Consider the following 108,263-nt stretch of genomic DNA (forward strand, 5'->3'; position numbering starts at 1 on the left):
TTCGTTGTTCCGAAGGTTCGTTAATCCGAAAACGAAATAAGGTTCGTTTTTCCGAAGGTTCGTTAATCCGAAAACGAAATAAGGTTCGTTAATCCGAAAACAAAATAAGGTTCGTTAATCCGAAAAATGAAAACCGGGAAAGCAGAGGCAGAGGCAAGGGGGGGGGGGGCGGGGGACACTGTTGCCGCTCAATTGTTATGAGGATGGGAAGGCAAGGGCGGCCGAACGAATTTTCGTTCGGGGGTAAAGCCAAAAAATGAAACTCATAGGTCAAAATGGGCACTTTGATGATATAATCACCTTAAGATTATCATCTGCTTGAAGTCATTGTGTGTTTGATAGTGATTAAGTTGAGAAAAACTTTTTTGAAGTGACTTCTTATTATGGCAAAATGTATATTTAGGCTTTATTTTTCGGGAGAGAGTATAATGAGCGAGCGGCTTGGTAAAAAAAGAATTTAAAGGTGAAGTTGTAAAACTCGTTTAGGGGTCAATTATTCTTAAAATGCCATTATTACGAGGTGTTGCGAGCGTAAATCACAAGCTAAAACTTAAGGGTATTTCAATAAAAAATGAAAATAAGTTTTTAAAAATCCGAGCAGATTTCTGCTGTCATTAAAAAGATGTGCATCTAACTAAAGAATTAACACGAGCGCAAAACGCGAGCTTAAACATACTGACCAGAAAAGGAACCTGTTAAAGAAAGCATTTAGTGACCTCTTTAGGATACATATTTCTCCAATCGAATAATTGAGAGTGCGAAGCGCAAGCTGAAAATTTAACTTGTATACTTTAAAAAGAGTATTTTATTTCGAAACATGAAAAACAGCATATTTATTTTTGAAAAAGGAACTTTCCCATTTTGGAAAAATATGAATTTCCCTGTTTTTTATTTCATTTTTGGGGTGCAAGTGCCCCCTGCCTCCCTTCCAGCGGATCCAACTTTTGTCAAATAGGGGGGGGGGCAAATTTTTTTTTCAGCCATATTTTCCTCGATCGGCAGCTTAAAGTTGATTTTTGTTTGTTTCTTTGAAAGGGTAGTCCTAACAGTCAATAATTAGCTTTATACTTATAAAATAAAGTAAATATGCGATAACATGATAAACCCTTTTTAAATAATGCGAGCGCGAGCTTTATATATTTTTTAATATGATGGGCAATATGTTTGTGATCTTCAAAACGAGATGCCTATGTAACTAGATAATAACTTCTAGCAAGAAGCGCGAACAGAAATTTAAAATATAAGCTCTGACCTGATCTGAAGGGGACATTTTAAGAACTTTTTGCAGTTAGCCATGAAGACGATGCGTGTTTTTAAACCAGTGGCGGCGGAACGTATTTTCCTTTTTTTTTGTTTGGGGGGGGGGGGGGCATAGCCAAAAAAGGGGCCAAGAGAGGCATTTTGGTGCAAACGGATATTTTCGCCATAAGATTATCATCTGTGTAAAGAGGTGTGTTTTGTAGTAATAAGTTGAGCAAAATTTTTTGAGTGATCTCTGATTGATAAGTTATATATTTACGTTTCATTTCTGCGAGCGTAGCGAGCAAGCGGTTTGGGGAAAAAATCAAATCTGAAGATGTAAAATTCACCTTTTTGGTCAATTACTGTTAAAAGGGCATCCTTGTGAGATGTTGCGAGCGGATCACGTACTCAAACTTTTGGAAATTTCATGTAGGCCGAAAATGATAATAATGATAATAATGATATGGATATCCAGGGAAGCCACTTCAGTTCTGAAAACTGTTCTCCCAGCTATTATTATTATCCCGGCTTTAGCTGGGCTGCCTCGGCGCCCAAAGGAAGGCATCAACGAATTTCTACCGGGTACCCATTCACCTCACCTGGGTTGAGTGCAGCACAATGTGAATAATTTCTTGCCGAAGGAAATAATGCCATGACTTGGATTCGAACCTACGACCCTCTGCCTTAAAGTCAGAACACTGGGCCAAAACGCCCCACATAAAAAAAAAGTAAACGTTCCGATTTTATTTCGTAAACATGAAAAAAGGATGTGAATTCAACTAAAGAATCAAACGCGAGCGCAAAGCGCGAGCTGAAATTTTTCATATACTGACCAGGAGAGGAACCTTTTGCATTTGGTGACTCATGAATGGGATATGTGCTAGGCCTACATATCTCACCAATCGATTAATGCAAGCGCGAAGCTCGAGCTGAAAATTTGTGATATTCTATCCATGAAACTGGACATTCTAGGAATTTTATTTCACCAGGATCAGAATGACTACCTTAATGAGCAATAATTAGTGCGAGCGCAAAACGCGAACCAAAAATGTGTGAGATACCAACCTTAAAAGTGGACATTCTATGCATGTTTTGTTACCAAGAACTGGACGAATACCTTATACCAAATAAAAAACTGATGAGGAGCGAGCTTCTTTTTTTTTTTTTTTTGAAATTTCATGATGGCCAATTTCTAGTCAATTTAAACAGATTATTGTGCTCACGATTCGATTTTTGTAGCTTTCAGCGAGATACGCGATTACGCATTCTTTTCATGATTACAAAAGTACTGAATACGGAAAAATGTTTAGCTTGCGCTACGAGCTCCCATTATTTGATTAGAGAGATTTGTATCCCATTCCTGAACTCCAAGTAATAATCTTTGAAATATCCACTTTTCTGGTCAGTCGGCCACTCTGCCTATATATATATATATATATATATATATATATATATATATATATATATATTCAAATATTTAGAACGCCTTGCATTCGCATTAATTGTTTTGTTTAGATGCTCACCCTATTCATGATTACAAAAGGAGTTTAAGTTGCTAGAGCTAAATCGCCCATGCTCCAAAATCTTGCTCGCTTCACTCAGGGATGGCGGAACCGGGGACAGGGGGGGGGGGGTGGTGGATACTTGCCCCCAAAAAATCCCGTCGGAAAAAAGTGACATTTTTCAAAATGGAATACCCTTTTGTTCTCGCGCTTATTAGCACTTGCATCAATTTTTTTTTTTTACAAGAATGCTTAGAATGTCCAGTTTTCAGGTTGGAAAATCGGAAAAATTTGGCTCACGTTTCTCGCTCGCATCAAGTATTGTTTATTGAGGAACTCATTCTATTCCTGGTTACAAAAAAATGTATAAAATGTCAAGTTTTCAGGTTGGAATATCACATTAAATATCACATATCATTATTAAAAATGACATCCCCTCCAATACAAATCCTATTATCTGGAGGTTACTCGCACGCGACCAACACACTTAATCCCCTGCATCTGCATCCTTAAACCATTTGCTAAAGGCAGCAATTGCTCAGATAAAATTAGCCTATGCTTGATCCGGGCGCCTATTCTTAATGAAATACATGCTTTTGGCCACAACACACGCATGTATCATCGATCGTTATTACTATCATTGCATAATATCGTGTTATCTTGTAATGACAACACCGTGTTTGTTACCAAAATGAATAATTTTCATTTTCGGAAATACGAACCTTATTTAATTTTCGGATTAACGAACCTTATTTCGTTTTCGGATTAACGAACCTTCGGAATTACGAACCTTATTTCGTTTTCGGATTAACGAACCTTCGGAATTACGAACCTTATTTCGTTTTCGGATTGACGAACCTTATTTCGTTTTCGGATTGACGAACCTTCGGAATTACGAACCTTATTTCGTTTTCGGATTGACGAACCTTCGGAATTACGAACCTTATTTCGTTTTCGGATTAACGAACCTTCGGAATTACGAACCTTCGGAAATACGAACCTTCGGAATTACGAAGCTTCGGAATTACGAATGTATGCGCTTTTTTCTGTAATGATATCGCTGAACAATAAAGGAAATTAATGGATCAATAAGGAAGGGTGGTCATCCAACAACAAAAAAATTTAATTATGATATTTGATATAGCAACCAGCCGTTTGGATCCACTGGTTGTTATATCAAACATTATGGTTCCATGACATTTGCTCCGGTGATAATTACTCTGCTCTAAATGTCACACACTAATCGAATAACCAACTTCTACCCTGGGTTTAACACTATACCCTACCCTAAACCCCAAACCTAGCATAAAACCCCAATGCAACCCTAACCCTACATCTCAGGAGGTGTTGCAAGAAACATTTCCAATCAATCGCAAATAAATTATGATATTTGCGATTGATTTTACAATTTTACAATTGATAGATCAATTTTAACTCTCGCAGATCAGATTACACTCCTTGTTTCAAGGAGCAGATTAGCAATCAGTCGCAAATTTGCAATTTATTGCAAGACAAATATGCTTCATTTAGGGACTAAACATAGACATGCAATTGATCGCAAGTTTCTTGCAATGCCCCATTATATAGACGAAATTAAGCCCGGAGCATTCGTCACAGGAGCAAATGTTGTGTCACCAACATGAATGCGTGTGGGTGAGTGTGTGTGTTTTTAAGAAAAGATTTATTGTTATTTTTATGATGATTATTATTATTCCATTTGGCCAAAGGCTTACAATTACAATAATATTTAGCGCCCTCTACTTGAAATAATTTATTTTTCTATATAAAAAAACACTGAGCAATTGTCTTAAAAGGTCGTGCTCAGCCCTTTCCGTAGGTACGAAGAGGTATCCTATCAAGAATCGAAAATATATTCCCATACTTTAAGGGTGCTCGATCAAAAGAGATTTTCATGTAAAATTTTCCAACAAAACGCATTTTCACTTTAAATCATGCGCACTTCATAAGTCTTTCAGAACATACTCATTCATACAAAATAGTTATATATTGAAATGGTGGCATGTATTTGTGGGGATTTATCAAAACAATGAAAACTTAAAATAATCATTAATGATTTAATATATGCAAAGAAAATAATCATGTAAGTTTCAATGAAAGCAGGATGCGTAGAAACAAGAATAAACGCAACATTTTTTGTATTGGTGAGTTAGTATTACGAGATGAATGTGGAAATAAGGAGGAAGGAAATCCGTTTTAACATCGAGGGATTTATATCTGTGATTATTTCACAACGTTTCTAATATTTCCCTACTAGAAGTTATGAAAGGGTCTCACAAAGATGGCTGGTGAAGCAGTATCGGACAGCCCGCTAAACTTCCGGCCTCTTTTCCTACTGTTTTTTTTTTTCATTTTCATTGATTTTAATGGATGTCAATATCAATGGATGCGACATTACGAATCCCTGTTATCTTTTCATTCATTTCAATTATTGATAAAGAGACTTCATTGACGCTATGTTCTGACTGCCATGGTAACAGGGCTCAGCAGCCAATCACAATCTAGGTTTCCATGGTTGCCATGATGGCAAAGTTACCATAGTTGCAATTCTTTATGAAATGGGCTCAGACTTGGTCTGTTAACTATATATTATGTAGGCGTTTTGAGATTACACTTCGTATATAGCCTACTTTCAAGGTTTAATTAAAATAAAATGTTTTTTTTAATGAAATGAAAAACATTGATCTCCAAACTAATTTTTCATGAAACAAAACTGCATGAGTGGAAAGGAATATATTTGATAAAGCGGTAGGGTATGGCAATCCAATCCATTTGCCACCTAATTAATAAATTGTGATCACTGTCGTATTTGTTTGATTGTGTAACAAACCGACCGTGAATAAATCATTATTTATGAACACGTACTGCAGTGGGTCTTCTCATTATACTCAGAGCTTCACCGTTAATTCTTGTAGATATAAAAGGACAAGTCCGCCCCCAACAAAAAGTTGATTTGAATAAAAAGAGAAAAATCCAACAAGCAGAACACTGACAATTTCATGAAAATCGGATGTTTAAATAAGAAAGTTAAGACATTTTAAAGTTTCGCTTATTTCATAAAACATGCAGTTATATGCACATCCTGGTCTGTATGCAAATTAGAAGACTGATGACATCATCCACTCACTGTTTCTTTTGTATTTTATTATGTGAAATGTGAAATTTATACAATTCTCTCCATATTGACATGACAAAGATTAATTTATTCCTTCCTGAATATGTGGAATTGCCATGTTTTAACATTTTGTAGTTCAGTCAAGTTGGTCATTATTGTCAAAGCTATAAAAATTGAAATGTGGTATAATTCAAATAACAACAAAAAATAGTGAGTGATGGACATCATCGACTCTCTCATTTACATATCGTTAAGTTTAAAATGTTACAACATTCTTATCAATAGTGAGTGAGGGATAATTATCATCGACTCTCTCATTTGCATATAACTGAGTTGTGCATAAAATAACTGTTTTTTGGAAAAAATAAGCGAAACTTTAAAATGTCGTCACTTTCTTATTTTACATCCGATTTTGATGGAATTTTCAGTGTTGTGTTTTTTTTTCTCTATTTATTCAAATAAAAAAATTTTCTGGCGTGGACTTGACCTTTAACTGATGTGAAATAAATAGACAGTTTTAATAGGGGTTCTAGGTTCAGTAATAAAAAAAAACCATTTAACCCTTATCTAATTGGGGAGGGGGTCAATTTGACCCCCTCCCCTCGATAAATTTCGTCACTACGCCGTCGCGCGAAATTTTCTTACCGCGCCGTTCGTTGACTTTTACTTACAACGACTTTGGTAATTTCATTTCTTCTGTTATTTTTTGACGAAATACTGAATAATTTCATAATTCATTAATTCCCATACCATATTAACCCTGATAAATAAAGAAAGAAATTTATTTTCATAATCATTTTGATAACGCGTATAGAATCCATTCCAACTTTGAATTCTAGGGGCACTAAAGAAAGCTTTTATGATATATCATCATTAATATCTAGATTCCAGTTACTCCTAATAATTATGTTTAATACAATAATATTGCGTTTGTGTCTCTGTATACCTCATTACTACGTGGAAAAAGCATGATTGGCTGCTAAATTTTGAAAACAACCAAACAACAAGTTAAGAAATTAATTGATGAGGCTGAGATGATTAAATTCCTACATATAATTATGCTGAATACAACTAGATATAGATCTATTACGATTGCAATAACAAATGGCTGGTTTCGAAATTGCTGAAAATGATGGCGGGATATTGATGTTGCTGAAAGCTGTTGATGCTGTGTTTGTTCTTTCTTTTGTTTTTGTTTTATGCAGCCAACAGTCACATTATGAATTTCATAGAAATTTTTATTTTCATGCTTTGATAAGCGAAAAACAGGTTAGTGTTCACTTTAATGTCGTGACGTAATATCACACGACTAGAACGCTATATTAGTTCTTGAGTAGCTTCAATTCATAATTAGTAGAGATAAATTATGGACGTAATACCAGCAAGGACAATAAACCACTATGCACCTATTTTTGTCTTGATATAAATATGGAGCTTATAGTACACAAGCAGTCAATGCACCTTCTAATCACCGTATATGTTCGCACGTAAACGCTGCTAATTTAGATCATTAAATTGATCAGAAACAATGGGTGAAGGTAATCGGCAAGAAATTGATTTTTCATTTAATGGCGTCAGCGATGTTAATTTGGTTGGACCCTCTTTTCTTCGTGATCTTGGAATACCTCCCCCGGAATACCCAACATGTATTTTATTTTTACTCATCATAGATAGTGCATTATAATTTTAAGCATAAAAAAATCTATGTGGACTATTTATTTAGTTTATGGGTGGCTTTTAGTACTGATTAAATTGGCAAAAATGAATAAATCTCTATATCTTTTAATCTATTTACTTTTTCTTTTAATAATTCATTAATAACTTTCGTATTGATAAGACCCGCCCGTCCGTGCACGGCACAAAATCAGATTTATGAAATAACCACGATAACCGTGCATCGTTCATTCAGATCAGTGGGAGGTCAAACCTCCAACTTCCCTGTTCAGATCACCCGGGATTGGTGTATTTCGGTTCCATGATATTTGCTCCGGTGACAATTGCTCCGCTCTAAATTCCACAAACTAATTAAATGGCCGACTTCAACCCTGGGTTTAACACTAAATCCTACCCTAAACCTAACATAAAACCCTATCGCAATCCCAACCCTAACCCTACATCCATAGACGAAATTAGGAGCAATTTATTGTCTCAGGAGCGAATGTCGTCACCTGTATTTCAGGCTACTACATGCTTGGTTGAAGGAAGCTACAGGTCTGATAATCTATAAAAAGGAATGTGATTTCCCTTTGCAATTTATATACATTTTTTTTCTTGCAGATGTTTAAACTTCTTTTTTTTGCGGGGCTCTTTGTTTTAATCGATTTATCCGAAAATCATTTAGTTATGCAAACTTATGCCTAGCATTATACACCAAATATTGGGATCTTGACGCTCTTTGCAAGATTATGTTGATTGTATACTTTTACAAACTAATCTTGTCTCAAGTCAATTTAGTTTCCCAGCCGTATTTAGTTGTCAAAACATCACAAGCGATCTAGCAGCTTGTCCATGTGACATAAATTCCATGAAAATATTTTCTAAGAAAATTGAATTGAATTACCAGTGCACTGAACATAATATAATCAGACATTTCATTTTATACTCACATTGTTTTTTTACGAGAAAACATTTTATTTAGTCATCATGAACAATGAGAAATGAGGATTTATGGAATTGATATAACATGACAAGCTGCTCATCTATGACGTCACAAAACATTGAAAAGTTATAACTCTCTAAGGATTTTCGTCAATTTTTCACCAAAGTTTCTTCTCTAATTAATCTGCCTTTATTGAAACCAATAATATTTCGGGTGATTTGATGTGGCAGGGGGGGGGGTGGAGGCGTTACACGACCTAAGGATAATGACGCATGGTGTTTTCCTTAATGAAATGAAAGGAATGTATCATAATGCTATAACCACACCAATCACTTTCAAGACTTCCTCTAATTTTCATTCTTTTGTTCTCCCCTATTAATCTTGCTTTTATAACTTGAACATTATTATATAGGCCGATATTTTATTTTCTTACCAATGTATATTATTCAAAACCAACCAGGGGCTTACCACAATAACCTGGACTCTCAAATACAAATACGAAAATGCCCCAAAGTTTATATTTTACACCCCCAAATTGGCATGCTTCGTCGCCTTTGCAAAGGATGACTGCAAGCAATGCGAAGAACGCTGAATATAACCGTATAATTATCGGAATGCCAAAAAATGTCCTGTTTCAATATCAAAAGTTCACGCAATCAGATCTATACAAAAGCTTTCTTTATGATTACGTTTACGGACAATGCAACAAATCTATATGAAGTATAACGCTTGGAAATAGTTCAAAAAGTCTCAGAAATATTTTAGCAGGCTTGGATAATAACGTAGTGGTAGCTCGTAGTATAAGTAATAGTTTATGAGAATTTAAGAAACCGATGAGACTTTAAGAAAAAATAGGCCTACACGAAATTTTAAGAAAAAAACTTTTGTTTTCCTTCCACCGTTTTTTTTTCTTCATTTTTTAAAATCTATCTTCCCTATGAAATCGGGCTGATAAAAGAATAATTTAATAATTACACCTTTTTCGGAATCTTTTTTCTCATTCAACGCTTTTACTAATCGGATGAGCAAAACAGGAAAGAATAGGAAGAAGGTCCTGGAAAAAAATGGCTAAAAAGGCGTGGATTGGAGGTAACGTGGCAACGCATAAGTGAATATGAAAGCACTTTACAAAGAAAACATATAAAAGAAAAAAAATCACCACAGAGGGCGGTCTTCAATTTCAAATTACAAGAATGCGAAAACGATAAACCGAAATTTGAAAGATGTAAATTTCCATTTTGGGGAATATTAACACGAAAAACTTGAAAACGAAATCAGAATGGATAGTAATTCGATTTTCAACATGTCGACCTATCACAATGCAAAGAAAATGATTTTAAAAAATAGGAAAGGCGTATAAAAAAATCCTTCGTTTTAATTCTCATCCCAAAGACACATCAGTTTTTCGAAAAGTAAATTGGTTAGGTAAATTGTCACGTGGTCTACATCAACTTTAAGTGATTTCTATTTGGTCTCATGACACATGGTATAATCCTACTTCGTCTACTAAACATTTGCTATATCATTGCCATTAACCATTTCCCTCAAAAGTTCCAGGTAGGCAATACCCATTTGGTCTAACAACACTTTGTCTCAGATGAATTCTTTATGAACTAAAATTTTCATTTAGCACAGTGCAAAATAACAAAGGTAGACCAGGTGGAAATCTGGACATTAGACCAAGTGACCAAATGATGTATGACCAAAATTTAAATAGACCAAATGGTAGACCAAGTGGGTTTAGCCATTATAGTTTAAACCGTTCTGAGAATAAGACCATTATGCTAGTACAACAGTATTTCCTTTTTTTTAACAATTAAATTTTTGTCTACACTCTTTTCGTTTTCCGAATTTGAAACAGAAAAAACGAATGATCTGATACTTCACAATCATTTGCAAGTTGTTTCTCAATAACCATCATGATATTGAACAGATGTCTTTTTTTTTGCCGAGATGAAAATGGTAAAAGAAATGATTGTAAAATGAAAGTGCAATATAGAAATAAAAAAACGGTTAGCCCGTAAAATCCAAACGTCAGATACGAGCTATATCGACACGACTACCATACTATTTAAGAAAACAAATACAATCGGGCTGTAAAAAGGCATTTCAAAATGAAGACAAAATCAATAAACTTATGTGCTTTCAATGAATATTACCTATAATGGATTAATTGATAATTATAGGTTGTGGGTAAATTTCAAAACGTTCTTCAAAAACTCTCTCGAACAATTTTCCAAAATATTACTTGAAATGTGTTAATTGATAATTAATAATAGATTATGGGTAATTTTTTTTTAACGTTTTTCAAAAACTCTCCCTAACCTATATCTTTCTCGGAAAACGGGGAGGTGGGGACAGATGCCGGAAATTCCAGAATAAGACTAATTGTAATTGATAATCTTTTACTACCAATATATTAATGTGCTTTTTAGATCTTTCTATTAATACTACCATTGAAACATAGATATGGAATTAAGCTGTGTTGATATCACGATCTATTTGAGGATGGATTTCCGGGAGTGACTGATACGCTCCGCCCCCTAGTGAATATGCATGAGGCTATCATGCTTGAGTAAACATAGTTGGACCACGTCTATAAATTCTCGGTTCATTCACAAGAATTTCATTCCCGACTCGAAAACCAGATCGAGACAATAAACTAATAGCTTGAGAAGTTACTGAACTGGGTAGCTGTCATCATTCTGTGCAATATAGTTTCATTACCTAACAATAGAGCGTGACAAACGAGTATATTTCAGAAATTGGCTGAACTAGCTTCATTTTTGTGCAAAATTATTATTCGAGGTTTTAATATAGTTAATCAAAGAAGTGAAATTTCGTGCAATATAAAGAATGGCTTCACGTCAGAATGAAAGAATTGCATTCTCCAGCCAGGATCATAGTGGGAAGGCAAGGATCCATCACATTACTTTCATGCTCCGTGGTAAGTAGCCTACTAATATACATTCAAATCATGTTTTTATTTCAATATTTCTCAGCATTTTTTCCTTTTGACTGAGCTGGAGTACTGGTTTTAAAAAAAATAAACTCTTTAATACTCTACCTGCTAAAAACACAATTTACATTAAAATGCAAAATGTAACTGTTCTGATAGGAATCTATTAAGAGAACCGTAGGCCATATTGAACGAAGGTTTTAACGCTGCTACATAAATATTGAATCATTCTCTTTGATTTGTAAAAAAATGACAAAGTACATTATTTTCTGTTTTTAAAATTCATGTTGATAATAATTTTTTTTAAACTTTTGAATTAATTGAATACAGTATGGATAACGGAGTCGGAAAAAATAAAAGTTACGATCTTCTAAACAACAATGTAAGATAAGAAGGAAATACATTAAGATTTTTATTCCATGTATTTTTAAAGTTGTTTAAGAGTATGATCCGTTAAGCCTTATAGTATCCTAACCCCATAAAAAGTTTAAATGAAATCAGTAGAATAGGAAGGTCCAAATGTATTTTTTATTCAGTATTTCAGTGATTAAAAAAAAATCATGATAAAGTCTCACCACACTAAACTGTAGACATATTCGATGTTCACCGATTTAGAAGCGCGCTTCTTTTATCTATTATATAGTCAGGGATTACAATTTGCTTACTTTGTCTTCAAGATAGTATATTGTATAATATTATTATGTAGGCCTGCTGTGTGATTAAATTTGAGCGAAATGGCGCACTTTAAAAATTCACTTTTATAATTGCTTATCCACTCAATATGAGTTTTGTAAGCATGGAGAATTTAAAGTAAATTATGTTAATTTGGATAACCTTATTTCAAAATTGATTAAAGCAATTTAGCAGAGTAGAGGCGAGTAAAACAAGATATTATCAGTGAAATAGGGAATGGAAATGACAGATTTTGATGTGTCTTTATCAGTTTAAAATGGACGAAGAAACAGGAATGTCTTTTTCTTTTTTATAATAGGCCTTATCCTAACCAATCATTAAAAAAATGATATTGCTCTCTTTTCGAAGTACCGCGAAGAAGGACCCCCCCCCCCACACACACAAATTTTTGCCTATAACGTGAGGCCTTATATATACCCAAGAGCTCATTCGAGCAGCTATAATTTTATTTTCAATTTTCTTTTTCAATTCTTTCATTAAGTTTGTAGAATAACCATCAAATATTTCGTGACATTATACATTATTGATGTCATACCTGAACGTTTAAACCATCAGCCGACGTATACGCTATCCCTTCTCTTAATTGTATTTCTTAATTATCACGAATATTGCTTGTTATTAACAATACATTAATGATTCTTCATATAGAGAATTCGAATTATTGATACCTTGTGTAGTTAACAAATTCAATACTTTAAGTACATGTATTAGAATTAAATTTTAAAGGATAAAAAAATCCCGCTAGTCAAACGCTCAGTATAAAACGCCGGGGTGTGACAACGCTTTTTACGATAAGGACACGTACCGCACACCGTATCCGATTTTTTAAAAATAAAACGCAGTAAAATTTGATGCGAATATTGAGACATTGAACATCTTACTGTTCAAAGGTCAAGTCCACCCCAAATTGATTTGAATCAATAGAGAAAAATCTAAAAAGCATGAAGCTGAAAATTTCATCAAAATCGGGTGAAAAAAAAAGAACGTTGTGACATCTTAAAGTTTCGCTAATTTTTCACAAAACATTTATAAATCATTATGCACAACTCTGTGACATGCAAATGAGAGAGTCGATGATGTCCATCACTCACTATTTTTTTTTTTTATTATACAATATTTCAATTTTCACCAATTTACATTATGGACCAACTTAACTGAACCATAAAATATTAAGAATGGTAATACCACATGTTCTGATCTAGAGAGGAATAAATCTTTGTTTCAAAGGACAACGAGGAAATAATTAGAACATTTCATATAATAAATTACAAAAGAAATAGTGAGTGATGTCATAAGTCTCATTTGCATACTGATTACTGACCAGCAGTAACTGTTTTGTAAAATTAAGCGAAAATTAAAAATGTCACAACTTTCTTATATTTTACATCCGATTTCGATGAAATTGTCAGTGTTATACTTGTTGGATTTTTTTCATATTCAAATCAACTTTTTGTTGGGAGTGGACTTGTCCTTTAAAGTTCTAAATCATCGTCATGATCGTACAAAATATACTAATGTTCAAATTTGTGATTATGCTATTATTCTTATGAGAATTAAAGCGAAATAATTATCTCGTCGAAAAGACGTCTTAACAATCGTACGATTGGCTACGATTTGAAACTAATTTGGCCTTAACTCCAAAAAATAAAGACTTTAACATAGATCCTAACCCTCGCCGTAAACCTAGCACTTTATAAAAACTCGATTATAACCCTAACCCTATATCTTAGGAGAAATAAAGAGCGGAGCAATGTCGCAGGAGCAATATCGTGCTCAGTTTGAACCTACATCGTTCCTCTATTCTCTCTTTCGTTCTCTTTACAGACTTGCTCGTCGTGGTGGTCGTCGTCGTGATGGCGTTTACGTCATCTCCTGTTGAATCCGCATCACTAAGGCGAAGAGTTCGATCAATTGACGAATCCACGGGAAGCGAGATTGTCAATTTTATAAAAAGTGCTTTGAACTTATTACACGGCAGTAATGGTCGTCTCCGTGAAGATTTCGTAAGTGTGCATAAAATATAACAGTATAATCCATAACGTAATGATAATATTTATGGACGGAAATAAGACAAATGTACAGACATTCATAGAAGTTTGAATGTTTTATGTATCATATCAAAATTATCAACAATAACAGAAAGATATAAATATTAGGAATTTCGTCATAACCAATCAGAATAGCTTCTAAAGAGAAGCATAGAATGTAATAAAAATTGTGTAAATTTGTTGCCCCCCAAAAAAAACAACAACATTGAAATGAGTATCATACAATGAAACCAGAGTTTTGGAGATCACTAACGTGTGTGATTCATACCAGCTCAGTGAAATAATATTTGCTTATTGGAGGGAAAGATTTGGTATTTCTCCGATCTATCATTTCGAAAAAAAAAATCCTCCTACAATGCTCCATAGCAACGATGCTAGTTCCATATTATCAAACACAACATACCGGAAATGATACAGAAAACTTTCATCAGTTGGGGATGATAAATTCAATAGTTGATTATTTGGGGCGAGCTTTCGTCCACTCCTGTGGACTTTCTCAAGCCAATCAGTCACAAAGTTTGCTGCTTAATCTATACACGTTTCTTGATGACTCGACCGGAGATCAAGACCCGGGAAGGGGGGGGGGTACTCGACCTAAAAAGTGGTAGGGGTGTGCCGCGGGCGAGACAAAAAACGGGGGCCTTGGAGCGGGCTTATTGTAAAGAGGAGGGTTCCCGGAACGGGCTTCGGAACTACAAATGTTTGTGAAAACGGGGGTCCTTGGAACGGATCGCCAGCGTGAGTGCGTATGCATCCCTATGGAACGGACATGCGTGCATGATGCAGCTAGCCCGGCGGCACGGCCCCGGGTGCGCTCGCGCAGAGGCGATGGTCGGACAGCGCTCTGCGGCCGCTTTTCACCAAAATTGCTGCTCATTGTAGCAGATCAATGCGACTGGAACGGCGTAAAGAAAAATATGCGAAGCTTTGGAGCGGATTTCTTTCTTCCTTTTTCTCGATAAGAAGAAAATGCTATGCTTTGGAGCGGCTTTCTTTGTTCTTTTTCTCAATAAGACAAAAATGCTATGCCTTGGAACGGAAATTTGAGAATAAAAATGGGGATCCCCTCCGCGGCACATACCCAGTATGCATTATATACTGAGTGCCCCCCCCCCCGGGATCCAGAGAACCATATTCTGAAGTCGGGTTCGATTTAAAATCTGGTTTAAAGTTGTGATTTAACTATGGATAGCCAATAGTGACATAAATCTTTAGACGTAGAGGTTCAATGTATCAACCAATTTGATTTTCAAATCATTCTTAACTGTCTAGGAAAGATTAATAAGATAGTCGTCTTCAGTATTAAATAATTAGGGAAGAGCATAGAAACTATAAGTATCATGCAATTTAAACAAATTTTGACATATTTTGGCTTCCCATAATTTAAGCACGAAGTTAGACCATGGTCCAAGTTAAACCCGACATCAGAATATAGGCCAGTCTCTATTCAGTATTGGCACTTCTATACTGGAATAATCATTTTCAATCCACAGTGAGTGGACAAAAGCTTGCGCCAATGATAAAGGTTGGTTGAAGCTTCAAAATTACATCCTGGGGAGCATTTCATCAATATTTTCATCCGACAAGTTGTCAGATCTGACATCTTTCCATGATTTTGATTGGCTGAGAGGCACGGTTCCTATGGTAACTGTCGGATAAAATGGGACTTGTCGGATAAAACGTCCGACAAGTCCTTTAATGAAACGCCCCCCCCCCCCTGGATTCTATTTTGTAAAGCTGTTGGTGTGTTTCGTAATTGTTGGAAAAGCTGTTAATCACTTTATGATCAACTGACGTTTCTTCTTGACGTGCTACAAAGATTCATTGATCGTTTTTTTTTTAATCGGTTCTAATCTAAAGAGTGACGAACCATAGACCCATTGTACAGTGTGGATCTTTGTTTTCTGCGTTGATCAATATGATTAATTAATAACGATATTCGATCGTAAAAAGATAGACGTAACTTTTACCGACCAGCTTTATGAAACGATACCTGATCACCTTCCAATGTTGACGTAACTTTTTTATGTCGTTGACGAACCACCGTTCTTATGAATGGATGCTGCCATGATGAAGTATCTGTTCAATTCCATTAATGATAATGACAATAACTTTTGTACTTCATTGCCATTGATAACGATATTTGTGATAAATGCAGGAATGGCACAAAAATTCAGCGTTATACAGTGCGCCCCCCCCCCCCCAATAAAAAAGAAACCGAGATTTGGCGATGATTTATCATAACTTAAATGTAATCATAAACACAATGAGCTATTGTTGTAAAGCTTAGAATCTCCTCTTTCATCTGGTATAATCATAATAAAACATTTCATATTTACGCATGAGGGAGTAAAAACAATTTGAAGGATACCAAAAAGTCATTAGGAGGGGTATCTGAATTTAAAACAGAAAATCACATGACTCAAATAGATAGAAAATGGTCAAGAAATAAAGTTCAGTTCTTTGGAAATAACGTTTGTATTGCCGTAATTTCATTGTTTAAACAAACGTGTTTTCACCACTTTCCCATCGAAGCTATTGCATGGTTGACTTAATTCATGGCTGATAATCAGCAAAACGGAGTGTCGAGTGAGTTTGAACGCTAGCCTGTGAAACATCTTCATTTTATGAAATTATTGAAATTCAATCTTTAGTTCAAATAAACAGAACTTTGTTATTTCTTGACCATTTTCTGTGACTGAGGTATCAAATTAAAGAGCAGATATTGAATATTATCAAAAGGCAATTTTCTTTTTGAAACCCAGATAGTGCCCTCCAAGCGACTTTTTTGTATCCTTTCTTCAAATTGCATTTGCTCACTCATGCGCGAATGAGAAATCTTTTACGTTGTACCAGATGAAAGAGGGGACTCTAAGCTTTACAATGATAGGTCATTTTATCTATTGTATTTGTGATTAAGTTATGATAAATCATCGCCAAATCTCGGTTTCGTGTTTTGTGGGACGCACTGTACAAATTACCTTTAACAATAGTCTAACAATAAATTACAACATAATAAGTCATGAACGGGATGTCGTGGGTTCGATCCCCGCCCGAGTCATATACCAGACTCTTGAAAAAATGGGGTTTCTTTCTTTCCTGCAGGCGCTTGGTATTCTAGAATCTAGAATGGCTACCTGGAAAATTAACAATACTTATTACTATTTTATTAGAACAAGAAATTCTTTGTTTCTTTTACAGTACAATGCACGCTTTCCCAACAACAGCACTGTACCTGAGGTGAATATGTCTTGGCCAACTCCTATAGATATTGCTCGTATCGACGCTAGTAATGCTGCAGTAAGTATTCTACTCATTTACATTACAAACACACTTCATGATTGCGCAATTTGCTCAGTAGACTAACTAAGAACCAACCAGAATTGCTCTTTTGAATTAATAATTAATTATTAACCTCTGTGTCACAGGGCCCGGGACAACACCAGTTGATGTTTCATATCATATTTTCATGGTTAATATTCTAATCTTTCAAAACTTTTATGGTGTGGTCACTTTAATACCGGGTTGGTGTTGTTTTTGCAGTGTAATTTCAAGATCACCCCTTACTATGTTGATATAAAATAACAGATTTGCTTAAATCAAGCTCAGTGCTTGACATTTCATTAAAAGTTTAAAATAGAAACTTCCTCCTCCTCTTCTTCACCTCCTCCTCCTCTTCTTCTTTCTACCCCTTCAGTGCTCTTTATATGGTTCTCATTCTTATGTATTTGTTTAATATTCTCATTACTTCCTAAAATAAGTTTTTAATTCCCTCTATTTTTTTATAACAGGAGGCGAAAAAAAACCTTCCCCATTTTCATAGAAGTATTAGCTTATTTGAGGCATTGCTTCATGAGATGCAACAAATCGAAATGGAAGAGAAAAAAAGAATGGACAACGCACAATTCATAGCTTTCAATAATAGGTTTAACGAAGTCAATGATGTCATGTCCAACCTCAGACTGGCTTTAAAAAACAGTGTAAGTTAAAATATTGATTGAGAATTATATGATTAGAGATGTTAATGATGAGGGCCACCTGTGAGAACAGTTCGTAAGAACTTAAGTGGCTTCCCTCATAAATAATACATTATTAATATTATTCCTATTATTCTTGTTATTGTTACCATTATTATTGCTATTATCATTATTATTATTATTGATATCTGAACAATAATTTTTAGCAATATTACTGGTTTTCTGTAATTTCAGAGGACTATATTTCTGAAATCAAAGAGGAATTTTAAATATCTTATATTTTTTGGACCTTAGAAAAATAGATAGAACTGTATTCTAAACTGGTATCCTTCGATAAAACCATAACTCTCCTATAAAATAAACAAACCCTTATATATTGTTTGAATATAATAGTCTTAGTACCTCTATAGATAAGTACAATCTTTTATTTATTTTTTTCGAATATATTTTCTTGCTTATTTTCAGATGGATGACCTCGGTTTGACCGCTCTAGATTATCATCCTACGAATCAACCGTTTATAAATAAAACTCACATCGAATACTCACCTGTCATGTTACATGTTCTGGACAAGATTGGAACAGAACTTCAAAATTTAGATAGAATAATCAAAATAATACGCAAGTAGTCTCTATAAGCGCTCAAGCAGTAATGTAATATCATTACATTGGCACATAGATCTGAGTTGAACAGCTCAAATCTTGCAGTTCTTGAAATTTCTTTCATTTTCAAAGATTTTTCCACTTTTTTTATTCTCCGGTCGGTAATGATCCCTATATGTTTATGTATGGTGATATTCACCACTCTATTAATAATCTATCAGAATCTGAGTTTGAATCTATAGAACTGATTGTTTTAACCACTGACATAAATATATTACTGACATAAATATATTAACAACTTGTTTGCGCTATATAAATGCATATTATTATTACTATTAATAAATACATTTCATAGATTAAATACTGGGTGTTCTGAGGAAAGAATTGAATTTATGTACATAAAAATGCATGTACATCAATTTTTTTCCATCATTGCTAAATTATTTTAAACGCATGTTTTTTCTTCATGAAATTATGAAGTCTATATTCAAACATTAATAATCAAATTCGATTATTTGTCATGTTATAAATATTTGAAACAATATCCAACAAGGTTGATAACACCTCTCACAAAAATATTGAGGTTACCTAATTTTGTACAATCTTTTAGAACTAATTACATTCAAATGGGTGATATGCATCGGAATAATAAGTTACATTTGATATAAAACACATGGCTGATGATGATAATGGAATAAAATTCAAAGATAATGAGTGGAATTATGATAGCGTGTTAAACATGGCTGGATTCACTTTGACATGCCCATTGTCACTTATTCAATTTAATGAACTATGGAATGCCCTTCGTCACTAATTCAATGAATTCTTTATGGAATGCCCATTTTCATTTGATTTAAACATATCATTTCTGCTGTCCTCTTCTTTATAATTAGTTGAACCTGCCGTGTTAAAACCGCAAAATCATTATTTTCAGTTAGTTCAATGTTTTTAATCTAATAATTGCGATCAAGCCATTTTTAATGCTATCTAAGAGAAAAACAGACAAAACAATATAAGTGAATCAGTCTTGTTGGATTTTGTTGACATGTTTTCCATTGTGTGGATATTTAACAGTAACTTTTATAACAGTACTGCAGCTTTTACTCTATATGTATTCTTTATTTTGTATTAATTCAAATACTTGTGGTATACGCTCTATTTATTTGAGTTCTGTATAAATTGTAAACTTCTGTAGAGCTACGTAACTGTGGAAAAAATCAGTACAAATTACTTTGTTTCGGGATGTCAATGTATTTCACTTGGAAGCATATTTATGTTATGAGATCAAACAGTATTTTACTATTTTATTTATCAAATTATTTATTGAAATCTAAGAACCACCTTGATATATGAATGTATATAACATAGTATACTATTTAAAATTTTGTGTGAATAACTGTCTCTATCTCCTATCAGAATTGGCAATTAAATGATTTAATGCGAACAATCAATTATATATATATTTATGAAAGTCATTTAATATCAATCATTTTTTTTGTTCACTTCATGCATTTTGATTCATATCAGAGGCGGTGCTGTTTTGATAAGATTACCTGGAAGTAATGTCATCTTTTATCTCAATTGAATAATTATTAGAGTTACATAGCCTTCATCACGAATTTCCATTCTCTTCTTTCCTCCCTTTCCTGCCTTCCCCCCTTTTATTCGAAAAATGGTAGGGGCAGCAGTCCCTCATCCCCACAGAGCCGAAAAATGTATAAATTTCCTTTAATTCAATGTGGACCAACATATTTTATTATCAAGTAATCATTGTATCAATGAGTTATTGACTTTTTAATATGTAGTTGATTCCAATTTATTAAGAGGATATTTCTTTTCATAATGATTTTCACCCTAACAATTCAGAAATTTGAAGTACACAAAATCAATTTGATAAATGTATGTATTACTTTGATCAATGCAATTTACACAATCCAATTAGTTGCTCTCATACATGTTATTCATCATTCATCATGCGACTTATGTATCTCTAAATAATGTGAATAACACATTTTTTTCCATATATATTTAAGTTTTAATTAAATAAATCATCAGGCATCATAATATTTATTATTTATAGAGCGCATTACTGATGACATGAAAGACATATATATAGTGCCAAAGATTATGTTATATTATGATATACTAGAATAATATTTGGTTGAAATATTTGTCTTACAAGAATCTATAAATACATTCATATTTTGAATGTTCTTAAATATATATAATTTTTGAAAATTGACAATTTATAGAGGTGTTTTACCGGGGAACGTTACGCAATATATATGCCTACTGCACGCAATCAAGACACACTGCCTAATACTATGTATCAATAATAGCCAGGATTGCGTAAAACACTGAATCGGCCGTAAGTCAGAAAAACAATACATCATGAAGTATGCAATACACCATAAATGATTGTCAGTAGGGATATTCATGAATGAATTTGAGAGAATTTGATATCTACCTTCATGAATTCCCATTTATCACCCTCTGAACAAGTCATAAGCGTCTCATTATTGTAATTACGAATCAAACATGGTCAAAATACCTTGGTACAGGAACTTAAATGTATGATTTGTCATCTTTTATACTCTTCATAAATCCTCTAGTTCAGTTTCTTTAATGTGAGATTATCACTGTACATCTATTTGCCTCATAACCTGACTTAAAGAATATTTAATTTATACAGTATCATTATTGTATTTGTCTTCCTCTTCAAGGACACGTAACAACAGAATAATTTATCAGTCGTACCTCAACGACCTATGAAACTAGAATCAGTAATGACTGCTGTTATGTTTAACATTAACAAAAATATTTGATAAGCTTTCTTGCATTGAGTTCCGTTTTGATATAATTGAGTTTGAATGTTTTAATATTGTAGGATTATGATTTATTTCAGCAATATATCAATGGAATTGATTCAATGTTTTGATTGTATGCTTTTCTTTTCAATCTGATATGAAAAGAAAATTAGTGTCAATTCTGGGTGAGAGGAGATTACATTTTGTTATATTACATTGGAATATATTGCATACATTTACAAGTATATCATGTTTACATCATATTGGAAGGTTCGGAATGTGATACAAAAATGTGCCTCAAGTTATTGTCAATATTGTACGAATCAAAGATGAGTGCGATATTGACTCGAAGGAGTATATGTAATAACATCTTACATCATTGTAATTATACCTTGAATATTTATACAACTTTTAATAAGATTTTTAAGATTCTATTGTTGTTTTATATATGCATGCTGGGATTGAAATTCTATTAAGAGAAGGGAAAATTTATCAAACTTATTTGCTGCCTCGCCTGATGTATGTACAAGCTGATTCAAATTTATATATTTATTTATTGCAGAAATATTGCTTTGCCATCTATATGACTACATACATGTATTGAATTTTACAATAAATGCTTGGTTTTCATGGGAATAATGAAGTTTAATTTGTTGATATTTGATTTGTGTGTGTTATTTATTCATTTACCTGTAATTTTTCTGAATGTATTTTCTCCCTGTACATATGTCATTAAAGGCCGGGGGAAGTTTGCAGTGAATTAAAGTTGGTTTTGATAAAATCAATATAAAAATGGAAGAAAATTTCATTGAAGGTTTGGTGAAAGTTCAATAAAAAAGGATAAATCATAATTTTTTCTTTTATGTGACATCATATGAGAGGGGCTCCCAAATATGTTACATAAGTAATTGCCATAAATTGACTTTTTTTTTTTCATGCTGATTGAATTTATCTTTACCTGTTAAGAAGCATGCCCCGAATATGAGTCTGATTATGCTAATTTTTTTCAATCAATAATAAAAATATCATTGCAATGATTAATTTCTGGAGTACATCATCCACCTACTCCATCATATTTTCTTTATTAGTAAATATCAGAAATGTCAAGACCTATAACACAAGACTATACTGAAATTAAAATTTCTTAATAGAATTTCAAATTTAATTTAACCTCTTAATACTCCTGTACATGTATAAACAATACTTTATATCACACTGCATCCATAGTACAATAGAGCAATACAACTAACCCCAATTACATTTATCTCAGATTCAATGCTCATTTTTGCAACTGAGAATCTGATTTACAGGCTTAAAGGGGAATCCTACCCAAATAAGAACTTGTTTTTAGAGGAAAAGGAAAAATCAGACAAGTTGATTGAAGGTACTTTGAGCGATATCAGACAAAGAATAAGAAAGCTATGAAGTTTAAAAGTTGTAAATATTGGTTATCACTTTACCCATGGAGACTTCGAATTTGCCATATACATGTGATGTCATAGTGATAGTGATGTAAGGCAAGGAAGACTCTGCCATGTACTCCAACATATAAAATGGCTAAAATTTCATTTTTCTTTCAAAAGTTTTACTTCAAATTATATTTTTCTTTCATGAGGATATAAAACAATATACTACCTGGGTTGTATTTAGATTACTGCTCCAGGGAAATAGGTACTTACGAGAAAACCACCAATCCATGAAAATTACATGTAAGTACATGGCCTATGGTAAAGATGTCCTTGCCCCTTGTCATAATTTACTACCCAGTTGCCAATTTGAAATCTACATAGTCTTATAGGTATCTCAATTTTAAAGCAGCCATAACTTTATTGCTAATCCTATTTCTTTCAAACTTTCCCCATCCTGATTTACTTATTTTTTATCCTTTCCAACACAACATTTTATGACCATGGGTGGATTCCTCTTAACTGAGCAAGAAATTTGCTGACAAACCGAATCTCTAGACTCTACCATTATAGATTTGTATCAATTGGATATCCACAGTCAAATAACAACTTTAGACTGACTTGAATAAAACCAGTGTTCATAATACTAGGGTTAGAGTTTAGATGTGTAAATAGTAAGCCTGTGTGAGTGTTTTGAATACGTCAAAAGATAAATGAAAATAATAACAATAATAATAATAGGCATTTATATAGTGCCATCTATCTAGAAAAATATTATTCTGAGGCGCGTTGTTATTATTATTACCCAAGCTTTAGCTTGAGCTGCATTTCAGCGCTCATGCATTCAAGGAATTAATTAATACCCATTCACCTCACCTGGGTTGTGTGCAGTACATTGTGGATAAATTTCTTGCTGAAGGAAATTACGCCATGGCTAGGATACTTGCAGTACTTGCAGTAAACACTAATTTCATGAGAATGTCTGGCTTGTCTGCACAACCAAGGTTAATTGTCAATATGTCATCATAAATCTAGTTCTGGTAAAGTTACATAAATCAAAGTTCGCGAAATCATGAAATCTCGGTTAAAAAGAAGCAAGTGGAACGCCTCTGGCAGTCTCATCTGCATTACGCGATTCGATATAGCAGCAGTGCTGACTTTGAAACCAGCTATTGAATAATTATTCACAAAAGAAAACATTCATATGATATTAGAATACTATGTCCATTGACCCAAAATGACCTTTGACCATGATCACGTGATCTAAGATGTGTGTAAAACAATAATTTATACTTGATTACCCTAATGTCTAAGTTTCATGAACTAGATCCATAACCTTTCGAAGTTATGATGCCAATTCAACAAATACCCCCCAACATGACCAAAGTTCATTGACCCTAAACGACCTTTGACCTTGGTCATGTGACTTAAAACATGCAAAGGATGTTCAGTGATACTTTATTACTCTTAACATGGAGAAGGTTTACGGTTCACCATGTGTAATATGAATTCTTTCTTATTCTTTTCTTGATAGTGAGTGATGTCTTGAAAAGGACTGTAAACCAGATGAGATGAGCTGAATATGGCCCAAGTAGCAATGATTTGAGTAGTAGCAGGTTGAAGTGAAGAGAGGTTTCTCGACGTTTCGGGCAGGTTGACTGTCCGTCTTCAGGAGTGAAGGATGCTAAATGAGTGTGGGATACTTATGGCGAGAATGCGGACGTCGGAGGAATCGGTGGCGGGCCGGGTCGGCGGCGGGTGTTCAGTGGTGGCGCTGTGACTTCTGGGAGTTGTGTGGGCGTGAGTGCGGACGTCAGAGGGATTGGTGACGGGCTGGGTCGTGTGAACTTCCTTGGTGTATGTTGGGTAGGCGTGGGCGGAGATTATAGCGGCATCGTTGTTTCGGCGGTGCGGCGATCTCAGGTGTGGATGATGCGGCAGCTTGAGTTGTGAGTGGTATGGTGGGCTTGGTCGTCGGCGGAGCCGCGGGTGTAGTTGTCGGCGGTAGTGTGGCATGTGTAAATGAAGGATTGGTGCCTAGGTGAAGGATTGGGTGCGGTTCCAGATGTTGTTAGGTGCAGTCCAATGTGTCATGTCATTGTATCTCAATGGCTTCTCTGACTCTTCTGGTATACCAATGCTTGATGTTGTTGATGAGTATGCTGTCTGCCCAGTCAATGCAGTGACCTTCTTGCTGTGCGTGCTTGACAATGGCTGACCTGTCCCAGTCTTTGGCAGGACTTGTGTTCCTTAAGCCTTGTGACGAAGTTGCGGCCTGTTTCCCCGATGTAGACTTAACCGCAGTCACATGGTATTTTGTAGACGCCTGGTTGCTTGTTGGGAGGGTTCTTGTCCTTGTGTAAGTGCAGGATTGAGTGGAGCTTCTTGGAGGATCGTTGTCTGACTTTGATGTTTGCTTGAGTGAGGATGCGGCGTAGTTGGTGCGATGTCTTGCTTAGGTATGGGAGGACGATTGTGCCAGGTTGGTTGTCGGTGGATTGGTCGCTGGTGGTTGTGCTGGTGCCTTGGCGGTTGAGTGGAGACCTTGGTCGTGGGGTACTGGTTGATGAGAGGTGAGTGCATTGGAGATGTGGGTGAGTTCCTGCTAGAGGTGGTCCTTGTCACTGAGTTGGTGGGCGAGGCAGATGAGGGAGTTGGGTACTGATTGCCAGATGGATGGGTGGTGGAAGGAGCAGTAGTAGAAATATCGGTCTGTGTCAGTTGGTTTTCAGTAGACTTGGTGCCAGAGGAACCCTGATGTGGTCTTCATGATGAGGATGTGCAGTTGGGTTTCCATAGTGAATTTAATGTCTGGGTGCTGCTTGTTGATGTGGTGGAGGAAGAGTTCCTTGGTGTAGTGGGGCCAGATGACGAAGGTGTAGTCCACATATCTTAGCCAGATTGAAGGTTGCATGTCGGCAGTCTCGAGTGTTTGGTGTTCGAATTGCTCCATGAAGATGTTACGGTGGAAATTCAACAAATACCCCTAATATGCCCAAAGTTCATTGACCCTAAATGACCTTTGACCTTGGTCACGTGACCTGAAACTCGGGCAGGATGTTTAGTAATACTTCATTACCCTTATATGTAAGTTTCATGAACTAGGTCCCTATACTTACGAAGTTATGATGACATTTCAAAAACTTAACCTTAGGTTAAGATTTGATATTGACGCCGCCGCCGGAAAAGCGGCGCCTAATAGTCTCGCCCTGCTATGCAGGCGAGACAAAAACAATCACACTGAAAAATCAACACACATAGGCAAACGTGGGCCAGTGTATTATAATTGCTTGGTTAAAGGGCCCGACATCTGGGTGGAATTCCATGCTTAATTTGCTAATATCCCAACAATGACACAATTCCTTCCAGAATTCTTTTGGATGTAACTTTCCATTTATACATATGGGGACGTTGAGATCTGGTGGCTATGACTCTCGTCTTTCAGAGGGCCGTAGTTCGATTCCTAGTCATGGTGTGTTTTCCTTCAGCAAGAAATTTACCCACATTGTGATGCACTCAACTCGGTGAGGTGAATTGGTAACCGGTAGGAAGAAATTCCTTGAATGCTTGAGCGCCTTTAGGTAGCCTAGTTCAAGCCGGGGTAATAATAATAGCAGGGCCTGCTGGGAGAACAGTTTTCGAAACTTAAGTGGCTACCATGTGTAAATATATCGTTATTATTATTACTATTGTTACAGACACTTGGTTATTTTACTGGACTCTGTACAAAATCATTTTGAAATCGTCACTACAACTTGCAGTTAACTTTAATCTGGATAAAATGTTAAATTCAGAAAACTCTTATTCATGGTTCAGCTAGTTATCCATCTACTCTTGGGCGAGGAGAGGCAAATATGGGATCAATACCTCCCAAACGGTTCTATACCCATTGTGCGTAAACATAATGTTGACATCAGTCATGCATCATACTCAAATTGTTACGTGAATCATGACTTCCCCAAAATGAATTAATTTCCCTTGAAAGTCATACACTGAATGTTATTGTTCTTTAGGGTTGTAAGACCTGTAGGCTCAATTATATGCAGTAAAAAAAATGAAATGTCACTTCCCAAACTCTTGTCCCCCTCCCCTCCCATCCCTATTTTGCCTACTGGAATGGGGGTGGGGGGAAGAGGGATCCCAGAACAAAGCCAGGGGAAATGAACAATTCGCAAGTGAAATGGTTAATGAAACGATAGAATTGATCTACCATCCATATGATTTGAGGTAGTATTGTACTTGAATCAAGTTATTTACAAGTCATTCCAAATTTCCCTGTACATGCGAGGTCACCTCAAGGTCATGAAGGAGTCTCTTTATCAGAGAGCAGGTCATCCAAACAATTCCTGGCTGATAAAAGCTCTGCATCCAGCCAATCAGGTCTCTTTAACATTCCCACATTCAATTCCTTTAATCTTGTGAGGGCGCCCTTTAACATCCCTACAACATCTCGGAGTTGGGCTTCAGCGTCTGAGCAGTGACGTTTAGATTGAGGCTACAAAAATAAAGGGAAACATAAGTACATACAATATAAAAAATAGAGACAATTATATCAGAATAGAGGAGACATCGCACAGTTGATTATTAGGATAAATTAAATTTCATTTACATCATATGAAAATAAAAAATGAGAAAATTGTAAAATTTTGTAGTTAATTAAAGCAGTTTTTCTTGTTCTTGACTTCATTTAAGGAGAGTGATTTGTGACAATTTTTGTTTGTACTATTTTCATATGATTTACAATAAATGAAATAGATTTAATCCCAATCAACTTGATATCAATAGAGTTAATGAAACCTTGAAAATCTTAACCCTCATAGAGCCATGTCACTTGGACCATCTAACAGGGTGTACGGGAGGGGTTAAGGGAGAGATCTCAAGATCTTGGCCACCAATTGACCGTGCATCGCAAACATTTGCACAGGGGTAGTGTGCAATGATATCTACCTGGATGTATGGTTATTTTATTTTGGAAATATTAAGATTTTTTACATGAATTACTTATGGAAATTTATGTGTAAAATAAAGAATTTGCTCTATTTAACTAAATACAGACCCAAAACCGCTAATTTTCTATTGACAGACACTTTGTAGGATTTCGATCAAATGCATTTTTAAACATTCTGCATCGCAACTTTTTTCTTATGTATTTCATTGTTTTTTTAAATTTCTATGTATTTCTTTGTTTTTCAATTTTTTTTGTTCTGTATTGTTTTTTTATTGCTTACTTAATTCTGATCATAAACAAGGCATAATTAATTGATTTCAATCAGTTAAAGAAGAAATAATGATAAATCTAAGAAATTTGGCTAGAAACACAATTTGCATTGGATTTTTATGTGAATTCACATTTTTGAGCAATTTTTGATCTGACATGCACAGTACACATGTTGCGTAATTTCTGAACCGCGTACCCGAACGTTGGAAATTTGGTCTAAAATGTAGCGCGAGATTTGAAAATAAAAAAGTCAGCAAGCGGCACAGTCAAAAGAATTTGGGCTGTAGATTTCTCATGAAAAATGTCGAGGGGGGGGGGGTGGATTCCACTCACTCACCCTGGGCGATGTGAAATGGAGTTCACAACACATTCTGCATGAACTATTCTTTGTTCTCTCTTAATCAGATCCAAGTTTTTACCATACTTGTAATAAAAATTTTCCCAATTTTCCCTGTAATTAAGCTAGGTTGGAAAAAAGAGGATTTTTATTTGAAAAAGGATGCTAAAATTGATCAATATATTTTTAGCCCGTGGTTATTTGCTTTAAGATTCCTTAACTGCATAACTATGTGAAAGATAAAAAACAAAAAACCCGGAAATGTCATGTTGACACTAAAATATACACAAATATGTATGTTTAAAATTATCCCTTCTCATTCCCTGTCTCATGTAAACACAAGGAGGGTGAATTGAAATCCATAAATAATTATTTATCGCCCCATTTTTTTTAATATACTTATTATCCTTCTGAAGTATGATCCATAGATAAGCCGAAGTTTTGATTTGATAAGGATAATTCTTTACGATCAAACAGTGTAAGATAAGTTTTTGGCATATATATAAATTTTATCAAAAATTTATCTGTAGAAAAAGGGACAAAAATGAGCTTTATAAAAAACAAACAAATAGGGAGTAAAGTCCATTTTTTCTCCAAAAGGGAGGTTTTTCTATCTGTTTGTCTCTCTTTCCCTCCATACCAAAGACACCTAGAGGTTGATAACTTCCTCACAGCAATATCAAAGTGACACCTCTACGTGTTATGAACAAACATTGAAACCTCAAGTTGAAGACACTGAATTACAATGAGCTCTCCCTTTATATTATAGGGGAGGGAGGGGGGAAGGGGAGGTAGGGGGCAGTTTGTAAAAAAAATGTGCAAATTAGGAAGTCTAGTTTCGAAACACAAATCATTTTTGGCTGTATTCTGCTGTTAAAGTGTCTTGAATGATGATGTTGAATATAATGTTGATTAAAGTGTAATGGTGTGGTGGTGGTGATGACAATGATGATGATGATGATGATGACAATGGTGATGATAATGATGATGGTGGTAGTGGTGGTGGTGGTGATGATGATGATGATGATGGTGATGATGGTGATGAAGATGATGATTATGATGATATGATAAAGAAGAAGATGGTGGTAGTGGTGGTGATGATGATGTAATGATGATGGTGGTGGTGGTGATGATGATGATGTAATGATGATGGTGGTGGTGATGATGATGAAAATGATGTAATGGTGATGATAATGATGACGGTGCTGGTGGTGATGATGTATTGGTGATGATAATTGTGATGGTGGAAGTATATAATGATGATTGTGATAAGAACTTTTTGATTACTATGATGACGCATAAGCAATACTACTTCACTAGCAATACATTAACTTGGCAATAAGAAAGCTCCCCCCCCCCCCCGACAAAAAAAAAGAGAGGGGAAAACACTACGCAAGTACCATTAATTACTATAATGGAAATGACTTGATTATACACATAAATTTGGGGGGCAAACAACAAACATGCAAATATCTGTGATGGCTTTCAGCAAATTGCCAAATTAAATGAGTTATAGTTTTGCTTTTAGAACTTATTAACATATGTATGTCATACATAAAGCCTGGCAAAATGCAATTATGTCCCATAAAAGGCCACATTCATAAGGAAATGTATACACTATCTGTGATACTAACTAAGCATGTAAAATAATTCAAATACCTAGAAATCATTGTGCCTGTTTTCAAAATAGATCAATTCATGGATGAAATTGATGTAATCCAATCAACTTTGAAATGAACATTAAAGGCCTGTTTCTACAACAACAACAACAAAAACAATAATAATAATAATAAGTTTCAGGACCTTCAATGTTAGGGAATGAACAAGATCTTAATAAGTGAGTATTTTTAATAAAACTATCCGCCTGAATCAAGAATCTACAAGCATGGGACATCTCGGACTGAAGTGTTATTAGAGACTAAAATGACATTTGATTTTATCTGTATTTTGTTCCCTTCAATAATTCTTGATTTACTCTTTAGAGTGGGTTGATTTAGATTACTGTAATTCATATATGGTTCTCTTTAATGATTTAATTTACTCTTTAGAGTGGGTTTGGATGGTGCTTTATGATTCACAATTATATTTTATCATTATTTCTTTTCACATTTAATAGTACACTGAAAGTATTACATAACACAGTAACACTAGGGGTGAAGGGGAAATCATTGAGTCTCATTTTTATTAGCTATGCATATGTTGATACAGCATTTTCTTAATACGACTGCTATGGTCTTTAACATGCCAGTCATACTGACATTCTATTTCTATCATATTGCAAAACTTAAAAAAAAAAAAGGATGTGAAACTTCAGAGTTTTCCCTGTTAAGGGTATTCTTAAAGGGGAAAATACAAATTGCCAAAAAATGAAATAGAATCAGACATTCACCTTTTATGGTCATAAAAAACAAGGAAATTCACTTAGAATAATCCATTAGGAAATGATAATTAATAGCTTATCATAAAGTCAATGAGTAGTTTTGACTGTCAAAATTGAAAGTTTTGATTTATTTCCTAGACAAGGAAATAGAGAATGAAATTGTAGATTTCTGATATTCATAAAAATGGAGTTTTAGCATCAGATGCCAACATATCAATGAAGTAATACATGTGCTTGTTTATAGGTGTAGTTCCAGGTACTCCATGATTTCACATTTTATTTTTTGTATATATTTTTTTACTAAAATGATCTTAATTTCTCAACTAAACACTGACTTTTACTTGTAACAACAATCAGAACTTAAATGGCATCCCGCAAAATGAACAGCCAGGTATTTGTATATGAACTTTTAAATGATAGATTAATGTAGAAAATGAGCAATAGCTTGATAATTATAGTAATAGTAACGACATGGTCCAAATATACAATGCAGTTACTACTGTATATGCTTATACTCCATCGCGCTTGATACGTGGTATCGTTACCACGGCTGTAACTGTGCTGCCATTATAGGCGCTAGAGTGTTCAAGGAATAAATCTTACCGAGTACCAATTCACCTCACCTGGGTCGAGTGCAGCACAATGTAGATCAATTTCTTAATGAAGGGAAACATGCCATGGCTGGGATTTGAAACCATGACCCTCTGTTTTAGCGTTAAGAGAATAATCCACTGGGCCATAATGCTCCATGGCAAAATAAAAAATAAAACTTTTTGTTCTACAGGTCTCTTTCCCAGCAATGAATTTTGTTTGAGAGCTAGAGTTAATGCACATGCCCACATGTGCTTATCGGTGTCTGGTATTTTTGGCTTACTCAGTTTTCATTTGATTTTCATTTCGTCATTTCTTAAAGGAGAATGAAACTCTTGGAGCAATTTAGCTTTTGTGAAAGCAGAAAAATCAAGGAATAAGATCAACAAAAGTTTGAGTAAAATAGGACTAGCAATAGAAGAGTTATTAGCATTTGAATGTCGAGATCACTAATGCTATGGAGATCCTCCCATTGGCAATGCGACCAAGATCTATGATGTCACAGATGAACAACTCTCCCCTTTTGGACACTGAAAATATACCCCAAAACATCTCTTTTTGCTCATTCTAATCATATGACAAACGATTCATCTATGATATAATGTTGTGAAACCTCTGTACTTGTCCTCTCATAAAGAGAACACCTCACCTTGTGATAGACTCTATAAAAGTGAGAATATAAGTGAAATAAGTACTAAAGTAATGAGGGAGTTGTACGTGTGTGACATCACAGATCTTGGTCGCATTGCCAATGGGAGGATCTACATGGCATTAGTGATCTCAATATTCAAATGCTCATAACTTTCTTATTATTCATTCAATCTTCCTCAAACTTTCAACAATATGTTTCTTTGATTTTTCTCTTTGATATGGATTCAGCTGGTTTCAAGGGTTTCATTCTCCTTTAAGTTTATGAGTAAGGTAGTGGAAGTTTGATTGTTTGGTACTGTATACATACTTTATGGAATTGCCCCTTTGTGAATTTCAGAATTAAATACCCAGCAGCTTAAACTCAATTTCTTTAGTTCATAAACAAAAATTACCTTATTATTTCAAGAAAACAAGTATTTCTCCTTCATAGAAGCGATTCTGGTAAATCACTGATGGTCTACAACCACTTCATTTACTTTCCTTTTGGTCTCATCCCACTTGGTCTAGTCCTTTTTCCTTTACTTCTTATTTTGTCTAATTATTTAGCCAGTTAACCGTTTTGCCTAATTTCCAGTTAGGTTAGACCCATTTGTTCACTTCACTTGGTCTAACAACATTCAGTCTACATGGTTAGATGAACTATTCATGAAACCAAATATTTATTTGAAAAAGTAGAAAAATAATAAGTATACAAAGTGAAAATGGAACCAACTGGGCATTAGACCAAATGAGAATTAGATGAAGTGGGCATTAGACCAAGAAAATTGTAGACCAAATAGGATTTTTTATACTTAGACATTTCTTGTCTACATTATAGACTTTAGACCTGTATAAATTTTCTGTAGTTTCGAAATCATTGCAAATTTAATTTAAATATCATTTTGTATGTTTATCTTTTTATACACCCTACTTAATTAAACGGGCTATGTTTCTCGCTCTTCAGTTTTGACCCTTAGTTTAAATCAGAATTATATCTGGTGGATATTACTGCTCTTCTTCCCCTCTTTTCTTTATCAGGAGAGCAGAGACCCAATCAACTTTTGAGTCTCACCTGAAGACCTTTCTGTTCCCCACTCCAACATCATCGCAAGAATAACTCAATTGTAGCATTACTAGAACAGTACTTGAACTGAATGATGATCCTAAGCACTGTTTGAAGACATTGAAATTTGTGAGATATTTCCTATTTTTGAGCAAGCGCCGTGAGCGCCCAGCTAAGGCGGATACCGGCGCTTTCCAAGAACCCATCATTTTCTGTCCTTCTTATCTCTACCCATCCCTACTTATCTACATTATCTCCTACTTTGTTCAATCTTCTTTTCTCCTTTCTCTATACTCTAGTCATCTTTTCCCAGCTTAATCTGCCAGGTTACCCAATGGGTGATTTCAAGTTCAGTGTTGACCTTTTGGTGTTGGTGTTAGGTCAATTTTTACACGATTATATCACCAAAACATAAAATGAAGATGGTCCCAATAAGTCACTCACTAGTTGTTGAGATGTCAATAATGTGATCTGGATCAGTTTTACAAACTCTGAATAAGTTTTGGAGCTAGGGGAAGCAATCCAAATTTCAACACCAACACCAAGTCCAAGGCCAATACCGGACTTGAAATCACCCAATGTGTTTGTTATTTTATTTGTAAATAGTACATTTATAATGTTTGATTGCTATATCATAATATTATTGTATTGTTATATTTTGTAAATCCAATACAATTCAGCCTAATTGGCTGCGATGTGTGGATATTTCAATAAAACCATATACCGTAAGTAACGGTGTATTAACCGCACCCGTGTATAAACCGCACCCCCAACTTTGGACTAAAAAAAAAAAAAAAAAAAAAAAAAAAAAAAAAAAATCCTCACATTTACATGCATGTTTGAGGTACGAAAAAACAAAAACTAAGTTAAAGTTTTCAAAGAATTCAAAGAGATTACCAGTATGCAAAAATCTGCTGTTCTTGATCAATTCATCTACAAATGTTAGCAAGAAAGAAAGGTCCCGCCAATATTGGCAATTTACACACTCACTCACCTCACAGTCACAGTGTACACACACACAGCACTGCCTTTCTTGTACATGTACATTTCAAACTTCGATACGGTACCACTACCAGTACATCTTATCAAATTGTGATGTGTCTTTCACATTTCTTGCATCAAAACCTCACAATCACTTTCAGAATTTGTCTAGCATTCAATGTCTTAGCATGAATTTTGGATACGGGATTACAGGAAGGTTCAAGAAACAAAGAAATTGGTATTTTTTCCAGTTGTTTGACGGCTTCGTGCCGTCTCTCTCGTGCGTGGTGCACGGTGTACATGGTATCTTATGAAAAGCAAACGGGAAAGAAAAAAATAAGCTGGCGCGAAACGGGACTTTGAGGGGTTAAATTAAATGAATAGCGCCAGCTTAAGTCGTACTAAAACCACAATACAACGCAAGCTAGCTCTTGGCTCTCGCTCAGCTGTGACAAATTATTACTGAGAATGCTTGGCGTCTCTTTGAACTTAGCCAGGGAACTTCACTGCTTTGAATCGAGAATAAAGTCGAAATTAGTGTCATGAAGGTGGATGCATTTGTTACGACAGTATTTGATCATAAGATCGTAATAATCGCTACCCATTACCCGCGGCTCATACCCCTCTAAACGACATTGCACTGGGCGGCTACGCCCGGCCACTCGATGTGTTGTGAACTGGCAGACTTCTTACATGTTCGGGAGGGGTTACGCGGGCGGGCTCAGACCCGTCACCGTGTATAAACCGCACCCCCGACTTTTGCTTATATCCCGCCGAGAAAAAGGTGCGGTTAATACACCGTTACTTACGGTAACCATAAAATCCAACACCACATCGATAGTAGACCAAATAGGTTTTGCCATGGTGGTCAACGACTTTCTGAATAGTAGATGTAATCAGTGTACGCTCATGTGACATCACACTATCTGAGAAGTGGACCAAATTGATAGTAGACCAAATAGGTTTAGCCCATGTGATATCAAGACTATCTGAGATTTAGACCAAGTTGATAATAAACCATACAGGTATAACCCATGTGGTATACAACTATCCTAGAAGTCCAACTGTTTGTAGACCAAATGGGTAAAGGCCATGTTCAGGGGCGGATCCAGGATTTTCCAAAAAGGGGGGGGGGGGGGACATTTTCCTGAGGAAATAATAATAGAGCTAGACCAACTCCATATAGGGACAATGGTTATTGCCTGGACATATTGTATTAGACTATCTTAAAACTAAACCAACTGCATATAGGGACAATGGTTATAGCTTAGACATGTTGTATTAGACTATCTTAGAACTAGACCAACTGCATATAGGGACAATGGTTATAGCCTGGACATGTTGTATTAGACTATCTTAGAACTAGACCAACTGCATATAGGGACAACGGTTATAGCCTGGACATGTTGTGTTAGACTATCTTAGAACTAGGCCAAGTAAAGTAGCAATTCTTACCTCCTCTGTTCTATTTGAGCTGTTCTCTGCCATGTTTGCACTCTCTCCTCTCACGCTCATCTCAGAATCTGATGATAAACTCTGCATGGACATTCTTTCAGCCACATCTTGCAGTCTTAATCTTTCACCTTGAAGAAAACTGACCTCTGACCTTTTCGACAGAAGGTCGGCATGTGCTGGAATCTACAATGAACAAAATCATTCATTATTAGATATCATTATTTATGTCAGTTAGTATTTTTCCTCTTACAAAGGGTTTCTGATCCTCTCCCCATGATGACACTCCCTCTTTCAACATTTTTCACATTCTGGCCAATCTTACTTTCTTATTTTTCACCATATTATGGGCAAATAAATATTGTTGTGACTTTACATTGTAACACGTCATCTTCTTCAAGTTGCTTCGGTCTGTTTAGGCCAATTTTATCAAGAACTCTAAAAATATATATCATCAGACAGTTTTCACAAAGCTGCCGGTATGATAAACATAACTTTAATCATGACTGGTGACCTGTTTTTTGGGCCACATGAGATTCTCAATTATTTCATTCCAATCAACTAAATTTGTAAAAAACTATCTTCATAGATCAAAATTCAAGTTTTAAAATAAGCATCTAAAGGCAAATTATATATCGATTGTCAAAATTTGATTTGGATTACAGGAAATTACCCGGGTATGTTACAAAAAAAAAAAAAAAAAAAAAAAAAATTGGGGATAATTATATAATTATTTCACCTTTCACCTCTTGGCTATGACTCTCGTCTTTCAATATGCGAGATATGGGTTCAATTCCATAGCATATTTCCCTTCAGCAAGAAATTTACCTACATCGTGCTGCACTCAACCCAAATGAGGTGAATGGATACCCGGTAGGAAGAAATTCCTTGACGCTTCAGCGCCTATAATGGCAGCTCAGCTACAGCCAGGGTAATAATAGCAGCGCTTTGTATCCTCAGGCAAAAAGTGCTAAATAAATCCAGCTATTCTCACCTGATTGAGGTAATCTACAACATTCTTCTGGACATCATCCGCTCTGATGCATTCTGGGACTAATGATTCGTGAGTAGTTTCCTGAAAGCATAAAAGAACAAACCTTATAAATTAATCCATTTGTTTCATAATAAACAGTTAGGCCGCCAATGTTCATTATCATACAGGAGCCTTCCTGGGTCTAACTCACTTCCCTAGGACATATAAAATAACACAGGCCACATGTTAGAATTTAGTAATCAAAGAAATGTTTTTTTATGAAATGAAAATCCTAAGTGCAGGGAAGGATTTAATGATAGATCTATAAAAGAGACCCCAGCAGACTGTAGCATTTAAATGAGATTTGTAATCAATTTGAAAGACTAACATTAACTAATAAGAGCTTTGACCATATAAGTTAGTCCTGAAATGAACTGTTCTTTTTGCTGCTGTTAACAGTAAAAGAACCGTTATTCTTGACGTTTCAAGCACACAGGCTTTGCTCTTGGTCAGGTTTATATTTTTGGTGATTGCACTTTGGTTTTTTAAACAAATTAAATTTTTTTTATCTGATTTAAGAAAGAAAAATCTTATTCAAATTTTTGAAAATTTGATTTTTTTTAATCTAAGAAAAAAAAAAAGCCAACCCTACTCTTAGACTACATTGTTTTATCACACTTAGTTTTGTATCGCACTCATCTGATATGAAATATTTTTGTTTAACTTACCTCTGCAAATGAACTGAACGCTTCTAAAGCATGTTGACGGACGATGAAGTTGGAATCTGACAAAACTTTGCCAAATAGGATAGGAATGTGCTCAAGGATTTGTGATTGCTGGCAAACATAAAAAAAAAAGGGAAAAGATAAATAAAATCAGGTCTATTTGGGCAAAATTCCGATAATAGTGACAACATTTTGCTTAAGCCTTATAGCACTTATCAAAATGACCTATCCTAGCAATTTACAGATATATCGCTGGTGACATGACATTTGCTCCTGCGACAATTGCTTTGGGCTTTATTTCATCTAAGATGTATGGTTAGGATTGCAATAAGGTGTTATGTGAGGTGAAGTTAGGTTTAGGGTAGGGTATATTGTCACATCCAGGGTTGAAGTTAGCCATTTGATTAATTTGTAGAATTTATAGCAGAGCAATTGTCGCTAGAGCAAATACCAATACGCTGGTCAGCGGATTATGACTTGCCTTTTTCAATTGCAAACACTATCTCTACTCACTGGAAAGTATACTAGCAACAAGTACTGACTATTATAAAATTGCTAAGAAATAAGTTTAAAACAAGATTTATACTGATACTAACTTATGGATCATCCATATAACTAATACTGGACGTAAAGACGTAATGCATGTACGCATAAATGATCAGGAGAGCAATTGTACGGTTTGAATTGTTTGAGCAGCAAAAATTATGATAAATCAACAACTGATATCATCAACTTGTTTAGTTCGACATCACACTTGAATGCCAGTAAGGAAATATTTCATATCTAACTGTTATTCAAAATATGGTCCACTGATCTTGTTGATGAGACAATATCAGAGCAACATTTTGCACATATAGGGTGTACTCAGTAGCTATTTCTTTATTTCTTAATTTTTACTATTGTTGCATTATCAACAGAAACAGTGCAATGTCGTACTTTAAAACATCACTGCAAATATTAAATATACAGATATGAAAGTTACCAATATATGGAATAAAATATTTAAAGGGAATCAGTTCTGTAAACTACCTAGAGCTTCACATCAAACTTAATGAAGCAGTAAAGAAAAATATATCTTCCTTATTCATAAGTTTATGTTCACTTTAACTTATTGCATGCTCTAAAAATTATGAAGGATGATAAATTCCCTTCCTTTTGTTAAAGTCTTTTACCTCTGGACAGGTGGGTATAGTTCTCTTGGCTAATCTACGAAGAAAGTTAATGCAAGATAACTGCAAGGTCAAAGGTGAACCTGACTCGATTGAGGAACTTGCCGTCTTCAGCACCTGCACCAAAGAAGAAAATATTGGATATTGTGATAGGATAATGAATATTTATATCACCTCATGATGAATACATGTTTGAATTCCCCCTCCCCCCCCAAAAAAAAAACTCTCCTAGGGCTCTGTTTTATAAGATTTGGTATAAAAACAAATTTGCAATAACAATTTAAAGCTACTGAAATCCTTTGATTTGATTGGCTGATTGTAAACAATGTTACATAAAGTGTGCACTTGTTATTAAAGCATGTTTTTATGAAACAGGTCCCTATGCCGGCAAATTGCACCCATTTTATCATATTCCTCTGTTTTCATAACAAAATTATTTTTAGAACGTTTCACCAATGATTAAAACAATTTGTTCAGATAAATGAGGTTGCAAATTGAACTCCTGGGCCCCCATTTCATAAAAGTCGCTATGATAGCAACTCTTGCTGGAATGTCAACTACCAAAACAACAGTGAAAATTCTGCTTCCTAGTTGGTACTTCCAAAGAAAGTTGACATTCCAGCAAGAGTTGCCATCATAGCAACTGTTTATAAAATGGGGGCAAGAAAGTGTGGTCTATGTTAGCCTTGGGTTACATATACCACTGCTGTAAGAATACCACCAGATGAAATTATTTTAGAGTTGTAAATAAATAGTACTAACCTGTAGAATGTGTCCAGATGTTACATGCTCCAGGGTATGAGCTGATATATCTACAATGCAACCTAATACAGTAGGAGACAGCTTGTCCAATGAAAGACTAGAACACATACATACAAGAGCTTTACCCAGAGGTTTTGTAAGGTCGGCTGTGATTCGCTGGTTGATGTCATTTTGCCCAAACAACTGCTGCACTTGTAAGAGATGTTTTATCTAGAAGAGAAAAGATAATATGATTTGTTAATTTTGGACGTGCAATGATTTTCAATCCAAGGATAATCTTTTTCCAAAATTTGAAAAAGGGAGAAAGATGATTTTTGTTTCGAGTGAGGAATAGTTCCTAGTTACTCTTCTTCATAAATGGTGCCAGGTATGTCCCTGGAAAATTTTGATAGTTGCCAGGCCTCGGGCCTGTTTCAAAAAGACTTACAATTATGGCAACTTTGATATTGTAACTACCAAGGAAACCTAGACTGTGATTGGCTGCTGAGCCCTGTTACTTATAACACAATGGCAAAGTTGAACAGTTGTAACTCTTGTATGAAAAAGGTCACTGGAATAGATCAGAAAACACCAAACTAAAACAACATTGAGCCAAACAATATTTTTTTATAACAAGAACTTGTGTAAAGAGCCTCTAAAGAAGCCTCCTTATCCTGAATAAAATTACCAAACTAAGATTGAATTTGAAAAAAGACAATCCCCAAATCTTCACTAACAATATTTTGTGCTGAGCTAACGTCTCTTGTCTGCTTAGACTCTGTCCAGTCACTTAGCACCTTTGTACAGCTCTTGATGATTCCTTCACATACTGAATCTCTACATGAGTCTGGTAAAGAGGCTAGTGGAAACCCAGACCACAGGTCTGGATGCCTTTCTACAGGATAGGAAGAAAGGAGCTCCAGCTGCAGAAAAATTTACAAAATAAGAATTGACTTTAATTACCTATTCTTCGAGGCTAATAAGATATTGCCAAATCGAACAGCATAAGCTCTTGACATAATAAAACAGTCCTTAGATCCTTCAATTCCCAGAATGCAACATTTTGATCATATAGTCTTCGAACAAGTCCAAATTTGGTGGGAATCAGTACATGGGAACTAAGATACATGTATGTATGATTGGCCTGGATCTAAATGTTATCAGTCAGGCCATTATACATTTGACTTCAATGGGGCTTAGTATGTATTCATGAGGTCATACCCGAGGCCCCCATGGACCGATTTCCATCAAATTTGGGTTGTGGGTGATGCTGGTGTATGGTATGAAAATGTTGAAATGCAAAAAAAAAAAATTGTGATGTAATCACTTTGGTGCTCTATATGCATCAAGATTATCATAAACCAAATGGAATTCAGTCTCACTTAAAACTTCCTCTCTTTACAACTCCAGGGGTATTCAATTTTGATGAAAGAGTTTTACATGGTTGTTTAAAACGATTACAACTCACCTGATGATCTGGTGCCAGGAGTGGGATCAGTCTACCAAGGAGGAGTGTCAAGTGGATGGACGCCTTGCTCTGATTGGTCGGCAGTGAGGTCAAGAGGTCGCACATTGACCGAACATGATGCAAGCACAAATTTGCAGAACCATATCTAATAGAGGGACAAATCATATTGTGTGCTATTTTATACTAGTTCTTACACATATGACAGGCCAACTCTGGTGAAAAATAAGTTGTTTGTAAGAAGGAAACCTGCAGTGTTGTTGAAATAACATAAGAGCCAATGTTGACAGCATATATAATGAGATTCAGTCTTGACTCTCTGAGTCCAGTTTAATGTCTAATTCAATATTATACATTTAGGTGTGGCTTCACTCAAGCACGATAGTGCAATTCAATAGCTCAACTTAAACATGTAAGATTACAATGTATGCAGTAACTAACCAGGTGGTGACCTGAATATCTCAACTGTTCATGCACAACATTACTTTGAATACATTATAGTTGCATCAATGATTGTATACACAACAAAACCGCCAACACAAATGACAGATCAGACATTGTTTGTGGAGAGATGGTCAATAAAAAAAGTTCATCATACATTCATGAAATAATTCAAATCTGCAAGTCAAAAATGATATCAGGTGATCCCCTTCCGCTAATCCATTTTTCAATGTACCACAAATTAGTAATAAGCTAAATTTAATTGATTTATGATATTACCTTGCCATGAAGCACCAGACATCAACTGCAACAGTAACAGAAGACCAGTCGCTACCCAGGACATTCTCCAGAAGGCATCTTTCCACATTTAGGAAGAGTCTCGCAGGTAAGGACGCAACGAAACCACAGAGATGGGTCACAATGAATTCATACAGACAGACATCAGTTGGAGGTTTACCATTACACATGATCCCTGGTAGAGTAACGGGTTTACGCAGCTCAACGTAACCTGAAAGTTGAAATACATGTAGAGTTGGTAAAGGTAAGACAGGTTTCTCATTTAGCATGCTGAATGATTCTTTTACTCCCAAAAGCTAATGATAGGGACTACTGATGAACACAGGCAAGGAGTTAAATTATCTTATTACCAATATTCCATCCGACAGCTACATTTTTTAATACATAACCCTAAACAAGCATACAGATCAATGAACAGTATTATCTATGGAAGGTTTTGCTCTCTAAGAAACTTAGAGGATCAGACCATTTACTGAAAATGCTTGATTTTATTATTTGAGATACCAGGGCCCTGTAACACAAAGGTTAGCGATTAATTGCTAAATGAAATGGCCTATCAAGATCATCTTTGCATGCTCATTTTGCTCAACAGACTAACGTGGAACCATCTTTCAAATCAGCGATTAATCGCTATTCTTTGTGTTACGGGGCCCAGGATTAACAGCCCATTAATGATATACCTACAATTCTTAATAGCTGTGAATATCCCTGAAACAAGATCTTCTCTCGGTTCATCCTCAGGCATAAATACTGGATCTAGCCAGAGGATGCGAGCATCATCCGTTGCCGTGGGCAACAGCTTCAGGATGGTGATCAGGGTGAGTAAAGTGGCAAGACTTTGGTCAGGTTTACGTTCTGCATTTGAAGTTAAATAATATTAATAATGGTGATAATTGAATCTATTAATATAGCACAAATGCACTTAAGAGAGCAATGGAGGAGTGTCATGTGTGTAATACCTTCAGTTCTTTACAACTGTTCAACAGAAATTTTGTAAAACTCATCAATCAAAAACGGATGTTAAACGTGTCTGATAAGCTGAGCAAGCGCAGTTGGAATACTGTAAAATTTAAAGTGTGATGCTTTGAGACTGTCTGAAATGTCATATCCACTTTAATAGTGGAATATTAACTGTCAGTCAATGCTCTACTCAATAAACTCATTTTGCCTTTTCAGTTTTTTTTTTTTATCAATTAAGCAATATGTCATGACGGAATGAATTCAAACATTGTACATGTCTACAAGATAGTCACAAAAGAAGCAGAAATACAAATCATAAAAACATGATTTATTTCTAATTTTGCTTGTTTATTAGATGTGTAGTTCTATTCTGTTTTGTAAAACATTTATCAATTCATCTGTCAAGTTGCCATCAGATGTTTTACTACATATTAAATGGACATTATAATGAATCATAACATAGAGATTACCTTGATTGACAGCAAGAAGTGAGTCACAGAACCTCCTACTGGTGATAAAGAGTTGAATCAGAGGTTCAATGCCCACAAGGACTGATCTCTGAAGATCATTGAGAGCCTTTTCCGATATGTCTTTGGCTTGGAGACTCGGCGGGGTCACACTAAAAGAACAAGAAAAAATATTAATAAAGATAAATAATCTTCTTTCCATAATAAGAAATTGGCAAATTACTTCATAAAACTTTTGTCATCATTATTGATAGTCTGAGAAAACAGGATTTTACCTGTAATTTTTACAACAGCATTTTCCTTATTTTTTTAGCCAATATAAAACACTCTCCAGGAATTGGCACCAAAAATTATTATGATTTCCTTTCAATTCCAATCCCTTTTGGCAGTCAAGAGTAAAATGATACATAGCTGTATATAAAATCACAGTGAACCAGTATGACTAGAGTCCATTTTCATATTGAAACTTGCCATTATGGTAACTACCATGGTAACAGGGCTCAGTAGCCAATCACAATTAAGGTTTCCAAATTAATTAAAATAATTGAATGGCAAAGTTACAATAGATGAAAATCTCTATAAAATTGGCACCTGGACTATAATGGTCCATTCTCTTCTATCAATATTATCTGTTTTCTTTGGATTATCCATATGTTACAAGCCATCATTTGAGAAGTCTAGTGAGAAAAAATGACTATCACACAGGGGCGGATCCAGGATTTTCCAAAGGGGGGGGGGGGCACATTTTCCGAGGAATAATTTGAGGGGGAGCATACTTCTATTTTAACGGCATTTTTACATTACATATGTTAATTGTCTCTCAAAGGGGGGGGGGGGGGGCACGGGCCGGCTTTGCCCCCCCCCTGGATCCGCCAGTGCTATCACATACCTTTGTAAGACCAGCAGGACCTGGACTACTTGTGGACCACATTCCTCCACACACTCCTCAGGAAATTCCTTGATCAAGTGATGAAGCATCTTGAAGCAGAGACTGCAAACCTTCAGAGTCCTGGCGAAAGCCTTCTCATCCGTCCCTTGGGAGCCCTGGACCTCCAGACCAGAGGGCCGAGGGGCGAGGTCCAGGGCGTGGCAGTAATGGGATTCCACCTCATTACATAGGGTCTGGACCAATGGCGGTGTCTGTAAGGAGATCATTCACAAAGACAAGGAAGCTTGTAAACACCATGCCAGAAGGTTTGAAAAGACATAATATCAGAGGAGTTCATGACTACAAAGTCTAAAGCCGATCATCACAGAACTGCCAAGATCTCTCAACCAGGAGCAGTGTGTAACTTATCATCCGCTATCATTTGATAAAGCATATATTTTCATTTACATGTGTCCATCATTTGCTATTGGAGCAATTAAATATATTCCGTATTAATGGTTGGAATATGGGAGCAACATGAATCCTGAACAACTTGGAAGGACAGTGTCATTTCTCAGGCATGCTAGATAAATTGATGCCAACTTGACCAGTTGGTCTTTGCACAAAGTCTATAGAAATAAAAGCATTCTGCTGTGAATAAGTTAAAATGGTAATAATGGTATTGTTTAAGGGGATAAATCTGCGAGAGCTTAAAAGATTTAGCATTTTCTCTTCCTGCCAGATGTGATGAAAAGGACATTATAATAGTGATGCTCATTCGATAATCTCTGTAAAAAATTGAACCTAATCAAAATGAAATTGTGTGCAAGGTGCAGAAGGTGCTTACAATGTGTGCCTGCCTAAACTGCTTTGCTGCCCTCAATCTTCCCATATTACTGACAATGGTTCTATGGTGATTTTTCAAAAGAAGAAAAAACTTACTGCAAGGTCGGAATGAGGAAGAGGATAGATTATCTTACCTGAAATGATTGTTGGATTGAATCCTTGTGTTTGATGACAAGCTTGACTAGAAACCTCCAGGTACTCACTAGGAGCGTGGTGTCCATGCCGCTAATGATCCTACACAGATCATGGAAACCATCACAGACTAGAGAGAAAAAATGAGAACGAGTATTGATGAATTCTGACACTTTCCCCGAGAACGTATAACCCAATGAAAAAAATGTAAATCTAAACTCTTGGTGATACACTAATGATAATATCTGGATAGCACTTTTTGTTCAGTGCTCAGTGAATTCAATTAATTGATCCTGCTGGGTACCCATTCTCCTCACCTGGGTCAAGTGCAGCACAATGAGGATAATTTCTTGCTGAAGGAAAACATGCCATGGCATGGCTAATAATAAACTTTTTACACTAATAATATCTGTAATTGGTATGAAATAATATACAAAAATTCTATTAATTGCAAATATCTGGAATGTTACAAATTAACATCAAAAGCAAACCCACACCTACATTTGATTAACCTGTTAGTCTCTCTCTGTCTGTTTATCAGACTCTCTCTCTCTCTTTCTTCTAAAACCTTACCATTTGATAGACTTTCAGTGCTGCTATCTGTTGAATCAGAGACAGCTTCAAGTAGCATCATCAAGGCTTTCTGAAGACTGTAAGCTCTCTTGAAGAGGGTGGAGAGTTGTTCGGAAACAGCCGGGAAGTGATCTCCATAAACCGTGTGACTATCCTACAAAATAAAATTGAAATAGCACAATTTCAGTAGAGTTTGGCTTGTATGTTTATCAAGTTATTGTTTGGAAGTGAGAGTTGGGGCTTTGGATTGTTATCTTCATTATCTGGGTTGAATGAAATTGAGTACATCCAAAATATCAAATACAGGCAACACTTGTTGAACAAAGTTGGTTCAGAAATGGCTAAAATATGTATATTTCAATAACCGAGTCTTGATGTGGGTCTTGTACAAATTTACTTGTGTAAAGGACCAATGAGACTTCCATTCCTACTAAAGGTTCAATTGCGGGAGGCAGCCCACAATAATCTCTGGAGTGTTACGTAGCTTCTGACAATTGATTTGTAAAATTTGAATTATTTTACTAAAAAGTCACCCAATTACATATTTTCATGGAATTTAGACAATATTGGACAACTTACATTGGTTTTAGGTCAATCATCCCATGGCTAATATTTTTCAACTTCTTATCAATGCCTTAAAAAAATTCAAGAAAAAGGATCCAGATTCTGACAGGTAATGAAAAGCAACCAAAAACATCAACACAGACCCAAACACGTCTGATCAAAGAATAAAAAGCTTTTACCTTGCAATGACTGAATGACCTTTGTATAACTGATAGAACATTACAGGGCAATGATTCTATGGTTGTCATGGAAACCATATCTCCTTTAGAAGGCATCAACTGCTGAACCACCATCTCAAGAATACTGATCACCTCTACCAACAACTGCGAGACAGAAAGGATGAAATATTAATTAACAAACTTATTATGACTTTATAATAATATAAATAATAATCATAATAATAATAATAAATAATATAATTTGTTTTTATGTGGAAATAAATATTTACAAATAATTTTTATATAGAAAAATTGCATAAAGATGACTTTAATTCCACTGAAAACTGAAACAAAAATCTTTTTCAAACACAATTTCCAAGATAATGTCCGATGGTTAATTGAATGCACAAAATAAAACTTATGATTTTCTGAGAAAAAGGCACTTTATGGAATTCATACAATGTCTAAGCTACTCACATGATGTCATAAAATCTCAATATCTTAAACTCCGTAAGTATCTTGTCATTCTTTGATAGATTTCACCAAACCTTCATGAACCTATTTCTTTCAGTTTTTTTTTAATTAAAACCAACTGGATTTCGCTTAAGCTTCCCCTTTGAATAATAGAATGGTGAAAAAGTTGATTAACCAACCTGTAAACTGTGGAGCAGGGAATGGCTGAGATCCTGTGATGAATCTGATTCCTGTAGAGCTGTAATTATTGAGCTACATATACTGCTGAACAATACTCTTGTCTGCAATTAGAAGAGAGAAACTACAATATCAGCTGGAGGTGCTTTTAATAGTATTCTGAATTCATATGCCTGATTAATAATCACTGAGTAATATGATAAAAGATATCCAAGGACTAAGAGATTCACTAATAATCAAAACATTATGAAGGCACTTTAAAACATCCCTTGTCCACCTATTATTTTTTTCAGTGTCTTCCACGGGTCAGGTGAGCTCCTGATTAAATGCTTTTCAGATCATCTGTTAAGAGCTAGTCCTTGTTATATTTATTTGTATTACAGCCAGGTGTATCAGTTGGTGTACTGTTGAAATTACAAGGGGGAGGGGGGAATTTCATCATGATTTTTTGTGCGTCAACTAGTCAGACCTGATAACTTTCCTTTATTTTGATTGGTTCTAAAAAGCAATGTAACTATGGTAACTGTTCGTTAAGAATGTGACACATCTTATCATAAAATGCTCCCCAGCAGCATTTTCATTTAGTACTATTAAAAAAAGGTGAAGACAAATCACCCCGCAAACAATTACATGCCATATACATTTACAATTTACCCCCCCAAAAAGTAATGATTCATGATATCAATGCTTACCATATTGTTTGTCATGATTTTAATAATTTACAATTCATGTCGCATGATGTATGAGTTTGTCTATGAAACTCTGAACAATTTGTTCTTGTACTGACAGAAACAGGTTTCTTTAAATTGCCTTTGTCACTTCATATTCCACTGATTTTCCTGAGATTTATTACTGGGCACTGTTGCACCTCAGTGAAGAGGCCTTTGGACTCCATCTCGTTAATGACAGCATTCACAAGCCAAAGGAAACTAAATAGTCCTCTGATCAGGTTTTTTTTAAATTCATTATATTTATCTTCTTTAACTTTTTGTTATTCTTATTTTTTATTCTATTTTATTATTATAAACTTATTCATTTTTTAAGGGCTTCTTTTGATCTCACCAGGCCAGTTTTAATTGGACCTTTTTAGCCCTTTTGGCTTTTTTTTTTGTTTTTCAAGGTGTTTGGGTGCACATCAGGGGCAGTTTGCTTCAAGCCCCCTTATAAGTTTTCCCTTCTCCATATCACTTAGATCTACGAGAATTCATAAAATTCAAATGTAAATGAACTGATTTATTTACCTGTGACATGACAGGTGCTGAGAATTCTCTCTCCCTTTCATCTTCACCAAGGACTGGTAACAGCGAGACGACCATTGTCTTTAAGATGCTCACTTTCTTTGTCTCTGAAGCTCCGTTGCAATACTGAGCTTAGAAATAATGTTAAGGTCATTGATCACTTCCTCTCTCTTTATACTGTAAAAACTGTAAGACTTTATCAATCTCCAACTCCCCTTTCTATCTCAGTATCAATTTTCTTCTTTTCCTGTCATTCCATTTTGCAGTCAAACCAGACCCCGCCCACATGGAAATGTAATGATGATCGTATCATATCATCACGAAATGTAGTCAGTTGATGAGCAGGGCTAATAAACTCATGCACATTTAAGGGAATCGCAAGCTGTGGGAAAAGCGCATGAAATAACTCTTTTTTGTTATATTTATAGAAAGTGAAGAATTAACACTAGACTATATTATCCTTAAAAATTGTTTCAAGAACTTTCATAATGGACAAAAATTCATAAAGAAAAAAATCATAAAACAGGTGGGACAACTCGGCCGTTTTAGAGGCGAGGCCGAGTATTCCCCAGGTCCGAGTTTTTCCCTCCCCGACCACAGACAGACTGTCAGACATTCATCTCACTCATTTGTCGGACTTGATTTTCATGATCTAACGTTGGAACCGTCTCTTTTTTTTTTGCAGGAAGTCAAGACAAAATCACAGTCAGAATGAAGCTAAAATTAGCATGATCAGAAACAAACTTTCTTTTTAATAATTTTTCTTAGCATGCTTGTTGTTACAAATGTAAGGTCGATCAAGGCCATTTCTTTACAATGCCAATAATGCATCGATCTAGACTAAAATAAAAGTAACAACAAGTTATGTTTTTATAATTTTATCAATTAGAAAAAATCAAAACACTTGTCTGTTGTCATTGGACTTGCAGTACTTGGTTACTTAGTTTCAGTTTCAATTCAATATTTCGAATGCAAAAAAAGGATATTATCAGCAATGGCAGTGTTTCATTGAGTTTCAGTCTACAAGTTTCCTGGCTCCACGATGAAATGTCATCAATACCAGTACTTGATTCCTGTGACATTGTATCAAAATCAAAACGAACAAGGTGAAACGAAATCAGACAGGAATTGAGCCAACGTACAGGTGGTGGAACGGTGATGAAATGCTGTCAACCGGGCTGGCTCGGCGTAGATCTACACCCCACCAGTCTGCATCATCAGGATTGGTGCAATGCTGGCTGCAGTCAAATTCCCCGCGAGCGACGTACATGCATATGCATGCACGAAGCTCGAAGGCGCTGGGCCGATAAAAAGTGGGCTACGATTTCCGGGTTATATTAGATTGTACCAAAACCTCATAAGGGGTCATTAAATTTATTAAGGTTATAATCTCAAATGAATCATATTTTTTTAATAATAGTGACTCAAAATTATACTTAAATATATTATTTGATTATTATGATGTAATTCAAATGACATTTTACTCCAATTTAATATTGGTTCGATTCTATCTTAATCGAAATTCCCCTTCATTAAATGGTCTCGTCTGTTTCGCGCCAAAAATATTCCGCGCGACTTCAATTTGACTGAACAGATGTAAACAATTCACATGTGTGTACTGCATTGCTGCAAGAAAGATCACGCAGTTGTGATTGAGATTAGAACAGGCTGTTGCAAAATTTGCACGGATTAGAGACTGAGATGTTAGCTTATTTTGTCTGAATTTGATCGTCACATCAGTGTTCACTCATAAGAAAGCAAGATGCCTTCAAAAACTTTATGCGATCGAGTCATCCCACATTCCGTGAGAGACAGGTGAGTTGCAATGGTGATGGCAATTAATCAATGAATGATATGCAATGGTCGATGGTCATGGCAATGAAATGCCAATGCAAAATGGAAATAGGGAAATGAAGTCGGTGAATGTGCTTATGCAAGCAATGTAATTGAGTGAGATTGAGAGTGTCTGTGGTGACTAGTTTGTGATTTTTGTCAAGTGTACCATTGCAGAAAGATAAATGTAAAAACATTAAAAAAAATAAATGAAGTACAAGTCCCAGATCTAACAAAGTTAGACCCCCTAGGCCCTATTCATTTTTAATTTAGTTTACTTTAGTTTAATACTAGTTTAGACTTTAGTTTACTCCATCGATGTTGTACTTTGTTGTAGGACTAAGCCTGTTCATCGATCAAAGTAGAATGTCTTTTGCTGCTCTCCTGCAGACAAAATTAGATGCACTACTTATGTTGGCAGGGAGGGGTGGCAGGGGTATCGTAGACAGCAAAAAATTCCATGAAAAACACGAGAATAAAAAATCAATCAAAATCATAGGCAATCTCCCAATGCTTATCCAGTCTATTCTTAAATGCAATCACTGAACAAGCAGTATCTAGTAACTACTTCTTCTGGGAGACTGTTCCACACATCTATCTAATTTTATTGCATTGGTTGAAAATAAAGTCTTCAAGTTCAAGACGAGTTGTGTTAGACTTTTGATTGAAGTTTGTATGATCAAATTCATCTGATTCATACTCTATAATATGTCATAATAAGTTGAGTGGAAAAAAAATCATACATCCACAACATTCTATTTCATTATCAATTTAATTAGTGCCTAGGGGTGGGCATCGATTGATTCATCTCATCAGCATGCAGCACTGCTTGCAGTAAACTAAAAAAAAAATATTAAAAAATCTTAAACTTAAAGACGTCAAGGCCATTATCGTGGAGTAACAGACAAAGAACAGAGTTTTACTGTCAATCAAAACTGTGATTTTGCTGAAATCACCGAGCCATAGTTTAGTCTGGCTGACCAAATTATCTGCTGAAAAATTTCATGAAAAAAATCCAACAACATTTCTTGTGTGTAAACTTTGTTTTCACTTTTAGGGTCCAAGAGCTTGAAGGAGATCTAAATGATGGCCTCATTACAGAAAAGGTGAGAAAAATCAACAGCCAAAAAACTTAAAAGGGGAAAAAAGGATTTTTCCACAACATGTCAAGAATAGCCCCTATTGGTATAATATCACTAAATTGTTAAACGAGGTTACTGGATTCATTACAAAGTGTTATTTTGCTGGAATTTGTCAGGAAAACAAACTTATTCAGAAATTGTTTTTTATCCTGATCATATGTACCACATTTACCTCAAGAGGAGATCTCTCGCTGGCTGATTATGATTTAAAGACAGCAAATTACAGAGTGTGTTCATATCATGATGCATCTTATATTCTTTGTCTGTGTAGCATGGACAGTAGCGTACGCAAGATTTTTTAAAACAGGGATCAAGCTGAATGAAATGTTGACAACCCCCCCTCCCCCCCAAAAAAGGTCTTCAGCAGAAATTGGAGGTCGTTTCGTACGGTAATGTTTTTAGGGGGGGGTTGAACACCTGTAACCCCCCCCCCCCCTGCATACGCCACTGGGCGTGGAAGTTGATGTGGCCAAATTAAAGTCAATGAATTCAACTTCAAGGCAAAGATACTTAGTCAATTCTGCAACTTCATTTGCAATGTATATACAATTACATGAAGAGGTGCTGATGCCAATATATAAAAATAAATAAAAAAGAACTACATGTATTTCAAATTGTCAATTTCTGGTGGATTTCTCTGTAATTTTAAGAAGATAAAGTTGTTTTTACTTATCTTTTTTTATATTTCTTTTTTTAGGGTTATATCAAGAAGAAGAGCAAGATACTGTTTGAGCATATGTCATCAGACATACAGACCACGTAAGTAGTTTTTAAGGGGGGGGGGGCAATGTATTTTAAAATTTGTATGTTTTAGTCTGCTTTATATGTATTCATCCATAACTAATTTATTCATAATGATATTGTCTAGGAAGTTGCGGTGTTTCTTTTTTTTCAAAGTTAGATACATTTTATAGCACATGTATATACTGTTTTGATATTTTGTAAGTTATGTATGTATATTGTTCTATGTTAATAACCACATGAAGTGGGGAATGAGGCATATTGTCACAGTTATTCATTTAACTATTTCTGCCCCTGGCTTTCCAGTGGTTAATTTTCATTGTGTATTGTTAATCAATTCTTTGTTCATTGAAATCATTTTGCCAAATGAGTGAATAAATAAATTAATAAATGACAATAATAATAGAAATAATAAAATGTCTCTTATTCAATTAAATCAAATAAGATGGAATATAGATATTGTATTTCGTCAACATAATGGAAAATATCTCACTTGACTTTTCATGTTTTAGTTCTCATAAACTCCCCTGCTTACAGAAATGAAGTAGGCCATGAGGTAATCTCTAACATGAGTTTTAATGAGTAAACATGATGATTTAGAGGGCAAATTGCTCAAATCTGTGAGTAATCAAATATTTTATGGAAAAAAATGTGCCCTAAAATTATAACATTTTGCTTTATTTCTTGTAGGCTGAAAGGTCTAGAAGATGAACTGAAGGACGAAGAGTTGACAGAGGTAATAAATAAATCTTTCCAAGTCCGGATCTCATTGTTATTATAATTTGTTTGACGTCACCTGTGCCTGGGAGGCAAAAATCAAACCTGCGACTTACCAACTGAGCTAACTTACTCTTTATTGTGTAACAAAGGGAATGATAGTGAATAATGATAGCCATGGCATAATTTCCTTCGGCAAGAAAGTTATCCACATTGTGCTGCACTCAACCCAGGTGAGGTGAATGGGTACCTGGCAGGAATTTATTCCTTGAAATGCATGTGCGCTGTAATCTTAGTAATTACGGCTGCCAAGCTACAGCTGGGGTAGTAATATCCAAGTCCTTTGGAAGCGCATAGAGACATTAGTCATAATCGTGATATGCGCTATACAAAAACTGTTTATTATTATTATTAGTGTCGCCACATTGTGTATGTTTTGAATCACGAATACAAGGGGAAATCAGGGTGCGACATAAGCGCTTGCCCGATTGCCCGGGGCAAGTAAAAGTTAGAGTCGGGCAAGTGTTTTGAAGCAAAGACAAAAATTGCCCGAAACGGGCAAGCAAAATTCTCCTATGGAAATTATATTTTAGAAAGATTCCCCATATTTCACCATCAAAATATAGAAAAGAAAGAGACAAAAAAAAGCAATATCATTAATTTCTTCTTTCAATAAAGTTTATAATTCGAATTGCAAAATTTGCGCCATTTTCTGCAATAAACACACAGCACAGAGACGTACACACACTCCTAGCTAGCTAGCGCCTAGTCCACGCAGCCGATGCATGTAGTTAAGTTTCTACGGAGTACGGTGCTGCACGAACGAAGTTTGCTCTGGAAAAAATCTCCCACAGAAATGTCAAAATTCACATTTCTTACCAATGAAAATTCTTGTAATGTCCATATTTCCTAAAAATTGGGGTAGCTCTATCATTTGTAAGCAGTAAAAGGAGAAAATTTTCACTTCTGTTATGCTTCAAAAAGATCGGGTTTCGAATGATCGTCTGTATCGCACACACTGAAATACATTGTTTGACAGTCCCACATATGCATTTGTGTGTATGTTGATAAACGTGGTTTCTTTCGTTACTATTTTTTTAGCCAAGGAAATTGATAAATTTTCTTCTTTATTTATGAGTGGATAGTTTGAGCTTTCTTCCTCTCTATTTTCTTTCTTTCTGCCTATCTTTCCTTCTTTTGAATCTGTCTTTATTTCTTTAAATTTCCTTCCTTCTTTTGTTCAGTTTTTTCTGTTACTAGCTGTCTTTCTTTTTGTCATTCTTTTCTTTCTATCTTTTTTTCTTTCTTCCTTCCATCCAACCTTTGTTTACCTCTTTCTTTAATCCTTCCTTCTTTAATCCTTCCTTCTTTTTCCCCTTCCTTTCATTCTTTCTTACTGTCTTCTTTCCGTCCATCCATTCTTTTCCTTTTCTTCCTGTCTTTTTTTCTTCCTTACTTTGTTCATCCCTTTCATTCTTTCTTTTTTTTCTTTTTGTCTTTCATTCTTTCTTTCTCCTTCCTTTCTTTCCTTCTTTCTGTTTTTCTTTATTTCTGTCTTTCGTTCTTTTGATCTTTCTTTTTTCCATCGATCTTTTCTTTTCTTCCTTATTTTTTCTTTCTGCCTTCCTTCATCTCTTTCCTTCATTCCTTCCTTCATTTCTTTCTGTCTTTCGTTGTATCTTTTCTTTTTTTCTTTTTTTTTCCTTGCTTCCATCTATCCTTATACCTTTTCTTTCTTTCTATCTTCCTTCTTTCCTTTCTCTCATTTTCTTTCTTTCTCTTTTCCTTCCTTCCATCAATCCTTTACCTTTTCTTTTTCTCTTTTCTTTCTTCCTTTCTTTCTTTTTCTTTTCTTATTCGTTCCTTTCTTTCCTTCCTTTCTCTTCCCCTCAGTTTTTTTTTCTTTCCTTCCTTCTTTCTTTCTGATTTTCTTTTTTTTTGTCTTTTGATCTTTCTTTTTTTTTTCCATCCATCCTTTCTTTTCTTCCTTATTTTTTCTTTCTGCCTTCCTTCATCTCCTTCCTTCATTCCTTCCTTCATTTTTTTCTGTCATTCGTTGTATCTTTCTTTTTTTTTTTCCCTTCCTTCCATCTATCCTTATACCTTTTCTTTCTTCCTTTCGTCCTTCTTTCCTTTCGTTTTCTTTCTTTCCCTTTTCCTTCCTTACTGTTTACCTTTTTTCTTTCTTGTTTATTTTTCCTTTTATTCATTCCTTTCTTTCCTTCCTTTTTCTTCCTCTCATTTTTTTTATATTTTTTTATCTTTCTTTCTTTTTTCTTTCCATCCTCCTTTCTTCCTTTCTTTCTTTCTTTCTTTCCATCTTTCTCTTCCCCGCAGCCATTTTCTCTCTCTTTCTTTCTTTATTTCTTTTTTTTTCTTTCTTCCTTCCTTTATTTCTTCGTCCTTTCTGTCTTTCTTACTTTTTTTCTTTCATTCTCTCCCCCTCTCTTAATTTTTTTTCTCTGGTTATTTTCAGTGATTTCCCCTTTTTTTTTATCGTGTGTCCTAGTCCCCTCCAAAATATATGGAAAATATATGAGATTAGGAAATTAATTAAAGAGCATATTTATCATTTATTTTGTCATGATGTTCAAGATAAAAAAAAGAAAAGAAATACAACTACAAGGTACATCAGTAGTCATGTTGAAAAATGTATTTTTAAAGCCGTTAATGGTATGGGATGTAAAACTATAAGGCTATAACTTGTTTTCAAGCAATAATACTTTGTTTTGAAGGATTTTTTCGGGCAAGTGAAGTCTATATTCAGGCAAGTATTTTCCAACTATTTGAAAATTTACTTGCCCGACTGGGCAAGTGCTTCAAAAAAATTATGTAGCACCCTGGAAATTATGTACAGGATGTAAAGGGCTTTATACTTTATTCACTTGATATTTCTCTTTGTAAATTTTTTCTTTGATATGATCTATGATGTGTAAAATTAAGGAAACTTAGGATCTCTTAAGTTGTATATTTTTGTATATCTTTGGTCTCTTAATTTCAGAAAGGGTATTTCAACAAAGTGAAGTCTATCTTGGCCAAGTTTCTTGAAAGCTGCAGCCCCAGCACCAATGGAGATGTGAAAGAAACCGATTCCAAAGAGAAAACTAATGGGGAGGCTCCGCCCACAGTGGAAAATGGCTCCAACTCCACCCCTTGTAATGGCTCCATCAAAACCAATGGCCATTCAAATGGCAACCATGTTGAGTCTTCTGTTCAGGAGGAAAATGGGGGGAAGAGCCAATCGGAGGAGGACATGGAGACTGACACGACCACTTCCGAAAAACCAAAGAAGAAGAAGAAGGGAAGTCCGAGCAGAGATGGAGGGAAAGGGAGAAAAAGGAAAGTTCTGGGAGACAGCGAAGATGAAGACAAGAAGGGTAGAGGAGAAAAGGGATCGGAGAAAGAGGAGGAGGAGGTGGAGGGAGGAGATGGAGAGAAGACAACACCGGATGCAAAGACGCCTAGATCAAGCAAGAGGAAGAGGTCTCCTAAGGTGGATGCCAAGCAGCCCAGCATCATGTCAATGTTTACTAAAAAGTAAGAATCAGCAATAATGTCTAAAGTTTGCATATCTAAGCAATAGCTTCCATAACATATTTATCAAAATATCTTAAGTTCATCTTAAACAAGCTATGCCTTTTAGTAATACAAATTATTAAATATTACTGTATAGATAGCTTATCATCTATAGTTATGACTTCTATAACCTGTTATCAAATTATCATTAGTTCATCAAACGAGCTATGTCTTTTAGTAGGTCCATGTAGGTACATACCTATCCTTTTTTGTTCAGAATGTGCTTTTGTTCAATTTAGTTTTATATTGAAAAAAAAATAATTAAAAAGTTCGACTATGTGTGTTTACAAAATAGAAAACAATATAAGCTCAATATGATACATTTCTTTGAATTCAGACCAGTAAAGAAGGAAGAAGAGAAGATAGAAGGGTCTTCATCAGTGGAAGGTGATGAGAAACAAACTAAGATGGAGAATGGAGATGATGGAAAGAAGGAAGAGGAGGAGGAGCCAAGTGGACCTGGAGGAAAGAGGATCAAAAAGGAGGAGGAGAAGGAGGATGAGGTGGAAGAGAAAGCTGAAGAGGATCCAATGTCACCAACGTAAGTTTACAGAAATATTTTTTCCCATTATTTTTACATAAGAAATGCATTTGCAATTAAGATAGTGATGTCTTGAATGTGGGCTTAAAAAAAAACATGTTGACAGAATAGTATTCATTCTCAGCTTGATGTGTCATCGACTTTAATGATTCTCTGTATTGATATTCAAGTTTTAAAGTGTTGTACTTGTCATAAAAATGGTTGTCAAATCTATAACTGAAATTGTTTGATTTTCATTTCAAATAATAAGTATTTTCTTACAAGTAAATGTATATATTTTTTTCTTTCATGAAGGAGGGATCTCCGAGAGAAGTCCAATAAAGAGACCAATATAACCACACAAGAAACCAAGGTAATCAAATTTTATTAAAGGGAAATCAAAGCTTAATGGCAAATTATTTTTTATCCTAAAAAAACCCTGATTCCTTTGGGCCACTTTAATAGTGGAGGGAGAAAAAATTAAATCTTCCCTCCGATCTTGCTGTATCATGTTAGTCACCAATGGTGTAATCTACAAACATTTATTTTGTCCATAAGTAGAATTTGTCAGCAGCAATATGAAGTAATGAATGACAACTTTTGATAACTCAATTGTAGCAGTACTAGGACAGTACTTGAACTGAATGATGATCCTAAGCACTGTTTGAAGACATTGAAATTTGTGAGATATTTCCTATTTTTGAGCAAGCGCCATGAGCGCCCAGCTGAGGCGGATACCTGCGCTATACAAGAACCCATCATCATCATCAACTTGATATGATTTTAATCACTAAAAACAAGAAAGATATTTTGGTTGGAAAAAATAGGTCAATAGTAAACGAGATGTGTGTTACTGATATTGATCAGTATTTCACCCAAGACTTGCTTACCAAGTTAAAGGCAGAGTAAATCGAGACCAAGATTTGAAATTCTGAGTCACTCCTTTAGAAATTCAACTTTCAATTTGTGATCAATTTACGACTGGGAAGAATATTGATCATTTATAGTTATTTTTTACAAAATGATTTCGGAAAGTATAGTTGTGCATTGCATTGTTTTCTCTGTTTCCATAGCAACCCCCTCTACGTTGTAAGGAATGTCGGCAGCCGTTAGATGATCCCGATCTGAAACTCTTCCCTGGAGATCCTGATGATGCTGTAAGTCATCCTTCTATAACTTCTTTCAATCTTTCATACCCATTATGTTGTCAGCTCCTACTTGGAGTAAAGCTGCCTGGTTCCGAATTTCGGTCTGCACTTTCATTTTCTTGGGACTTTTTCATAAAACTTATTATAATAACAAATTTGCATTAAAAGTTTAAATCCCCTGAAATCCTTCAATATGATTGGATGATAGTAAATTTGTAAATAGAAATTTAGCATTTGTTATACAAATCTTAGTGAAACAAGACCCTAGTCTTGTTCTGCTCCTTGCAATGACTTCCATTTACGTTTTTCTTTATGTGTTTATAATTGATATATGCTACTTTCCTATTCCGGAGTCTTCTAATTTCATTACAACCCATTTTCTTCACTATTGAACATTCTAAATTGCATTGCTTTCAATATTTCTTTCTTTACATACTAGGAATTATGTTTCATCACATAATGATTAATCAAGTTCAATTTTTTTGGTTTAATATTTTCACATGGAACAGATTATTTATTCAATTTAATGCTGTGCTGAAAATCTCTTTAACAATAAAAAAGTTGTTGTTTTTGTCTCGCCTGCATAGCAGAGCGAGACTATAGGCGCCGCTTTTCCGACGGCGGCGGCGGCGGCGTCAACATCAAATCTTAACCTAAGGTTAAGTTTTTGAAATAACATCATAACTTAGAAAGTATATGGACCTAGTTCATGAAACTTGGACATAAGGTTGATCAAGTATTACTGAACATCCAGCCTGAGTTTCATGTCACATGACCAAGGTCAAAGGTCATTTAGGATCAATGAACTTAGACCATGTTGGGAAAATTATTTTCAAAATCTTAACCGAAGGTTAAGTTTTTGAAATGACATTATAACTTAGAAAGTATATGCACCTAGTTCATGAAACTTGGGCATGAGCTTAATCAAGTATAAGTGAACATCCTGCTTGAGTTTCAGGTCACGTGACCAAGGTCAAAGGTCATTTAGGGTCAATGAACTTTGGTCAAGTTGGGGGTATTTGTTGAATTACTATCATAACTTTGAAATTTTATGGATCTAGTCCATGAAACTTGGACATAAGGTTAATCAAGTATTAGTGAACATCCTGCCTGAGTTCCAGGTCACATGACCAAGGTCAAAGGTCATTTAGGGTCAATGAACTTTGGCCAAGTTGGGGGTATTTGTTGAATTACCATCATAACTTTGAAAATTTATTGATTTAGTTCATGAAACTTGGACATTAGGTTAATCAAGTACCACTGAATATCCTGTGCGAGTTTCAGGTCACATGACCATGGTCAATGGTCATTTTAGGTCATTGAACTTTGGCCGTGTTGGGGGTATATGTTAAATTACCATCCTAACTCTGAAAGTTTATGGATCTAGTCCATAAAACTTGGACATAAGAGTAATCAAGTATCACTGAACATCCTGTACGAGTTTCAGGTCACATGACCAAGGTCAAAGGTCATTTAGGGTCAATGAACTTTGGCCAAGTTGGGGGTATTTGTTGAATTACCATCATAACTTTGAAAATTTATTGATTTAGTTCATGAAACTTGGACATTAGGTTAATCAAGTACCACTGAATATCCTGTGCGAGTTTCAGGTCACATGACCATGGTCAATGGTCATTTTAGGTCATTGAACTTTGGCCGTGTTGGGGGTATATGTTAAATTACCATCCTAACTCTGAAAGTTTATGGATCTAGTTCATAAAACTTGGACATAAGAGTAATCAAGTATCACTGAACATCCTGTACGAGTTTCAGGTCACAAAACCAAGTCAAAGGTCAGTTAAGGTCAATAAACTTAGGCCATGTTGGGGTTATTGTTGAAGTGCCATCATAACTTTGAAAGTTTATGGATAGAGTGAATGAAATGTGGACATGGGTGTAGTTGACAGTCTTAAGTCTCTGTTCAAATGTCATTTATGGTCAATGAACGTGGTATTATGTCATTATGAATGATGTTTTTGTGAATGATTATTTTATAGTAGTTTTCAAAGTTAGCACTGCTGCTATATTAAATTGCGTAATGCAGGCGAGACTGCCAGAGGCGTTCCACTTGTTTCTTAATAATAGTCACAGAAATGTTTATCACAACTTTGTTATTCTTCATCTCACAAAAGGAGATCTAGCAATAGAAACTGCCACATTGATCCAATGAAAATAAATTTACATCATACCCCCATCAATTTTTTTAAACCCCATTGCCACCAGGAGGTAGATGGTCCCTGTTCAAAGTATATGTGATTGTTAACTGAAAATTCAGTAGCTAACAGGTTAATTAAATATTTCCTATCTATTGAACAACAGAGGGAGGAATACATCACCTTGACAGACCCCAGGCTCTCCTTGCTAACTGGTGATGAGGAAGATACTATGAGCTATGAAGAAAGGCTTCAGTTCAAGATCACTAATTTCAGGTGAGTTTCATTCTTTGTTCTCTATCATTAATCACAAGCCTGTTGGATTATGTTCAATGGCAGCGTGGTAAGCCGAAAAGTTATGGAGATTATTTTGAAAATTGAAAGAACACAAAATCTGTATATCTTAATAATAATAATGATAATTATACTTGCCATTATAGTGTTTATCACTAGGTTTTTCACCTGTAAAGCATTTTACAATGATGCATCATAATTATCCTGGGTTTAGCAGAGCAGCTGTTACGCGCTAAGAGTGCACATTGGTTTAGAGTAGAAATGTTATCAGTATAATGATAATTAGCATGATTTATTTTGTTCATGTAGTGACTACAGCAATCAACAGAAACAAGTTGGGGTTGGTAAGGATAGTTGACCATATTAGGGAAAGTTTAAAGATGAAATAAAATCCTTCATAGCAAACTTTACCAAAAATAGCACACACAAAAATCAGACTACTCAAACTAATCAATATTAATTTTATCACCACTTTTTTCAGTTAAAAAGCCCATAGGCTATATATACTTCAACAAGTCTTTATTCATATTAAATGTAGGGGTTTGATGCAATTGATATTCAACTTGGTATCTCTCAAAACGAAATTCAGCCAATTAAAAGTCATGAATCTGATTGTAAGTAGTGCCTAAATTTATTAATTTATTATGCAGTGTCTACGATAAAAGCACCCATCTCTGCGCATTTGATCGTGGTCTGATTGAGAAGAACAAGGAGCTGTATTTCAGTGGATATGTCAAGCCTATCTATGATGAAAACCCAAGCATTGAAGGTGAGACTCATATATTATTTTATGCTCTTGAATTGAGCAGGGTTTAATTAGCGCAGATGAAGAATTCCCAATGTATTTAATGTAAGAAGAAGGGCAGATATGATTTGTATCATTTGTTTGTACTGTCTTTTCTTGAGCAAGGTTTTATCCCTGTGTAGGTGAACAATTCCTGAAGAATTTTACTATTGGAGAAGTGACAGATTTGATGTTCAGACATTTTAGTCCCAAAATTTGTTATCAGTTTTGAAGCATCATTAGTGCTTACATAACTTTTCAGCTTGATAGAAATGGATTAAAAATGATGCATTTGTATCATCAGCTAATCACAAGGGTTTCATCTTTCCTGTGTATTTTTGTTTGCATACAATTTCTGTTTTATTCGTGAGCAGATTTACAGAAACTGAATTAAATCTTTATCTTTATGTTCTTTCACCTCCCAAGTTAAATTCTGCTTTACAATGGGCTTCATCTCTTATAAGTACACATATTACCCCATTGCACATCCATAAAGCAAAGTTTTGTGTGTGTGTATTTGTCCATATTTATCATATCCATTCTTAATTGACCTGAAATTATAGAAAGTATAATATTTTTTGTTTTTTTATCTCACCATACTACAGGTGGAATCCCAACAAAGAGAATGGGTCCAATTAATGAGTGGTTTACGACAGGATTTGATGGAGGAGAAAAGGCTCTCATTGGATTTAGCACTGGTAAGATTATGGGAGTATAAACTTCTAATATAGAAGTACAGGAAAGAAGGTGACATATTGATAGACAGGGGGGAGTACTGGGGAAGAGATGAAATGAATAAGCTTGCAAGAAAGACATAAATATCTCGCAGTCCCGGAGATTTTTGAAAGGATATTCATGTTTTACCTCTTATTTCCTGTGTCAGATTTCACTCTTATTAGTTATTTAGTTTATTTTCAATCATCTACTATGTGCTCTTTTTAATGGCTTCATATCAACCTGAGAAAGCAATATCGTTGTCCAGAACACAATTTCATTGGTTATTGATTCACTTCAAACTCTTTCTTAAACCTGACATAGACTTTGTAAGCCTGAAGACGGAAGGTGGCAAAATGTCTGCCCTTGAAGCACTATCTGAATGCATGAGATTCTAATGATCTAAATGTCTCTTGTCTTGTGTTTGGTTGATTTGGCATTATGCTGATATTCTCCAAGCAAGCAGGTTGTTACTGATCTCCGTTGTTAATTTTGTTTAAATGAATCTGTATCAACCTTTGTTGTTGTCTTCACAGCTTATGCTGAATACATTGTAATGGGCCCGAGCGAGGAATACAAGCCTTTCTGGCAAGCTGTGCAGGAAAAGATCTACATGAGTAAGATACTCATTGAGTTTCTTATAGGTACACAGGATGCTGTCTATGAGGATCTTCTTGGCCAAATTGAGGTAAATTGTCTACAGTGTTAGAATAAGTCCCCAGGGAGTGGAAAATGTGCATACATTGTACGATAACTATGATAAGCGGGTAGTGATACCTCTAAATCACTTACATATACTGTATCAATGATAATTATGTTGACCAGGGACGAGAACACAGGGAGTGGGGAAAGTGCATACATTGTATGATTGGGATGTCCAATGTGTGGGTAATATACCTGTAAATCACTTAGATATATCAATGATATGTTAAGACCAGGGAGCGGGGAATGTGCATGTGTTGTATGATTGGGATGTCCGATGAGTGGGTATTGATATCATCAACAATATGTTGGGTTTTGAGAAGTGCTTAACTGGTTGGCAAAGGCTAATGAGATAGGTTGTTGTGGGTATGTTTTAGGAGGGGTTTTTAGTTCAAGGGGTATGTTTCTAGGAGGGGGCGATCATCAAAGAAGACATGGCAGAAGCATGTGGAGGAGGAAAGTAGGAGGGTTGGGCTGAAGAAGGGGGATGCACTGAATCGATTAAAGTGGAAGAAAGGGGGAAAGGTGATTGACCCGATTGTGAGGTGAATCCGGCCATCCTCACTTATTAAGACAAAATCAGCTTTAAAAATTTAGCTTTCTGACAAACTCCTGATAAGTGCTAGAATTATTGTAATTTATTGCAATATAAGTTTTGGATAATTTAAATTATTTTGGTGAAAATGGAAAGATGTCCTTATTAACCCATTGAACACCAAATTTCACTGACTTTCCCATATCTTTAGACGACCGTTCCACCAGAAGGATGCAATCGCTTCACAGAAGACACCCTCCTCCGCCACGCCCAGTTTGTTGTTGAGCAGGTTGAGAGCTACGATGATGCAGCTGATCAGGATGAGGTTCCTCTCATCACTATGCCTTGCATGAGGGATCTTATTAAGCTAGCTGGTGTCACCCTCGGCAAGAGGCAAGTACATATTTATTTTGTGTCTCGCAAACCAAGAAGTGAAGATTCGCTGATCCAAATGGCGTCCGTCAATCACAAGCCATCTTTCGCATAATGTGTACCTAAAAGACTTGTATGATAACTGGATCTTATTGAGCTTGCCCTTGTGTCTCGGAGGAAGAGACAAGCGTTTGTTTTATTGTTAACCCATTGCTTACTGGAAACAGTAAAATATGCCTAAAAAATTAATAGGGTTCCCACAGTCATGGAAAATCCTGGAAAAATGTGTGGTCATGGAAAGTCAGGGAATTTTGGAAATTTATGAAAAGTCATGGAGGTGCATTTACCTCTTGGCTAAGGCAGCTTTCCAGTTTGTCGTGTCTCGTAACTCTCGTACTCTGTGATCATAATTGGAGTTCATGATTTCCATTTTTTCCAGTTTTGTGACATCCCAAATTCTACATAACTCCCGGGACGTCACAGGAAGTCATGGAAAGCAGTAATTTAGTCATGGGAAAGTCATGAAATTCTGTTTTCAAATTTTTGTGGAAACCCTGATAAAGGGAAAAATTCCACGGGGACTGGGGGCGATTTTGCCCTCCAGAATGCTCAAAAGAGCACTGGAAACAAAATTGGGAACTGGAAATCCCTATTCATTGCAATGTTAAAGCTTATCCAATGTTGCAGATTCAGGTAGTTGTGATAATTACCCCCTTAATTTGTTTTCCCTGCTAAAAATGTATATTGGAGTACCATTATTCATATATTCAAGATTTGATAAGCATAAGATCACTTGTCTTGACTTAATGCAATATAGAATTCATCTAGTTAATTTGAATTTCTTCTGATCTTCCAGACGTGCTGCCAGGAAAGCTGCAGCGGTCAAGAAAGAGAAGAAACCTGTCTTTACCATGGCAACGGTCACACCCCTCGTTAGTCACATCTTTGATGATATCTTCAAAGATCAAATCGCAGATGAGATGAAAGCAGCTGCAGCAGAGAGGAAGAAACGATGCGGAGTGTGTGAGGTAAGACTCTTCAAAATGCTCTTTGCAATTTCTCTTGAGATTGAATAAGATTTTTACATCCATTCCATGAATACTTAGTTATTGTTTGTAATTTGTGCACAAAATATTTCATAAATTGTGTAAAATTATTGACAGAAACAAACTTTCACAATTACTTGTTCTATTACATGTACATGTTGAGAAAAAGCAGCACAAAAGATTTTCAGTTTTATATCTTTTTTCAATGACCACCTGGGATAAAATGATATTTTTTTGTGCTATTGATTCCTATAAACCTATAGAATGAATGCCTCTTTACAAAGAGGTGTTATTGTGCACTATAGAACTGTGATGAATGTGAAATTCATTTTATTAGGTATGCCAAGCACCGGATTGTGGAAAGTGTGCTGCCTGCAAGGACATGATTAAATTTGGTGGAAGCGGCAGGGCCAAACAAGCATGCAAGGAAAGGAGGTATGTCATATCAGTTTCTTCAAGATACAACAGCTAGTGTCTCCTCTTTTTTCTGCCTAATGTTATGCCTTGTATAGCCAGGGGAAGTAATCAAGATTTTGACACTGGTTGTATGAGGAATTATTTCATACTGTAGTACTGGACCTTAAACAATTAGACAATTGTATAAATTGCTTGCACACATTAATCCAGTGATTCAGATTATTTTACAATGCAAACAGATTTGAGTCCAGCTAGGTTTATTCTTAGATTGACACGTGGTCACAAAGTATGCAAGATACAGCAATTTGCTTGGGGGTGCATATTACAGTTTGCCCAAGGCTTGTCAGATATAGCAACATGACTGGATTTGATGTATATATTGTAATTTGTCAATACCATATTTCTTTTATTACTAGCTGTACAGTTTAGAAACATATGGTGGTAAATGGATAGATCCCAAGGGACAATTCAGCATTGGATTGATGGTTGAAACAGGATTATCATTACTTATACTGTTTTTTTAAATAGGTGCCCCAACATGGCCGTTCAAGAGGCTGATGAGAACGATGTTGATGAGATGGACAATGCTAGCAAGAAAGAAAGTGTGGAAGACAAGAAAGCTAAGAAGAATCGCAAACTAGGATCCCCGCTCAAGAAAAAGAAAAGGGTAAAACTCACAGTTCCACAACTTTGTTTTTTCCAAGGAGAATGAAATCTAGTATAATCTATGTTTTTATCTTTGTGGTCTGTTTTTTTTTTGGGGGGGGGGGGGGGTTAAGCATTTCCTCTCTCCTATACAGGCATGTTGGGTTTTTTTTTTTTTTTGGCTGTGCTTTCTCTTAATATTTCATTAAAGGAGAATGAAACCCTTGAAACCAGCTGAATCCATATCAAAGAGAAAAATCAAAGAAACGTATTGTTGAAAGTTTGAGGAAGATTGAATGAATAATAAGAAAGTTATGAGCATTTGAATATTGAGATCACTAATGCCATGTAGATCCTCCAATTGGCAATGCGACCAAGATCTGTGATGTCACACACGTACAACTCCCTCATTACTTTAGTACTTATTTCACTTATATTCTCACTTTTATAGAGTCTATCATAAGGTGAGGTGTTCTCTTTATGAGAGGACAAGTACAGAGGTTTCACAACATTATATAATTGATTAATCGTTTGTCATATGATTAGAATGAGCAAAAAGAGATGTTTTGGGGTATATTTTCAGTGTCCAAAAGGGGAGAGTTGTTCATCTGTGACATCATAGATCTTGGTCGCATTGCCGAAAGGAGGATCTCCATAGCATTAGTGATCTCGACATTCAAATGCTCATAACTCTTCTATTGCTAGTCCTATTTTACTCAAACTGTTGTTGATCTTATTCTTTGATTTTTCTGCTTTCACAAAAGCTAACTTGCTCCAAGAGTTTCATTCTCCTTTAATTCCTCATTTGTAATCAAACTAATCAACAAAGTACAAGTTATGAAAGATTTAGAAGACCACTAAAGGGAGAAGAGAGATGTTTTGCATGGAATTGACAGGTAATCCTAATGGAAAAGTCCATTTATTTATTAAAAACCAACTGACTGGGAAATACTGCAGCTCTGCAAAAGGCATAAACATCAACCCTACAAGGAAGCCTGACAAGGAAACAAGATTCATCATCATCTTAACTTTCATTTGATTTTTTTTTTAATCCATGGCAACAAACTGGTTTATTTCTTTTCATATCTCCATGGTAACGAATCAGTTAATTTCTCTTGATATCCCATCAGGCTAAGGTGACATGGATCGGTGAACCTGAAGAGGTGACTGAAGACCGTGCTTACTACAAGGAAGCCATGATCAATGATGAGAAGGTTAGTCTAGTATTACATGGGGTCTGTGACACAAAACTTAGCAATTGACTGTTCACTTGATTTCCATGACTGATTGAATGTAACAAACAATGTAATCTATTTACAAGAATCAGCGTTACAATGAAACCCTACTGGGGTTCGGTAACACAAGGCTTAAGGCCGCCGCACACCTTACGACTGGTCTGCGACCCAATTCGGAATAAAACAGTAGAATTTGATGCTAATATTGAGACATGGAATATCTTACTGTTTAATGTTTTAAATCATTGTACGAATACCTATGTTATAATTGGTTTGCAAAAAAAAAAAGGCTAACTTTTCAATCTGATAAATCAGATAATTCAAGTTTTGTGTATGTCATCTGCCAGATTTACGTCATAAGACTCCACTGCTTGCTTTAATTCTTCTCTTTATCTGGTTGCTGCCCTCTATAGATTGAGAATGGAGATTGTGTATTGATACATCCAGACGATCCAACCAAACCTCTCTTCATCTCTAGGGTGATCTACATGTGGCAGGAGAGGGAGGGAGAAATGATGTTCCATGCTCAGTGGTTTGTGTAAGTTTACATCAACCTTCAAACTTGTTATATATCACGCTTTAAAGGGGAAGTTCACCCTGACAAAAAGTTTATTGTAAAAATAGTAGAAAAAATACTGCTGAAGGTTTGAGAAAAATTCATCAAAGAATTAAAAAAGTTATTAGAATTTCAATTACTTGATTTGTGACGTCATATGCGAGCCGCATTCCTACATAGCGAATGATAAAAAATCAATGAAATGTCATTTTCTCAGAAAATTGAAAATGGTTTTCACTGTACCTTTTGTATATCAATAGACAAATCATTTCACACCCGATCATGAATAGAAAACAAAATCAAGTCATCAGGAACCATACAAAATTTGAAATTCATGCATTTTATATTACATAACATATGGGGCAGCTGCTCGTTTATGACGTCACAAATACAAAACTTTGAACTCTAATAACTTTCTTAATCTTTAACGGATTTTTTTCAAACCTTCAATGTTTTTTATTATTTTTTCTGCTATTTTTACAATAAAGTTTTCTTCAGGGTGAACTTCCCCTTTAAAGATGTTAACAAAACATATTTTTCCTGTGCAAAGCTTTGTATTTAGAGCCAGAGTCCTGTTACATGAAATTTACCGTTGTATTGACTGATGGTAGCTATCATAGTAACGGCTGAACAGCCAGTCAAAATCAAGAACAATAAAAATAAAATTCATTTAAAGTCTGCTAATTTTGTCAGCAGGTTAATTCATATTGGTCATTATAGGGAATATACTGTACATGTATGATCTTCAATGATATTTTTTACCAGTGTACCAATCTATTTGTCTCTATCCAGATATGGCTCTGAGACCGTTCTAGGAGAGACCTCAGACCCTCTTGAAATCTTTCCCATCGATGAATGCCAAGACACCTACCTAGCCTCCATCAATGACAAGTGCTCCGTCATCCACAAAGCGCCCTCGTCTGATTGGTTCATGCTGGGTGGCATCGACGACATCGAGACTGACCGTGTCATCAAGGAGGATGATGGGAAGACGTTTTATTACCAGAAGTGGTATGATCCTGAGTTGGCTCGATTTGAGGATTATGAGGTTCTGAGGAGACCTGATGATGTCCCTGCTCATCGCTTCTGTAGCTGCTGCCTCAAGCTAGAGAGAATACAGGAGGTGAGAGAAGAGTGATATGCTTGATCCCAGGAATGTCAATGATTGCGGTCTTGCGTTCATTTCAGATGTTAAATCTTTATTTTGGTGAATGTGTTCCTTTTCTCGGCTATTATACTACCTCCAAGTCTCAGAAAGCTGCAGTTCTGTTTTTATCTCCTACTTTGCCATGTTTATGTAGCAGTGTTTACTTTGTTTACATTGATATAAGTACTAACAGATTCATCACATTTTCATTTTTTTTTTCTTTTTTTTTTTAGAAAGAAAAACCAAAACCTGGAGCTAAGCTAGAGGATGATGATGACTCCACTAAGATTATGTACAGGTAAGATGAATACAGCCACAGAGATGATGTTGACTTTGATGGTGCAGTTGCTGATTTTGAAATCATTGTTAATACACTATAAACCCTAATGTTGTTCCTGGATACGGATTATTCCATTCCCCATTGATAAACTACTTGTCCAACCTAGCAGCAAAAGAGTTATCAGTTAAATGATGATGATGATGATGATGATGAGGATGATGATGATGGTGATGATTGTGATGATGATAATGATGATCTACTCAATGTTCTCAATCTGTCTTTTCCTAGTTCCTGTCATTTCAAGGGTAATGAATTCAAACTTGGTGACGGTGTCTACCTCCTACCTGAAGCATTCTCATTCAACATCAAACAGAAACCTATTACCAAGAAACCATTATCAAAGAAAGATGTGGTAAGTTTGATTATCTTTGATAATCTTGTTTTTAATTGAAATATGGCGCAACATAAATGCTGTGGATCATCATCATCTGTACATATCATTTTTCATTATCATGAAATAGGCCACCACTCATTCAACTTGTACATGATATTTATCACATGTTATCTGAGGACTCTTTGCACTCAATGAATTATATCCAAATGTAAATACAGTGGTCTTTGGGTGAAGACATGCAAGACTCATTTTCCAAGTGCGTTAAAAACTGTATTGCCATGGTAATGGCATGGAGCGACTTATTAATCATTTTCAGTGATATTTCTAGTTTGAGTCAAACGTATTTCTGTGTCCCCACGAGTGTTTGAATCATTTTAACAAGTTTTTTTGTTGTCTATAAATGATATTTGATTACAGGAGAAATGATGTACTTATTAAGAACACTGGTGCCTTGATATGGTTACGAACCTATGTCACTGAAATACGAAACCCCCTTTCACCCTATTGAGTTACCTCTTTTCCTAATTTGGCTCTTTTTTCCTGTGATTTTTGTCATCAAACCTTGCGATATAGGATGAGGATCTGTACCCTGAGAACTACCGTAAATCATCCGAGTATGTCAAAGGTAGCAACCTAGAATGTCCCGAGCCCTTCAGGATTGGTAAGATCATTGCCATATACACCAACACCAAGAACAACTCAACGGTCAAGCTACGGGTCAGTAAGATGTATCGTCCAGAGGATACGCACAAAGGAAGGACAGCAGCTTACCAGGCTGATCTTAATATCCTGTACTGGAGTGAGGAAGGTAGGTTGGTCTGCTAATGTGTAGTACTAGGCTGTTTTCATTACACTAATGTAGATGTAACATCCGCCGCTAATTTCCATGTCAACTTAATTGAAAGCCAATGAAAATCCAAGGTATTCCATGGAACTTAAAAAGCTTCTGTGACCGTACATGTCAGGCAAATGGGAATTGGAAAAGGTGGTTTACACTCAAGAGAACTGGTCCGGTAATACATAACATCAAATGTCTAATGTGTTATTTGATAATTGATACATGGCTTCTGCAACTGCTTCAGGGTTGGTCTTCTTTGGTGTCTATCAAAGAATAATTTTTGTGTAACTCTGCAATCCGCTTTCAATACAATGGAACGCCTAGTCTATACTTTTTTTATTTGCCACTTTGATTTTGCAATAGTCTACTCATTCACTTACCTCATTGCTTAATCCAAAGACTCCAAACCATCCAAAATTCGGCAGCACGACTCGTTACTCTTGTACAAAGAAACGTGATAATATATCTCCTGTCTTACATCATTTACATTGGTTACCAGTCCAGTTTCTAATCCAATTTAAGATTTTGTTACTAGAATATCAATATTTCTATGGACTTGCTCCTTCATACTTAAATAATTTAGTCACTGTCTATAAGCCAACACGTCGATCTATGTTCACAATAGTAAGAATTTATTTATCGTTCCTTCAATACAACAAAAACGTATGGTGAATGTTCATTTGCTCATGCAATCCCTGTTTTATGGAACAAACTCCCAAATTCCCTGAAAAAAAATTGATTCAGTTGACAAACTCAAAACAGCCCTTAAAACCTTTTTATTATTATTAAAACCACTTTCACTACTGATTTCTCCCATCCCTGTAGATGTCTATAGAAAATTCTTTGTCTTGTAAGTAGTATATTGAATAACATTTTATGATATTTCCCTTTATTATCCACAGAGGCTGTAGTAGAGCTAGGTGACGTACAGGGTAAATGTTCAGTGGTCTGTGCTGAGGATCTCAATGAAAGCGTTGACGAGTACAGTGCAGGAGGCCCTCATAAGTTCTATTTTAGAGAGGTTAGTAAACTAGATGTGTATTGATTGAATTAGTGAAAGTTCCTTTTTATTCATGTGAAATTTGTTCATATTCCTATACATTCATTACATGGTTTCTGTAAATGAATGAAATTGAATTTTCTACATACATTAAATGTATTGGTGTACTTTTTGTGTTTGGTAAATTTAATGTCACATCTTAACCATGGTTGGTACTTTGCAGACAAATGATGAATTTCACTTACCCATATATATCAATCGATTTTCTTTTTCTTTCTCTTTACAAAATCGAGGTAAATAAATAGACTTTTGCGAATAAGATTTTATTTCATATACAAAATTCTTATATGAAGCAAAGAAGTGAGATGATATGCAATGCTTATTTCTTTCTTGATATCTGGAATGTAATCTTTGAAATACATTTCTAATCATGATTCATAATTGTAATTAGTGCTGTAGCTCGTTTCCTTCAACTCGGTCCGAACCTGGCTCGTAAATCTTATCAGAATCATAGCTCGACCCGGAAAGGCCCGGCGACCCGGACCGGCTAAAATGGATTTATGTCCATGCAAAAATACAATGTTTTGACCTACTTGACTCTTAATTTTTATCTGTGACCGACATCACCTTCTGACCTTGTAGTAGTGGGTATGTGCTGCGGGCGAGACAAAAAACGGGGGCCTTGGAGTGGGCTTATTGTAAAAAGGAGGGTCCTCAGAACGGGCTTCGGAACGACAAATGTTTGTGAAAACGGGGGTCCTTGGAACGGGTCGCCTGCGTGTGATTGTGTATTCATCTCTATGGAACGGGCATGCGTGCATGCAGCTATAGCCCGGCGGCATGGGCGCCGGGTGCGCTAGCGCAGATGCGATGGTCGGACAGCGCTCCGCGGCCGCTTTTCACCAAAACTGCGGCTCGTAGCAGATCAATACGGCCGGAACGGCGCAACGGAAAATCTGCGAAGCTTTGGAGCGGATTTCTTTCTTCTTTTTTTCTTGATAAGAAGAAAATGCTATGCTTTGGAGCGGCTTTCTTTGTTCTTTTTCTCAATAAGACAAAAATGCTATGCCTTGGAACGGAAATTTGAGTGTGAAAATGGGGGTCCCCTCCGCGGCACATACCCACTATGCATTATATACTGAGTGCCCCCCCCCCCCCCCCCCCCCCGGGGCCATGACTCAGGAGGTCTGATCATACACATCAATCAAAATCATGATGGGAAAGAATGAAAATAAGGTAGGGATGTTTGGCCTTTGACCTGTCCCCTCGACCATCACACTAGGTGGATGGATTGCTTGTGTAAAACAGTTTCATGACTTTAATTGCGGTGACAAATGACACCTCAAATATTACCAAACCATCCGGGTTTATTTACCGAGTTCGAGGGATTCAAAGTGAAACCCGACCCGTAAAGCTCCGAGCCGGTCAATGCCAACTCGGCAGGATTCAGTCCGGTAAACAATCCGAGCTACAGGACTAATTGTAATATCCTTTACTAAATGTCAAAAACATAATTTCCACTCATTGAGATATATGTACTGTTTTTATACTTCCTAGGCCTATGACAGCAAGAGCAAGGAATTTGAAGACCCTCCTAGTAAATCACGTAGTAATAGGATGAAAGGCAAGGTAAGGACTCTTGGCCGTCAGTCACAAATTAAAGGGATTACTCAACATCAAAAGTAGAAAAGTTTTAAATTGCTGGAGTGAGAGATATACTAGATACCTTACATATGTGTAATAATACGTGATAATAATAGTGTAGATTTGGTAGATTTGTAGAGCGCAGACACTGTCCATGTCATCAGCTCAGCAACAGCTCTCTTGTATATAAAGAAGCTACAAAATCTACAAATTATGATAAAGACCTAAAAATTACACTATATAATATTACAAACATTTGCTTGAATGTAAAATCATTCAAAACAAAAGTTACATTAACCATGACTGTCTGTGATATTGGTTTAAAGTGATCGGATTGCTGATATTGTGCTTCCTTTTTTTCAGTGCTGCTTTTAACAATGTTAGCTGAATGTGGTCCAGTTTTCTTGTTTTTCAAAATAAATTGGAAATTCCCTTCTGGTCTCGCCCACAAGAGGTGACGGCGCGAGACTTAGGGATCTAAATATTGTCCCTCCGTCACATACATTATGACACATAACTCTGCAACCATAAGTTACTTTTCAACCAAACTTGGACTGTAGATGTACTAAGGGGACCTGCATGTTATACTGAAGTCTGAGGTCACAAAAAAGGTCAAAGGTCATTTTTCAGGTCAACGTTAAAGTTTACGTGCAAGACTCTCTTATGACACATAACTCCTCAACCGTAAGTCCCTTTTCAACCAAACTTGGATGGTAGATGTAGTTAGGGGACCTGCATGTCATGCTGCAGTCGGAGGTCACATGGTAAGGTCAAAGGTCATTTTGAGGTCAAAATTAAAGTTTACATGTAAGACTCTTATGACAAATGTTATTCCATCCCAGTTATTTTACAATGAACTTTTGATACAATTCTGTTCCGTGCCCTCGCAAATCACAATATTTCTGGTTACTTTCACAAGTGGGCTTATGCCTTGTTTTTTTACAAGTTGTATGTCCAAACGCACTTGTTGAATTTTGCATAATTTAGGCAATCACCTTTGACCCTTCACATTTGTGTTCATATTATTTATAATGAATGTTGTTTGTCTTATTGATTTAATCGAAGGCTAATTAAATATCAAAGTTATTTAACTTCTTATTAAACCTGAGGCAGCGTAGCTCTGTCAGATAGAAAGACAAGACAAGACGAATCTCTAAGACATATGTGTACATCACCTTTATAGCATAATAAATTTTTTAGTGTGAAGTATTGATCATTCTATTTTTATATCTCACTGAAATGAAATTGTTTGTAATGGTATCTTTACAGGGCAAAGGGAAAGGAAAAGGCAAGGCGAAGGGAAAAACAGAGAAAGAGGAAGAGAAAGAATCAACAGAGATTCCTTTCCAGAAACTGAAGTGTCTTGATGTATTTGCTGGCTGCGGAGGTGAGAAAACATTGAAATTTTATGATTTAAATTGCAAGTTTAATGGAGTTTAAATTGGAACAAAGAAACTTGTAAATTTGATTTACTCAGTACTGTAGTTTGCATCATTTATGTTACAAAAAGTTTGTAAATGTTCTCCAATAATTGTAACAATTCTTGTCAATTTTATTTAACAACCTCCACTTTCTAATCTGAAGTAACTAAGGCATGTATATTCCAGCAACTTTGTGTTGATATGTGACAGATTGTTGGAGCCTATGAATGTTTCTTACAGATAAATGATGTTCATTACCTTCACCATTATCTTGAGAGTGCAGGATAATTACATTGGATGTAGCAGTGCAGTTGCTGTATGCTTAGCATTTCAAATAAACTTTAAAAAGCGAAGATCTCTCACTTCCTTGATGCCATGATATCGGCAGTCAAATATGTTTGATTGATGATGATGGCTGACTGGGAATCACATAAAATATGCACATCTGATCTCCTATATGCGGGACCTTCTAAAATTATTTATATCTGTTTTCAAATTACAAGCATTTGATACAGAGAGTAAGTTAAGAATGGAGTGGGATGTCCAAATGTACATGTAGATTAGTTCATGGGATTGCTCTTCAGACGATACTGACTTGATCTCTCTTCTTTTGATAGGTTTATCAGAGGGATTCCATCAAGCTGGAATCTGCGAGTCTAGCTGGGCTATAGAGAAGGAGGAACCAGCAGCTCAGGCTTTCAGACTCAATAATCCAGGCTCAACGGTCTTCAGCGATGACTGTAATGAATTACTCAGACTAGTTATGCAGGTACTGTAATAGATCCATTTAAAATGCGAACTTACAGCAGCTAAAGGTATACTTGGAGAAAGAGAGTGGGGAGGGGTCAGCTTCAAACGGAATCGGGGAAAAAACCTTTTAAAAAGAATACCTTGGTCACTCGTAATCCTGGTACTGTGCAAGTGTATTGCATGTTGTTTCATCGGCATTATGCTCTCAGAAATAGACACAGACAAATGTTCAGAACTAGTTTCTGCTTCCTAGACTAAGCAGGAATGTTAGTCCACACTTATATGGAATGCTGGTGTTGATCTTACTCCTTCAGTATTCAAGAGTGAGGTAGTGTACCAAATAGTTCATTGTTCTATACACACTTTTTTCTTCCAATTTCATGAAAAAAAAAAAAATCATTTTTGGATAGCCTTTCACTGCGGAATGGAAATAATCTAATAACCTGAGGGTCACCAAACCATTGCGATGAAAACCAATATAGTACCAAGTCTTGGGCTTCTTTTTGATTTTTTTAGCATTGTATTTAACTAAAACAAAAGCTTGTTGGTTCCTAATAAACTCTCTGTAGGGTACATATTCAATCAGCTGTAACTTATATTTTTGTTTATTTCCAAATGTTCATTATTCAGGGTGAAAAGACAAGTCGTACAGGTCAGAAGCTACCTCAGAAGGGAGATGTAGAATTGCTATGTGGTGGACCACCCTGCCAGGGATTCAGTGGAATGAATAGATTCAACTCTAGAGAATATTCCAAATTCAAGGTAAGCCATTCCTCTCAGTATTTGATGAAATGGAAGCTCTCACAGAACAATGTCTTTGTTTATCCTGGTCTCGAATCTGAGCCACTGCATATTTTCCGTCAACAAGAAATATATCCCCATTGTGCTGCAATCAACCCAGGTAAAATGAATGGTTATCCAGCAGGATCATTGGATGCACCAAGCACTTGAAGCACTAGCTGGAGCTTAAGCTAGGGTAATGAAAAGTTTGCTTAAGAATATTTAAGCCAAAGGCAGGTTGTTACTTAAGTCATTCCAGATGGCATTAACGATTTAAGGGATAGAGCAACATTGATCTGGCGGTGTACGGTGACTGTCGGGTCCATGATCAATTGGGTAAAAGCATTTTCTGAGTATTCATATTTCAGATCTCTATTTTGAACAATAAAATATGATTTTAAAAATATATATATTTCTGTTAATTTCTTTATATTTCTACAGAACTCCCTTATATCATCGTACCTGAGCTACTGTGACTACTACCGCCCTCGATTCTTCCTCCTGGAGAATGTCAGAAACTTTGTTTCTTACAAGAAGAACATGGTTTTGAAACTTGCTCTTCGCTGCCTCTTACGCATGGGCTATCAGGTATGTGTTTATACTCCGCTTGTTTATTAAAGGGATCAGCGAAACATGAATCTGTGTTTCTCCACACAAGTATACATTTGTACATAGTTTGCCATAGACTAAACAGTTCGCCTTTTACAATTATTTGTATCTTCAGTGTTACAGGGCCTTTGTGTAAGAATCCGATAAAATAAAATTAGATAGGAAAGGTTTTCACAACCATTCCTGAATGTGTGATTAAAGTACAGAAATTAATCATTATTTTCTTATCGTTTATGAAACAGGTCATGAACATGTAATATATTTTCACATCTGATTTTGCTAATACATTTTCTTAATTGCATGCAGTCAGTATTCCATAGTTTTCCATTCTCTTGATATCTCTAATCTCTCTTTCCCTATAGTGTACATTTGGCATCCTCCAAGCTGGTCAATATGGTGTCCCACAGACTAGACGAAGAGCCATCATCTTAGCTGCGGCACCAGGAGAGAAGCTTCCCTTCTACCCTGAACCCCTCCACGTCTTCGCCCCTCGTGCCTGCTCCCTCAGCGTGGTGATCGGCGATAAGAAGATAGAATCCAACAACCAGTGGTGTCTCTCGGCTCCGTATCGTACCATCTCGGTGAGGGATAGTATGTCTGATCTACCGACAATCAGGAACGGCGCTCAGAAGCTTGAGATATCCTATGATGGTGAACCGCAATCGGACTTCCAGAAGAAGGTGAATTTCATCAAGATTTGTGAATTAAGTGTTCAGGGGGTTGTTTCAGAAGGATCTCAGTCTGACTACAAGTCATGTCAAGTGGCAACATGTAGATGATATTAAATGCATAATCTCAATTAATATGTGCAACCAATGGCTTGATGCATTGTATATATGAGATGCAGTTGGGAATTTAAGTGTGATTTTTAGTTTTTAGTCTGAATTAAATCTTTGTTAAGCTCCCTCATGTTCATCCCTAAAAGGATATGAAAACTCAATTGCATGGAATCTGTTAAACTTGTTTAATCACACTTCTATAACAGAAATCAGATCAAGTGATGAAAGTGCGAGTTGCGGAAGCAAAGCTGAGGAAAGGCGGCTACATCAAGATTGCCTCTTAAGAATTTTTCATATTCTTTCCTTCCCATTTCAAACAAATCTTCCCATAGATCCGAGGGAACCAGTACCAACCAATCCTGCGTGATCACATCTGTAAAGACATGAGCGCCCTCGTTGCTGCCCGTATGAAGCACATCCCATTGGCACCAGGGTCAGATTGGCGTGACCTACCCAACATTTCTGTTGCACTCAAGGATGGAACCACATGCAAGATATTGTAAGCTTTCTTTTGATACATTATCTTATGGAATTCTCGTTTAACAATTTGAGAAAGGAAGAAAACTATAGACATAATGGTTATGATATAATTCAGAAGTAATGAATTATCTATCTAATCATCAAAGCGTAGGCCTATATTTATTTGATTCAGAGTAGTGCAGTTTGGTCAGCAAGCAGTATCAATATTTCATCTGGGCCCACTTCATAAAGAATTATAACTATGGTAATTTTGAAATAGTAACCATGGAATTGATATGATTGGCCTCTGAGCACTGTTACCATGGTATTTGTCATTATGGTAAAATAACCATAGTTGTAACTCCTTATGAAACGAGCCCCTGGTTCGTCATGTTCAACCATTGTTTTTTATTTATTTTTAGACTGTCAAATGCCATATTATTGCTTCATGAGTAAAAATACTACAGAAAGTAAATCACTTTATGGTATCTCCTATGATCATAATCACCAAAACTCTTTCAGTTGATTCAGTTATAATGTTTTGGGGTTTTTTTTTCAGAAGTTGCACAGACCTTCCCTGAATGAAATATAATAATCTTGTCCACCATTGCTTCTTAAAACATTTGTTTTAATGATCGCATAAAATTTCATTATTTTTTTCAAATGATCTCCTGTGGCATCATCAATAGTAAAAATTGAGGTGTCAACTGTTTGCATAAGTTTGGCCAAAATTATACCTCAGGGAATTTTTTGGGTGCTCTTGATGATATTAATTGAACCACAAAGGTCTATTACTTGAAAGGTCAAGAGAAATAAGACCCTTCTTTGCTTTTTCATTTCAGACGTTATACTCACAAGGACAAGAAGAATGGTAGGTCATCTACCGGTGCCTTGAGAGGGGTGTGTTCCTGTGCAGAAGGAGACGCCTGTGACCCATCAGATCGTCAGTTCAATACCCTTATCCCCTGGTGTCTACCTCATACTGGTAACAGACACAATCATTGGGCAGGACTCTATGGAAGGCTGGAGTGGGATGGATTCTTCAGCACGACTGTTACCAATCCTGAGCCTATGGGCAAACAGGTATGTCAAGAGTTGGCAAAAGAGTGAACGTTATATATTCATTCATTTATTTAATGTATTTATTTGATTATTTATTTATTCATTCATTCATTTATTTATTAATATATTCATTCATTTGTTTATTTTTTTTATTTGTATATTATTTTAGATACCTAACTGTCTACCTACTCTACCTAACCATACCGCACCCTATTCTACCTTACCTACTCTCCATACATTACCCTACCCTACCATACCTCACCCTACCCTACCTTCCCGATCCTCCCCTACCCGACAATTCCTTTGCTACCCTACTCAGTTATACCCTACCCTCCCCTCCCTACTTTACCTTGCCCTACCCTATCCTACCCTGACTAAACCTATCCTTACTCCTCACCGTATACCTTGTCTATTCCTTACCTTTTACCTTAACTTTTACTTATACCCTACTTTACCTTGACTTTTTATTTTACCCTACCTTATTTTAACTTTTACTTATACCCTACCTTAGCATAACTTTTACTTATACCCTACCTTACCTTAACCCTGCCCTACTCTAGCTTTTACTTATACCCTACCTTATGTTACCCGACTGACCCAATCTGACCTTACTACTCACTATATTACCTACCTACATGTACCTGCCTAATCCACACCACTACATTATGATTATTTTTGTTTTCTGATGTTTGTTTTTATCAAAAGGGGCGTGTCCTTCATCCAGAGCAGCACCGTGTGGTTAGTGTTAGGGAGTGTGCACGCTCACAAGGATTCCCTGATACCTATCGTTTCTTTGGAACCATCTTGGATAAACACAGACAGGTATGTTAACCCATATCATTCTAGAACCGTGTGATCCCTGTGTAATGTATATGGGAATTAAAGAATTCAGAAGTCAATAGATTAGTTGTACAACTGTCAAACAAAGTTTGACAGGGGTACGTAGAAACAAATTCCCCTATCCCTACCAATGTGACCCATTCCACACAATAAAATACCAAGGCTCGTTTCTGGAGTAAATATTTTGTAGAAAATTGATCTCAAACTGGCAATAGTATTGTAAGCTGTATTTTGATGTCAACCATTCCATTAAACATGCTTACAGTATAGGTTCAATGGCCCGTGGTTCAAAGAAACACTTGTCTTAAATAAAAACTTTGAAGAAATTATCATGGTGCTCATTCATAATAACCTTTTAACTGGAACAACTCTATTGTACTTCATTTTACACCATACAACTATTTCAGGCAAGAAATTTATCCATAGTTTTCAACTCTGGATTGTATATTTTGTTCTTTCAATCCAAAATATTGTGTGTCTTCTTGTTCCTCAGGTTGGCAACGCAGTACCCCCTCCCATGGCGGCAGCCATTGGTATGGAGATCAAACAATGTCTTCAAGCTAAGGTAAAGAAAGACCAGGAGAGAGAAGCCCCAGAACCTATCAAAGAAGAGACCGAAGAGAGGATGGATTAAATTCTAAGTACACCTGGGACATGTTCCATAAAAGTTACTATTATAGTAACTTTGCCATCCAATGGTAACTAACATGATAACAATGCTATTCAGCCAATCAGAATCAAGGATTTCAGGGTAGTTACCATTTAATGGCGAATAGTATCGTTTGTGAAATGGGGCCCTGGGAGTGTTTCATGAAATAAATAGTCATTTTCACTGACTATATTGTTATAAGCTACTGCGAATCCTTGCATATGATTGGCTGATAGCAAATTAGGCAGTGAGAAATCGGTGATAAAACTTTTTATGAAATGCTCCTCTGATAATACCAAGTTGATGTACAGCATTTCTTGAACCATGAGGGCACAGGGAAAGCTGAATCATCATCATCACTTCACTCCACAATTAGATAAGAAAACATATGACAAATGTAATATTTTCTGTCAATGCAATACTGTGATTGCTTGCCTAACATCCCGGGGGGGGCACTCGACCAAAAAAGTGGTAGGGGTGTGCCGCGGGCGAGACAAAAAACGGGGGCCTTGGAGCGGGCTCATTGTAAAAAGGAGGGTCCTCGGAACGGGCTTCGGAACTACAAATGTTTGTGAAAACGGGGGTCCTTGGAACGGGTCGCCTGCGTGCGAGTGCGTATGCATCCCTATGGAACGTACTTGCAGCTAGCCCGGCGGCACGACTGACGGGCGCGCTAGCGCAGAGGCGATGGTCGGACAGCGAGCTGCGGCCGCTTTTCACCAAAATTGCGACCGGAACGGCGTAACGGAAAATATGCGAAGCCCTGGAGCGGATTTTTTTCTTCTTTTTTCTCTGGAAGAAGAAAATGCTATGCTCTGGAGCGGCTTTCTTTGTTCTTTTTCTCAATAAGACAAAAATGCTATGCCTCGGAACGGAAATTTGAGTGTAAAAATGGGGGTCCCCTCCGCGGCACATACCCACTATGCATTACATACTGAGTGCCCCCCCCGGGCCTAACATATCGCTTGGCATAAAGTTTTGCTTGTATGGAGAGCATGCTAGATGAAATTTAAAAGTATACATTGCTCATGCCTTATAACCCACCATTTGGTCCCTTTTCTCAGTAATGAAAATTTTGATAAATTAAACGATTCCGTGCCATTCACTAGCTGATCGGTTGTTTATTCATTGCAACTTTTTCGGCTCCATAACCTTGATGAATTCAGACCTAGCATCATTGTAATTTAATATATATCTGTTAATATTTATAAATGCATTGTATTTATATTGCCTTTCATTGTTCAGAAAGCTTTTTTTACCTATGAATAAAAAGGATAAATATATAAAAAATATACTCTGATTGCATTACTGTTTTATCCAAATAAGCTTTAATATTCCATTTTTGTATGAATTTGAATTTAATTATCTGAATGTGTACATGAGGTGTACTTTGTTGCCTAGATAAGAGTTCATGCTTTCATAAAAATCAATTTTTACTTGTATGTTGATGTCTGTTTTGATATTACTGCATTCAACTGAAACCAAGATTGAAATATGATAAAACTGTTAAAAATGTAAAATAACTAACTGAAACCAGGATTTAGATTAGTGTATAATAGCCAATGAAACTGTTGAACATGTTCTGATAATCACTTTTCATAGAAAATGTCAATGTCATCTTGATTTTGTAGTAAATTACAGATTCCACCAATTGGGAAAAAATAATATAGGGCTCTGCAAATTCGTAGTGTATTTGATATGCAAGTATGAACTGTGTTTTGTAAATCTGTGATATTTGAATCCTTGTTAATGATGCAACAACTGCTATGGCCATAATTCCCTGATGTACTAGTATGTGTATTAGATGGCAAGGGACTGTGGATGAAGACTAATCGCACATCCTTGCAAATGGTAATTACACCCATCCCATTCACCTGACCAGGCTCTCCATTGATGTCTAGTCTCCTCTCTCAGTCCCCTCTGCAGCATGGAACGTATCATAACATCATGTACAGGGTCTTGTCAAAGACTACAACATTTAGGTAGCCTTGCAATCATTAGCAAGACATTTATAATTAATTGCAAGTCAATTTTGGGTCCCCTAATCAATCACAAATCGTGCAAGTGATTGCTGGTCTGTTTCATGCAAACATACAGTGCAGAGTTTATTTGATTCCATTCAAGTTAATCTCTATTTGCTGGTGATATTTGCAATCAATCACACAAAGTATCTTGCAACTACCCCTCAGAATGACTTCTAATGAAATGTTTGTATTACGTGTTGTTTGTCATTAATGTAAAATCTGTACCTTGGGTTGTTAGCATGATAATTAAACCATAATGTTGCTATAAGTGATGATATTTGAACACCCATATAGTATGTAGTTTGTCATATGAAGCTAATTATGTATGTATATACGTGTATATAGAGATGGTCAAGTACATTTTTTTCCTAATTAAACTAAACAAAACAAAAATGCTTTCATATTACATTGACAACTGACCATTTTACTCAAATGAAAAATGTGTTTGCTGCCCTCTCTTGGAATTTAAGGAATCATATTTTTGCTTTTGATGTGATATAACTATAGAGTCTTTTGAATGTATTTGTACCTCATTGTGCATTCCCTATTTTGGCCAATTGTTGAAGTATTGTACAATAAATTTACATTTATATAACAATTTGAGTTAAGGTATATCTGTTTGTTCATGTATATTATAATTATTGGTAGAGTATAAAGGATTGAAGGGCTGCACTAAAAATAGTGAGGAGAAAATATTAAAGAGATGGTCCAGGCTGGAGATATTTATATCTCAATAAAGAGAGTAAAATTCACAGAGCAAAATGCTGAAAATTTGATCAAAATTGGATAATAAATAACAAAGTTATTGAATTTTAAAGATTTGCATTATTCTGGTGAAATAGTTATAGGCATGTCTTTATGAATATTCATTAGGTGGGCTGATGATATCATATCCCCACTTGTTCTTTTGTATTTAATTTTTATGAAATTAGGTTAATTAAAAAAAAATTCTGCTAAGAACTAAAACAATTGGATTGACAATTAATTGAGTGCATTATTTATTTATTGCTGCAACTTATTTCATTATGATGGAGACACATCATTTACACATGTATGAAAAAATGAAACTTTTATGATTTCATGTAATAACATAAGAAAAAGGAAAGTGGAGATGTGACATCAGCCCACCTAATGAATATTCATGACAATGTGCATATAATTGTTTTCACAAAAATTCAATAACTTCATTATTTGTTATCCGATTTTGATGAAATTTTCAGCATTTTGCTCTGTGAATTTTACTCTATTTATTGAGATATAAATATTTTCAGCCCGGGCCATCTCTTTAAGGAGAAATGTGTTCGAAATACGTTCATAGTTCCTTATATTGGATATCATTATCAACCCTGTACAGATGGGGGACTTGGGGGCCATGAACCCAAAAAAAATTTCATGACGAAGAAAAAGAAGGATAAAATGTTATTTTCTTGATATTATGTTTAAAAAATTGGAGCTTTGTACTGAAAAAATGTCGAAATTTTTGCTTGTTTACTCGACATAATATCAAGAAAATAACATTTTATCCTCTTTCCTTTATTTTTTTTTTTGCTCATTACGCCATTGAGTATCAAAGAGAGAGTAAGAGAAAGGGTTTACGGAAGAATGGTTTGGTGAATAAAAGCAAATATATATATATTACAGACGTCCATTTAATAAAAGAGTTATAGCTATGGTAAATTTGCCAAAGAGCATTGGTCATGTATGGAAACGGGGCTCAGCGGCCAATTATAATCAAGCATTTCAGATGTAGTCTTACCATAGTTGTAACTCTTTTTAAAACTGAACTCTTAATTCTTTTACAGGAGGTGTCTGCATTGAAATGACATTTTGACTTCAGAACTTCTTATTAGAAATTGTGATCTCAGCACAACAAAGGATTTTATTTTTATTTGTCACTTTTAATGCATTAAATCTTTATGTTATTTTATATACATGCACAAGTAAAAAGTTATCTCGCTTTAACCAAAAAGTAATGAACAGAATATGTGAATAGCTCATCTTGGACAAAATAACAAAAGTGTGAAGCATGTGCTTAAATGTTTTGTACATTGACTCATGAACAGGATGTGTATCTCATTATACAGTGCTTTTAAAAAAAAGTTTACACTTTGAAAAAGCCCTGGGAATTAAAAAATATACAACATGTGGGTAATTTTTTCACATATAATCTTGGGTTTGGGTCTCATCTATCCAATGAAAGTAAAAGTTTGACAGAATGTTACACTTGAGTGAGCACTGTCCATTTTTGTAAAGCTCGCAGAAATCTGTTTGCGCAGAAATGCTAGTTTTCACGCTTTGTCAAGGGGACAGGGCGAAATCAAACTTACCCTGCGAAACATTTCTCATACATTTCCCATTGCACTTTTTGTCAATTGTAATAAATGGATACATTCAAGCATATTGTAACAATTTTGCCACCCAAATTGAAATTTCAACACTTAGTAAGCACAACTTTAACCTTTTTGTGCCAGCTGGATCTGAGGACATAACTAAATCTGAACAAAAGTTTATATCGGACATTTCCAGCATTTTTTTCACTAAGTTTTTATCATTTAAAGTGGGTTTACATTTCATTTTCATACAATAATTGTTTCTCCACACTTTTTCCAAGCTTGAAAATCCGAAGCCTAAGCCATTTCATGTAAATCACAGCTCTGTAAAGCAGATATCGTCATGATGGCCTCGGTGTGTGGGGGGGGGGGGTGAGGTGGGGCGCAATGCACTCTTCGAATTGTTTTGGGGAAGGAAACAAGTTAAAAAGGTAAAAGATATCTTCAAATCAATTTTACTAGCTAAATTCAACATGTTCTTCATGATTAAGGTCTATTTTTATTCTCATAACTATTTCAAATTTCTGCGCAAATTAGTTTTCACTAACTTTTCAAAAGTAAGTGGTGCTCACTCAAGCGGAAATATTTTTCGACAGTTTCATCGTCATTTGCTTAAATGGATCTGTACCAATGTTAAAATTTGGACAAATCTTCAGGATATTACAAATGTATAATTTTACAGGATTCTTTCTAAGTGTAAATTTTTTTTGATACGCACTGTAGAGGCAATGGAATATTTATTTTGGGATTAGATCCATAGGCCTATGGCTGTTTTATTTATCCTTTTCCCACATTTTATTATTTTTTGGAAAATAATGCTGGAGTACCGCAAGGTACAAAACTAGGTATGTTACTATTTTTATTATGATCAATGATGCAGGTAATTCTTCGACTATTCCTTACTTCAAATATATTGATGATCTAACTTTGGCGTGTAGAGTAATATCATCACCCCCAAAATACAAGAATGTCTCAATGAATTGCAAAATTGGTCGAGAGAAAACCATATGAAATTGAATCCCTCTAAGCATGCTTTGGTATGAATGTAACTTTCATGAAAACACCCCCTATTCGTAATGACATACACATTGGTAAATCTGTACTAGCATTCGTCACTTCCGCTAAGATACTGGGTGTAACAATACAGTCAAATTTGAAATGGGATGAACATGTAGGTGAAATTCTTAAGAAGTGTAATAGGAAACTTTATATGTTCAGATCACTCAAGCAATATGGAATGCCCGTTGAAGACCTAAAAACTGTCTCTGTTGGATACATCCGTCCCTTATTAGAATATTGCACACCGGTTTTCAATGGGGCTTTGACCAAACAACAGATCACTGACCTATCATGGAAAGAGTACAGAAACGAGTCTGCAAAATTATATTAGGACGTAACTACTCGTCGTATGAAAATGCTTGCCAAATAATCAACCTTGAAACTCTGGATTCTATACGGAAAATTCTTGCTCAAAAAATCTCTCGATCACAATCAATCCACACTGCAAAACTTGGCTCCCTCCTCCCAAAAGGCTAGACATTTCGCCAAGGAAAATCCCTAAGTACAATCAATTCAAATGCAAAACCAGCCGATTCCGAAATAGTCCCATCCCCTACTTCATAGACTTACTAAATGGGAACTAGATAAATTTGATGACCCCCCCCCCCCCTCCGACGATATGATAGGTATAGTTTTCTTTATTTGCTATAGGATAGTCATCCTTGCCCCACTCAGTCTACTCTGTACTTAATTTGCTGTCATACATGCATGCTTTTGTTTGTTTTAAATCTTCGCCACTACTTTCTTCATCTTTCTGGTGGACTGTACTTAAACGGATGATGATGATGATGATGGTCCAATCCTCTCTCTGTACTTTCTATCTATATATCTGCTGTTAATTACGTTATACCGTTATACCGAGGTTTTTTTTACCTGACTGCTAAGAAAGCATGATATGAATGCCTGTGAGCAAGCAACCAGGGGACCAACGGCTTAAGGTCCTCTCCGAGGGACCTGGTAATGATCGAGGATAAATGCCTTACCAAAGGGCACTAGCGCACCACTTGGGAATCGAACCCGGGTCACCGGAATCCGAAACCCCCGCTCTACCGACTGAACTACCCTTTCCCCTTACCTTTTCTCTGTCTGTCTCCCTATGCCGTCTTTATCCTTCCCCCTTTTTTGTCTTTTCTTATACTTTTCATTCATGCATGTACAATGTGCCTCATTGTGGTCAGTGGCGTAACAGGCGGGGGGGGCAAGCTGCCCCCCTGGCGGAGCTCACCGGGAAAATTAAAAAAAACGGGAAAAATAGAAAAAAGGGGGGAAGAAAGGGAAAGGGAAAGGAAAAAAAAAGGGGAAGGGGAAAGGGAAAGGAAAAGGGAAAAGAAAACTAAGAAAAAACACAAAAAAGGGAAAACGGAAAGATAACGGGAAAAGGAAGGAAAGAAGAACAAGTGAGAAAGAACAATTCTCCCCGATATCCAAATACATTAGCATGATAAGTAAGACAGGGAAATAAATTAAAGATGACAAAAAGGCAAACAAAAGCGGGAAATAAAGGCAGAATGGAATTAGCCAAAATCTAAATTGGAAAGTAAAGAATATAGGGACAAGATAACGTACACTACCGGGCTGCCGAGGATTGAGATAACGAGCGGGAAGAAAAATGGGTGGAATATAGCATGATGTCGTATGAAAGTCTATCATAATCTTCCTAATCTCCAAAGGCTCCGTCCAAGAGTCAAGACCCCGTGCAATGGGGGCTCTTCATCTGTAACCTTTAATGGGTTCTATAACGGGCCCCTATATGGACCCTTCCTGCATTAAGCTTTACGTTGAAGCACTGGCGTACCGGGGGGTGGTACCACAGCCAAGGGGAAATAAAAGAAAATAAAGGAGGCAGCGAAAGGACATGAATGAAAAAAAATATATGACATGATATTTGCTATAATGATGTAAAATCGATCACATAATTAGAATTTCATTTTAACAGGCCATTTTTTTCTGGCTCGCTTCGCTCGCTGGCGACTTTTTGATTAAAATAAGTGGACATCTGTAAGGTTTAAAATGGCTTTGATATCAAGAGGTTCCGGGGCTCTGCCCTGGACCCCACCCATAATGCACTGTTATGTGGATGAGTTTGGCCCATGGCCCCCAAAAGTTCTACAACCAAACAAAAAAAAATTAGGAAAAAAAGGAAAGTGTATTATATTTTTCTGAATATCACGTTAAAATCTATCTTCATGTTAGATTCTCATGAAAAGGTGATTTTTTATCTCGCTCGCTTCGCTCGCTCGGGACGTATATTAAGCTACTTCTTGCCACAAGCGCCATACTCGGCCCCCTCGAGCATATAGAGCTTTGCACTGATGCTCACAATCATAACAAAAATCCTGTTCACCGTGGCATACAAAAAAGAGAGAAAAACGGTAAGAGAGGAGAGTGAAATATGATATCTTTTTTAAATTTATGTCAAAATCTATCACAAAATTGGATTTTTGCAATAAAAATGTCAACATTTTTTGCTCGCTCGCTTCGCTCGCTCGCTTTTATGTATATATACATTATATATTTGCCCGATACACCATATCGCCCCCTCAAACCTTTTGCCTTATGACGCCATTGCCTGTTCCATGATATATGACCGAGAAATTTTTGGCTCTTGCCCCCCCTGGCCACCGACCCCTGTTACGCCACTGATTGTGGTGGTTATAATTTGCATACATTTATAATGTTCAATACAAGGATACAATGTATGATTTTATTTACTTTCAACAATTTATTTCCTTGTATTATAATAAGAACTAGTAATTTTATTTAATTTTTTATTTCATGATTGTACTTGAGTATTATTTTGTTATTGTAAAACTGTGCACATGTTTTTATTCAGCCTTTGGCTGCGAGGCATGTTTTTAATAAACCATTAATGAATTGATTTTTTTTTTCTTTTCCCCACCTTCCTTTTCTAATTTCCTCTCCTTGTCAACGTTTACTGTAAGTGTTGCTGCCCTCTACGTTCGTTGGTATAGACGTGTATTCGCTACTGTTGTTGTTGGAGTAAAAGTAAACGTTACAAATATGTAGGCAGATGTTTGGATTGTTATATTTGAAGTAAAGCCCAGCTAAGGTCAGTAGATCATTGATCGTTTTGCCCATCATATTTTTCATTCGGATATCAATAAAATCTAGATATAACTGTGACAACGCAGATGTTTTGTTCATGGCCGTTACTCGATACCGGCCCCGGTTGACCACCCACTTGCGCTTTTGAGCCCGACCAGACGGCGTGCTTCGCGACATCGTTCGTGCCAGGCTTTGGCTGCTGTGGATTTGTCACGAATGTCGCCGACACTTAACTTACACAGTTACTCTACCCCAGCCAGGGGCAGTATTCTGAAAGTCGTGTTTGGTGTTAATATCGTGTTACTATTATCTCTCTGATTTAACACGCCCCTTACATAATAACCCCAAATAATCGGTACCGTATGGCCATGCCCATGTACTAGTAATATAGCACTCATCCTACGAACGAGGTTATAATATAACCTCGTTCTCGTGTGTATACACTAGCATGGCCAAAAAAAGCATCGACTATTTTCCTCCCCTTCCCTCACCCAAACATCATGACCTTATCGAACTAGATCAAGTGTGATACTTGACATAAATTTATATAACAAATATGATCTAATTGCTGAAAATAATATGAAAAATGACTAAAAACTCACCGATTTTTCCACCTCTGGTGACCGTCACTACTCTTGGTTCGTTCAATGGTGTTTGATCGTGACAAATCGAAAAAGAAAAAAATATCACGAAGCCATAGAGGTTCATCCACCCGGATGGATGACACACTACTCGTGATGCATTCTGGTAAACATGTCTCGATAGCCTCGACAGATTGGCAATTTTGTTTCGTCTAGATAAACATGTTTAAAGAATAAAAAAGTCCAAAAACTCCAAATGGCTATTTTTGGGAGCTTATTTATAATATTTCTAGTACTGTATCCAGAGCATCATTTGTCTGTCTCTTCCCTTACCCTTTCTTACTTTATTCTTCTGAGCGTAAATGAATTCTTTTGATTTTTTATTTCTTACTTTTTTCTCAGTCTTTGTTCTTTGTTTCTTTATTTCTTAAGGGGAACTCTCCCCTCCTCCTGAAATTTAAGGGGTATTGAATGTGTACCCCCCCCCCTCCGCCGCCTGTGACAACAATAATTCTTGTGTAAAAAAAAATAGTGAACAAAATATTGAGTGTCAGGCAGTGGCGTACCCAGGATTTTCCAAAGGGGGGGGGGCAAATTCGTCCGCCAAAAAATTTGGAAAAAAAAAAAAAAAAAAAAGGTCTTCAAGTTCAAAAGAGGGGGCCACTTGTGGCTCGTCACAGGGATCAGTTGTGACTCGTCACGGGGGCAGGGGTACGTCCCTTGCATGAGTTGTGACTCGTCAGGGGGTGCAGTCTGCCCTCCCTGCCCCTTAGGTATGTTAGTGGTGTCAGGTGAGAAAAAGACTACAGTCCCCGGATCACGGAGCTTCCTATTATTATGCTTCACCGGAAACAGGTAGGAGCTTATTGTAACCAGCTCTGTGGTCGCCACTGTTCAGTGGCTAGCTTTCTTTTATTCAGCACAAGAGGGCGTGCTGAAATACTTACGTAGGAGACTATGGACCAGACGAGAATAAGGAAAAATTTCCTTATGATTTTACCCGATTTTGAAAAAAATCTTCAATTGAAGGACGATATTTGACTCATTGGGCATTGGAATCCTGTTTAAGTTAGAACCAAAATCTGCATTTGGGTCAACACAAGAATTGGTAAGTCAGACTCTTTTACTTCGCGCGTTCCTACATAGAAATGACAGTGTTAGCGGCACTGGTCTCAGATCAGTCCCACCCCGTACATTTTTCTGTATGGCGAATGGTCGGGGTGAACCAGTGTAATATAGTAATACCCGGCATAATTCAAAGATTTTGACATATTCCCCAAAATATTTAGAAATAGGGAATTTATCTTAATTTCATACCTTTGTAATATTTCCAGGGTAATCTGTTGTCGATATTTTCTTTGTCAATCTGTCGACTGTATGCGCGGAGGATCGAATTATGCGGCGATGGCCTTTTGCACTGAATGGTATGGCAAGTTCCCCCAAGTCTGCGCAGTCCCCCTTGTCTGCGCACACGCGATTCTAGTAAAAGAAGATACGCAACGAACACAGACTTTACACATGCAATACATAGACAGGTATTCATAAAAAAATCTGACACAAAATTGTGGAAAAATAATGAAATTTGGGCATTTCATGTGACGGCCTCAAAATGCAACCTTTCTCATCAAAATCCCCGAATCGTGTGCAAAGTGAATGAGTGCGCAGACATGGGGTACCATCTTTTTTTTCAATCTGAAAATGACTGCCCGATGTTTTTTCAAGAAAATCCTATATTTTCTTTCATTTTTCAATGAGAAATTTGGTACACTTACTCATGATAATATAAAGAACCTTATTAACTGAAAGATTTTGTGAAATAAGAAGAAATTCATGTGAAATCTTAACTCAAATTGTTAGGTGCGCAGACTTGGGGCCCACCATCATACTAGTTATCTAGTATGGTGAGACTACCACATATCGACCACCTCTTTTGAAACCGACCACCTTGCGCGCGTTAAAATTATTGCGTATGACAAACGATACGCGCGGGAGAGTAGGCGCAGTGTCCATAGAAACGGTAAGAATCGATTTTACGAGAAAAAAAGAAGCAACAAAAAGTAAAAATTTAGTAGAATTAATCAAAATTGTATTGACCAGACCCAATTCCCGCTGAAAAACCAAGAAATCCGATAGGAAACGGCTTTAGAACAAATATCCGTCGTCAATCGTCGAATCATGTGCCGGAGCTCGCAGTGGAAGTAGTGAGACGATCATTTAGCATGTTGACATCATAGAACTGATTTGGAAGAGTAAAAATATTTCGCCACCGCGACAAGAATCGGCCGTAAACTTAGTGTATCGCGGGTGGTCGGTTTCAAAAGACGGGTGCAAATGAGCAAATGTAAAATCGTCGTATTCGTTGTTCGTCGATATATACGCGGATTGAATCGGAGTCGCCGAGCGAAACATGGGAATCTGATCTGCTCAATTTTCTGCACAAATGGGACTAAAACTGGGTAAAATTGATGAATATTTTCGCAGATACGATGCTGAGAAGATTAGGTGGTCGATAAGGGGTAGTTCCAACCATATTCAACCTAGTGAGGATTGATAGCAAATCTCAAAAGGGTTTAGATTGCTAAATTAGATCTAGATCTATGTAAGTCTCTGGCTTTGATTAATTCCCTGTTTGGTCCCATCTCAAATGGTCTAGTCCATAGTCGGATGGGACAAGGGCAGATTGAGAGACGGGGCCATCTTTCATCGCTAGGTTGAATACTACAGTACCGAAGGGTTGAATACTAGTAGTAGTAGTAGTAGGCCCTAGTACCAAAATCCGTCGTCGTATAATTCGATCGCCCGCGCACACAGTTAACTGGTTGAAGAAAAAAATAACGGAAAAAGAATAACCAGCATTTGCTCTTGGAAATAAGACGGGTCTGAAATTCAGGTAAATTCTATATTTCTATATATTTGAGGAAACTCACCAAACGGCACTTGTTCACTGCAACCACCCACTTGTTCACTGCAACCACCCTGCCTGTGGGGAATCTACAGGTTGGACTATGGCATGCCAATGCTTAGACCAAAAGCTTCAGTCTCTGTATTTTGGTTGTTCCGCTGAACTACGTTGGCTCCACTCACCATACATAGACTGAAGGGGATGGGGCCCCGTACCTACAGCCAACGTATAGTGAACTAGCGTTTTATAGATCGCGATTTAAAACTGTTTTTTAAGCAAAATTGAAAGTTTCATGGTTTCCATTATCAGGGAAATATAAATAACTTAAGTAATTGCATACCTTGGGCCGGAGTTATTGAAAAAAATCCTCTGGATGATTGAGAAATCTGTCATCTAAGACATTTTCACCTGACCTGACGGTTTTTCTTGCAAGTTGCCATCTTGAATGACGTCATTATCGTTATTAACTTAATGTCTCGAATCGATATATCGCGATTATAACTAGTACTAGTACTAGTATAACTAGTATCGTTTACCTTCGGTTTCGTTCGCATATGGAGCAGATCGTATAATATCGAAAGCAATATCGATATCACATTCGTGATTGTTGACGTTCGTTTGTAAATATTTTATAGTTTGGCTGCCATTTTGACCATTTTTATCGTGTTCAACCCAATTAAACATCGGTAAAGTATATTTTTCATGCCTTTTTCATCTATATCGTTTAAAGTATTTAAACATTGAAATATCAAGGTTTAAAAGTTTGTTGTTTATACATCCTTAGATTGTAAATTCGATGTGTAAAATTACATCAAACTTTGGACTGTGAATTGACAAAAGGGAGGGAATGAGAACACATGCGAGCCCACACGTACACCCTAACGTCGGTAAATGGGGATTACAGTAAAATGTCAGAAATTGTTGAATAAATCCCCAGAAACGACGGTTATTCCTGTCTAGCCAATGCTGTACAGAGCACACACTTTAAAAAATGATTAAAATATCACTTTTGTGACAAAAATTACTAATTTCCATACAGTTGCAATTTATTTTTCATTTGTAATTTGGAAATAATTTTTGTATTCACTAGAGCGCTCAAAAACTTGAATTTTGGGCATATTTTTGTGTACGCCCTCTATTGGTGGAAAATAATATGGCAAGAAAATTTTCATTTTTTATCTCTATTTTTAATTAAGAAAAAAATTATTTAAAGAATCAAATTTACTTAAGGGCCAAGTTGTATGACGAATAGGTGTAATGGAAACTGTCAGTGTAAAAAAATCAAGCATTTGTCCCAAAGAAAAAGAGAAAATAAGCCAAACATTGCCATCCTTATTTTGCCACACATGGAGATATAACTGAGAACAAGGTTATATCATAACCTTGTTCATTGAATGAGTGCAACCACCCTGCCTGTGGGGAATCTACAGGTAGGACTATGGTATGCCAATGCTGTAGGATGGGGGGTCGGGTGTCCGGACACTTTATATTTTTGAAACCTTCTTTTTTGTCTTTGGATTACAAGTATACGAAATCAATAGTTGTAATCATCTTCTATTTTGTTCTCTATAATATTTCCTGACATTTTGTACTAAAAATTGATAAAACTTTCCTTGTAAATTTTTCCAAATGACTTTCTAAAATTGATCGTCCGGACACACAACAACTGGGTATACAGACCACCCACTTTCAAAAATCATTAAAATATCACTTTTGTGACCAAAATTACTAATTTCCATACAGTTGCAATTTACTTTTCATTAGTAACTTGGGAATAATTTTTGTATTCACTAGAGCGCTAAAAAACTTGAATTTTGGGCATATTTTTGTGTACGCCCTCTAGTGGTGGAAAGTAATATGGCAAGAAAATTTTCATTTTTTATCTCTATTTTTAATTAAGAAAAAAATAATTTAAAGAATCAAATTTACTTAAGGGCCAAGTTGTATGACGAATAGGTGTAATGGAAACTGTCAGTTTAAAAAAATCAAGCATTTGTCCCAAAGAAAAAAGAGAAAATAAGCCAAACATTGCCACCCTTATTTTGCCACACATGGAGATATAACTGAGAACAAGGTTATATCATAACCTTGTTCATTGAATGAGTGCCAAACGGGTTGAATACTAGTGCCCTTACGGTAGTCTGAAAACCGTGTTCTCATTTCGACTTTTCGTGTTATCTTCAGGCTCAGCTCCTCCCACTCTGCATGTATCTATCCAATCATATGCGCTGTTTAAGAAAAGATTGCGCAGAATTTACAGGTAAAAAATTGAGTGTGTGCGTGGTGACACGAACCCAGCATTGTGACATTGACACTGTGTCATGACTGTGTACGCCGGTAAGCGCATATGGTAGTGGATCGTATTACCGAACACTTTTCATGAATTCAATCATATCAAACACATTATTCTCATCAAATTCATCAAACTTTCATCATAATCCATAAATACACAATTACCTACAAAATATAAATATGTAAAAAATTTGCCGAAATCGTTTTTCTGTTTTACGATATTAGCTTCCAATTGGACCCCTCTTCGCATGTGAAATATTTTGGTCACTTGAAAAAGGTATCGTATTACCGAACGTGTGTTTTCTATGGGAAAAATTGAGAAAACAACAAAATCACCGATGAGGTTTTTTTACCATATCTTATTATTTTTAGAATATTAAGACTTTGAAAATGTGTTTTTGACCATTTTTCATCATCTTTCTATTCAGTTTCTCTTTGGAAGAATGTTGCAAAGTTTTGAGCGTATGAAATTATTTTCTGACGTGTATGATGCGCGCGTTCGGTAATACAAGGCCTGTCGGTAATACAATCACTCACTATACATCTCGGCTGAATGAAAGTTAGAGCTAGATCGTATACCCAGTTGTTGTGTGTCCGGAGACTCCGGACGATCAATTTTAGAAAGTCATTTGGAAAAAATTACAAGCGAAGTTTCATCATTTTTTAGTACAAAATGTTAGGAAATATTATAAAGAACAAAATAGAAGATTATTACAAGTATTGAATTCATATTTTTAGTGTAATCCAAAGACAAAAAGAAGGCTTCAAAAAGATGAACTGTCCGGACACCCATCCTAGAGACGTCGTGGGAGGGGTGATGAACCCTATGAAGTTATAACAGAATACAGAGGCCTCAATCGATTGTGGAATAAGCAGGGGGCGATCACCCCATGAAAATAAGGGGGGACAGATATATCTATTAGATCTATATAACCTCGTTCGGAGGATGAGTGTTTGCCTCCAACGATTTTCAAAACTTGAAAAAAAATATGCATTGCAAATTCTAAAATCATGAAAAGCACTTCTAATAAAAACTAAACTTGACAGAAATATTAATCATCAAACATATGAAATTGTACTTTTCGGTGAGCTCCGCACGCAAAATTCTTTATTTTAATTTGGTATGCAGAGGGGTTACCCAAAAAATTTTATACTTTTGTTTTCAATTTGCCCCCCCCCCCCACCCATCCGAAACATAGATTGACGTCCCTGGCGGCGGGAGAAATAGATTAAGGATAACTTAAAAGCATTGAGAGTTGAAAATTCTAATCGTTCACACTATATGAGTATTGAAAAAGGAGGAAAATTTTACGAATATTATAGAATAGTTCCTCAATCCCATGTTCTTAACAATTCCATTCTTTTTAATACCTGTTTATGTTTTTTTTTTAAATGCTGTCTTTAATTTTGTTCCTCTCCTTTTTGTCCTGTTTTACGATATGGCAAAAAGTAATCAAATAAATCATTCATGAGCATATGATTTTTACCGTAAGCCAAGTTAAAGATGCATGTGAAGGGTATTTTCACAGGAAGCTCAAGACATTGTTAGTAGAGGGGAAGGAAGAGGGGAAATAAAGCAGGAAAATAAAAGAAAATTACAGAAAGTTCTGCGATACGATAGTGTAAAATGGTTATTTTGTAATTTTCCTATTTTGTTTATTTTTTAAACTTGTGTTTTCTTCAGCTGTTTTACATGTCTGTTCCGTCTAGACTTGAGTTCATTTGCATTTCTTTTCAGCACTGCCCTTGTAGTCTGAACTTAGTTTATTTGAGTTTATATTCAGTGTTCATTCATCCTTCTCCACATTGGAATTTTTTTTTCTGATTCTCTTTTGTCATCTTACTTTCCTTCTCTCGTGTTTCTGTGTCTCTGTGAGTTTATTAAAACCACTTCTCTTCTTATACCATCTATAGGCCTTTCTGGCCCACATCAAATTTGTAGCTGTAGAAACATAACACTATTTAAAGCTAACCAATGAAATTAAGGAAATTAGGAGAGCCCTAACACCGCGTATGGGGGTTGCGCACTGCGTATTTCATGTTTATGTGCGGTGTTACCACTTGGACCACATGTTTTTCATGCCAACACGCTTTTCAGAATACCAATCGTATTAGCTAACACTGTTTTTGTGCTATACACGGTTTTCAGAATACCACCCCAGGCGTAACCCAGGGAGCTCCCAGGACTCATCCGTGTAATAGTTGGCAGGCGGCAGGCATGGGTACTCACCAAAATGGGGTAGCCATAGCACCCTTAAATTTAAAAAGGAAAGAAAAGAAATTATGCACTTGCCTCAATGGATGAAGGTCTATCTAAACACAGAATCCTGACATCGAGGCACAAACTGGACCCTCAATAAAAGGAATTGTCGCGCTCGTTCTCTCGCTTTCAAAATTGAAAACAAAATGGCATGCGCGAATTTGGCCAAGTCTATGAATATTCATGAACAATATGAGTCATGCCAGTCTGTGTTTACAAACAAATACACGTGTCAAAATCCACACACGTGATCAAGATGGAGAATAGATGAAATCGAAAAAGAGTTGCTGCCCTTCAAATTAAGGGATGAGCAAAGGAAGATCCTAGGTCTAAGTTGTCAAGGAAAGAAAAAGCATATCCTGGTAATTCTCCCCACAGGTCTTGGAAAAAGTGAATGTTTTGCACTTCATCATGTGATGAAAAGAAAGGTGAACAGTTTTAGCTAATATTGAGTTCTTATTTTCGGGGGGGGGGGGGGGGGTGACAGTGCCTCATATATGTTTGTCAGAGAAACAGTGGTACATGCCCTGTCAAAGTAAGGAGACATCCAGTAATGTTTCCTTCTTTGTGTCTTGGTTGAAAAAAATTAAATAAAAAAGAGATAAATTACTAAAACAACCCCTACTTATTATTGTTAATAATTATATCTCCATCATTCATTATTTAATTTGATTTCAATTAATTTGATTGTTTTTTCTGCATTCCTAACATTGGTATATACATTTTTCATCACATAACAAACATAATGTAGTTAATTGATTTTTGGCATGAATCATAAATTTTTTTTGGAGTTGCGTTTGATTGGAACTCTTTCTGCAATGGGTACCAGGCCTTGCAAAATTATCCAATTCACATTTATTGACAGCCCAATATCTAATTAGATTTGTAAATAGGACGTGCTTAAAGTTTAGTACTGTGCTGATGTAAAAATGTATGTTACATTTTACGGACGTTCCACAGTTATGTTTGTGGGCATCATGATCTGCGCATATTGAACACGGCGCGCTGACGTCATAATGAATGAACAGATGATTAATCAGCTGTAGGTACATGTATGAGCTGATTTTTCTCATTATCTGCACTTTAACTGCAGATCCAATGTGTTATTTTACGAAGCTAATAAACTGGAATTATTCCATGGACCATGTTTTTAATAACTCTACAATTTCGAAATACTTAACTCTGCAGTGCTGCAAAGTATGACGAATATAACCCTGAGTTTGAATACATGTTAGAGTGGTTTGGAATTTTTCCTCTTATAGATACAAAGCATTTGATGCATTTTTTTACGTTTTAAAAAGCACATTTGCCCTAATAAAAGTGCTGATATCAATGTTCAATTCCTTGCCCCTTCATTCCTTTGCTTTAAAAACCCTATAGATCTACCCTCTCTAGTTTTAAAAAAGAACTCAAATCATATATGTCCAGCAAATGTTAAAATGTCAATGGTTCCTGTGTTACAATACTTTAATGACTCCAATTTTGCATGCCTTTCTGTGTTCTAATATGTATGATTTATATAATGTTTTTACTTTGTATATTTTTATCACTTGTATATACATGTTTTGTTTTTATGCTTTTAGGGCCCCTTTTGATACCAGCTTTTGCTGAAAGGGCACCCTATTGAAATATTGTTTAATATATGAATAAATAAATATATTGAAAACAAGCACATGAACCCCGATTCTTTAATGTTTGCACCTCTTAGGTATACCTTCCTCTGCAACTTTGCAAAGTTTTGTGAAAATGACATGGGTTTTGAATAAAGTGCAGCATTTATTGTACTTCTCAAGTTTGTTATTGAAATTTCACATTTTTGTGATTGGGTTGTCTGTTACCTTTCACACCATTTTTAAGAACTGACAAACAGCAATATATAGATTCTCTATCTGAAGGATAAAATTATTAATTATATTGCAAAATTTGATTTAATTTATTATGGATTTTGACTGAGTAATAAAAGTTTAAACTCATTGTAGTGACTCATGAGGTCTAAAAATGCCAAAGTCTTTTGAATGCACAGTTCTTAAGAACACCAATTTGGGTGAACTTTGAAGCTCTATAGCAAAATATCAAGCACATGAACCCAAGTTAATTTTCGCATATTTCGAATATTCAGGCACTCAAGTATCTATGTGCAAAGTTTGGTGAAAATAACATGGATTTAACTGTGGAACGTCCTTAAGGTACACCATAAGGTTTATTTATTTATTAAAACGGTTTATTTCAACAAGGGTATCTATATATATCTATATCTATTGCATAACCCTTCACAATCATTTACATGAAAATACAATCAACATCAAATAAAAAAAGCTAAATTTACACAAATTCTACATCATGAATATAAAAACACATAGAAAGGTTGTTTATCATGTTGGGGGCGCATGTATTAAATTATGACATTCATCCCCATCATGATAAACCAAAATGGAAAATACATGCAGCCAAATACATGTAACATGAAAACAATGAATTCTGACTAACCAGAAATTAGCATGGAAGAGATGGGAATAAAGAAAAGACAAAAAAGAGGAAGAAAGAGAGAGAATCTAGAGAGAAAGTGTGTGTGTGTGTGAGAGTGTAACAATGAGAATTTCTACTATCATAGATCCTGGTAGATTTGAATGATTCAGTATATTGGTGTACATTATTTTAGTTAAGAGATGAAGCATACAATCCATAAATACACTTATAACATCACAATATAAATTAACTGATAAATTAATACTGATAGATCCTGGTAGATTTGAATGATTCAGTATAAGGTGTACATTATTTTAGTTAAGAGATGAAGCATACAATCCTTATAACATCACGATATAAATTAACAGATAAGTTAATACTGATAGTACAGTACATGCATTTAGAGATAAAATTGTGTTTTAATGTTGTAAAAAAAAATTTAAAAGATTAATTCAATATACACATCTGAATGGCAAGATTCGTCTTTCTTTCCCGTATTAACATGATTCAAAATTTCATAATGAAATAATGAGTTCATCATCTTAAGTTGCTGAACTTTGTCCCTTAATGTATTTTCTTGCAGGCAGTGTTTATGAATATTGATGTCTTTTTGAATTTGGAATATGAATGGATGACATGAAATCATAATGGTTTGTTTAGGTTTCATACATGTATTTGTTTACAAATTATATAGGCCTAAATATATTTTTGTAAAACAGCATTTCAATTTAATACTAGCAGTGGTAAGGCTACCCTGCTGAAAGGGAACCAAGTCACTGTAGTATGGTACTACAGGAACACTGGTACTTCACACATAAATAGTACAGTATACTGAAGATTTCATCAAAACAGATGTTTACTTTGCAATTATTGATTCTTATTGTATATATTTCTATTTGTTATTTTCCGTGAATAAAGAAATTATATCAACAACAACAACTTGAATACTTAAATGTAGGATCCTCATACTTCCTTGTACATGTACTGATATTTATAGAAAATTTTGTTGAGTTTAGGAACTTGAGTTTAATCCCCTTGAGTATTTACCTTTATTGATGATGCAACAATAGAAATCTCCTTGAAACTCATGATTAAACCCACTCACTATTCAATGATTTAACAATAAACTTTTCAAAAGAAGCCCCTACTGAGTATACACAAAAGATATCAAAGCAATGTGGGCAGTTGTGTAGGCGAGCTGGGCATGATTTGAAAAATGCCTTTTATAAATGAGGTTTTTATTGAAAAGAGCTGTAGAAAACAAGCTTCTTTATATTTTATAGACCATACACTGTAGATACTTGTAGGACCTAGGCTATATATGTTTTGATGTTCATTTTGGCAACTCTAATATGTTTGACAGGGACTTGACCTGTTAATGTAATGAATATTTTGTTGTATGGATTTAATGTAATAATTGTCCTATAAATTCATTTTCATGGGCAGAGTTTTATTAGTCATTTAGATATAATTTAAGAAATTTAATTTTTAAAAACTATATTTTAATATTAAGTTCATCACTCTATTGACTATGTCTGTTAAAGTACAGTGTACCACTGGAAGTGGGTCAGAACAATTGTTGTCAATTCTGTCCCTGTCATTCCAGTGGTTGTCATTATTTTCTTAGTTTACACTTAAAGGACAAGTCCACCCCGACAAAAAGTTGATTTAAATAAAAAGATTAAAATCCAACAAGCATAACACTGAAAATTTTACATCCGATTGTGATGAAATTTTCAGTGTTTTGCTTTTTGGATTTTTCTCTTATTATTCAAATCAACTTTTGTTGGGGTGGACTTGTCCTTTAACAACAATTTTTTTTTCTCCAAATTTAGAAAGAAAAATGTTTAAGTGGCCAGCCACACTGGTAATCTGCACTAAAGAGAGCCCTTGGTCTCATAACACATTAATCCTACACTTGATTTTACGATTAATTGTACATTGTAGCAGGGAAAAAAATACTTTTTTTTTTGCAGGAGCCATTTTTCTAACTGGTCACAAATTTATGGGAGCCGTTATTCATTTTCCGAGAGCCATTTTTTAATTTGCTAGAGCCATTTTTAAATTTAAAAAAAATCATTTTACACATGTTGAATCTGAAGTATTGTTTGTTGTGTTTTAACTTGCCATCCGTACTATTTCTTTAACCAACAAAAGTAAAGATTGCCACAATGCCATTTGTTTAATGTGCCATCTGTACTATTTCTTTTACTATTAAAAGTGTCTAGTCTACATCTATACTAATTATAGTACAGTCCCAATTAACAGGGAAATTGTTCCTCATATTCCTACCTGAACTTATGTGTTCGTCTAGCTGACAGTTTTTCACTCATGGTTCATTATTTTTTCACAGAATTGTTCAAGCAAACGATTCAGAAATCACGAACCAACTCCGAGAAATATCCGATGACCGATGCGATGTGCAACTCAAATGCATTTGCCTATAGATGCAGCTACACACATGCACGTGCACGCGGTGTCTATTTCACTACACGTATCGCTATACGTGTGCCTACACAAACAACGAGGGTAAACAAAAAAGGACCTGAGTTCGGACTGACATTGTGATTAAAATAGAAATAGCAATGCAATTCCAGGACTATGAAAATGAATATCGATTTTCGAATAACGGAAAAATATCCACTGGTAAAGATTGGACAGGGTTCTTACCAACAGTAATTACTTTGGGACTAAGGAGAAATGGCGTTCGAGCTAAAGCCGGTTCGCAGCAGCAGCGCGCCCAGTCCCGAACTGCCAATATGGCGCCGTACATGAAGCTGACGTTAGAGTACGGCGATTGCATTATATTGCACATAGCGCAATACAACACGCGCGGTCGTTATCCACCTCTATGTACGCTGCACAAGGGAAGACAGCGGACGTACGAGCCAGTTTTTATTTAAGGAGCGATTTTTTTCCCCTGATCGCTCTCTCTAATATGGGTTTGCGAGCACGATTTCAAAGCTTACGGAGCGATATCGCTCAGCGCCCCCGTGTATTTTTTTCGCTGCATTGTAGTCAATGCGATCAATCATAAAGATATGTTCTACAATCATTGCTATAAGCTTTGTGTTACAGATCCCTGGAGCGCCATTAACAATCTGTCTAATGATTAATCCTGTTTTTAATGGGTTTGCCTTGTGAAAACAAAGGATGAGGTCTAATATTTTGATCCTCCTCTTTAGCATGCCTAATGATGATAAAAACAAACATCAAGTTTGCTACCCATGCTTTAATTACAATACAGTAATTTGCTCAGAAGATGATCCTGTGCATGTATATTTAGTTCTAACTATATAAAGTAGGCCTACATGTACATGTACCTACGTTGCCACTTTGTACATGTAAAATCAAAGGAATGAACTATTAAGAGGATGTTTTACTTTTAGAAGCACAAAGAAAGTCAACTTCCATTCTTGAAGTTGAATACCAATTACCATGAAAAAAAATCAAGTTTTTGCACATCTGGGCCGGTATTCAAGTTGATAAAATTAAAATTAAGAAACTTTTGACATTAAAAGTTTTGTTTATTTTTCACAAAATAGTTATATGCACCGATCAGTGACATGCAAATGGTCGAATTGATGATTGAAGTCCCTCACTCGCTATTTCTTTGTTTTTTATTGTTTAAATTATAAAATATTTCAATTTTTACATATTTGACAATAAGGACCAACATGAATTAACCATTAAATGTTAAACAATGTTGATTCCACATGTTTAGGGAGGAATAAAACTTTGTTTCACATGACAACGAGGAGAAAATTAGAATATTTCATACTTCATACTTGTATTAAAATACAAAAGAAAGTGAGTAGGTGATGTCATCTGTCCCCTCATTTGCATACTGACCAGGATACATGTATGTTTATAACTGTTTTAAGAAATTAAGCAGAACTGTAAAAGGTCATAACTTTCTTATTTACATCCGATTTTGAATATATTTTCAGTGTAATGCTTGTTGGATTTTCTCCTTTTATTTTGTTGGGGTGCACTTGTCCTTTATTAAGTCTGGATTGCATGTACAATTTACAAATGAACATACAGTGTACAAGAATTTGACCACTCTGCATATAGATCTATACATTCATCGCACATTGTTTGGCTTACATGTATGACATCGCAATGGTTATTAGTTTTGCTAAAAGTTTACTTGATGATATCTAAAAGTAAAATACTTAGAAGTTAGAACTACATGTACATGTAGCAGTGATATGCATTTTGCTATAATAGCCAAGTAAAAGGCTACCGGTATATGTACATGTATTACATGTAATTTACTTTGTCAATCAGTACTTTGAATTGAATCCCTATTTTTATAAGGAAAAACCAAAATATGATTTTACATGTATGTTAATATGTTTAGCAACTTAAGCCCCACCCCCACTTTTTTTTTAATTGTTCCCACGTGTGTAGCTTTAAAGAGTGTGAATGCAGCACTCCTCAAGAGGTCCCATATGGGACACAGTAACCACTGGGAATTACCCCCATGTCATTTATAGCAAACAGCATCCTCAGTATAAACAACCCTCCTAATTATTTAAGAAAAATCATGATTTATTGTTGATGTTCAATATCCCCCCCCCCCCATTTCAAATTGTGATACATACATGTGGGCCTACATGTACAGTATGTAGCTTTCAGAATATGAAGAGTGTGAATGCAGCGCTCCTCAAGAGGTGCATACAGTAGGCCTACAGTATGGTGTGGATCAGAGTATTAAGATCCATACCATATGGGACACTTTTACCCTCGGGAATAGCCCCCATGTCATCAGCAAACACTATAAAGCAGCGACCTCAGTATACATGGAGCCCTTTAAAGGTAAAGTCCACCCCAGGAAAATGCTGACTTGAATAAATAGAGAAAAATCAAACTAGCATAGTGCTGAAAATTTCATCAAAATCGGATGTAAAATAAGAAAGTTATGACATTTTGAAGTTTCGCTTATTTTTCACAAAACAGTGATATGAACAACTAGGTGAGTCAGTCGATGATGTCCATCACTCACTATTTCTTTTGTTTTTTATTGTTTGAATTAAACATTATTTAATTTTTTATAGATTTGACATGTTCAGGGAGGAATTAATCGTTGTATCACTTGACAATGAGGAGAAAATTAGAATATTTCATATAATAAAATACAAAAGAAATAGTGAGTGGATGACGTCATAGTCTCCTCATTTGCATACCAGCCAGGATGTGCATATACCTGTAACTGTCTTGTGAAATTAAGCGAAACCTTGAAATGTCATAACTTTCTTATTTTACATCCGATTTTGATGAAATTTTCAGCGTTATGCTTGTTGGATTTTTCTCTTTTTATTCAAATCAACTTTATGTTGAGATGGACTTGTCCTTTAATAGCAGCAAAGCCAGCGATATCACTACAAGATGATTGAAGCAAGCAGCGTTGTTGCATGCAGCTGATCATACAGATGCTGCTGTGGCAAATACTTCAATGGTGTTCCTAAAATAGTCACTTCATGCAGATATGATATTTATCATCTTAATAGTTTGACTTCCTAAGGTATGACCTGTGACTTGAGAGATGCTGTACAATGTATGTGGATATTGGAAAGTAATATGAAGTACATGTATGTGGGCCTCTGCTTTGCCTTTGAGGAAGACATCAAGGTTAATTAGGTTATGATATTAAATATTTCAGTTGCCAAATGCATATTTCAGTGAATTATTTATGTGCATGTAGCCTCCAGTGTAAGGATGTCAGGATTGTTTAAAGGGTCAGTTTTTTAAATAAATATTTTGTATGTAGATACATTGTTGTTGTAGTTTTGATTATATCCATATTTTTATTGTACAGGTATGTCGTTCTTGTGATTATATCCCTATTTTTATTTTATGTCTATAATTTTGGTAAATTTTCCTGTTTTTTTATTGAGCATGAAAATAATGATAGTGATTTGGTCTAAGTTATGAAACAAACAAAATATTCCATGTAGTGACAAAGCTAAATTACAAATTATGATTGCTGAATATAACAATTATTATTTCATGATTATATGGTATATTATCATGTGGTTATTTTCATAGGTCTCTTAGTCTTATGATGATAATTTTGTTATTAGCTCATCCGGCCCGAAGGGCCAGATGAGCTTATGCCGTTGCGTGGCGTCCGTCGTCTGTTGTCCATCCACAATTTCAAAATGCTTCTTCTTCGCCATTTTAAGTCCGATTTTAATTCTGTTTGCTTTATATGATAGCACTAGATGGGGGATTCAAAAATTCTACACAGAATTTTGAAATTCATTAAATATGCTAATTTATGCGCATTTTTCAAAATTCACAAAAAATGCTTCTTCTTTATTTGTTGACCAATTTTGAATTTTTTGCTTCCATCTGGTAGAGCTTCATGAGGTTCACCAAACTTCTACACAGAATTTTGAAATTTTGACTAAAACAATTTTTATGCTAATTTATGCATATTTTTAAAAATTCACATAAAATGCTTCTTCTTTATTTGTTGACCAATTTTTGTCTTGCCTGCATAGTAGAGCGTGACTATAGGCGCTGCTTTTCCGACGGCGGCGTCGTCAACATTGAAATCTTAACCAAGGTTAAGTTTTTGAAATGTCATCATAACTTAGAAAGTATATGGCCTTAGTTCATGAAACTTGAACATAAGGGTATTCAAGTATTACTGAACATCCTGCCTGAGTTTCAGGTCACATGATGAAGGTCAAAGGTCACTTAGGGTCAACGAACTTTGGCCATGTTGGGGTTATTTGAGGAATTGTCATCATAACTTTAAAAATTTATGGATCTAGTTCATGAAACTTGGACATAAGAGCAACCATGTATCTCTAAATATCATGTGCGAGTTTCAGGTCACATGACCAAGGGCAAAGGTCATTTGGGGTCAATGAACTTAGACCATGTTGGGGGAATCAATATCAAAATCTTAACCAAGGTTAAGTTTTTGAAATGTTGTCATAACTTCGAAATATATGGACCTAGTTCATAAAACTTAGACATGAGGGTATTAGTGTATCACTGAAGATCCTGCCTGAGTTTCAGGTCACATGATGAAGGTCAAAGGTCACTTAGGGTCAACGAACTTTGGCCATGTTGGGGTTATTTGAGGAATTGTCATCATAACTTTAAAAATTTATGGATCTAGTTCATGAAACTTGGACATAAGAGCAACCATGTATCTCTAAATATCATGTGCGAGTTTCAGGTCACATGACCAAGGGCAAAGGTCACTTAGGGTCAACGAACTTTGGCCATGTTGGGGTTATTTAAGGAATTGTCATCTTAACTTTTAAATTTTATGGATCTAGTTCATGAAACTTGGACAGAAGAGCAATCAAGTATCCTTGAACATCCTGTGCAAGTTTTAGGTCACATGACCAAGGTCAAAGGTCATTTAGGTTCAACAAACTTTGGTAATGTTGGGGGTATTTGTGGAACTGTCATCATAACTTTAAAAGTTTATGGATCTAGTTCATGAAACTTGGACATAAGAGCAGCAATGTATCCCTGAATACCCTGTGCACGTTTCAGGAACATGGCCAAGATCAAAGGTCATTTAAATGTCTATGAACTCTGGCCGTGTTGGGAGTATGTTTAGAATTGGCATCATAATTTAGAAAGTTTATGGATCTAGCTCATGAAACATCGATATGATTGTTTTGCACATGTCTTAGGTCACATGGTCAAAGGTCATTTTGGGTCAGTGGACATATTTTATCATATTAGTGGGTTTTTTTGTGAATAATTATTCATTAGCTGTTTTCAAAGGCAGCACTGCTGCTTATATCGAATTGCGTAATGCAGGCGAGACTGCCAGAGGCGTTCCACTTTTTTTTTTTTTTCTTCCATCTGGTAGAGCTTCATGAGGTTCACCAAACTTCCACACAGAATTTTTTGAATTTGGAGTAGAAAATTATTTATGCTAATTTATGCAAAATTCATTTGTTGACTGAATTTTAAAATGCTTCTTCTTCGTCACTTCAAGTCTGATTTCAATTCTGTTTGCTTTATATGATAGCATTAGGTGGGGGATTCATAACTTCTACACAGAATTTTGAAACTCATTAAAATGTGCTATAAATTTATGCGTATTTTTAAAAATTCACATAAAATGCTTCTTTAATTGTTGACCGATTTTGATTTTTTTCTCCATCTGGTAGAACTTCATGAGGTTCACCAAACTCCTAGTTACACAGAATTTTGAAATTTTCAGTAGAAAATTATTTATGCTAATTTATGCGAAATTTATTTATAAATCACAGAAAATGCCTCTTCTTTACTTGTTGACTGATTTTGATTTTTTTTTCTTCCTTCTGGTAGAGCTGCATGAGGTTCACCAAACTTGTACACAAAATTTTGAAATTTTGTCCAGAAAATTATTTATGCTAATTTATGCAAAATTTATTCATGAATCACAAAAAATGTTTTTTCTTCTTCATTTGTTGATCAATTTAAATTTTGTTTGCTTTATATGATAGCTCGAGACGGTGATACAAAATTTCAATACAGAATTTTGAAACTCATAAAAGGATAATGAAACCTTTGGAACAAGATAGCTTGTGTGAAAACAGAAAAATCAAAGAATAAAAACAAAGAAAGTTTGAGAAAAATTGGACAAATAATGAGAAAGTTATGAGCATTTGAATATTGCGATCACTAATGCTATGGAGATCCTCAAATTGGCAATGCGACAAAGATGTGTGATGTCACTTGCGAACAACTCTCCCCATTACTTTAGTATATATTTCACTTAAACTGCCTCTTTTTTCACATCTACATGTATCAGTAGAGCGTATATTCTTTCTATAGGAGGGCATGTACATCATGGATAAAGAGTTTGTATCACCATAAGAAAAACCAAAAAGATACATTTTGGGGGTATTTTATAGTCCATCAAAGGGAAAGTTGTTCACGCGTGACATCACACATCCTTGTCGCATTGCCAATAGGAGGATCTCCATAGCAATTAGTGATTGCAATATTCAAATGCTCATAACTTTCTCATTATTTATCCGATTTTTCTCAAACTTTCTTTGTTCTTATTCTTTGATTTTTCTGTTTGGACACAAGCCTACTTGTTCCAAGGGTTTCATTCCCCTTTAAATATGCTAATTTATTCATATATTTTCTAAACTTATTTATTTGTTGATTGATTTTGATTATTTTTGTTCCATCTGAGAGCTACATGAGGTTCACCAATGTTCTACACAGAGTTAAGAAATTTTTACTAGAAAATTATTTATTCTTAATTTATATGAAATTTATTCAGAGATCACAAAAAATGCTTCTATGTCATTTCTTTATCAATTTCAATTCTATATCCTCAATTTATGTCACCAATATAATTCACTACAGTGTCAACTGGGCTGAAATTAAAATTGTGTTAGATTTCGTTGCAAGATGCCGGATGAGCTCCACATCATTGTGTGCTAGTTATCTTATTTTTGTTCTTGTGGACTATATGTATAAAGTGATGTACTTGATTGCTATGAAACTAAATTGTACAATATAACTTCAAATATGTAGAGAAGATTATATTACTTGAGTGTAATCAATACATATAATTTTGATCAGGATGCATACAGGTAATCTAATCTGATGCCAAAATAATGCTGGTA

The 108,263-nt window shown here is 35.7% G+C and overlaps 3 protein-coding genes across 3 annotated transcripts; 2 read left to right on the forward strand and 1 right to left on the reverse strand.

Moving 5' to 3' along the window:
- The first annotated feature begins 11,104 nt into the window (after positions 1 to 11,104).
- Positions 11,105 to 23,665, forward strand: LOC135156812 (uncharacterized). The gene is made up of 5 exons (XM_064110376.1): positions 11,105 to 11,423; positions 13,953 to 14,131; positions 17,378 to 17,476; positions 17,968 to 18,156; positions 18,619 to 23,665. The coding sequence occupies exons 1-5, from the start codon at positions 11,333 to 11,335 to the stop codon at positions 18,778 to 18,780; spliced, it is 720 nt and encodes a 239-aa protein (XP_063966446.1). The 5' UTR covers positions 11,105 to 11,332; the 3' UTR covers positions 18,781 to 23,665.
- Positions 22,599 to 49,154, reverse strand: LOC129278075 (FIGNL1-interacting regulator of recombination and mitosis-like). Its single transcript, XM_054914290.2, has 18 exons — positions 48,875 to 49,154; positions 47,891 to 48,020; positions 46,652 to 46,753; positions 46,020 to 46,163; positions 45,277 to 45,430; positions 44,706 to 44,833; positions 43,747 to 43,997; positions 42,861 to 43,009; positions 42,115 to 42,285; positions 41,413 to 41,641; positions 40,696 to 40,840; positions 39,965 to 40,150; positions 39,249 to 39,458; positions 38,490 to 38,603; positions 37,321 to 37,428; positions 36,614 to 36,694; positions 35,623 to 35,805; positions 22,599 to 27,462 (listed from the first exon to the last, which is right to left on the reverse strand). Exons 1-18 carry the CDS (start codon positions 48,967 to 48,969, stop codon positions 27,268 to 27,270), a joined length of 2,775 nt encoding a protein of 924 aa, XP_054770265.2. The 5' UTR covers positions 48,970 to 49,154; the 3' UTR covers positions 22,599 to 27,267.
- Positions 49,155 to 49,456: 302 nt separating this feature from the next.
- Positions 49,457 to 82,291, forward strand: LOC129278076 (DNA (cytosine-5)-methyltransferase PliMCI-like). The gene is made up of 34 exons (XM_064110534.1): positions 49,457 to 49,702; positions 50,778 to 50,826; positions 51,560 to 51,621; positions 52,294 to 52,339; positions 55,322 to 55,857; positions 56,234 to 56,437; positions 56,732 to 56,789; positions 57,490 to 57,573; positions 59,884 to 59,993; positions 60,662 to 60,780; positions 61,401 to 61,493; positions 62,046 to 62,197; positions 62,958 to 63,139; positions 63,975 to 64,146; positions 64,502 to 64,599; positions 65,110 to 65,248; positions 66,357 to 66,440; positions 66,875 to 66,999; positions 67,810 to 68,140; positions 68,398 to 68,462; positions 68,733 to 68,856; positions 69,412 to 69,646; positions 70,579 to 70,697; positions 72,234 to 72,305; positions 73,590 to 73,707; positions 74,359 to 74,510; positions 75,122 to 75,253; positions 75,713 to 75,859; positions 76,243 to 76,560; positions 76,992 to 77,158; positions 77,961 to 78,201; positions 78,886 to 79,002; positions 79,514 to 80,109; positions 80,628 to 82,291. Exons 1-33 carry the CDS (start codon positions 49,650 to 49,652, stop codon positions 79,652 to 79,654), a joined length of 4,845 nt encoding a protein of 1,614 aa, XP_063966604.1. The 5' UTR covers positions 49,457 to 49,649; the 3' UTR covers positions 79,655 to 80,109; positions 80,628 to 82,291.
- Positions 82,292 to 108,263: the final 25,972 nt, after the last annotated feature.

This window comes from Lytechinus pictus, chromosome 15 (assembly GCF_037042905.1).
Source record: "Lytechinus pictus isolate F3 Inbred chromosome 15, Lp3.0, whole genome shotgun sequence".
NCBI lineage: Eukaryota > Metazoa > Echinodermata > Echinoidea > Temnopleuroida > Toxopneustidae > Lytechinus > Lytechinus pictus.

Coding starts and splice junctions, on each gene's coding strand:
- LOC135156812 (XM_064110376.1), top strand. CDS start 11,333: ATGGCTTCACGTCAGAATGAAAGAATTGCATTCTCCAGCCAGGATCAT. Junction 11,424..13,952: donor CATTACTTTCATGCTCCGTG/GTAAGTAGCCTA, acceptor TTCTCTTTACAG/ACTTGCTCGTCGTGGTGGTC. Junction 18,157..18,618: donor GACTGGCTTTAAAAAACAGT/GTAAGTTAAAAT, acceptor GCTTATTTTCAG/ATGGATGACCTCGGTTTGAC.
- LOC129278076 (XM_064110534.1), top strand. CDS start 49,650: ATGCCTTCAAAAACTTTATGCGATCGAGTCATCCCACATTCCGTGAGA. Junction 73,708..74,358: donor TGTATTTGCTGGCTGCGGAG/GTGAGAAAACAT, acceptor TTCTTTTGATAG/GTTTATCAGAGGGATTCCAT. Junction 75,860..76,242: donor TCTTACGCATGGGCTATCAG/GTATGTGTTTAT, acceptor CTTTCCCTATAG/TGTACATTTGGCATCCTCCA.
- LOC129278075 (XM_054914290.2), bottom strand. CDS start 48,969: ATGTCACAGGAATCAAGTACTGGTATTGATGACATTTCATCGTGGAGC. Junction 48,021..48,874: donor GAAACACTGCCATTGCTGAT/AATATCCTTTTT, acceptor ACATTATTTCTA/AGCTCAGTATTGCAACGGAG. Junction 44,834..45,276: donor CACTGAAAGTCTATCAAATG/GTAAGGTTTTAG, acceptor TTTTCTCTCTAG/TCTGTGATGGTTTCCATGAT.